Here is a 144,179-nt window from a genome sequence, read left to right as displayed (position 1 = left end):
AGAGACAACGATAGACAGCTGTCCCTGATTGAGAACCATACCCGGCCAAAACATAGAAACAGAAAACATAGAAATAAAGAAACTAGAATGTCACCCTAGTCACAGCAGGTATTTTCATCCTGACATTTCCTGTGCTTTTGACTTGTTCATTGTGTCTCTCTACACCATTGAGTCTACAGCCTCATACAAATCTCATTGATGTTTTTTACCCTATATCCACAGGAATTTACATTCACAACTAATTTACTGTTATTTTTCTCAGGAAGCTGTAAAGACATAAAAAAAACAAATAATGTCAGATCCCACCAGGTTTGCTAAAGTAGGGATTTGGTTGTTTTTCTGGGTAAAATCTCCAGTTTTTCCTCCAGCTCTTGGCTTGAAGGCAAGACCAGGTGGCCTCTTTGTGAGGAAATGTACATTAATGGGTCAGGTGCAATATGGAAGGCTGAGGAGAGAAATAATTCCTGTTTTTGTAACTTTATGCCCTTCCGTAGCCAATTAGCAGGTAGCTGGAGGAATGAGCGGTATTGAGCGAGCTGGGCCTATTAAAGGGTAGGTAGAATAAACATAACCACATGTAACATATGGATTTGCATTAGTTTATGCATAAAAAGTCCCAATGCAAAGTTACACCTCACTTTTCTATTTTTCTACAAATCAGAATTACAAAGAATGCCGAAGTCATGTCAGAAAATTATTTTTGCAGGGTGTGATGTAATATGGAGGACCGGCAAGCCAGCCTATTCCCTATAATGTAAACTCCAACAGAAATAACTTCAAATGTATAACTTCAAATTAAACCAAATCGTTTGCACTGATGACTACTGGTTTCAATTAAATTTTCAGCCAACAAGCAAATACTTTATTTATTTTTTGTTACAAATCAACTTGCAAAGTTCCTAGTCATCTAGCCTGCTAACATTAGCTATTTAGCCAACTAGCTATTAGCCTAGCCAGCCTAGACAACCACCAAGGTTATGGCCGGCAAGCTAGAGCCCAACTACTGGAGACCAGCAAGAACACAACTAACACAACACAACCAAAACATAACCGCAGATTAAAAGCAAATAGAAAGCATATTTACAAATTGATGGCTGGGGCCCATCTGTTTGTAAAACTTTTAAAAGGGTTTAGGCTGAGTTAATTACCAAAGCAAGGCGGAAGCAGGCGCTTCTACGGGCCAAGGGAGAGTCAGGGAAATCGAAAAATAAATTCCAGATGTCCGTCAGCTAGCACGCTAGTACTAAACCAAGGTGGAAAAAGTTACAAAACTCCAGTAGCTTACTTCACAGAGAACATGCCGAAATGTTGACAAAATTAAAAGGAGAACAGATGAGGTACTGCAAAATTAGAGCAAGCAGGTATGATTTTCTTTTTCTTTTGAGCCCACGACATGATAACACAGCCACAAAATCCGTGAAGAGAATGCTGCATGGCCGCATGTGCGCCATCTGCTCCTTGTTTACATCACACTTCCTCGTGATTGGTTGATTGTAACTGTCATATATGTACATGTAGTTACCTAGAGTGCCCGATGGTGGCGCTGTCGCTAATTACTACATGACATCATAGAAATATTGTTATTCTACCCACATCCCGGCCTCAGTGTGCTGTATATTACATGGTGTCAGAAGTTAAAAAGTAATAAAAAGGAAAGGTTGACACTATGGAACAAACGAGACCGCCAACTACTTCAAGCCTAGAGGGAAATCTAGCCAAAAACAGGAGGGAGTGGATCCAGAAATTCAACCTTAATATCATCGCTAGTAGCATCTTGGCGAAATCCGAGGTATGTTCTGTTCTCGCCAGGCATGGCTAAACATATCGAAGATGTTGTAACAAAATGTGCAGTCTGCAACACACAGAAACACAACAACCAAAGAGAGCCCCTTATGTCTCATCCAATCAAAGAGAGAGCTTGGGCCAAAGTTGGAGTGGACCTCTTCCATTACAATGACGCAGAATATCTACTATTTGTGAATTACTGCTCAAAATACCCAGAAATCTCAAAGCTCAACGGGAAAACAAGCAAACACATCATTGCAGCACTAAAATAAATCTTCGCAAGGTATGGGGGGCTCAGCGTTTAGTGCTCTGACAGTGAAAGACAACTGGTGAGTCAAGAAATGTTTGCGACCAACATGTCACGACAAGCTTATGATTTACACAGTCAAATGGCCAAGCTGAGAGAGGAGTTCAGACTGTGAAGAACCTGTTGAAAAAAGTACGACAGGAACAAAGATCCTTACATAGCTCTCCTTGAGTACAAAAACACACCCCTGGAAGGAGTAGGTCTCTCACCTGCACAACTACTATGTCAGAGCTAGAAGCACAAGCATTTCACTACACCCGCAAATACATCTGCTAATTATGTGTACGTGACCAATAAAATTGGATTTGATTTGATTTTACTAATGGGAAGGATGCTGAAGACAAAGATTCTGACATCAAAGAGACTCTTAAAGCCAGGAGCCGTCTCATAAGCAGACAACAGAGACAAAAACATTACCTCGACCAAGGCACACGTAAGCTTTTGGTCATGAAGGAAGGAGAACGAGTCAGGATCAGAGAAAACAACAAATGGCAACCAGCAATTGTACTTGGATAACATGACCAACTAAGGTCATACATAGTACAAACACCAGACAAGAGAGAATCTACAGAAGGAAGCGAAGACACCTGTTAAAAACACATGAAACGACACACTTAGAAACCATAATGGACTTACATTATCCTGTGGAAAGAGAACCTGAAACAAGTGTCACCCTGGAAGAAAACTACTCACCTGTGTGTTCTCCAGCTCCAACACCAAAACAAACAGTGGAAAGCAACAAAATAACCACTGAAACACCAGTGAAATCACCTCGTTATGGAAGACCTTTCAAAATGCCAAAACGCTACCAGTATTGAAAGACTGATATTAACCTCTTTCAGCGAGGGGGCAGAATTTTTATGTTTGGAAAAATAACGTGCCCAAGGTAAACTGACTATTTCTCAGGTGCAGATGCTAGAATATGCATATAATTGACAGATTAGGATAGAAAACACTCTAAAGTTTCCAAAACTGTCAAAATATTGTCTGTGAGTATAACAGAACTGATTTCGCAGGCGAAAACCTGAGGAAATCCAACCCGGAAATGGCTTTTATTTGGAAAAATCCCTGTTCCGTTGCCTGCCCCTCCTCCTTTTAAAGGGCTGTCAACCAGATTCCTTTTCCAATGGCTTCCTCAGGCTGTGACCAGGCTTTAGACATAGTTTCAAGCTTTTATTTTGAAAAATGAGTGAGATTTTTCAAAACGCGTCAGGTGTCCTTTGATTAGTTCCTGCGCGCGACAGATGTAGCTCGACATTTTCTTTCTCTGGAGTATTGAATAGGTTATCGTCCTGTTGAAATATTATCGATTATGTATGTTAAAAACAACCTGAGGATTGATTATAAAAAACGTTTGACATGTTTCTACGAACATTACGGATACTTTTTGGAATTTTCGTCTGCCTTTCAGGACCGGAACAAGCCTGTGGTTTTCTGAACATAACGCGCAAACCAAATGGCAGTTTTTGGTTATAAAACAAATCTTTATCGAACAAAAATAACATTTATTGTGTAACTGGGAGTCTCGTGAGTGCAAACATCCGAAGATTATCAAAGGTAAGCGATACATTTTATTGCTTTTCTGACTTTCGTGACCATGCTAATTTTGGGCTAGCTGTTCTTACTGTTTTGTCTAGTGATTGATAAACTAACAAACGATTGGATTGCTTTCGCTATAAAGCATATTTTCAAAATCTGACATGATAGGTGGATTAACAACAAGCTAAGCTGTGTTTTGGTATATTTCACTTGTGATTTCATGATTATAAATATTTTTTGTATTTTCTTTGAATTTGGCGCTCTGCAGTTTAGCGGTTGTTGTTGATAAATGATCCCGGTAACGGGATCCATGCGTCAAGAAGAAAGAGACTGAAAAAAACAGACTGAATATAAATCAAACAGTACATTGGAAAAGACAATAACAATGTGATGACAATTCTGATGTCTGTTATGTTGAGGTAAAAATGTTTGCGATGTAAAATGTTGAAACGTGTTGAGAGAAAACAACAAAACATCTAAAGAAATGGATATGTCATGTATGTACATGTACTTACCTGTGCATGAGGGTGGTGCTGTTACTAATTACTGCATGTGATCACCTGGACTTGACCCATGACATCATATACACGTTGTTCTTCTACCCGCATCCCGGCTTCAGTGTGCTATATATTACAGTAACTCACCACCGCCAATACTTGGTCTGGAATGTAATTACATGCTAGCATGACTAGTGCCTAACTTTAGCCAGCTTGAGATAACTACCAAGCTAGCATACACACTTTGAGAAATAGTGCATTGTGGGTAGTTTAGAAGATATCCAGAAATAAGTTAGTTATGTTTTTGGGTTATTACATATTTACTATGTTTTTACTATATTGTAGTCACGATCTGGTTACCTATAAGTTGATAAGTCTTTGACCACACTGTGTTTTTACATTGGTGAGTAAATAAATCATGCTTCCTACCCTTTAAAGGCCAGAGCTGGGGATGTGAATGTTGGAGCCGAACCAGAAAACAGAGTCAGCACCCAGACAGAGGGCATGTCATACCAGCCGAAAGGGAAGGGGATGGATGTCCCATAAGCCAACCCCACACTCAGGAGGCAAAATGGACACTCTCTACGCTAGGTGGATGATGCAAATCCCACACTCAGGAGCCAAAATGGACACACTCTACACAAGATGAATGATGCAATTTGATTGGACAGCCAGCCTCTGGCGATAGGAAATATCATAGAAACTTGGCCTGTAAATGTTATCTTTAGTTTTTTTACATCAACAGTTTACCCATTGCTAGTTGGAACATGCCCCTCCACACACCCACCCACCACACACACACATGCAAGCACGTACGTAGGCATACACACAAACTCACAGTCCACTGGAATTATGACAACATCTGGAGGAACTCACCCAATATACTGACAACAGTTTTTTGGAGTGCACCGTAGGAAGCATAAGAAGGGTTTCAGACGCACGTACACACTCACACCCTGATCACAGAGAACAGACCATTGGACCATAGCGCTCAACTGGGGGCACTAAATGTTAAGTACTCTCTCTCTCTCTCTCTCTCTCTCTCTCTCTCTCTCTCTCTCTCTCTCTCTCTCTCTCTCTCTCTCATCTCTCTCTCTTCTCCCTCTCTCGCTCTCTCTCTCTTCTCTCTCTCCTCCTCTCTCTCTCCTCTCTCTGCTCTCTCTCTCTCTCTATCTCCTCTCTCTCTCCTCTCTCTCTCCTCATCTCTCTCTCTCTCTACCAACCAACCAACCAACCAACCAACCAACCAACCAACCAACACAGGTCATGTAATATATTGCCTGGCGCCATGCCAATATGACAAAGTGGGAAAGAGATAGAGACAGGAACACAGGCGATAATGTTATGAGGTGGGATTGAATAATGACTGCTAACAGAATGGGACTTAAGTGTGAAATCAAATATTCAAGCTTTGAGGCAGTGCTTTCAATCTAATTTCACAGGAATGCATCCTTCCTATGTCATAACTTCCTCAATGTGATCATTGATTGAACTCTATGACTAGACATTTTTTATGGGATATGGTGGAAACTATGACTAAGTCAATTTCATCAGTGAGTGGCTCATATGTGTCCTTCACTTAAAGGAGGAAGGAAATAAAAGAGGAGGGAAGAAGGGAATAAAGAATGTAGCCTCTTACAACACCTGAACGGGGTCAGGCACAGGAAGGCAACAGTGTGATGACATGAGGACACATACACGCGAGAGAAGCAAATTATTTAAATCAAATCAGATTGTATTGGTCCCATACACATGGTTAGCAGATGTTATTGCGAGTCTAGTTCCGACAGTGCAGTAATATCTAACAAGTAATCTAACAATTCCACAACAAATACCTAATACACACAAATCTAAGTAAAGGGATGGAATAAGAATATATACACTACCGTTCAAAAGTTTGGTGTCACTTAGAAATGTCCTTGTTTTCCATGAAAACATACATGAATAGGAAATATAGTCAAGACGTTGACAAGGTTATAAATAATGATTTTTAATGGAAATAATAATTGTGTCCTTCAAACTTTGCTTTCGTCAAAGAATTCTCCATTTGCAGCAATCACAGCCTTGCTGACCTTTGGTATTCTAGTTGTCAATCTGTTGAGGTAATCGGAAGAGATTTCACCCTATGCTTCCTGAAGCACCTCCCACAAGTTGAATTGGCTTGATGGGCACCGCTTTTGTACCATACGGTCAAGCTGCTCCCACAACAGCTCAGTAGGTTAGAGACTGTGCTGGTCACTCCATTATAGACAGAACACCAGCTGACTGCTTCTTCCCTAAATAGTTATTGCATAGTTTGGAGCTGTGCTTTGGGTCATTGTCCTGTTGTGTTGTAGGAGGAAATTTGTTTCAATTAAGCGCCGTCCACAGGGTATGGCATGGCTTTGCAAAATGGAGTGATAGCCTTCCTTCTTCAAGATACCTTTTACCCTGCACAAATCTCCCAACTTAACACCACCAAAGCACCCCCAGACCATCACATTGCCTACACCATGCTTGACAGATGGCGTCAAGCACTCCTCCAGCATCTTTTCATTTTTTCTGCGTCTCACGAATGTTCTTCTTTGTGATCCGAACACCTAAAACTTAGATTTGTCTGTCCATAACACTTTTTCAAATTTTCCTCTGTCCAGTGTCTGTGTTCTTTTGTCCATCTTAATCTTTTATTTTTATTGGTCAGTCTGAGATATGGCTTTTTCTTTGCAACTCTGCCTAGAAGGCTAGCATCCCGGAGTCGCCTCTTCACTGTTGGCGTTGAGACAGGTGTTTTGCGAGTACTATTTAATGAAGCTGCCAGTTGAGGACTTGTGAGGCGTCTGTTTTTCAAACTAGACACTCTAATGTACTTGCTCAGTTGTGCACCGGGGCCTCCCACTCCTCTTTCTATTCTGGTTGGAGCCAGTTTGCGCTGTTCTGTGAAGGGAGTAGTACACAGCGTTGTATGAGATCTTCAGTTTCTTGCCAATTTCTCACATGGAATAGCCTTCATTTCTCTTTCTCAAAAAGTCTTTGTTTCTGGCCATTTTGAGCCTGTAATTGAACGCACAAACGCTGATGCACCAGATACTCAACTAGTCTAAAGAAGGCCAGTTTTATTGCTTCTTTTAATCAGCACAACAATTTTCCGCTGTCCTAACATAATTGCAAAAGGGTTTTCTAATGATCAATTTGCCTTTTAAAACGATAAAATTGGATTAGCTAACACAACGTGTGTAATGAACATGATTGGAGACAGAGAGCTGGTTTCAACCGCAGGGCGCAGCAGGTGTTTATTGTAAAGGACCACAGGAGGAGGCAGGTAGCTGGGTCCAGGGGCAGGCAGAAGGTCATACACAGGGGGTCCAAAAAGGCAACAGTACAGGCAGGGAAAAGGCTAGTAACGTCATCCGGGAGATCAGGCGATAGGTTGATAACAGGAAATCCGATAAAGTACAGGCAAAAGGCGTCGTTAGTGAGGCAGGCCAAAAATATCATACACGTGAGGATTAGATTACAGGAAAAACAGAGCTCTGACTAGAAGTGTGTCACAAAAGAAACAATAACTCACAATGATGGGGTGCAAAGAACTGAACTAAATAGTGTGTGATAATGATATACAGGTGTGTGAACAGGTGATCAGAATTCAGGTGATTGGGATCTGGAGAGTGAGCTGCGTTCAGGGGATCTATGTGTTTAAGAGTGTGAGCTGGAAAATGGGCTGGAAAGTGAGCTGTGTTCAGGGGATCTACGTGTGTGAGAGTGTGAGTTGGAAGCAGACATTACAACGCGCCATTGGAACACAGGAGTGATGGTTGCTGGTAGGCCTCTGTACGCTTATGTAGAAATTCCATAAACAATCTAGTGTTTCCAGCTACAATAGTCATTTACAACATTAACAATGTCTACACTGTATTTCTGATCAATTTGATGTTATTTTAATGGACAAAAAAATTAGCTTTTCTTTCAAAAACAAGGACATTTCTAAGTGACCCCACACTTTTGAACGGTAGTGTACATATATATTTATGGACGAGCGATGACCGAGCGGCATAGGCAAGATGCAATAGATGGTATAAAAATACAGTATATACATTTGGGATGAGCAATGCAAGATATACAGTTTGTGAGGGATTTAGGTGACATCCAAAGTTCTTCAGCTGTTGCTCCTTCTTCACCACACTGTCTGTGTGGGTGGACTATTTCAGTTTGTCCGTGATGTATAGGCCGAGGAACTTAAAACGTTCCACCTTCTCCACTGCTGTCCCGTCTAAGTGGATAGGGAGGTGCTCCCTCTACTTTTTCCTGAAGTCCACAATCATCTCCTTTGTTTTGTTGACGTTGAGTGAGAGGTTGTTTTCCTGACACCACACTCCGATTTCCCTCACCTCCTCCCTATAGGCTGTCTCGTCGTTGTTGGTGATCAAGCCTACTACTGTTGTGTCGTCTGCAAACTTGATGATTGAGTTGAAGGCGTGCATGGCCACGCAGTTATGGATGAACAGGGAGTACAGGGCTGAGCACGCACCTTTGTGGGGCCCCAGTGTTGAGTATCAGGGAAGTGGAGATGTTGCTTCCTACCTTCACCACCTGGCGGCGGCCCGTCAGGAAGTCCAGGACCCAATTGCACAGGGCGGGGTTGAGACCTAGGGCTTGGATGGTATTATGAGCTTGGATGGTATTATGGTGTTGAATGCTGAGCTGTAGTCAATAAGCAGCATTCTTACATAGGTATTCCTTTTGCCAAGATGGGATAGGACAGTGTGCAGTGTGATGACGATTGCATCATCTGTAGACCTGTTGGGGTGGTATGCAAATTGACGTGGGTCTAGGGTGGCAGGTAAGATGGAGGTAATATGATCCTTGACTAGTCTCTCAAGGTACTTCATGATGACAGAAGGGAGTGCTAAGGGGCAATAGTCATTTAGTTCAGTTACCTTTGCCTTCTTTGGTACAGGAACAATGGTGGCCATCTTGAAGCATGTCGGGACAGCAGACTGGAATAGGGAGAGATTGAATATGTACGTAAACACACCAGCCAGCTGGTCTGCGCATGCTCTGAGGATGCAGCTAGGGATGCCGCCTGGGCCGACAGCCTTGCGAGGGTTAACACGTTTAAATATCTTACTCACGTCGGCCACGGAGAAGTAGAGAGCGAGCCTGCAGTCCTTGGTAGCGTGCCGCGTTGGTGGTACTGTATTATCCTCAAAGCGGGCAAAGAAGGTTTTTAGTTTGTCTGGAAGCAAGACGTTGGTGTCCATGACGTGGCTGGTTTTTTGTCATCCGTAATTGCCTGTAGACCCTGCCACATGGGTTCCTGAGTGGCGCAGCGGTCTAAGGCACTGCATCTCAGTGCTAGAGGCGTCACTACAGAACCTGGTTTGATTCCAGGCTGTATCGCAACTGGCCGTGATTGGGAGTCCAATAGGGTGGCGCACAATTGGCCTAGCATCGTCCGGGGTAGGCCGTCATTGTAAATAAGAATTTGTTTTTAACTGACTTGCCTAGTTAAATAAAGGTTCAATCAAAAAGGTAATAAATAAAAACACGTCTTGTGTCTGAGCCGTTGAATTGCGACTTCACTTTGTCGCTATACCGACATTTCGCTTGTTTGAATGCCTTGCGGAGGGAATAACTACACTGTTTGTATTTGGCCATATTCCCAGTCATCTTTCCATGGTTAAATGCGGTGGTTCGCGCTTTCAGTTCTGCGCGAATGCCGCTATCTATCCACAGTTTCTGGTTAGGGTAGGTTTTAATAGTCACAGTGGGTACAACATCTCCAATGCACTTCCTTATAAACTCACTCACCGAATCAGCGTATAAATCGATATTATTCTCTGAGGCTACCCAGAACATGTACCAGTCCTCGTGATCAAAACAACCTTGAAGCGTGAATTACGATTGGTCAGACCAGCATTGAATAGTTCTTGTCACAGGTACATCCTGTTTGAGTATCTGCCTATAGGACCCCACTACTCCCCCGCCATACCCCCACCCGCCAAATCACCCCCCACTCCCAACCACCACCTAGTGAGCACATTTCCTCCTCTCCCTACCAGTTCCACGGAGAAACAAAGAAAGAAAAGCTTTTACTCATTAGTGGATGAACTTTTCCCCCGGGCCACATTTTAAGAGGCTCTACTTGGCTCCTGAAATGCCTGTCAGCAATCACATGTATATTCAGTGCAGGCAGTGCAGTGGGGGGTATGGATGGGGTTGGATGTGTGGGTAACATCAGTCTGATGTGACAGGAGACAGATATGTTCATGATACCAGTTGGAGCTCCATTCCATGTTAGTGTGGGTTGGCGGTATCCCTGCTGTGTGTGCTTCTTGGATGGGAAAAGGTTGTTAAGTCGTGTAAGCGTTTGTCAGTGTCAGTGTCAGTGTTCTGTTGAGGATGCTTTCCTAAAAACTGTTCTCAGGAGTTGGCTTGTCAAGGGGTCTGATGTGTTAGTATTTGAGGGCTGATTTCACAGATGCTCCTAAGTGGCCCTCTGACACTCGTTCACACACACACACACACACACACACACACACACACACACACACACACACACACATGCACGCACGCATGCATGTGCACACACACAAAGTCCAATACAGACTCATGGACATACAGTGGGGAGAAGAAGTATTTGATACACTGCCGATTTTGCAGGTTTTCCTACTTACAAAGCATGTAGAGGTCTGTAATTTTTTATCATAGGTACACTTCAACTGTGAGAGACGGAATCCAGAAAATCACATTGTATGATTTTTAAGTAATTAATTTAGCATTTTATTGCATGACATAAGTATTTGATCAACTACCAACAGTAAGTAATTCCGGCTCTCAGACTTGTTAGTTTTTTCTTAAGAAGCCCTCCTGTTCTCCACTCATTACCTGTATTAACTGCACCTGTTTGAATCGTTACCTGTATAAAAGACACCTGTCCACACACTCAATCAAACAGACTCCAACCTCTCCACAATGGCCAACACCAGAGAGCTGTGTAAGGACATCAGGGATAAAATTTGTAGATCTGCACAAGGCTGGGAATGGGCTACAGGACAATAGGCAAGCAGCTTGGTGAGAAGGCAACAACTGTTGGCGCAATATTAGAAAATGGAAGAAGTTCAAGATGACGGTCAATCACCCTCGGTCTGGGGCTCCATGCAAGATCTCACCTCGTGGGGCATCAATGATCAATGAGGAAGGTGAGGGATCAGCCCAGAACTACACCGGCAGGACCTGGTAATGACCTGAAGGAGAGCTGGGACCACAGTCTCAAAGAAAACCATTAGTAACACACTAGCGCCGCATGGACTAAAACCTGCAAGCGCACGCAAGGTCCCCTGCTCAAACAAGCAGGGATTTTGGCCCACTCCTCCATACAGACCTTCTCCAGATCTTCAGGTTTCGGGCGTCGCTGGGCAATACGGACTTTCAGCTCCCTCCAAAGATTTTCTATTGGGTTCAGGTCTGGAGACTGCTAGGCCACTCCAGGACCTTGAGATGCTTCTTACGGAGCCACTCCTTAGTTGCCCTGGCTGTATGTTTCGGTCGTTGTCATGCTGGAAGACGCAGCCATGACCGATCTTCAATGCTCTTACTGTGAGGAAGGAGGTTGGTTGGCCAACGATCTCGCGATAACTGGCCCCATCCATCCTCCCCTCAATAAGGTGCAGTCGTCTGTCCCCTTTGCAGAAAAGCATCCCCAAAGAATGATGTTTCCACCTCCATGCTTCGCGGTTGGGATTGTGTTTCTTGGGGTTGTAACTGACCATCTTCTTCCTCCAAACACGGCGAGTGGAGTTTAGACCAAAAGCTCTTTATTTTTGTCTCATCAGACCACATGACCTTCTCCCATTCCCTCTGGATCATCCAGATGGTCATTGGCAAACTTCAGAACGGGCCTGGACATGCGTTGGCTTGAGCAGGGGGACCTTGCGTGCGCTGCAGGATTTTAGTCCATACGGCGTAGTGTGTTACTAATGGTTTTCTTTGAGACTGTGGTCCCAGCTCTCTTCAGGTCATTGACCAGGTCCTGCCGTGTAGTTCTGGGCTGATCCCTCACCTTCCTCATGATCATTGATGCCCCACGAGGTGAGATCTTGCATGGAGCCCCAGCCGAGGGTGATTGACCGTCATCTTGAACTTCTTCCATTTTCCTAAAAATTGCGCCAACAGTTGTTGCCTTCTCACCAAGCTGCTTGCCTATTGTCCTGTACCCATCCCAGCCTTGTGCAGATCTACAATTTTATCCCTGATCTCTACACAGCTCTCTGGTGTTGGCCATTGTGGAGAGGTTGGAGTCTGTTTGATTGAGTGTGTGGACAGGTGTCTTTATACAGGTAACGAGTTCAAACAGGTGCAGTTAATACAGGTAATGAGTGGAAGAACAGGAGGGCTTCTAAAGAAAAACTAACAAGTCTGTGGAGAGCCGGAATTCTTACTGGTTGGTGAGGTGATCAAATACTTATGTCATGCAATAAAATGCAAATTAATTACTTAAAAAATCATACAATGTGATTTTCTGGATTCCGTCTCTCACACAGTTGAAGTGTACCTATGATAAAAATTACAGACCTCTACATGCTTTGTAAGTAGGAAAACCTGCAAAAATCGCAGTGTATCAAAATACTTCTTCTCCCCACTGTAGGTCTGCAAACTGCCACGCACACACACACACACACACACACACACACACACACACACACACACACACACACACACACACACAACACACACACACACACACACACACACACACACACACACACACACACACACACACACAACACACACACCACACACACACACACACACCCCACACACCTACCTCTCTCTTACACATTATGCTGCTTGAAGCAGCAGTGCTCTGAGGTTCTGTAAAAGCCTTCAGAACAGATACAGTTGCAGTGCCTTGAGTGAACCATCTAAAACCTCTCAGTGCAGGTGAAGACCCTTTAATGAGTAAATTGACAGGATCCTCCCTAAGGCACAGTGCTGCTACTATAGTAATAGCCCTTCAACGCTGACAGATTCATACACAAAGTCTGTTTGATGTGGTTCCCCCACTCCGCTCTAACTTTAACTTCTCTTTTGGCAGGGGAACGTGTTCTATAGAGGAGTGGAAACATTTCAAAGGATGGCAAATGGTAATTAAAGTCTTCTTTCCATGTTTTACAGGCTGCTAATGTTGCGCAGCTTTCTAGGGTTGGGGTCAATTCCAATCAATTCAGAAAGTAAACCAAACTCAAATTCCACATTTTTCTAATTGAAAAGAATTGAAGTTAGTTGGAATTTTAGTGCACTTCCTACATTGACTGTATTTGAAATGGAATTGACCCCAACCCTGCAGCGTTTCTTTGACACTGTCTGGCAGATATCTGTGCATCTCTTTGGTTGAGGATCGCTAGGCTTTTACTGTTGTTTTTCTCCTTTTACAGATTATTCCCATGAAACTTTTTATTAATATGTTTTGACATAACATTTGAAATATATGCTACTTTGTGTGTTTGTGTGTGTACCGGTGTGTGCATGTGTCAGGGGTTATATGCGGTGGGGACGAGGGGGTTCAGAAGAGTATACTATAGGCCAGGGACCATCAACTAGATTCAGCCATGGGCCGATTTTTTTCTTGAGTGGATGGTCAGGGGTCCGGAACGTAATTACAAATAATTAGTAAACTGCAAATTGACCGCAAGAAGCCCAAATATATGTAATATTTGGCTAAAACATAATCATTTCAAACCTTGCTTACGTTTGCATACGATGACATATATCTCTCTATTATGCGTTGGAATACTTTCAAACAGATTTCTAAAATAAAATCCCTTGGAGATGTTTTGCTGGTGTTTTTACAGTGTTTAATGTCCAGCAATTAAACAAAATAACTTGGGGAGACAAATAAAATCACGCAAGGACCAAATTCGGCACGAGGGCCACCAGTTGGGGAACCCTGCTAAAGGGCGGTCTAATTGAGCTAAAGCTGAGGGATGTGGAGGCTAGGGTCTGTGCTCACCACACCACCACCAAGCCCCTGTGTTTGGAGAGTTTTATTTTCAGCCTCTACGTGAATCTTTAGCATGTAACCCTACCCTGCAATAACCGGGTACTGAGCAATAGAAGGGACATGTGGCCACCAGACTCCCTCAGCCTCCCTCATCCCCTCCTCTCTACCTCTCATCGCTCCTGCTGTTCCTCTGAAAACATTGCGCCCTGCGGCATGAGCAAACATGTTCCTCTGTGGAATGGCGGGACTACGTTTCTTTATGAGGCACTCCCATAATACAACACTGCCACCTCTCTGTGTTACTTAGATCTGGTGCAACAACAACTCTGTTAATTTCCTCTTGCTGTTTTACACATTCTAAGGCTGAATCCATTCAGGAAAGAGGTGGCTGGTGCTTTGGGGCAGTCAGGACACACCTCATCTCACTTGAAGACACTGCCCTCTAGTGGTGCACAGATCAAGCCACAAACACCCAGGGACTGGAAGCATATCAATAGTCTTTTTTTTTTGTTTAACTAGGCAAATCAATTAAGAACAAATTCTAAATTTACAATGATGGCCTAGGAACAGTGAGTTAGCTGCCTTGTTCAGGGGCAGAACGACAGATTTTCACCTTGTCAGGTCAGGGATTCAATCTAGCAACCTTTCGGTTACCGGCCCAACGCTCTAACCACTAGGCTACCTGCCACCCCCATCATTGTCTCCATTCCTTTCTTTCCTTCAGAACTGGACTAAAGGAACTGGGCTCAGTTGCCCCCAAAAAACATAAAGATCATCTTTAGCATGAAGGTCATTATTCGTCCATTGCCTACCACTAAGATGATCGTAGTGCTAAAGATAATGTTTGTGTTTTTGGGAAATTCACCAATGGACAGTTTAAATCAATCCCCAGACACTAATGCCTCCACCAGGTTGCTTTCACCTGTACTATCTTAATGGAGATGGGAGTGAAGAAGAGGGAAGGAGAACACTGCAGACTGATATACTTCCCAGAGAATAGGAGCTGCAGTGGCGAAAGTTTGGTTTTTCTTTATTTTGACTATTTTCTACATTGTAGAATAATAGTGAAGACATCAAAATGATGAAATAACACATATGGAATCATGTAGTAATCAAAAAAGTGTTAAACAAATCAAAATATATTTTAGATTTGAAATTCTTCAAGGTAGCCTCCCTTTACTTTGATGACAGCTTTGCACAAAAAGATAAATATTCACATGCAACACCATGGGCCAGAAAAGGTTAAATACTTTGGCCATGCTGTCAATCCAGCATGACTTCTGCCACGTTCAAGACAACTGGGAACTCAGAAACTGGGAAAATACATTTTGAACGGTCATCCAACTCGGAATTCAAATCGGGAACTCTGGCCTCTTTCTAGAGCTCTGACCTGAAGATCACTGACATCATGATTCAGAGTTCCAAGTTGTCTTGAAAGCACCATAAATCCAGAAAATGCCAGACTTTGATGACAAAGTTCGATGACAAAATTTGCTGGCAAGAAGGACTGCCGCACCACCTTCCTCTTCAAGTGAGCACAGCACAACAAGGTGAGTCTAAAAATGTCTTGTATGCTGCTAAATACATGATGTAGAGAGAGAGAGAGAGAGCGAGCGAGAGAGAGCGAGAGAGAGAGAGAGAGAGAGAGAGCGAGAGAGAGAGAGAGCGAGAGAGAGCGAGAGAGAGAGACTGAGACTGTAAAAGAGAAAGATAGAACAACAGCAATACATAGCTATTAAGCACACAGCTGCAAGCCCCATCAGGCCAGCCCTGTACTGCAGAGGCGCGTGTTGCCAAAGCTGGGATCACTCCCACACACACACACTCCCTAACTAATAAAGCACATCTAAAATGGCCAGGGATCCCTGGTGGGGGGACCAGAGGGCCACAGGATCAGCAAACACCTGCTTGTTTTGGCCCTTATGCTCCTCTGTTGGAGTGTGTAAGCAGAGCGAAGGACTTACACAACATCACAGCCCAGGGACCAGGCAGGCCCCCTGTTAATGATAAAACGCTCCCAGAACGTTGCTGCCTAGTTCTGCTTTAGCTGTGAATTTACTTAAAAGAATGTTCCTGAGACAGGCAGTGGGGGTAGAAGAATGGGCAAGGAGGTGTGTGTGAAGTACATGCGTACGGTGTCTGTGTGTGGGTGCGTACATGCGTGTGTGTGTGTGTGTGTGTGTGTTGTGTTGTGTGGTGTGTGGTGTGTGTGTGTGTGTGTGTGTGTGTGGTGTGTGTGTGTGTGTGTGTGTGTTGTGTGTGTGTGGTGTGTTGTGTGTGGTGTGTGTGTGTGTGTGTGCACTTCAAATCAAAATCAAATGTATTTATAAAGCCCTTCTTACTTCAGCTGTAATCTCACAAGTGCTGTCAGAAACCAGCCTAAAACCCAAACAGCAAGCAATGCAGGTGTAGAAGCACGGTGGCTAGGAAAACTCCCTAGAAAGGCCAGAACCTAGGAAGAAACCTAGAGAGGAACCAGGCTATGAGGGGTGGCCAGTCCTCTTCTGGCTGTGCCGGGTTGGAGATTATAACAGAACATGGCCAAGATGTTCAAATGTTCATAGATGACCAGCAGGGTCAAATAATAATAATCACAGTGGTTGTCAAGGGTGCAACAGGTCAGCACCTCAGGAGTAAATGTCAGTTGGCTTTTCATAGCCGATCATTAACAGTATCTCTACCGCTCCTGCTGTCTCTAGAGAGTTGAAAACAGCAGGTCAAGGACAGGTAGCACGTCCGGTGAACAAGTCAGGGTTCCATAGCCGCAGGCAGAACAGTTGAAACTGGAGCAGCACTACGGCAAGGTGGACTGGGGACAGCAAGAAATCATCAGGCCAGGTAGTCTTCAGGCATGGTCCTAGGGCTCAGGTCCTCCGAGAGAGAGAAAGAAAGAGAGAAAGAGAGAATTAGAGAGAGCATACTTCAATTCACACAGGACACCGGATAAGACAGGAGAAATACTCCAGATATAACAGACTGACCCTAGCCCACTGACACATAAACTACTGCAGCATAAATACTGGAGCCTGAGACAGGAGGGGTCAGAAGACACTGTGGCCCCGTCCGACGATACCCCCGGACAGGGCCAAACAGGCAGGATATAACCCCACCTACTTTGCCAAAGCACAGCCCCCACACCACTAAAGGGATACCTTCAACCACCAACTTACCATCCTGAGACAAGGCCGAGTATGGCCCACAAAGATCTCCGCCACGGCACAACCCAAGGGGGGGGCGCAAACCCAGACAGAAGGATCACGTCAGTGACTCAACCCACTCAAGTGACGCACCCCTCCTAGGGCCTCATGGAAGAGCACCAGTAAGCCAGTCACTCAGCCCCTGTAATAGGGTAAGAGGCAGAGAATCCCAGTGGAGAGAGGGGAACCGGCCAGGCAGACAGCAAGGGCGGTTCGTTGCTGCAGTGCCTTTCCGTTCACCTTCACACTCCTGGGCCAGACTACACTCAATCATAGGACCTACTGAAGAGATGAGTCTTCAATAAAGACTTAAAAGTTAAGACCGAGTCTGCGTCTCTCACATGGGTAGGCAGACCATTCCATAAAAATGGAGCTCTATAGGAGAAAGCCCTGCCTCCAGCTGTTTGCTTAGAAATTCTAGGGACAGTTAGGAGGCCTGCGTCTTGTGACCGTAGCGTACGTGTAGGTATGTACGGCAGGACCAAATCGGAAAGATAGGTAGGAGCAAGCCCATGTAATGCTTTGTAGGTTAGCAGTAAAACCTTGAAATCAGCCCTTGCCTTAACAAAAAGCCAGTGTAGAGAGGCTAGCACTGGAGTAATATGATCAAATGTTTTGGTTCTAGTCAAGATTCTAGCAGCCGTGTTTAGCACTAACTGAAGTTTATTTAGTGCTTTATCCGGGTAGCCGGAAAGTAGAGCATTGCAGTAGTCTAACCTAGAAGTAACAAAAGAATGGATACATTCTTCTGCATCATTTTTGGACAGAAAGTTTCTGATTTTTGTAATGTTACGTAGATGGAAAAAAGCTGTCCTTGAAACAGTCTTGATATGTTCGTCAAAAGAGAGATCACGGTCCAGAGTAACGCCGAGGTCCTTCACAGTTTTATTTGAGACGACTGTACAACAATCAAGATTAATTGTCAGATTCAACTAAAGATCTCATTGTTTCTTGGGACCTAGAACAAGCATCTCTGTTTTGTCCGAGTTTAAAAGTAGAACATTTGCAGCCATCCATTTCCTTATGTCTGAAACACAGGCTTCCAGCTAGGGGCAATTTTGGGGCTTCACCAGTTTCATCGAAATGTACAGCTGTGTGTCATCTGCATAGCAGTGAAAGTTAACACTTGTTAACCCTGTCAGTTTTCTCCTCCATTACATGATGTAAGAGTGTGAGAGACCACGGGGAACAGCCCACACAGCCCCTAGTAACAAGGTATGTGTTTACTTTGGCCACTCTACTGTGAATGGGGAATGGTTGTGTCATACATGCAGTATTCTGCTTCACGCCTCAGACCTAGAGACAGTAGCAGAACTCTGACCTTGTTGGGTTATGGTCAACGAAATGGGTAGACTACAGGACGATAAGGTCAGGGTTTGGTCGAGAACCATGCAGAACCTTTCACCTGTAATTCTCTTGCACAATGAACATAAGACAGGAAGCATCGCAAGTGTTAGCAGTTTGGAGTTTTGTGCTGAGAATTATGAGAGTTAAGAACATACTTGTGAAACGTTTGGCTCGATCATCTAGAGAAGTACATTAAATACTAGTTCCACATTTACAGTATATTACCATGACTGAACTGATAACATAAAGCTTCTACAACACACAAGATGAATCCATAGGCTGACATGGTTAGTGTCTGAGACTTGTTGTTTGCTCCTCTGGTCTGGTTTGGTCGGGGGGTGGTGTGTGTGTGTGTGTGTGTGTTGTGTGTGTGTGGTGTGTGGTGTGTGTGTGTGTGTGTGTGTGTGTTGTGTGTGTGTGTGTGTGTGGTGGTTGTGTGTGTGTGTGTGTGTGTGTGGTGTGTGTGTGTGTGTGTGTGTGTGTGTGTTGTGTGAGAATGTGTGACGGGGGCTTGAGACTGCACACAGCGAGGGGCTCTGTGCATTCTCATAGCCAGGAATGGCAGGGGTGCATAGATTGTGTATATATATGTGTGTGTGTGTGGTAGTTTTGTAAAGGAGCATTTGTACATACAGTAAATTGGCATTTTAGGGAGATGTACATAGTCCCCCTGGTCTGTTTAAGATCAGGAATAGTTTCCTAACAGTTCCAAGAAGCCCTGCTCTGGCTTAGGTTCCAAATTTAAATTGGGTTTGACCTTGTTTGAATAATGATGCTGGTTAAGTTCCCTCTGCTCTCTTTGGCTGCAAGCCAACCTGAACTCTACACAATGTGCAAGTTTCTAAGTTACAACAAACTGAAAAAAAAGAGCTCATATCGTTTTAAAAGGTAGATGTTTACTGAGCCCCTTGGACTTGTTGAATGGAATACTGAGCTAAACTTCAGCTCTGTACAACAGATTTTGCAATTGTGTCATAAACATGTTTGGTTTATGCTTCCTGTTTATATGGTCTGTGGAAGTGGAGAGGACATATAACAGGACGTCTGGAGCTGAACTACTGTATCTCCGCCCACTGGGGCTCCTCAGTCTCAAATGTTGTGGGCAATGGCATCTCTCTCGCTCGCCCTCTTATAGGCATACAGAGATAAAAAGAGCAATAGTTTGCAATGAAACTTTGCAAAGTTTCTCTATCGCAAAGCTTATCAGAAGATAGATTTCTCCTTCTGTGTGACTCCTTCATTCACATCCCCATAGCGTTTTCAATTATTCACTGATTAAAGAACCCACAGAGGTCATTAAAACAGAGGGCTCCAGTAATGCATCCAAGGGGTTAAAGACAGCTGCCAATATCTGTAGCTGTGGCTGGCTTGTAATTGTGAGGCCCAGCAAGTGAGCGGGCGGCATGTTGGAAAGGGGGGCTGGCAAGCCGCATATTTCAGCCAAGTGCTCACAGTGCGCCTTTCCGGCCTGCCATGTGGACTCAATGATGGCGTCCAGGGGCATGCTGTGTTCCTATGAAATATTAAATCTGCTGCCGGCCCCCGAGCATGACAAACCACCTGCAAGCAAGCGTGGAGTGCGGCAAGCGAGAGGATCAGATGTCCCAAAGCACACACGCATACACAGTTACACAAACACAGTTACACAAACACAGTTACACATTCACGGACATTGTCTAAAAATGTCCCAAGCAAGCACACACGCATTTACATAGACACACTAAACTTGAAAAGCATGCACATACTCACTGCCACTGCATGCATTCTAGAAATACCAACATGAAGTCACAAAAGTGCCTCCATTACTGAATGCATGACCTTGTATTACCCCACTCTAACTGCTGATAGTGTGACCAATCTCAGTAATACACAGCTGTGTCACATATAGGTCCCAGAGATGACAGGACAGGCACACGGGATGCGCTGAGCTGACCATTCACGCCCTCTACAGGATCTCTGACCACTCTGGCTTTAGAAGCACAAGTATACATTATACAGTACATCCGTTTACTCTGCAGCACGCAATGTGCAAGGACCCTTCTCACAAACTCAAGGGTGTGTACACGAAACGACCAGCAGCTGAAAACAACGATGAAGAGAAGAAGAAAAATAAAGGCACTCGGAATGTTCAGAGCCCCGTAGAAGGAACTTAAGCCTCCTTGGAAACGCGGCCAAGAGGACGACGGGTGCTTGATGACAGCTGTCCCCTCAGGGGCCTCGTCCATTTACACATTGCACGGGTGGCCTCCCACCCCACCCACCTGTCCAGATGTGCCTTTGTTTATGTGGAGCAGCGGTCCTGACAGCCGGCCTGAGAATGCTCCCAGCAAACAGTAGACGGTGCTGCCGTGACCGCCGCTAGGAAAAACTAACCACTCTGGCTTTAGCCTATCATTTGCAGTTCACTACAGGTTCAGGATCAGTTCTGTGACCCATTCATTTTGCCTTGAACCATTATAAATCGAACAAAACAACCAATCAGCCTTGTGACAATTGTTATGGACAGCTGATAGGCCTAGTTCACTCCCAAACCAAGGTTTGTTTTATCAAGTTCTCCAAGCTCTTTAAACCCTGACTGCCACAATCCTTAAGTAACCCCATGCATCAAATAACCTCTCTGTTTAACTCCATCACCCCACTGACTGACCATCCTTGCCCTCTGCCCTGTGACTCAAGCCCGAGTGATGCAGGCCCACTGAGCCTCTGACAACTGAGAGCTTAAATGAATCCTCCATGCCATGGCACATTGTTGTTGTAACTTCAAATACTTACTTCCTCCCGTCCTCGTGCTTTCAGCCTTAAGTCTGTCAGAGAACTGAACATATTTCTAAGACAATAGTGACACCTTATGGACATTTTGTTTATGTTTTTTCATGTTCATATGCAGGTAAGCAGTAAACCGAATGAATTTTCAAAAGCACCACAAAATATAGGTGCTTTTAGCAACGCGGTGTATTCACATACACTAGCAATGCTTTCAATTTTATTGGGTTGCACAAAAACAGTCCGTGGGAAGCCAGAAGTTAAATACAATAACACATTTCAACTAACTGTGCCGGTAGGCAGGACGGTAGGTCATTATGATGGGGCAATTTGAGACAAAATATCTAAAGGATTGTACTATTAAACAGACATTCCAAATGTCAGTTTGCTGTAGACTCACTTGCTCTCTGGTTACCTCATGTCAATTTAAAAGTCCTGCATGTGCGCCATACAGTGGGGCAAAAAAGTATTTAGTCAGCCACCAATTGTGCAAGTTCTCCCACTTAAAAAGATGAGAGTGGCCTGTAATTTTCATCATAGGTACACTTCAACTATGACAGACAAAATGAGAAAAAAAATCCAGAAAATCACATTGTAGGATTATTTTTTTATTATTTTTTAACCCCCTTTTCTCCCCAATTTTCATGGTATCCAATCGCTAGTGATTACTATCTTGTCTCATCGCTACAACTCCCGTACGGGCTCGGTAGAGACGAAGGTCGAAAGCCATGCGTCCTCCGAAGCACAACCCAACCAAGCCGCACTGCTTCTTAACACAGCGCGCCTCCAACCCGGAAGCCAGCCGCACCAATGTGTTGGAGGAAACACCGTGCACCCGGCCCCCTTGGTTAGCACGCACTGCGCCCGGCCCGCCACAGGAGTCGCTGGAGCGCGATGAGACAAGGATATCCCTACCGGCCAAACCCTCCCTAACCCGGACGACGCTAGGCCAATTGTGCGTCGCCCCACGGACCTCCCAGTCGTAGCCGGCTGCGACAGAGCCTGGGCGCGTACCCAGAGACTCTGGTGGCACAGCTAGCGCTGCGATGCAGTGCCCTAGACCACTGCGCCACCCGGGAGGCCCACATTGTAGGATTTTTATTGAATTTATTTGAAAATTATGGTGGAAAATAAGTATTTGGTCAATAACAATAGTTTCTCAATACTTTGTTATATACCCTTTGTTGGCAATGACAGAGGTCAAACGTTTTCTGTAAGTCTTCACAAGGTTTTCACATACTGTTGCTGGTATTTTGGCCCATTCCTCCATGCAGATCTCCTCTAGAGCAGTGATGTTTTGGGGCTGTTGCTGGGCAACACGGACTTTCAACTCCCTCCAAAGATTTTCTATGGGGTTGAGATCAGGAGACTGGCTAGGCCACTCCAGGACCTTGAAATGCTTCTTACGAAGCCACTCCTTCGTTGCCCGGGCGGTGTGTTTGGAATCATTGTCATGCTGAAAGACCCAGCCACGTTTCATCTTCAATGCCCTTGCTGATGGAAGGAGGTTTTCACTCAAAATCTCACCCATTCATTCTTTCCTTTACACGGATCAGTCGTCCTGGTCCCTTTGCAGAAAAACAGCCCCAAAGCATGATGTTTCCACCCCCATGCTTCACAGTAGGTATGGTGTTCTTTGGATGCAACTCAGCATTCTTTGTCCTCCAAACACGARGAGTTGAGTTTTTACCAAAAAGTTCTATTTTGATTTCATCTGACCATATGACATTCTCCCAATCTTCTTCTGGATCATCCAAATGCTCTCTAGCAAACTTCAGACGGGCCTGGACATGTACTGGCTTAAGCAGGGGGACACGTCTGGCACTGCAGGATTTGAGTCCCTGGCGGCGTAGTGTGTTACTGATCGTAGGCTTTGTTACTTTGGTCCCAGCTCTCTGCAGGTCATTCGCTAGGTCCCCCCGTGTGGTTCTGGGATTTTTGCTCACRGTTCTTGTGATCATTTTGACCCCACGGGGTGAGATCTTGCGTGGAGCCCCAGATCGAGGGAGATTATCAGTGGTCTTGTATGTCTTCCATTTCCTAATAATTGCTCCCACAGTTGATTTCTTCAAACCAAGCTGCTTACCTATTGCAGATTCAGTCTTCCCAGCCTGGTGCAGGTCTACAATTTTGTTTCTGGTGTCCTTTGACAGCTCTTTGGTCTTGGCCATAGTGGACTTTGGAGTGTGACTGTTTGAGGTTGTGGACAGGTGTCTTTTATACTGATAACAAGTTCAAACAGGTGCTTGTGATGAATTGTTTTGGGGAAATAAAGATATACATGGTTTTAAAAAGGTTGGGGTAGTATTTCATTCAGTACAAAAATGTGTAGGCGGCTTAAATTACTCTGTCCCGCAACTCAACATACCCCATACCTGTGCAAAAAGAGACCACTTTTTTGGGACAAACTATGTTTTCAAAACTGTAATGTTTACATTAATTCTGATTATTTCCTGGGATACACAACATTCTGAAATAAATAAATATTTATTTATGTATTTCCCTTGACTGAGTGATGGTGAATGTAAAAAATTGCTCGACATACCCCACTCTCCTCTATCATAAAACCAGCAAAACACTTTCTCTGATGTCACAACTTTCAAACCCACAATTCAGCAGAACTGTTTTTCTCAAGGCATCATGGCGGATCCCAGAGACAAGGGACTTCAACATTACAGAAGAAATTGATGGACGCCTGAAAGAATGTACAGTATGTACTCATTAATAATTAACATCAGTTTCTCTTGCATGACACATCGTTTCCGTCAATAGCCAGGCTTTACAGACACTATTTGACTCAATCAAAACAACTGTCCATGTCATTTTGCCATCATGCAACACTCTTCCCACTCCCTAATTTCTTCAATAACCCTCTCCCTTAGCTCACCAAAGATATTTATAACTAACCCAAATAGTTCATCTGTGTCATTTACAATGGGAGCAAATGAAGCATAGTGGGCAGAACAAGCAAGGAGGTTGGCAAAGCCAAGCACAAGCTAGTGAGATCCTATTTGCGTATTTCCGTTAGGGAAAATCTCCTCTGTGAAGTGCACTCCTAAACAATGCAATTTCTTCAACTTAGTGCCCTGTGTTCGTAATAGATTTTAGTCTTGGTTAAAAGAATCATTAATTGAGATCAGATGTTTCACCGATGAGAAAATGTGCAGAATGTCGGCCCAGTTTCAGCTAGTTCTATCTTCTGCTATTACCCGCGACTGGACTTCCTCTCACTACCATATTTGGTGGTGAGAACTTTTTAAACGGATGCTTCAGCTTTTTAGCCCCTTTGACGTGTCTTGGTTACACCTTCTGTCTGTGGTATCACTGCTCGTGACAGCGCCTCATGTAACTCCTTCCCTGAGAAATCTTTTAGTCCCAGGAACCGCTCTGCCTCATCCACAATAATGTCCATCTTCCTGTCCAATAAGCTACCTTCTTTACATTTAACATCCCTGGATCCTGCTGGTGGGAAGCCAACTCTGCAGCCTGCATTGAAGGCCTACTCAACACTATGGAGTCCTCAGGAGTACCTTTTGTTCCCTCCACCCTTTTGACAGCCTCTGCATATGACCGCCCTGACTTTGGCACACTCATTCTCTTTCACCCACGTCGGGCACTCCAAAGAAGTAGCTACATGCTTTCCACCACAGTTGCAACACTTCATATCTTCTTCATAACATTCATCATGACCGTCTTTTCAACAATACCACGTCTTGGATTCCTCCGCCTGCAGATTTTCTCTACATGCTGTGCTGTGGATGTGACTGAATTAAATGATGAAATTTAATCGCATGTTGTTTGTTTCATGACGGGCTTTAACTTTAATTTCTTTGCAGATTACGAGGCTATTGTGAAGTAGTCTGATGGATTTAATGGAGCTGATTTAAGGAATGTGTGCACTGAAGCAGGTTAGAAACCTATCCAATACACTGTATAACTGTATTTTGACATCGTAAAAACAAGCTTTTCACTCACTGTCTGTTCCTATGCGTGTTTCCCACGTATGTTTGCGATCCGTGCTGACCATGAGTATGTGACCCAGGAAGATTTCATGAAGGCGGAAGGTAACCTAGTGGTTAGAGTGTTGCTCCAGTAACCGAAAGGTTGGTGGCTCAAATCCCCAAGCTGACAAGGTAAAAATCTGTCGTTCTGCCCCTGAACAAGGCAGTTAACCCACTGATTCTAGGTGGTCATTGTAAATAAGAATTTGTTCTTAACTGACTTGTCTAGTTAAATATAGGTCAAATAAAAGGCCATTTGCAAGTTTGCAGATTCTAAGGAACTGGAAACTACAAGCATATATTATAGTACCACCAACCTATCAGGAAATGTTTTAGTAATTTACATGGTATTCTTTGAGGCTGGAAGAGTAACGGAACAGATGATGAAAACAAACATATTTGTGGTCTTACTGCGTTCCAAATGTATATCTCATAGACATAGTTTTAGACGTTTAGACACCACTAATACAGACCTATAGTATGTGGTGAAATATATGGTTTGATTATTTGTTTAGAAATTTGCATAAGAATACATATTTAAATAAACTGGCAACCATCTTGTGTCCTTTCATCTGATTCTCTTAATGCCCGTCCAGAGGTTACTGAGTAATACACCAGTCAGTGTAAAATATGCTTAAAGCCCGCATCCGCAGTTGCTTTTCACAACAGAAACCGCCCACTGCTTGTGTTGAGAGAGAAAAAGTAGAGGTGAACGAAAACATGGGTGGTTGGCCCAGTGACTCCTAAAAACACGCCAGTTCACAAGTCTGCAGATTCCAAGAAACTGGAAACCAAGCTGTACTACAAGCGTATATGATAGTAACACCAACCAACCTATCAGGAAATAATATACACTGCTCAAAAAAATAAAGGGAACAACTTAAACAACACAATGTAACTCCAAGTCAATCACACTTCTGTGAAATCAAACTGTCCACTTAGGAAGCAACACTGATTGACAATAAATTTCACATGCTGTTGTGCAAATGGAATAGACAAAAGGTGGAAATTATAGGCAATTAGCAAGACACCCCCAAAAAAGGAGTGATTCTGCAGGTGGTGACCACAGACAACTTCTCAGTTCCTATGCTTCCTGGCTGATGTTTTGGTCACTTTTGAATGCTGGCGGTGCTCTCACTCTAGTGGTAGCATGAGACGGAGTCTACAACCCACACAAGTGGCTCAGATAGTGCAGCTCATCCAGATGGCACATCAGTGCGAGCTGTGGCAAGAAGGTTTGCTGTGTCTGCCAGCGTAGTGTCCAGAGCATGGAGGCGCTACCAGGAGACAGCCAGTACATCAGGAGACGTGGAGAGGGCCGTAGGAGGGCAAACAACCCAGCAGCAGGACCGCTACCTCCGCCTTTGAGCAGGAGGAGCACTGCCAGAGCCCTGCAAAATGACCTCAGCAGGCCACAAATGTGCATGTGTCTGCTCAAACGTGAGGGTGGTATGAGGCCCGACGTCCACAGGTGGGGGTTGTGCTTACAGCCAGCACCGTGCAGGACGTTTGGCATTTGCCAGAGAACACCAAATTGGCAAATTCGCCACTGGCGCCCTGTGCTCTTCACAGATGAAAGCAGGTTCACACTGAGCACATGAGCACATGTGACAGACGTGACAGAGTCTGGAGACGCCGTGGAGAATGTTCTGCTGCCTGCAACATCCTCCAGCATGACCGGTTTGGCGGTGGGTCATGCATGGGTGGGGTGGGCATTTCTTTGTGGGCCGCACAGCCCTCCATGTGCTCGCCAGAGGTAGCCTGACTGCCATTAGGTACCGAGATGAGATCCTCAGACCCCTTGTGAGACCATATGCTGACATAGCACATTTGTGGCCTGCTGGAGGTCATTTTGCAGGGCTCTGGCAGTGCACCTCCTTGCACAAAGCGGAGGTAGCGGTCCTGCTGCTGGGTTGTTGCCCTCCTACGGCCTCCTCCACGTCTCTCCTGATGTACTGGCCTGTCTCCTGGTAGCGCCTCCATGCTCTGGACACTACTCTGACAGACACAGCAAACCTTTTTGCCACAGCTCGCATTGATGTGCCATCCTGGATGAACTGCACTACCTGAGCCACTTGTGTGGTTGTAGACTCCGTCTCATGCTACCACTAGGAGTGAGAGCACCGCCAGCATTCAAAAGTGACCAAAACATCAGCCAGGAAGCATAGGAACTGAGAAGTGGTCTGTGGGCACCACCTGCAGAATCACTCCTTTTTTGGGGATGTCTTGCTAATTGCCTATAATTTCCACCTTTTGTCTATTCCATTGCACAACACAGTGTGAAATTTATTGTCAATCAGTGTTTGCTTCCTAAGTGGACAGTTTGATTTCATAGAAGTGTGATTGACTTGGAGTTACATTGTGTTTGTTTAAGTGTTCCCTTTATTTTTTGAGCAGTGTAGTAATTTACATGGCATTCTTTGAGGCTGGAAAGAGTAAAGGAACAGACAGCAAAAACAAACATTTTGTGGTCTTACTGCATTCCAAGTGTATTATCTCAAAAGACATCGTTTTAGACGTTTAGACACCACTAATACAGACCTATGTGGTGAAATATATGTTTAGATTTTTATTTTAGAAACTTGCATAAGAAATATATATTTAAATAAACTGCCAACGATCTTATGTCCTTTTCAAAATTATTCTCTTAATGCCCGTCCAGAGGTTACTGAGTAATACACCAGTCAGTGTAAAATATGCTTAAGCCCGCATCCGCAGTTGCTTTTCACAACAGAAACCGCCCACTGCTTGTGTTGAGAGAGAAAAAGTAGAGTCTGAACGAAAACATGGGTGGTTGGCCCAGTGACTCCCTAAAAACACGCTAGTTCACAAGTCTGCAGATTCCAAGAAACTGGAAACCAAGCTGTACTACAAGCGTATATGATAGTAACACCAACCAACCTATCAGGAAATAATATAGTAATTTACATGGCATTCTTTGAGGCTAGAAAGAGTAAAGGGACAGACAGCAAAAACAAACATATTTGTGGTCTTACTGCGTTCCAAGTGTATATCTCAAAGACATCGTTTTAGACGTTTAGACACCACTAATACAGACCTATGTGGTGAAATATATGTTTTTTATTATTATTTTTTATTTGCATAGGAATACATATTTAAATAAACTGGCAACCATCTTATGTTCTTTCATATGATTCTCTTAATGCCCGTCCAGATGTTACTGAGTAATACACCAGTCAGTGTAAAATATCCTTAAAAGCCTGCATCCGCAGTTGCTTTCACAACAGAAGCCGCCTACTGCTTGTGTTGTGAGAGAGAAAAAATAGAGTTTGAATGAAAATGTGGGGGTTTGGCCCAGTGACTCCCTAAAAACACGCCACTTCGATACAGCTACGACCGGAAGTGACTTTTCGTAGCAGATTAGGAGAGCATTTTATTTAACTCTTTTCCTAACCTTAACCTAATTTTCATATCCTGCTGCATAAATTCCGCTAATCTGCTACTAAAAAGTCACTTCCGGTCATAGCTGTATCGAAGTGTCGTGTTTTTAGGGAATCTCGTTTGGCTGAAACTATCTCACCAGAAAAAACATCAGAGCGAGTGAAACAGCACCCCTCTGTCTTACTATACAACAGATATACCATCTTATGTCCTCGGTCAAATAAATGATCAATATTTAAATATTTTATTTGGATGAGCAAGGAGGTATGGTAGGGCTGGCTAAGCCCCCTAATGCCCGCCCTTAATAGCGGCCCTGCTCATGGACCGTTTTAGACCTATGTGGTGAAATGTGGTTTGTTTTTATATTTTTCTAATTTGCATAACACTACATATTTAAATCGTCTACCAACCATCTTATGTCCTTTCGTATGATTCTCTTAATGCCCATCCAGAGGTTACTGAAAGATACACCAGTCAGTGTAAAATATCCTTAAAGCTGCAATATATAACTTCTGGGGCAACCCGACCAAATGCACATAGAAATGTGAGTTATAGAACTGTCATTCTCATTAAAAGCAAGTCTAAGATGCTGTAGATCTGTTCTATGTGCGCTATTTAAGTTTCGTTTTTGCATCTTTTACTTTCGGTTTGGTACAGCCGTTTCAAACAGCTGAAAATACAATATTTTTGGTTATAAAAAATATATTTCACAGTGGTTTATATGGTACAGTGACATTCTACAAAATTGCTTGTTTTGTCACCTAAACTGAAATTAGGCAAACTACTAGAATTTTTGCAACCAGGAAATGGCAGAGTGATTTCTGTATATTGCACCTTTAAGGATTTTTGGAATTCAGAGTCAACTGACTGACTTTGTTCCTAATGTCCACTAAATGGTGGAAAATTCTAAATTTACATTTCTGACTTAAATTAGATTGAATGACTACAGGTTAACTTGCCTTGTTGATAACTGTAAAGGTCTTTCCTGGCAAGTTCTTTCCTGGCAAGCACACAAATGTTCCTCTCTTCTTTGATGTTGAATTTCAGAAAAGATGCCCCTCTAAAACTTGCTGCAATAAAAATGCCACCCTGTCAATACATATGCTGTCCTACTTTTCGATCCCATGAAGGTTTTGCACACTTTCAATTAACTTATTTTGAGGTTATGGGGAACAGTCAGCTAGAATAATTACGACCACAAGGTGGTGGTAGAATGCATACACACAGAATTTAATAGTCTGCCAAATGCTTGCTATGTCGCAGGGCGAGAGAGGACAGCATCCTGTATTTGACATGCCCCAGCTTTAATCTTTACATGGTCTTGTAAATATTGTATATAGGCTACCTCTGATGACTTGTGATCTTCACATTTTCAGTATTGTTTAGCCTAAAATCTGCATTCCGGGTTTCTTGGTCTTAACCGGTGACATTTGCATGTCAATGTATTCAGAAAAAGAGCTTAATTGCCTGCTCTGGTACCGTATCATCATCCCCTCCAGTTATGCAAATATAGTTGCAATAATTGATAATAATAATAGGATATTCTGACCTGTGTTACATAACATAAATCGTTATGAAAGTGAGAAATAAGTATACAATGGTGTGACTATTTTTTGTTCATTCGGCTAAATTTCATATTGCCTTATCAATGAAGATAAATGAAGATAAATATTTTTATATAATGACGAGATGCTCACCCTAACAATGGTAATAGTTGTCCCGAAGGCGAGAAGGCAGGCAAAAAGTTCAGGTCCAAAATAAGCCCATAGAAATGCATTGTGGTTCTTTTTTTACATATTTTGGCGAGAGTGAAATCTCTAGCTTCCATTCATCCTCTCTGATGAAGAGAATGACGCAGTATCATTTATGGTTTCTTTTTTTTAACGAAATAGTTTATCCCTTGCTATCGTCACGGCGAGTACGTGGCACCTGTCCTTTGATTGGTCCGTAGTGATCCTGCTGTCATTGAAGAATTTGGAGCCCGTGTGAAGGGGGTGTGTCTGCAGTGACAGTACACGCCTCTTATATAAAAAGTAATTTCTCCTAGTCGAGATATTAAAAAGGCAAAATACACGAGAGCTGTTTGTTTAACCAAGGTCACGACTCAGCTTCGAGTAGTATTTTTCTGTACAAACGCTCGCTTTTAATTTACGTGTAACAGGCGGAACGTTTTTTTTTAAAGAAGGCGTCAATATCGAAGTAATTCCTAATCATAATCAACTGCAGGTGTGAATTCATGTCTGTATATTCTCCCCAAATATACTGGTAAGTGTGATTTTTGTCATGTATTTGTTTTACACCTGAGACTTCAGTTCGATGTTGAATAAAGTTTCATTATTGCATGTAGCCTATGTGATTTTTAGCATTGGCTTTATATTTGCTAATGGCTATAATAGGTATAATCAATAGAAAACTAAGATGCTTGGAAGAATGTATGTAAATCAAAAGAAAGTATTTACTGCTTCAAACCATTACAACTGCGCTCTTGAATGTGTCAGGGTGCAGTCAGTGGCGTTGTTTTTGTTTTATAACCTTTATAAAGCCACCTGAAAGAAAGGTCAGATAACAAACAAAGCACTCCACATTTTTGGAGTTCTGTTTTTCAAATGGTGACAGGTGTCAAGCTGTCCACCAAGACTCCTTATCCAGGTGCCATGTCTGAGGTTGACCCTTTTCCTTTCATAAGGGAACATCATAGGCAGGTTAACGTTTTTTGCAGAGTGGTCACTAGCTGGCACAGCCACAAAGTCATAACATTGGATTTGAAACCTAACCTTAAACCAAATGCACATTTTTTGTTTTCAATAATTTTTACAATATAGTCAATTTTGACTTTGCAGATGGCCCATCTAGACGAAATCACTCAGTTCTGCCTCCAGGGCAAGATTCATGAAAATAAACGTCAACATGCACATCCTAGATTGGCAACCTAATGTTTTCACGTTGCAATGGGAGCATTGTGATGCAATGCCTTTTAGTCAAACTACTGATAAGTAATAACATGAGCCTACCTTGGTTTCTCGACAAGCAACGATATGGAACTGTTCAACCACACTACGGTTTCACATTGTTTGACCTTTAGTGGTTAGACAATTGACCTTTTATTGGTAAGCAATTGTGGTGGGGTACAATAGAGGGAGGTGGAATGAGGCTCTTAACCCATTGACAGTCCATCCATCACCCAGAGGAGGCCTGTGACTCAATCTCTCCATTTTACTCTGTGTACTCCGACCTCCATATAGGCTTGTAACATTGCATTAGGGATTAGAAGACTTGGTCCAAGACTTCATGCAATACATTTTTTTGCCTCTTTTTTAAAAACATTTTTTTTACTCTGCAAGTCTGTTTGCCTGCACCAGGAAGTGAAGACCCGACCCTGTGACTTACAGTAACCACAAAGCTTCTCGTCTCCGCTTTGTGTGCTTCTCTGTTCTTCAGATACCGCTGCTACATGGGGACCCTTTTGCTAAGATCTCTTATTGTTTCCCCATGCGTTGCTGCCTAATATAGCACTTTGCAGTTTATTTTTCAAAGCTCACTGCAGGAAAAAAAGTTATTGTTTCAGGTTTATCATGTTATAAGTCATAAGTGCAGTCCCAAGGGAGCCATTTGATAGCTTTCAATGTTTTGCCAGGGGCAGTTGTTGCATTTGTGGGTGTTACACTTGTAGGTGAGTGACTACTCACCCCTGGTAAACAGGAAGACCTCTTTACTTTCATTTCTATCTTTTCTTTTACACGTTTGAACTCTTGAAACAAGAACATGTAATTCTCCAATAAAGTGATCAGGTCATCGTGGACCAAATTTCTCTGCTTTGGCACCTTGGCATTATGCACTCAAGTTTTGCTGGAGTTGGACCTAAAAATGAGCAGGTTCTGTCCTGTCAGTAACACAGTAACAGTGTTTCCTGTATTCTGAGAAGGCTGAGCAAGGAAGCCTATGGACTGGAGCAGCAATCTGGATATGGCCCATTAATTCCAGCACGTTTCAGAGAGATTGATGCCCCCCCCCCCCCCCCCCCCCCCCACACACCTCCCCGTTGTGTGATTTGCCCGGTCGCCAGGCAGCCCAGCAGATCACACTTTTATTTGGATAGTCTGGATTTTCCATCTGTAGATGCTCTACAGCTGGTCATGCTATCAACAAGCTATATTGATAAGCAACTGCTTGCTAAGGTTACTGTTAGGAAGGGCCATCCAGCTCCAGGCATAAGCGGTTTTCTTAGAACAGTAGAATCCACAAATTGCAAGTTGGAAATTTGGTTGTGCATCAGCAGTTTCTCTTATGTCAGTCACTGACAGTGACTCAATTAGCCATGTCAGCTAAACATTTATAGATTGGTAAAGTAGTCTAGCCAGCTATCTAAACTTGTCGTAATCATGGCCAAATACCGACCGGTCATGCAGGGCACGTGCCCAGGGGGCCCTGACCTCCAGGGGCCCCCTGTTTCTTTTGTTAGTCACTCTCACTCAGGTATCATTTAAGATGGCATAAGTCAAGGCAAAATGTGTAGAATTACAGGAAATTAATTTAAAACTGCAAAAATTATTTCTGCCCCATGGCATAATGACTGCAACTGCATGATTTTAAATTTTTATTTTTCCTAAATTGTCTCTCAGCCCCATTGCAAAATGTGTAGAATTCCAGGAAATTCACTTTAACCTTTTCACACGTACCAACAAACGGGTGTGATCATTCTACAGTGGTCCTTGCAGCTTATGCTCAAACCGGTGGGATTATTTAGAAAGTCCAGATTTGATTGACACAACAGTCAGCATTTGAGCTAGACACACTGTTTTTTCACAGAAACATTTTGCACAAACACAGTCCTTACAAAGTTATGTCCTGAATGTGACCAGTTCATTTTTGGATGCAGTGTTCAGACATTCACATAAGTAGCAACAGTGTACACAATCATCCAAACAAAAATGTATGCTACATTAGTCCTACCACTAACTGAGGAAAGATTGACGTAACACAAGTGGTCATATTTGGATAACTCTCGGCTGACAAACCACAATTTGAATTAGCTAATAGCAATTACTAATTATAATTCATCACAGGTGACCTCAACATTGAAATAAATAATTGAGTGAAACACTTTCTTGAAATCTAAATTAACCCGACAATGGGTAGTTTGTGCGCGCTGCCATGTTTGTTTTCTGCGTCAACCAAAGATAATAAGTTTGAGTTTGGTCTGTTTGCAGTATGCATGTTGAAGAGGGTGTGTCGTCTACTTCCGGAGGTTTACACGAAAGATGAGCGAATCATTACTTCACCTCCATTATAACATCTTTGGTCTGACAGACGTTGACGTGACACCCAGAATCCATTGTATAATGTCAACAAACATGGCACCACGCATAGCTGGCAAATAGCTTAGCATTAGCTCATTATAATCAGTACAACCTTTAAAAAAGTATTTTGCACACATCATAGGTGTCCATTGCAATCTATGCAATAATCGGAATGCATTATTTGTCACCAGTACTTGAAAATGTTAATAAAACTGTAAATACATTATGCTCCATACTTCATGCAAAAGTAGAAATGACAACACGATATACAGAAAATAAGGCACTTACTTTGATAGGAATGCACACGTCCAAAGTTATTATTTCTAAGGAAAAAAACAATGGAGGCAGTGTGAGTGCCAGCCAGAAAATGTGTCAGATCATGCAAGATTGCGCAAATGTCTACATACTTGATGCGCGGAAGGAAAAAATGGAACAGCTCTCCTCGACGCGGGAAGTTTGTCGGCAACACTGAAATGGGATACCTCCATGTAAATTACATACGGAACATAACTAAATTCAAACTGTTGTTATAAAATACAACTTGTTAGAAACAGGCAGCACGTGTTAACTGTCCTGTTGAGTAACAATCACATTTTGGAACAGTGAGTGCATTCTGACATCACGTGCATTAAACAACTCACGTTGGGGTGACCGTTAGAGATATTTGGAACTCACATGTGACAAGGTTTTAAAATGTAAATATTTCTCTCCGCTGTCGAGGGGGGGGGGGCACTAAAATGTTGAACCCGTGAGGTGGGAAGGGGCCCCCAACCGAATCTCGCTTAGGGCCCCAAAAAAGCTAGAGCCGACCCTGCGGCTAGGTTTAGAATAAGGGAAAGGGGCAAGGTGAGGATAGTTAGTTGAAATGTTACTGTAGATCAGGGGTCTCCAACAGGTCGATCGCTTGCTACCAGTAGCTCGCAGCCCACCTATGAGTAGTTCGCCAAACAATTCTGAAAGTAAATGGTTAATGACAGTTTGCAATCTCACAAGTATCAGACACTGCAAGCTCCCAACTCATATCTAATCAATGGAACTTTGACATGATCCCATCCCTGGTTAGCCACTATTGGCTTAAAAAACGTATCTGGCAATTCATTTCCAGCAGTATTGCCTGTCTGCCTGTGTGGTGCGCTCATTTGTCTAACTCCGTGTGTAGCCAGTTGGATGTGATCACCGTCTGGTGGGTTGACAGAGATACCTTCCCCAAAACGTTCTCAATTAAATGTTAACTGCGAAGTAGTATTATTTGTTATTTGCAAACTTTGCCATTAAATGAGCAGCAGCGGTACAGAACCATCGCTAGACTGCATATTCCTCACTCCCTAAATGCGCAATTAAAGGGGCATTACACTCAAATCTAAATGTTAGTTTTCTTCCAGACCCCCCCAAAAATTGTATTCTCATGATTTAATCATTGACACTCAACATCCAATTTTGTTGTTTTTCTATGAACAATTGTTCAATTGAGTGAAGAAGAAAAAAAAACGAAAACCAGCAATTTTTACTGGGATCATCATTTGGAAAACAAATCACAGAATTTGTGGCCCCCCATAGTTTTTTTTATTAACCATTATTTTACCAGGTACTGTATATTGACAGAAAACAGTGCGCTACTTTCTCTTGTACAATAAGGACCCAGTGAAGAGTTGCAGGGGAGCAGAGAAGAATGTGCCTATTTGAAAGATGTTTTTTAAAAAGTGTCTTGCGACATGTTTAATTTTTTAAAAGTAGCTCTTGTGCTAGAAACGGTTGGAGAACCCTGCTGTAGATAGTCTGTACAGCATCTACAGATGGACTATACAAATAGTGTTACCGCCCAGTGTTGGTATGGAATCTCAGCAGCAGCTTCGCCTTTTCGCCAAGCCTCCTCAGATGTATAATGCGCATAGCGAGACTCGGGAGGAGTAGAGGGGAAACAGTGTTAATTATGCAAGACGTAATATCCTATCGTGTGCACTGGGTCGCATTGCTATGGGGATATACGTTTTGTCTCCGTCAGCACAGACCCGCAGATGACTTGGCATGACTGTGTAGCACAATGTGTCCTCAATTCGTGTCCATACCATACACACTTGGAGGATGATACAGCATAGATGGTAGGGTAATATTATTTTTAGTTACTGAGTCATTTACCATTTACAGTTGATGGGATTGTGCAGCTTTGTAGAGATACCTACCCTAAAGAACAAATCCTGACGCGTCGATCCAGGAATTGGAGTCGTCACACTGTCCTCACCACAGATTCATCTAAAAAATATCTTTGGCACTGTAAATGTAATGTTGGACAGACAGACCTTCACACATGCTCCATAATGATCAGCCAAAGCCGCAGGCAACCTCTGTGATCCTTAGTTTTATTTATTTAGCCAGGACACATGTCAGTCTGAGATGCCCCGTCTCATGCCCATGCCAGACCTCTGACTGGAATGTGTCTAGGACTGGCATTAGTCCACATAGGACTGGCATTAGTCCACATGAGCATGTGACTGTGTACAGTGTGTAGGCCTAGTTGTTTCTGTTGACAGTGCTAAAGATAGTCACTGAAGTGCCAAGCTGGCCAGTACCTAGTCATGTTGCATGCCCATGGAAGATTGGACAGCAAGTCCAGACAGAAGTTCTACTTGGCAATAGTCAAAGGAGTCATCTCAGGCCGATCCTGGTCTAAGATTTAAGATGATAATTTTAAAGTGGTTTTGAGTAAATGTGTCCTTGACAAGTGGAGTGCCGTAACTGATCTTTGGCAGTGGGCATTAGAGAATTTGGGGTGCCCTTTTAGAATTCATTTGTACTTGGATGGGTGCTGTCAGGGTAGAAGTAGGAATGCACAACATTTCACCTCTTGGCCTCTACATTAGTTGGCACAATGGCTTCATTGTGCCAACTAATGCACAATGAACTTGTGAAGTGTTTCTTAACTGCATAGCCCATGGTAATCATTATCCTCATACATTTGGAGTTGTTTAATTATACAGGACACTTAACATCACTCCTTGAGGAAGACATTTTCACATTCTTTTTTGAGAAAAAGGACATGTTTTGTAACATCGGGCAGATACTTTTAGCAGTAATGGATTTGAATGGTATGTTCTCTCACTGGTTGAATTGTTACAGTACGTGTGTTCCTCCACTTCTCATTGTGCCCCTTTATGTTTTATTAGGCCGATGTTCTGTTATTCTTAGCTGAGCAGGATGTTTATACGATCCCCGAGCAGAAATATGACTGGCAAAGGCAGTGTTTATCTTTCTCCCCGCAGTGCTGTCACCACTCTGTGTCCATCCCTCTCCATGTGTCTCTGGCTTACCCTCTCTCCTCTCTCGAGAATGAAATGGGTCTTTTGACATATTCCACACACAACCTTGCATATCCTTTGGACTAGTTTTTATTTTTAGATTTCCGGCTATTGTCGTTGAACCAAGTCGACTAGTTTGTAAACGTATGTGAAGATTCCAGAAACCTATTCTGCCTTTGGGTCTTGGCTTGTGCTTTCCCCCTGTGGCCCCCACCTGCACAAAAATAGTTTTCCTTCTCCCAACTTGAATGTGACACATGGTATGCAAATTTGAGAATGGAAATATTGATTGTTAAACAGCAGTAGCCATTGCTTCAGGGTGTGGCAATGTGTTGTGTGCAATAAATCAATTTACACAGCATCTTTCCTTTTCAGTTTGAAGCAATTGACTCTTTCTTTCTGACAGATTCAGGATAGATGAACAATATAATGTATAGGGGCTTTGTCCCTTATTCCAAGGAATGTATACATCCACCTCAGTCCTTTTTTATTATGGTACCATAAGGCCAAGCCTTTTTACATGAAAGTGACGTGTTGGAAAATGTGGATGGCCTAAGGGCTTTATTTGCTATTATTGGATTGACATAAATTTAAAGAGTTAATCTGGAATTTAATCCCCAAAGAATGAAAGAATGGTTGTTGATCTCCATTTGTTTTTCTCCAATCAGAGTATGCGGGAACACTTTTGATGAAAGGTCTTGATTCCCACTGCAGACTGTCTTATCTTTACTGTGTGGGGATTTAATAGGTTCTTGAATAATAAACATGCATGTCTTAGAAAGAATTCAACAAAGCAGTGAAGGAACATGAGTGAGTGGCAAACTATGAGTCATACGACACATTTCTATTTTTGCCCACAATCTCTTATGGTGAAAACATTTTCATTTTCCGATCACAGAAAGTTTACAAACTGAAAGTGTCACAGGTTCCACTGTTGATTTCTCCATAAAGAGTCTTGAAGTCCAGTTCAGGGTCTTGTCTGACATTGTACATAGCAGTACTGTCAAAATACCTCAGAGGCAACTTGACAAATATTTGGAAAAGAGAGCTTTTAAGATGAAGTTGAGACGAAGAATCCATCCGGAGCAACATATATATGAAATAATGTAGGCTCCTTTTTTGAAGTGCACTTCATTGGTTTTACCTAAAATGTTTCGTTGGTCATGGCTACGGTATGTTGACATGACCAACCACTAAACTTTCCATTGTTTCTACTGTAAAAGGAGGTTAATGGCACCCAATATTCACATTTTTCGCAGAAACAAACTGACTTGTTATATTTGGAACAAGTCGGTTCTTGTTCTGCTCATCTGAGGCAGGTGGTGATCTATGTTCTGTTTCCTGTCCCCTATGGTGGGTTGGCCACCCTGACCGCAGTCCTGTGGACACTGGCCGCTGTGCCACCAGACTTGAAATAGAAAGCTTGAGATTCTCGCTCTGCTCGGCTGCCATCTTGGTTCTCAAACGTCCCAAGAATATATTTCCTGCCACATAGTACCTCAGTTCAATCCTCATGTTCAGTAATTTCTTACAGTGCATATACAGTGCGTCTTGCTTCAACTAAAATGGAATGTTTTCGGTCCCAGTCAAATTGCACTGCATGCCCACAATGCATTCTCGCTATGACTGTGTCCCCTCTCTCCTAGTTGAAGCATACCTCGTCCTATATTTAGACATGGCTACCCAATGCAAACCACATATCAGTGGTGGTGTAGCTTTGCAGTGCACCAAATGTATGCTGCAGAGCCTGTCAGTGATCGGACAAAATGAAAGCAAATGCATGCATAGAGAGTAGACAAAATACTGAACAAGGCTTATGTGTAGCTTTTTCATTGCAAAAATAATACCAAAGGGCCAAATCTCATGCAACTACATGACTGAAAGTTGTACTCTGTCATTCTCGCTGATAGGATTAATTTGCATAACACTTGCCAAAGTAATAGCTACATGTAAATGATATTGCACCAACCTATCCGTTCTCCATTATGCGGCCTCTTGTACAGCACTATGATTGGGACACATGTACCAGCTCTGCATTGGTGTAAAAATACTTAAGTCGTTTTTATTTTTTTACTAATATTTTGGACAACTTTTACTTCACTAGATTCCTAAAGAAAATAATGTACTTTTTACAATTTCCCTGACACCCAAAAGTACTTGTTACATTTTGAATGGTTAGCAGGCCAGGAAAATGGTTCAGTTCACCCATTTATCAATAGACCATCCCTGGGCATCCCTACTCTCTCTGATCTGGCGGACTCACTAATTACACATGCTTTGTTTGTAAATTATGTTGAGTGTGCCCTGGCTATTAGAAAATGGTGCTTCCTGGTTTGCTCAATATAAGGAATTTGAAATGATTGTATTCTGCTCCTCAGTGTGAAAGTTTGGGACTGATATTGGATCTTGAATGGTGGAATAACCCAGTCCTTTCCCTTATGTCTCTGTCCAGCCCAGTGTTTGTGCCGAGCGGAGACATGACTGAGGTGATGATAAGTAGCACCCCCATGGAGGACATGAGGCTTAGCCCCAGCAAGGACCGGCTCTCCTTCCAGGTAACTAACACGCATACTAACACCAGTTGTTGTCCTAAAGGGAAATTGGTTTGCAGCAAAATCATGGTATATAACCCATAAGGGCAGGGCTCTACGCTGACCTTTTTTACAAGGAGTACTTGTGTGCTTAAGTTGGAAAATTTAAGCACAAACAGAGAAATGTAGGAGCACACTTAAAAACATTTGATGTAATAAAGCTAGAATCCTACTTTTTATTAAATTTTTTAGCTACTCTGGTACTGCTTAATATAAATTCCAGGTCGCACAGGAAAATATTTAGGCGCATATGCGAGTAAAATGGTCACACTATAGATCCCTTTTATAAGGGGGAAGCCAAACTAGGAGGCAGAGGGTGAACTAGTTTGAATTGGTTTATGGTACATGTCCCTGTTCAGAAGTCCTCACCACTATTAGTAACCCAAAAATGGTATTGGATTTTGAACAAAAGGTTGAGGTTGGATTAAGGACAGGGCTGCATGTTCCATCATAGTTCTTAATGTAAGCAGCTCACCCAGGGGACCATGGGTAAGGAGAGGTTTGTTTTCTAACCAGGAGGTCTAATCATTAGCATTATTATTGTTGTAACAAGTTATGCAAACAACCTTTTTGGGGGATTTCAAGGGGGGATATTTAATAAAGAAATTGTATTTGCCTTGAGGTGGAGTGCAGCTTTGCAGGGAGTTCGAGATGATTGCACAGACTTTTAAAAACATGCAAAGGAAATTAATAGGAGTTAGTTGAATCTTCCGGACTTTACTGTGGGGGACTGATAGCATGTCACGACAATACAACTCACAGATGGGCAACTTTCTGAGTAGCAGGCCATCAGGTGGCCTTGACAAGTTTTATTGTTTGGAAAGAATCTGAGCCATTTTAAGGCAAAGCCACTCCTTTATGAGTGACTGTACATGTCAGAGACCCAGATGATGCAGACTGACCCTTTAGGAAGGTGGGCTGCCTTCCTCTCTCAATTTACACACAAGCTGTGTCTGTCCTGTGAGGCCACTAGGAGGCAGCACTCCTAGTGGCTGGTGATTTTAATGGAGGAAACCTAATTTCTACCAGCATGTCACCTGTGTAACTAGAGGCGAAAAAAACAGATCACCTTTACTCCACACACAGAGACGCATCCAAAGCTCTCCCTCGCCCTGTATTTGACAAATCTGACCATATCCTACTGATTCCTGCTTACATGAAAAAACTAAAATGGGAAGTACCAGTGATGTGATCCAAATGAAGCGGATGTTAAGCTACAGGACTGTTTCGCTAGCACAGACTGGAATATGTTGCAGGACTCATCCAATGACATTGAGGAGTTTACCACATCAGTCACCGGCTTCAATAATAAGTGCATTAACATTGTCATCTCCTACATGACCAACCGTACGTACATATCCCAAACAGAAGCCATGGATTAAAGGCAACAGCCACACTGAGCTAAAGACGACCTACTGCTTTCAACGAGCGGGGTACCAGACGAGCTAAATGCCATCTATACTCGCTTTGAGGCAAGCAACACTCAACCATGCGTGAGAGCACCAGCTGTTACAGATGACTGTGATCACGCTCTCTGTAGCCAAGGACTAGACTGAGGACCAGGACGTGTACTCGGAGCATGCGCTGACCAGTTGACAAGTGTCTTTACTAACATTTTCAACCTCTCCTTGACCCAGTCTGTAAGGCCTACATGTTTCAAGCAGATCGATATAGTCCCTGCGCCCAAGAACGCCAAGGTAATGTCTAAATGGCTATTGCCCCATTGCACTCGCATCTGTAGCCATGAAATTCTTTGAAAGACTGGTCATGGCTCAGATCCACAGATGACGCAATCTCTATTGCACTCCACACTGCCCTTTCCCACTTGGACAAAAGGAACACCTATGTGAAAATGCTGTTCATTGACTACATCTCTGCATTCAAAAACATAGTGACCTCCGAGGTCAACACTAAGCTATGGACCCTGGGACTGAACACCTCCCTCTGCAACTGGATCCTGGACTTCTTAATGGGATGCCCCCGGGTGGTAAGGGTTGGAAACAACACATCCGCCACGCTGACCCTTAACACGTGGGCCCCTCATGGGAGTGTGCTTAGTCCCCTCCTGTAGTCCCTCTTCACCCATGACTGCATGACTGCATTCCAAAACCATTAAGTTTTCAGACGACACAACGGTGTATGGCCTGATCATCGACGCCAATGAGACTATAGGGAGGAGGTCAGAGAACTGGCTGTGTGGTGCCAGGACAACAACCTCTCCCTCAACGTCAGAAAGACAAAGGAGCTGATCGTGGAATACAGGGCCGACACTCCCCCATTCACATCAACAGGGCTGTAGTGGTGTGGGTCGAGAGCTTAAAATTCCTCAGCCCACATCACTAAGGATCTATCATGGTCCAAACACAGTCTTGAAGAGGGCACGACAATGCCTCTTCCCCCTCAGGGGGCTCCTTCTAAAAATGTACTGTTGACTTTGATACAATTTGTGAGTCCATCACCTGAATGCCAACTGCGTCTTTGACTGTTAGGCAACACAGCATTACATTTTGCATTAACCCCCAACCCCCATTAACCCTACAGAGTTGCTGTAGGAAAAATTGGCAAAATAATGGTGCATGGAGGCATTTTATAGAGCAAAGTAACTGGAGGTTGGTGACGGAGGTGAGGGCTTCTCTGCAGCAGCTTCATTTGGAGTCTGCACTTGAGTGATTCCTGATCGCCCAAAGCTCCTATCACCCCACCCTACCACAACCCAAAATAGCTGTCATTGTGCCTCGCTAGCGATGTGTTGCGATTTCCTGCAGCTGGAAGTGAACTGAGCTGTGATGATGTGGCTGGGGGTCTTATAGCAAGGTCACTCTCTACCATCCCCCTTGGTGCTGACACACAGACATTCGCAGCATAGACATTCACAACACAGGCAAGGATATGCAGATACTAAACCTCCCTGCGCACACATGCACTAACACACATACTCACACACACAGGCACTGACTAACATTCATACTCAGTCCCACATATGCACACACTCAAGCTGATGTCTGGAGATGCAAATGCTCAATCTGTCCCACTAACCGGGCACTCGCAGCCAAACATACTGAAACACAGCAGTTTTCAGAACATTTTGTCCTTTTCCTCCTCATCCCCCTCTCATGGTATTCAGGGAGACTTGGACCCTCTCTTTCTCTCCCAGCCTCTCCCTTCTTCTCTTCCTCCCGCTCTCTCACTGTGTCTCCCTCTCAGCCTCATCTAATGCTTTCTTTCCACTGGGCTTTTTGCCCAGACAGCGACATCACTTTCCCCTTCCAATGTCTCCCACTGAAATATGCAGCTCTAAAAATATTCTTCCACTTCATCCAAACAGCAAAAAATGCTGTTCTTTGATTAGGAATGGCTGTAATCCCTTGTCAGAGTATCTCTCTCTCATGCTCTTCATTTTAGATGCAAAAAAGTCTGCACATCTTCCTGGGTTCTTCTTCAGCAAGTCTGGCATTGCACACCCACAACCCATTTAGGTCTAGCTTTTATTGCAGACAAAATCATAAAAAAGAGCAGACTCCACAGAGATATAATACCCATTGCTTAGCTTTTAGTATCATGGGGTTATTTAGTCATCCTATCAGAGTGAACCTGATGAGAGTGAACCTGCAAGTAAGCATTTCATTGTACTGTGTACCACATGTATCCTGTGCATATGACAAATAAACTTTACTTGTCAATATCTACCACCTAGTGTTATTTTGGTTAAGCTAAGAGAAAGCTCTACTGCCTTAAAATGTGCTCGGTGTCTTGACTGTAACAAACTTACTGTAGACTTGCAATACTATGATTAGCTCTCGTATAATCTCCCCATTTGTAAGCACTTAAAAGCAGCTTTGGCACTATGCCTTCCAAAGCTATTAAATGTAGCAGCATGAAAGACTGATCAGACCCAGGGGCACCCAGGACTTTAACTGTGTGTTTTTGTCCTTTCCTCAGATCTTCCCGGACCCCTCGGACTTCGAGCGCTGCTGTAAGCTGAAAGACCGCCTGCCGTCCATCGTAGTGGAGCCCACGGAGGGGGAAGTGGAGAGCGGTGAGCTGCGTTGGCCACCGGAGGAGTTCATTGTCTGTGAGGAGGAGGAGAACCATGGCAAAAGCCAAACTGGACAGCCGACGCAGAACAACGAGCACTAGAGGCCAAACAGACCCCACCCACCCTCCTACACACACCAGCAGGAGATCCCACTCGCACCTAACCACTCAAACAGACTGAACAGGGGCACACATGTCAGTGATGCTCACTTTCCTTCCCTTGACACCAAAGCATCACTCTCAAGAGAAGCAATATGCAGTACCTTATCTACTCTCCAGATTTCACCTCTGTTGCTTTACCTTACACTCACACTCCATATGCATGAAAGTACACACACACACACAGTTTAAACCAACCCCAAAATAGAGGCCCAGTTAAACGGTGGCAGCTCTGGGCTTTTTGGACAAATCTAGTACTGCAGGATACTACAGTTCCCACACCATTCGGCCAAATCTGCTGGCCACATGACTCCAGAGACTCCTTATACCCATATAGACTACTGCTGTGGTACCCAACCGGACTTCTGTTTTTCATACTTTCCTTCAGTATATGGATTGAAATGTACATGACTGTGATTGCCATTGCAGTCTATGGATATCATAGCCAGTCTTTAAAAGTCAGTGCTTGTGCATAGGTTGGTGGGGTTTGTTTTGTTCGTTTCGGTGGTTGACAGGAAGTAGGGGTTACTGTCTAAACACAAGGAGACCTTTGGTCTCCGTTGGGTAAAGTAGTAGTTTTTTACACTGAGATGGAAAGAGGAAACGCTTCCCTACTTCTATAACAATGAATAATATGTACAGTATGTTATGAAGGCTGGTTGTGCCCTGAAGCACTCATGTGCTTTGCTTTTGTCCTTGTTGTGTACCCCTGATGTCATTGGATAGGTATTGGAAGTGGGGGACAGTAAGTGTCAATATATTTTTGAGATTATGTAGTGATTTAAAACCAACAGTATCACTATAATGGACAAAGACTCACTGAAGGACATGTAAATATGTTTGCCCTCAGAACCAATACCTGAGGTTACTGTTGATTTGGTTTATTTTATTATTGTCACAAAACATTCATGAGACTGAAATTAGTTCTAGGTTATTCTCACCTGAGCTCAGAGTTCACTAATCTAGTCTTCCTGTTCTTTTGAAATCCATGATGGGTATGTCAGCCTCAATGTTCAACCAGTAAGGTATAACATGTGTGGTCAGTGACTTGGCCAGATAACTTTTGTACATTTCTGAAACTCCAATTTTCCAGTTCATAAAAACGGACATTGGTTCACGGACTCTGCACTGTTACTAACCAGTCCTCAAAAGTAGCTTCATTTTATGATCTTGAAAACAGTTACCGGTGTTTGTCGAAGTTAGTTAGTTGGCTAACTCATTGATCCTGTCTCATAAATTGCCACTTGGTTTGTATGCAATTTGAAAGACCAATGGTGTTTTGCTGTCTATTTATATTCTACATCGCCAGCTCCATGTCCAGTCTTCTTGGAAGGATGTATATTGTTAAAAGCATGTTTTCTGGAGAAAAAAATACTCATGTATTTCATTTATGATACTGTATATGAAGCGTTGTATGTCTCTCTCTCTCTCGCACATTTAATTTCCCTATACATGGCATTAGAGCTCTGTACAGAATATCTCTGTCTCTCTCTCTCTCTCTCACATTTCATTTCCCTATACATGGCATTAGAGCTCTGTACAGAATATATCTTTGTCTCTCTGCTGTCACCCACAAGTCCTGTGTAGTTTTTGTAAAGCTCAGGGAGATTAGCTGCCATTTTGCTGTAATTTTTTATATTTAGACCACTTTACTCTGTTCATCAGAGGTTGTAAATAAACATTTGAATTTGCTTCCAACTGTCTGACTGATTCCTTGTGCTGTCAGAGGTTGCAAAAGCAGATCCACTGCTATGGGGTAAAATCCACTTTTTCTGGGGTAACCCTATAGTGCATTATATTGCTTTCAAGAAACACAAACTCTTCTTTTGTAAAAACATTTTATCTCCCTTACCTGCCATGGTTACAGGATCTAGTGCCTTTGGTTTTACTTCCTGCACATCTTGCCTTGTTCTTGATGCATGTATACAGAATATATATAGCAGCACAGACCACACATCTTCCTGTTTTCTAACCTCCCCCTCAGGCACTAAAATTATTTAATCTCTACATCCTACTGAAGCATATTGCTAATTCTGAAGTCACTTAAGATGTTTGTAGATTGCTATGAATTGCTAGCAACAGTGACATAGTACAATGCTGAAAACACACATGCTTATACTTTCCAGGAACAAATGAAAGTCTCTGTGAAAACACACTACAGGTGATTCACTGCTTTGTGCTTGTAACATGGTCTGGTCAAGTTTGATTGACTTGTACCTGGAGCTGTCCATCAAAGTGAAGGGGGTGGGACTGAGGGGGGGCAAGGGCCTCCCAGATTGTCCAGGGGGCACTCCCAAGGTCTTTGGGACACTTCCTGGAAACAACAATGAGCTGACATTCTCCCCTTGCTGGAAAAAAAGCAGTGCATAAAGAGTTATTAATACACAGAGGCTGATAATGATGAGGCCGTGGGAGCGCAAGAAAAAGTTTTTCTTTTAAACTTTATTTAAAACTTCTTATGGCTGCAGTGGCAGTATTGAGTAGCTTGGATGAAAGGTGCACAGAGGTGCCCATAGTAAACTGCCTGCTCCTCAGTCCCAGTTGCTAATATATGCATATTATTATTCGTATTGGATAGAAAACACTCTGAAGTTTCTAAAACTGTTTGAATGATGTCTGAGTATAACAGAACTCATATGGCAGGCAAAAACCTGAGATAAAATCCAAAAAGGAAGTGGGAATTCTGATGTTGGTCGATTTTCAACCAAGACCCTATTGAATACACAGTGGGATATGGATGAGTTTGCACTTCCTACGGCTTCCACTAGATGTCAACAGTCTGTAGAACCTTGTCTGATGCCTCTACTGTGAAGGGGGCCGAATGAGAGGGGATTGAGTAAGGTCTATCCTTACCTGACCATGCTCTGACCATGCACGTTCACATGAGAGGGAGCTCTGTTCCATCGCACATCTGAAGTCAATGTAATTCTCCGGTTGGAACGTTACTGAAGATTTATGTTAAAAACATTCTAAAGGTTGATTCAATACATCGTTTGACATATTTATACTGACTGTTACGGAACTTTTTGACATTTCGTCTGCTGTTAGTGAACACGCTTCCTAACTGTGGATTTGTTTACCAAACACGCTAACAAAAATAGCTATTTGGACATAAATGATGGACATTACCGAACAAAACGAACATTTCTTGTGGAAGTGTATGGCTTGCTTTTGTGGCTGAACCCTGTTCTCAGATTATTGAATATTGAGCTTTTGCCGTAAAGCTTTTTGAAATCTGACACAGCGGTTTCATTAAGAACAAGTTTATCTTTAATTCTATGTAAAACATGTATCTTTCATCAAGGTTTATGATGAGTATTTATGTTATTTGACGTGGCTCTCTGCAATTTCTCCGGATATTTTGGAGGCATTTCTGAACATGGCGCCGATGTAAACTGAGGTTTTTGGATATAAATATGAACTTAATCGAACAAAACATATATGTATTGTGTAACATGATATCCTATGAGTGTCATATGATGATGGTCATCTCAACAAGATCATCAAAGGTTAGTGATTAATTCTATCTCATTTTCTGCTTTTTGTGACTACTATCTTTTGGCTAACAGTGACTACTAGCTAGTAGCTATTTAGCTGGCTAGCTTCTGATGGAGGTTCCAGTTATAACGTATATACAAATAGCAGATCTGTACCACATTGGGTGAAGCGGGTTGCAGGAAAGTATATTTAGATTGTAGGTGGAAAGTGAGATTAAAATATATACCAAAAAAATTACGAAACCGACTATTTACATGGGGCAAGACGGGACAAGACAAACACACGTACGACTGCTACACCATCTTGGATTCTCTTAAGGTTGGGCCCAGCCAATCAGTAATCATGACTTGCTTTGTCTTGTCGCCACCGCTATATAGTCATGACACTCTGGTGATAAGAATGCTAAAAAATGTATAGGAAACAATACAGTAAACAAACAAAAAAGACATTGCAGGATCTAATTGTTTATAGTATATAGGTTAGAGAGGTTTTTGTTCAAATCAGTTATCTGGCATCATCGTAACAGTAGCATTAAATCCACTCAGTTCAAAGGTCCAACACTCCATCCCTCAATCAAGTTGGAGTAAATCGAGAACTAATCATGTAGTTGTTACATCATATCAAAGTTTATTTGTCGTGTACACAGATTTGCAGGTATTATGGCAGGTGCAGCAAATTGTTTGTGTTACTAGCTCCAACAGTACATAACGCAACCCCTTAGTGAACTGACATCTGATTTTAATCAATTTCTTTCTCTTGCCCTCCATGTTGTTCGATAAATGTAATTTCTTTGGCAATGTCCTTGTGTGAACAACCATTTAAGTACATGGTGGTCTGCAAGGGCGACAGCTTTCATTTGGGCAGCGATAACATCAGAAATTCCATAGTGACACTGGGGACGGATTGTGTCTCGCACACCGTTGTTGGCTTGTGGTGCTGGGTGCGAGAATGTGCATGAGTGAGTGTGTGTATGGGTGCCTGGCTATGTATTAAACTGTTGTCGAAGTGCTCGCAGCATATTACTGATAGCTCTCCTAGCCAATTCTTGGAATTCTTTCCTATGGAAACAATCTGCCACAGATCCCAGTGTGTCAGCACAGTCTGAACCCTTCACCCCCCAACTTTTCTCTGATTCCTGCAGTCAACAACTCGCTTCGCTCTCTCATTCCCTCGCTCTCCCCTCTAACCCCAGCACCATTCCCCACATTCACACAAACTCACACTCACACCTGGACCCACACCCCTCACACACACACCACACACACCCTCTCGCACAAGCATGATATGTTGGTTGACACAGTGGCTTATGGACAGTATGAGCTCTTGCTGGCTCTATTTCTCTGTCTCTCTCCCTCCCCCCCCTCTCTCTCTCTCTTACTTTATTCTTCTGTCTGTCTCTCTCCCTCCCTCTCTCTCTCTCTGTCTTACTTTATTCTTCTGTCTCTTACTTTATTATTCTGTCTCTCTCCCTCCCTCCCTCTCTCTCTCTCTCTTACTTTATTATTCTGTCTCTCTCTCGCTCTCCCTCCCTCTCTCTCTCTCTCTTACTTTATTCTTCTGTCTCTCCCTCCCTCCCTCTCTCTCTCTCTCTCTCTCTCTCTTACTTTATTCTTCTGTCTCTCTCCCTCCCCCTCTCTCTCTCTCTCTGTCTTTCTTTTTTTTTCTCTGTCTTTCTTTCTTTTTCTCTCTCTCTCTCTCTCTCTCTCTCTCTCTCTCTCTCTCTTTTTTTTTCTGTCTCTCTCTCGCTCTCCCTCCCTCTCTCTCTCTCTCTTACTTTATTCTTCTGTCTCTCCCTCCCTCCCTCTCTCTCTCTCTCTCTCTCTCTCTTACTTTATTCTTCTGTCTCTCTCCCTCCCCCTCTCTCTCTCTCTCTCTCTTACTTTATTCTTCTGTCTCTGACATCTCCAACCACCATTCACTATACTGCTCTGTAGTTCTAGTAAGTTTGCCATACTTGACTGCCGTTACATACACTGCCTCACGTTTCATGTTATGTAATGTTACATGACATTTTATTATTTGTTTTGTGCCCAACCATGGCATGGTATGTTTGCTGTGTGTGTGTGCGTGCGTGCGTGCTCTTCAGGGGAGGAATTACAGAAAAATTTAAATAGTGAAACATTTAAAAACATCCCTTTTAGAAAAACATATACTAAATATATTCACATGTCCCCAAATAACTGATTAAAACACACTGTTTTGCAATGAAGGTCTACAGTAGCCTCAACAGCACTCTGTAGGGTAGCACCATGGTGTAGCTGGAGGACAGATATTTTCCATCCTGCTCTGGGTACAGTGACTTTAATACAAACCCTTAGAGGCTCATGATTCCATAGACTTACACAGTAATTATGACGACTTCCGGAGAACATCCTCCAACCTATCAGAGCTCTTGCAGCACAAACATCCAATCAAAGGATCAGAGCTAGTACTGAAAGCATAAGCTACAGCTAGCTAGCTAGCACTGCAGTGCATAAAATGTGGTGAATAGTTGACTCAAGAGAGAATGACAATAGATTAACAGTTTTGAACAAATAAAATTCTTCAAAAATTAAGAAGCAGCAGAGAGAGAGACAGCTATATTTCGTTGTAATTTTTCAGTTTCACTTACTTAGCTAGCTAATGCAGCTAATTTAGCTTACTCAACAACTTGACTCAAACAGAGAGGAATGCTATTTATGTTAGTTAGCTGGCTGTCACGCTCTGGCCATAGAGAGGTTTTTATTCTCTATTTTGGTTAGGCCAGGGTGTGACTAGGGTGGGCATTGTAGTTTCTTTATTTCTAAGTTTTCTGTTTAGTGTTTTGCACCTGACAGGACTGTTTCGGTTTCACTTATTCTCTTTGTTATTTTGTTTAGTGTTCAGTTTAAATAAAAAGTCATGAACACCCAGGGGGGCCCACCGGTGTAAATGCTCAACTGCTTGTTGTACACTGTACCTACTGCACAATTGTACACATGGATTGGCAGTGCTGCCAACTCTCAGGCATTGGCCAGGGGTCACCCACATTTAACCCTCTTCACACAGCACACCTCTTATTTCTCAATCATGCTGCTTTTATTTTCTAATTAATCCACAATGTATTCAGTGCGTTAACTTTTCAACTGTGCCTGCAAATCATTTTGAAATCGGAGCACATAATATGTGCCTGTAATTCTAAATCAAGCAATGTAATCGCGACAGCTTCACCGGGAAGATCCATTATTCTCCTGCCACTGCACTGTGAACCACGGCAGATTGAAGCTTGTGATTGGTTTAATAATGGTCATGAACCAAGGGTATTGGATGTGCATTTGTAAAGAAACGACACTCACAATTAGAGTGGAGTGCAGCCACGGCAGACTGGAGAGGTACGTTCGTTCTCCGCCTAAAGGCCGATATAATAAGAAGAAGAATGGCATAATAAATTCAACCACACCTTTGTTTCATCACCAAACCAGAGAGGAATCTCTGTCCGGTGAAGTTCACAAAGCATTTTGCATGTAACAAACAGTTACATGACCTACAGCATGGTCAAGCAAGTGAATGTTTCCCGGCATTTTCAGACCACTAAAGAACTATTGATTTAGAACCACAGAGTTACTACCTCCTACACACAAGTGTAAAGGGATAAAGAATATGTACATAAAGATATATGAATGAGTGATGGTACAGAACGGCATAGGCAAGATGCAGTAGATGGTATCGAGTACAGTATATACATATGAGATGAGTAATGTAGGGTATGTAAACATAAAAGTGCATAGTTTAAAGTGGCTAGTGACACATGTATTACATAAAGATGGCAAGATGCAGTAGATGATATAGAGTACAGTATATACATATACATTATATTAAATGGCATTGTTTAAAGTGTCTAGTGATACATTTTTGATCAATTTCCATACATTTCCATTATTAAACAGCCACCACTAACATTGAGTGGCTGCTGCCAACATACTGACTCAACTCCATTTTCCTAAACAACCGCTGAATTGCAGGGCGCAAAATATTACTAAAAATATTTATAATCATGCAATCACAAGTGAAATATACAAAAACACAGCTTAGCTTGTTGTTAATCCACCTATCGTGTCAGATTTTGAAAATATGCTTTACAGCGAAAGCAATCCAAGCTTTTGTGAGTGTATCAATCAATGCTAGAACAGCTAGCCCCAAATTAGCATGGTCACGAAAGTCAGAAAAGCAATAAAATTAATCGCTTACCTTTGATAATCTTCGGATGTTTGCACTCACGAGACTCCCAGTTAACACAATAAAGTTATTTTTGTTCGAAAATATTACTTTATAACAAAAAAACGCCATTTGGGTTGCGCGTTATGTTCAGAAAACTACAGCCTCGTTCCGTTCGACGAAAATTCCAAAAAGTATCCGTAATGTTCGTAGAAAACATGTCAAATGTTTTTTATAATCAATCCTCAGGTTGTTTTTAACATACATAATCGATAATATTTCAACCGGAACCGTAACTTATTCAATAAAAGAGAGAAAGGAAAATGGAGAGCAACTCTCTCGCGCGCAGGAACTAATCAAAGACACCTGACTACTTTTGAAAATCTCGCTCATTTTTCAAAATAAAAAGCCTGAAACTATGTCTAAACCTGGTCACAGCCTGAGGAAGCCATTGGAAAAGGAATCTGGTTGATACCCATTAAAATGGAAAGAAGACGGCAAGAACACAGATAAAAAAAAATAAAAAATCACGTCCGGTTTAGATTTCCTCAGGTTTTCGCCTTGCAAAATCTGTTTTGTTATACTCACAGACAATATTTTGACAGTTTTGGAAACTTTGGAGTGTTTTCTATCCTAACTGTAAATTATATGCATATTCTACGATCTGGACCTGAGAAATAGTCCGTTTACCTTGGGAACGTTATTTAAAAAATAAAAATCTGAACCCTAGCGTCAAGAAGTTAACTTCTCTGGGATATGTGGGACGGTAGCATCCCACTGGCCAAAAGCAGTAAAAATGCAGAGCGCCAAATTCAAAAGAATTACCTATAAAAATCTAACTTTCATGAAATCACACATGAAAGAACACCAATTAAAGCTACACTGGTTGTGAATCCAGCCAACATATCAGAATTCAAATAGGCTTTTCGGCGAAGCAAAAACGATGCTATTATCTGAGTTAGCACCATAGGTAACAAAAGAGAGAAGCATATTTCAACCCTGCAGGCGCGACACAAACGCAGAAATAAAATATATCATGCCTTACCGAGCTTCTGTTGTTGGCACTCTAATATGTCCCATAAACATCACAACAAATGGTCCTTTTGGTTCGATTAATTCCGTCGATATATATCCAAAATGTCCATTTATTTGGCGCGTTTGATCCAGAAAAACACCGGTTCCAACTTGTGAAACTTGACTACAAAATATCTCAAAAGTTACCTGTAAACTTTGCCCAAACATTTCAAACTACTTTTGGAATACAACTTTAGGTATTTTTTAACGTAAATAATCAATCAAATTGAAGACGGGATGATCTGTGTTCAATACAGGATTAAAACAAACTGTAGCTAGCCTTCTGGTCATGCGCCTCTAAAAACAGGACACAACAAGTGACCCTGATTCAAAATGGCCGTACTTCTTCATTACACAAAGGAAAAACCCTCAAAAAATTTCTGAAGACTGTTGATATCCAGTGGAAGCGGTCGGAACTGCAAGAAGGTCAATTAGAAATCTGTATTCCCAATGAAAATCCATTGAAAAGAGTGACCTCAAAAAAAATATCTGAATGGTTTGTCCTCGGGGTAAATAAGTTCTGTTATACTCACAGACATGATTCAAACGGTTTTAGAAACTTCAGAGTGTTTTCTATCCAAATCTACTAACAATATGCATATCTTATCTTCTGGGGATGAGTAGCTGGCAGTTGAATTTGGGTATGCTTTTCATCCAAACGTGAAAATGCTGCCGCCTATCCTAGAGAAGTTAACAGTCTGATGGCCTTGAGATAGAAGCTGTTTTTCAGTCTCTCGGTCTCTGCTTTGATGCACCTGTACTGACCTCGCATTCTGGATGATAGCGGGGTGAACAGGCAGTGGCTCGGGTGGTTGTTGTCCTTGATGATCTTTATGGCCTTCCTGTGACATCGGGTGGTGTAGGTGTCCTGTAGGGCAGGTAGTTTGCCCCCGGTGGTGCGTTCTGCAGACCTCACTACCCTCTGGAGAGCCTTACGGTTGTGGGCGGAGCAGTTGCCGTACCAGGCGGTGATACAGCCCGACAGGATGCTCTCGATTGTGCATCTGTAGAAGTTTGTGAGTGCTTTTGGTGACAAGCCAAATTTCTTCAGCCTCCTGAGGTTGAAGAGGCGCTGCTGCGCCTTCATCACAACGCTCTCTGTGTGGGTGGACCAATTCAGTTTGTCCGTGATGTGTACGCCGAGGAACTTAAAACTTACTACCCTCTCCACTACTGTCCCGTCGATGTGGATAGGGGGGTGCTCCCTCTACTGTTAAAACAAAATAGATTTGTTTTAATTGGGGGAGAGATACACACATACGGGCATAACAAGAGAAGAAATAGAAGAGATAATGATGGGAATGGGTAGAGACATAAAGGAGGGGTAGATGAGATCAGAGTAGGGCTGGGCCAAGAGAGAGTATAGCGAGAGGTACGTTGGCCAAAGGGAGCGAGCATAGTAATGAAGTACTTTGGGCCAAGGGGTTCATCAACAGTCACGTGAATGATTTGGTGACTTACAAAGTAGGCCAACAAAGATAACATAAAGTCAAGATAGGATAAGATAAGGAAGGTGAAGATTTGAAAAGATTACAGCACAGCAAAGGAGCTTTGTCACTGATTGTATTATGTTAATTCAATCACTCTATGTTTGCACATTGTGACACATGATGGTGTGATTTCCCCCCAAAAAACATAATACTTATTGACTGGAGCCCAGAGTAGAAAAAACAGCCTCACCTCACCATTCAGAGAGAGAGAGAGGGAGAAAGAGTAAGTAAGAGTAAGTAAGAGAGAGAGAGAGAGAGAGAGAGAGAGAGAGGTGTAATGTTTAATGTTCATTTGTCATTGTGTATTTCACTTTAGTTTATTATCTATTTCACTTGCTTTAGCAATGTAAACATATGTTTCCCATGCCAATAAAGCCCTTTGAATTGAATTGACATGTGGTAGAGAGAGAGAGAGAGATGAGGTAGAGAGAAGGTGAGCGAGAGAGATTAGATATAGAGAGGAAGGTCGAGAGAGAGATAAGGTAGAGAGAGAGAAAGATGGGGGGGGGAGAGATGGAGAGAGAGTTATAGAGAGATGAGGTAGAGAGAGAGAGAGATGTGGTAGAGAGAGAGAGTAACAAGAGAAAGACAGGAGATAAGGAAATTAGACAATTATGCAAGACCCAATAAGAGGGGTGGGGTGAATGGGAAGAAGACTTGGGTTAAATCATCCCTGTCTCTTTTCTGAACCCCATGCACCCCTTTCTCCTCCCCTCTCTTTTCTCCTGTGAAGCTGTCAGGGGCCAACCCTCCTAACACGACCAGCACAACACGCCAGGTGGTCAGCCTGGAATTCAGCTATCAGCTTGAATCCTTGGGATGGGTCATCGTTGGTCCCCTGACGGCTTCCCTCATGAGAAGAAAGGAGTATGGCACCATGAGGGTCATCCACCTAATGTCCATGTCCAGCACCACAAGCCAATCAGTCAGCCGGGAATGTGCACACTGGCTTGAAGATGAACAGGCACGGCTGACTTCAATAAACTCGTTAAGGGTGTGGCTGGCTACTCAATCAGAAGCCACACTTATCAGCTGCTGGTTTCCCTTCACAGGGGAAGAGGACTTAGAGAGCAGGTTGCTCTAGTTGCAAGTTTTATTTGCTGAACATTTCTTGATTCTTGAAGAGATCGTTTAGGTTGGAACCTTATAGGCAATAAAATCAATTTTGTTTTGAATTTACCCTGCCTCATGAGTCTCTGTACTAGAAACCTAGCCTAGCTCTGGTCAGTAACATCACACCTCCCCACTGGCTGCCACATCTCCCGAAAAGTACAAGGGGTCAGAAGGGACAAGAATGTTTAAAAACAACAAACCAGAAGAAATGTTTTCTCTCCAATAAAGTCTTGTTAAAGCGCTATCTATAGACTCCTTTGAAAATAAACCCAAGACACAATGTCCAATGCCCGAAAAAGACATCCTCTGTCTCTCACAGTCCGAGTCTGTCGCAGACAAAGTGAAACGACAATGTTCTTACACTGTTATGTGTTGAATGTTTTCACCCTATTTTTTTCACCCAGGTTCTTTCATTAATAATCTCTTCTGAGAAATGGAAGCATACCGCTGAGTGTCGCATTGACATGTTTAATTAAAAGCCAAGTAGGCTATTTCAAGAGGGACTTGTAGTGTCGCCTCTTCACGTGGTCCATTAACTTAAATACTCTTGTCAAAAATTCTGTGGTACTGATGATGGATAAGGTCATCACGTGTTTTCTTCTTCAGTTTGAGCTTGCAGGCACCATTCAACAGGAAGGTTGTGTGTGCTCATCTGATCTGTGTCTTTCTCTGTTGTCAAATGTGAACTAGCATTGAAATAGAACTCAGTGAGGTTGTTTCACAGCATAGCTTTCAGTATCCCTCTGAAGTGATGCGCTGACCCTGGAGATGTTAACTGATAAACCCCTACAGCCCACTCAGACAATGTGCATGACACAGGGAGCAGGCCATGGAATGTCTTGAGAGATAGAGAAATTAACACTTCACTGACTGCTGTGGTAATTTAGTAACAGAGGAACTGGTCACAACTTTGGGTAAAATAACAAAATGACACCAGCTTGATCTTTGTCATTCCTTTAAAAGGCTTGGAGCAGAGATTCCAGATCACAATCATTATGACATACAGTTGATTGCTAATTATTTGCATCTCAAATACACATAATCACCAACACTATCTTCTTCTCTCTTATGCACTTTGATTAGAGGAGGGAGTCTGATAAAGCTGTTCGAGTCCCCTTCAAGCCTTCAACACAGCAGGCCTGCTGTCCACTTTTCCTCACCCAGCCCACATAAACAGGGTCCTCTGATGGCATGTGCTTGGGTGAGAGTAAGAAGTTGAGAGGTCATTCGAGTTAAAAGGTTAGCTAGCTAGCTATGGCGGCTGCTGTAGCTCCCTCCAGTAACCACGAGCACAACCGTTCCTTGATTTTAACTGGCGGCTTTATTCTGTAGATTTAGTCAGAATTATCACCTTCCGTGAGAACTATAAAGTAAATGAAAAATACAGTTAAGCACACTCTTACAACCTTATCTTACGAGTGACTTATTAGCCTGGTATAACTCTGAAGTGCTTACATACATAAACAGTTTAGCCGGCGCTATAACAGTATTAGATTAAACACATGAATAAAGGAAAAATACCTCATTGGCTGCTTATTACAGAAGGGAGGAAATCAAGCTTCACACTTATTATTCCTGGCATGAATTCACGCTTCATCCTTAATTATTATAACGTTACCATCCTAACATATACGCTTCAAACTTTATGAACTACACCCGATGACATGAAAACTTAGCTAACACAGCGCGGGATTGCTTTCCCTCCAAAAGTGTGTTGCTACAATAAGGATCCCCGTTACAACAGTTATTAGCTACGTAGTTCCGCTTCTCTTATCATTTCCCCGCACAGCGGACACGTAAACAATTCAAACACAAAACAACGACATAACCTGTAAGTCTAACTGGCAGTTACAGCTGCAAAGCATGCATCCATCTCACATTTAACTTTCATAATAATGCAATGTTAATATACAAAAATAATATTTGTGCATCTACCAAGCATGCGTTCACAACAACCAGCGTGTCCGCAAAAGAGGTTTCGCTTCAGCAACTGGTTTTATGCTAGCTTGCTAATGCTAGCTGGCTAGTAGCTATGTTGCAACCAAGTTGTTTACATTTCGTCTTGCCCCACCCAACAGGTGCTCTTTTGTAGTGAATTTGAAGCGAAGAACATTCAGGTGGGTAACACTTTTTGCCAAATGTTTACATTTCTCATGATCCTCTGATACTGAGTGAAACTTTCTTTTGGCGAACCAGTTTATAAGCCTGTGTTAGCAAGCCAGCCATTGCCAGCAGCTGTTATTTAGGCTAGCTTGCTAACGTTAGGCTAACTGTCTACCAGGACTGGCAAAGCTGAGGTAGCTAGTGAATCTAGCATGCTAACTAAGCAGCTAAAATAAAAGCATATACTAGTTAGTAAAGAGTATATTACATTTCAGTTAAAGCATTGCTTTTGTTTTTGGGGGGGGGAAACTAGCTAGCTAGCAATTATGTTTACAGGAACACACATTAAGACCTTTTTTATTTGTTTAGGGGTGCAGAACTAGCCTAGGTATTGCATGTGAAGTTGGAAAAGTTTTATGGTTTAATGTCACGTACATCACCTAATTTAGAGGTCCTGGATGATGTACTGGTTCTGTCCGCACCACCCTATGTAGTGTAAGGTGACCAGATTTCTGAAATTTAAACCGGGGACATTTCCAGTTCGGCGGTCAATATATCAATAAAATATCCAATGTTATTATCTATGAAATAAAAAAAGGGTACAATTCCGGTTTCATGTATTTAGTCTAACGGGCACACTGTGATAGAGAACACAACTATATTACAGAAACACTACAGAAAAGACAGAACTGTCCGATCTGAACAGCCATTCAGTGGTCCTGGTAGTCTGGGTAGAATAAGAGCAGAAGAGAACATGAGAAAATTTGAAAAAACAGACAATAGTCTATGTGAAATACTTAACAACATAATAAAGAAATAAGATGATGATGAGGTTGGTAACTACATAATATACTTATACCAACCTAATCTGTATATTTCTCAGAAGAATGTATCTTATTCAGGATTGCTCTGTCTTTGGCCAGCTTCTCCATGAACTCCTGGCAGGGGAGGTTGAAGTTTGTCTTCACAATAAGCATGACCTTGATGGCAGGAACAGTGAACCTATTTCTTGTTGCTGTCCATATATCATTCATTTGGGAGAACACTCTCTCGACTGGTGTATTACTTCCAGGTAAGCACACGACAACAGACGCTAATCTAGCCAGGTTAGTGTGTGGGATGTCGTTCTCTTTGAAGTGGGTAACCACCGTGCTCCATCTCTGACTAAGCGGTGTCTCCGATGTTTTCCATTCTTCAAGCGATCCCCCCTTTAGGAACTCTTGCAGGCCAGCAACCTCGTCAAACAATGCATCCTCATTGATGGTCACATGGGGGCATTTTTCCTGCAGTGTGGCTGCTACCTTCTGGATCTCTTCACGCTGAGGTTGCCTTTTTAAAAGGAAACAATGTAAATGTTTTAGATTATCTGTGTGCTTTCCCAATGCCTGCAAGTAGTTCACAGCCGTAGTGAAGAATGATTGGGATGTTTTGAGAAAGCTCTCTTTAGACATTGCACCATTTCCCTCTAGCTCTCTCAGAAGTCATCTGACCAAAACTGGAATGAAGTTGTCATCACGTCTTGCAGTCAATTCTGCCTCAATGTTTCTCAGAATAGCAGCTGACTCCACAGCACAGCGGTCCTGGCCTTCAAGCATCTTGATCGTGTCACTGAATACGGTCAAGTTTCCATGGACAAAGTCCAGCCAAAGTTCAGTCAGTGGATCTTCGAACATTGTTCACAGGACAACAGGGCATTTGTCTTCAGAAAGAAAAAAGGATTTCAATGGCACATACCTTTTCAGCACTCTTTCTAGAGCAGGGAGCATGGACAGCCAGCGAACATTGCTGTGTCATAAAATGTTATGGTACTCCTGGCCAACAAACTCACAAAAGCTCTTCAGTCTTTCTACTCTGACGGTGAAAATATGAAAATATCTTTGTGAGCAGGTACTCAACATCAAGGGGAATCATATCCAAAGCTGTTCTGGCCGTGTTATGAATGATGTGGGCAGGACAACCTAAGCCAATCACCTCCCGCTGCAGAGCATTTTTAACTTTGGTATGGACATTGACCCTCCCCAGCCTATTCAGTCCTCCAAAGTTGGTATTTGTGTTGTCGGCAGAGAATGCCACGACTTTGTTTTGCAGGTTACATTTTTGGATGACCACCAGGACTCAGCTGCAATCTCCTCTGCTGTTTCTCCTTTCAATTCAACAAAATCAAGCAGTTTTGTTTCCACAGATGTGTTGCCACCATATATCTGACTACTATTGGCAGCTGCTTTACATGTCCATGATTGGACGCATCAATGGCCAGGGACACAAATTCAACCTGGTCTAGGTCCTGTGTTACCAAAGTAGTTGCCCATGGTGCTAACACGTTACTCACTGTGGCGTCACATTTTGTCCTAGCACATGTAAACTTCAGCTCATAAAGCTTTCGTGTCAGTTGTGCTGTGCAGTCCATAGATCTGTAACTATGATTGTGTCGCATAGTGTGGTATGCAAAGACACCCTCCTGCACAGCTAAATCATATTCGTCTTGGGAAGGCTCTACCTTCTTGAAGAATGTGGTGACAGAGGGCATACCAACACGGCCAATCAGAGAGGCTTTATGCTTTTTTTGTCTGTTGATGTTCTACCACTGCCGTTCTTCACCCACTGCCATTTGAAAAAGAGGAATTACAAAGGGTGCAGTTAACCATTCTATCGTCTTGACCTGAGCGTATAAATGGAAATTCTCTCATCGTGTTGGCCATCAAAATGGCCATCAAAATGGCATTTCCGTTTCTTGGAAAGAGCCATTGTACCTTCTCTGTCTGCTCTTCTTCACTCTCCTTGTGTCACTTCTTACTCTCAACTTTTTCTTCTCCTCCAATCGTCTTCCTGATCTTTCTTCCTTTCCTTCTCTTTACCTTTCCACCTCACTCTTCCACACTCTCCTCGCTTCACTCTTTACTCCCTTAATTTTTCCTTCTTCTCCAATCTTTAATAATAAATAGTACACTATAAAATACTTTGGTTAACAGATTCCCATAGCTTGCCTCATTTTGTATTTTATCTCAAAAACATTGTTTGGAATAATAAATTGGCAGGCTCTGTAATCATATCTTTACCTTTCCTCCTCTATCTCACTCTTCTTCCTATCCAGTCTTCCTCCTCTCCACTCTCTAACAGAAAACATTATGCTAATGTTATCCATGAAAATTTCAAAATATATTTTCACACTACTTATAATGCCAAACCATTAAAATTGTAATCTACAAATAAATATTCTCATAATTGTGTATTAATTTAATATAATCATATTTTCAAAATAGCCCGTCCACTGCATGTTTACATGTGAATGTTTTTTAACCTAGCTACCATGACAGTAGCTGGCTAACCTAGCTAGATACCTTAGTCGACATAGCTAATGTTAGCTAGCATAACCTATTTAAAACCATATAACGCAGAGCATTTAACTATAAAATAAGTTGTGAAAGAACATCATTAGCTAGTATCTCAAACGAGTGTAACTTACCTGGCTTGAACTTACCTGGCTTGAAAAGACGTTTGTGGTGATGTTATGGATTCATTTGACACTTGCTAGCTTCTGGCTGAGTTTTCCACAGCAGTTTTCTCTAAAACTAGCGCGAGCAAGTAGTTAGAAGAAGTAGAAGAGTGAATGAAACTGATATAGCGAGCGGCCCCCTCTGCTGGACAAAACAAGCACAACAAGATTGAGACGTCAACCGGTAGACTCTGATGCCCGGTCTTTCTTGCCACGTAAAATATTATTTCACTTTGCAGTCTGTTTTTAACGCACAGTTAAAAACTGGGACATTTCCGGGGACGTCTGGTCACCCTAATGTAGTGGCATGCGATCGAGGGCGGTGCTGTTGCCATACCAAGCAGTGATGCTTTCCACACTGCCAGGTCATTGCAGTAGCTAAAAAGGATTTAGCTGGTAATCTACCCAATAATCCCTGTCATTGAGTTGAAATCAAGGTGTGCTGTTGGAATGTGAAAATGGCTCAGCTCATGATGAATAAATGAAGAGTCTACTAACTACTGTGCTTTTGATGTTTTTCTTCCAGTTTAGACTGCAGCATCAACCTCATTAAACTGCATTCTCTCTGTCAAATTTAGTTATTTTCCAGGGATTAAGCACAACCCATAATAAGCCCATTTGCCCTCTATGTGTTCTGACACCAACACAAATCCTCACAGTGGTGATGTCCATTAGCGAAATGAGCAGGCTATCTCCTGATCACATTCCAAACACTTCTAGGCCTTATCATTCTTGATGAGATTTTTAGAAAGCTTTACACACAAGTGCACACACATTCTGCACAAGGTGTTTCTTTCTGGAGGAGGGATGGCAGTGCTTTATGTGGGCCTCTGTGGGCACAGTATCCGGGTCAACTGCCCTACCCCCTGATGAGAGTCCTAACTGAGTGGTCGGCCTCTTAGATATGAAGTCATCACTGCACTGGCACTTGCTCTCTAGAACCCAAGGCATTATCCAAAGAATTTTTAGCTATAAGCACTGCTTACCAGGGGGACCATGTGAACTACAATCCCGACACTCTGTTTTAACGTTTAGAAACGTCAATTATCATCACTTATCTTTCATATCAGCAAGAAAGAATCTTTCAAATAAAAAGTATACACTTACTGTAGCCGGTTTGCACAGATCCATACAGTTGTGTCCCTAAAACCGACGAACTACACTTTCACTACAATTCCTCCCCAGTTACACGTACACAAAGGTGTTTGAACACGCTAGATAGCTAATTAGCACAGGTGGTCGCCTCTGTCTTCTGTCTGTCTTCCGTAAACAAACGCTGTACAATGGAGATATGGCTGTGTGGGAACACTAACCCCAACCTTATAAAGGTGTGTAGTAATTGAACCTTTTTATAATTATTATTACTTGCTGATATGAAAGATATGTTCCTTATGTTTCCAAAACTGTACCGTAAGAGATGAGTGTTAACAGAACTTCCCAGGCCAGAAGATACCTTCACTCATAGACGCTAAAGGTGGTTAGCATCTATGAATGGGCTACACTGGCCCCATTGTCCTATTCAAGTGCAATCAGTGTGCCCTGTCTATTACATGCACAGTTCATATTGAAAGTAGGTTAACCTTACAGTCTACTGTATGTACTGACTAGGTCCACAGGCTGCGTATTGATCATTGGCACAACTAAGCCTTTTTACTGGTGTGAGTGTGTGTGTGTATCTGGGTGTGTGTTTGTGTTCTGGCTTTTTTGTACTCTCCCTGATCTTTATCAGAGATCCAATGGGTAAAAGTTATTAAAGCGTTGTTCTTTTCCCCACTGACTAACACGCACCCTCCCCTCCCTGCGAACTGCACCACTCATCACAGACAGCAGGCAGCAATTAGCTGTGAGCACAGTGGAGATGGAACCCAGGGGTTGAAGTCCTCTCTGTTTTTCCACTGCAACAGAGAGGGTTGTTCAGCTAGCCTAACTCACACGTTGAATTACTCTGCCTAATGGTTTTGAGAGCAGAGAACCAAGAATGGGCACGACTCGGCTTGCTGTTTAGACATGGTTGACCTTTCATTTCCATTTCCTCTATGGTGATATCTGGTCTCCACTCAAAATGATTTCCAGATTATGCAGGGTCAGACTACGAGCAGATATATATGTTTCATTGCAGTTAGGCTAGATTGAATAAACATTTAATCAACCCTCATTATATGGACTTAATCACATTTTCTATGATTTTATTAGTCATACACCATTGAACATGGAAAGAAAATGTTTTCCGTGAGCGGGTGAATAGCCTACATCCCTTGTGTCCTGGGGGTTGGAAAAAATCATGATGTGATGGCTTTATCACTTTTCACCTCTCATCCTCTGGGGACCATAAAGGTGTGTGTGCTTAGCATGTTCCGGCCAACACGTGTGTGTGTGGTGTGTGTGTGTGTGTGTGTGTGTGTGTGTGTGTGTTGTGTGTGTGTGTGTGTGTGTGTGTTGTGTGTGTGTGTGTGTGTGTGTGTGTGTGTGTGTGTGTGTGTGTGTGTGTGTGGGGGGGGGGGGGGTATGTTATGGGGAGAGCAGTAACAGGGAGGCGTAATTGTGACAATTGTGCTGACCATCGTGTTCCTCACCTCTCCCGTGCTTCATATTTTCCATTACTAAAAAACAACAACCCTTAAACCCCCATCCCGGCTCTGTATGACACACACACCTGAGTTGTTATTCCATCAACCACTTTGAATGCTGCTACCGGGAGACCTGCCGTGTAATGGTACTGCTGTTGCTAAGCGTGGTCGTAATTACGTGAGGGGGATGGAACCGGGAGACTTGTGCGATTACAGCGGTAATGGAGGTGGAGGAGTGTGAACCACAGTTCTAAACACCTGCTTGGTAGAGCAGAACTCCCTGTAGCCGAGCTCAGGTTCACTGCGTCAGCAAGACCAAGCAATAAAGACTAACAGCATGAATAAAGCCATATGTTCTACTGATTTAGTGTTATGATTTTTTCTTTCTTCATAGGCCTATACTTTTATCCAAAGCCACATGCATAGCATACGTAGCCAACATTCCCATTTTTAGGGTAATAGGTGACACTGACAGTAGTTCTGGGAAACTTTGTCCCACCTGCTGGGTTTATACTTTTTGTTAGGATATGCTCATTGGTTCATGCTTGGCAATACTGAGCTGTTAAGGCCCCATAAACCTAAATCCGATACACTCCTCCACTCAGCAACTGATTTCTATGAACACTAGTAGACACAAAGGGTCCCTGTGGGGCAAGACTAGATATCATCTGACATGATCATATGGAAATTTGCCATCAGCTGTCAAAGTCTCTGTACTGGGTTTTGAGTTTCAGCATGTTTATGTTACGTCTGATTTATTAGAAATAACACCTACTGTAATACAGCAGTAGCTTTGAAAAGAAAATGGAATATAGGCCAAGGCGTATGACAGTATTGAGTGGGCCCCAGATGGCATCATTCTCGAAAGCATGATCCAACAAAAGACAGCTGTAGGCTGAGTTATATGCAAAAATATTTAGGCTATTCAGTGGAAATGTGAAATGTTCATGTCTAAAAAAAGGTTGTCGGGCGAGCTGCATAAAATCCAGTCTCCCTGCTCACAGCATTTTAACAGTAAGAAACTCCTGGCTCCAATCCCTATTTACATTCCACAATAGGAATGTCTGCCTTGGTTTTTCCACTGTTTGTGTGGAAGTGTTTAGGAAGATGAACAGAACAGGAGGGTTTACTAGTTATGAGGACATTGATAACTCCATTTGTCTTACATTAGGCAACTGATTCATCAAAACCTTCCTCATTACTCCTAAGCTTGCAATTCCATATCCCCAGAGAATTCTAGAGAATTGATTAGCTTACTTTGGGAGTGTTAATGTCCTATGTACAGTATATCTGCTTCATGATCAGTTTAACTGCTTTTACTGTAGTGAACTAACAAGTTCACTGACGCATTAAGAGAGTCCAAATATAAATGTGAAATCATCTCTCGCTCTCTCTCTCTCTCTTCCAGGTATAGCGGTGTCGGTGCGGGGGCTTTACTTTGTGGTGACCCTGTTTCTGGGTAGTTTCCTTGGCAGCATCTTAATGCTAGTCCCTGTGCTTCCTCTCATGCTGATGTCACCCGCCTGGTACCGCTGGATCACAAACTCTATCGTGGCCACCTGGCTCACCCTGCATGTGGTTCATATATTTACACCAATCTGTTCCTGTCTCTGTCTGTGTTCCTTACCTCTGCATCTTCTTACTTATGTCTGTCTTTTTTATCACCTTTGTTTGACCACTGTGGTTTAACTGTTTTGCCTTTTTGGTTTTGACCTCCTAACCTAACCACATCTTTGATGTGTTCCCTAGACCTTTCTTAATCTCTTGCCCTGATGTTTTTTGACCTCTCACTGACCTTGTTTTGTACTATTCTTGGCCTTTTTGTTTTTGTCTAGAGATGATGAGGTTTATACGGGGTGCTCTTCTGAATAAGAATGCAAATACAGTGGAATACAGTAGGACCAAATTTAATGACAGTCTTTCTGTTCCTTCCTTCCTTCCTTCCTTCCTTCCTTCCTTCCTTCCTTCCTTCCTTCCTTCCTTCCTTCCTTCCTTCCTTCCTTCCTTCCTCCCTCCCTCTGTGCAGGCCTTGCTGGAGCTGGTGTTTGGGGTAATGGTGGTGATCACGGGTGATGGCTTCATCCCAGGGGAGCGCAGTGTGATCATCATGAACCACCGGACCCACCTGGAGTGGATGTTCCTGTGGTGCTGCCTGCTGAGGTATAGCTACCTGCGCCTGGAGAAGATCTACCTCAAGGTGGGTATAGGCAACATACGCACACACACACATAAACATGTGCGCACACACACACCTCAGCATGGGTTACACAGTGCTTCATCTTCATCAAGGACCACAGCCACAGGAGGAGGACCACAGCCACATGGAGAACATGCTGGAATACTTCTGTGACATCAGAGAGCCCCTGCAGCTCCTCCTCTTCCCTGAGGGCACTGACCTGACCGGTAACAGCTTTCAGTGACATCAGCCAACCAGCCAACCAGGGCAATGATTGTTGGATAGGACATGAGCACCCTGCATCAACTGTTTCCAGCTCTCATCCCCAAGCCTGTTAACATCGGTTTTATACTGTAACTCCCTGAGGATGTATGTGTGGTCTATGTGTATCTCTGTGTATGTGCATACAATGTTCTTAAAATCAGTTTGACTGACAGACCCAGGGCCAGATATATGACACATTAGAAGTAATAGTTTTAGTAATACATCCTACATTCCCTCCTACTCTGCCGGATGGCTGGTGGTGGGATTTGGATCAGTGTGCCCCCCTGACTATTTCTGTGACCCTTTCTGGATCAAAAATGTCTTAGCATTGTCCCTCAGAGGATAACTAGGGATCCACAGGTGTAGAGCTCCACCTAGGCTAGTGTCATATCTTTTAATTAAATCAACTTGATAAAAAATGATATTTTATTAATATTTAGGAAGAACATGGTATAAAACCAATGTTCTCTCACTCTTACAGTAGTGTGTTAAACCCTATCCAAGAATTGAATGTAAAATTTCATCTTGTGACAGTCAATTATTATAGATGTCGACAATATTATTGAGGCTATTTCACATTCTCTGTTGTCCTCTCCCTCCTGTAGACTACACTAGAGCAAGAAGTGCTGCATCACCGCCCCACCGGATTCACCGTGGACTCTCTCCGCAACGGTCAGGTGTTCACTTTTTCGATATATACTGTTATTCTTTACCCATTTTGCACGACATGCACTAAAGTTTAACCAAGGGTGTTTTAGTGACTTTGTATTGTAGTCCTCATTAGTTAGCATTTGTTATGACGAGTGTTAGCCTATGTCATTCAAATGATTCAAGTGTGAAGGGAAAATAGATTTTTATCTCAACGAGATGAACCTGGTTAAATAAAGGTTAAATAAAAAAAATAACAAGCCACATAAAACAGTGTTACCTGTTTTTCTTTAGAAATCTCAGACTAGTGCTTCATCAACACTGTGACACATTACAGCGCTCCCAGGCATCTCATATTGCCTTGTTAGATAATCCTGGCAGCCCTCCAGCAGTCTTAAGTACTGCCGCTTGTGGCGCTTAGCTGGCCGGTGTTCTGAACCGCGGTGATGTCATCGGACTTGTTCCCTCACTTCTTTAGTTACATTGACTCAAGTGTATGGGTCTTCCACATCAGCGTCTGCACAAACCCCACGGTTAAAATAAAGATGCACGACGTTGGTCATACAGGTTGTGTAACCACCCCTCCCTTCCTTTACAGGAAACAACCTAGATGCCATCCATGACATCACCGTGGCCTACCCCAAAAACATCCCCCAGACAGAGCGCCACCTGATCCTGGGGGAGTTCCCCCGGGAGATCCACTTCCATGTGCGTTGCTGCGAGGCCTCCATCCTCCCCTTCCGACCTGCAGGACTATACCTGTACATTGACGATCTGTAAATAGCATACCCTCACCCCCATATTATTACTTACCCTCTTGCTCTTTTGCACCCCAGTATCTCTACTTGCACATCATCATCTGCACATCCATCACTCCAGTGTTAATGCTAAATTGTAATTATTTCGCCTCTATGGCCTATTTATTGCCTACCTCCCTACTCTTCCACATTTGCACACACTGTACATAGATGTTTTTCTATTGTGTTATTGACTGTACGTTTGTTTATGTGTAACTCTGTGTTGTTTGATTTTGTTGCACTGCTTTGCTTTATCTTGGCCAGGTCACAGTTGTAAATGAGAATTTGTTCTCAACTGGCCTACCTGGTTAAATAAAGGTGAAATAAAATTTAAAAAATAAAAGGACCCAGGAGCACTGGGCTTAAAAGGGAGGTCCGCCTGAGTGACCTCTACGCCGCTGAGCCCCTGGGCTTTCCACAGGGAGTGTGCCGCGTGCCCCCCTGTAAGACAGAGCTCCACATGGCTCTGATCAAAACAGCCTCTCTGTTCTACTGGAGCTCCTTCATAACCTTACTTCGCAGACCTCTGGCTCTGGGTCTTATATGATTTTATTTCATATCATTCTTGAACCAGAGTGTCATAATAATAGCCAGAATACTATTTCTTAGTTCAGTTATAGCTATGTGTTTTAAATGGATTTTATTATTGTTTTGTATGTTGTCCCTTGGTTATGTATTTATTTATTTTAAGTGATGGAACAGAGCCATAGTATACAGCACTCATACATTAGATGTGTGTATACTGTGATCATTTTTGCCATTATTGTTCTGTGTTTAGCCAATGTATATTATCCATTAGTCAAGCCAAATTAATCACTGGTTCTGCAAGCAATCATTAGCCAACAAAAAGTGATTACCGGTAGAACTGAATGCTTTCAGTCGAAGTGATGAGTCAATCGTGCACTTAAAGTGTTTGGCGGCAGGGAATCTGAACACTGTGTAACACATTAAGGCTACTGTCAATCCATTTACATTGAGCCTTTATAGACGAGCTAAGCTGTTTTCAGTGATTACCTCTCGATAAACCTGTAAACCTGATCCTTTTTGTATACATGCTGGAAGTAGCTTTTGCACCAGGAAATTCAAAGGCAAAAATCAGCCATGTGATGTAAAAAGGAATCAAACGGAATGTAGTAGTCTGCCAAAACTGGGCAGGGCAGTTCCACCGCGCATCGCTGCTAAGGTACTTGTGAACTGCAGCAACACTTTCATGCACTCTTTATTGGAATGGGCGACGGTTCAGGAATTGAGATCTGAGACTGAGCAACTGCAAAGCAGCTTAGAAAGAGAGGGTGGAGGGTGGAAGAATGTAATTTAGACAACACCCACAACGTCCAAGGGGGACACAGAGGACCAGACTTGGAGTGGAAAACTGGCCTTGAAGTCGCCCTAATCCAAAAAAGCCTCATGCCCACCTCTTTCTCTCCCCAGCAAACTTGCATCGATGCTCTCAGCGCGCTAAACTCAATTAGCGAACGACAGCTGAGAAAGCTCAACCGATTATGAAAATAAAACAAAGAAATGAAAACGATACCATGGGCAGTTGTCTGCCCTGACCGTAGAGAGCTTTTTATGTCTCTATTTTGGTTTGGTCAGGGTGTGATTTGGGTGGGCATTCTATGTTCCTTTTTCTATGATTTGTATTTCTTTGTGTTTGGCCGGGTGTGGTTCTCAATCAGAGGCAGCTGTCTATCGTTTTCTCTGATTGAGAACCATACTTAGGTAGCCATACTTAGGTAGTTGTCCATGTATGTGCCTGTGAGCACTACTTTGGCTGCACGTTTTCGGTTTGATGTTTATTGTTTTGTTGGCGACATCATATAATAAAGAATTATGTACGCTCACCACGCTGCACCTTGGTCTACTGTTTCCACCTTAGATGATCGTGACAGCAGTGCTATGTCCACGAGTAACCTAGCCACTGCTCTCAATGCCACATCCAACCTTGCCATAGTGTTCTGACAATCCAGAACCATTTTTATGAAGGACACTGTTTGATCTACCGACCACCTCAATGCTGCAGGTCAAATTATAATTTTTGTAAGAAAAAAAATGTGTCCTATGTACAAAGTCATAGATGGTTATCGATGTGTTTTTGTTTCTTGAAATATGAGGCCCTGTTGTTCAGGTGTATGGGCTGGTTCCAGTCACTGTGGTTAGACTGCGTTAACAATTCTCTCATCAGGATGTCAATGGCTTACCAAATTACTACTCATCTCTCTATTACTAGAATTTCTGAAACAACTGGATTTTACACATGTCACCCATCTCTCTCCGTCTCTCTCATCTGTTCTCTTTGTTTTCCTTTCTCTATCTTTCTTGGTTTCTCAAAATTCTCTATTTCTCTGTTGGGTTTTCTCTGTGTTTTGTTATTGTCCATAATATAATCAACTGCTGATGCTGGACTCCTTTGCAATCACTGTCCTCAGATAAATCTTTACTGGCCAATGTTGTCAGTTATCACGCTGTTCAATAAATGTAACATTTCATCCCATGCAGATGCCCTGCTCTGTGTGTCTTGTTTGAAAATGTGCAATGCAAAATTCATTCTTCACTGATTGGCGTTCAGGAAGCTGACCCAACATTATATCTGCTCACTACCATTAGAATATTGTAGTTGTGGTCTCTTGGAGCAGTCCTAGTAAACATTGTAGTGAATGAATCAATAAGACCGTGCACACTCATGTTACAGCCATAGTGAGCTCACACCATAGACCATATATATAAACCCACTCACCACACCAGTCTGCTGCGGCACTGACAGACAGAGGGCAAGAGATTTGAAGGTGAAGCAGTGTTGCCGTGACAACAGATGTTGACTCATCCGTTCCCTAGCAACGTGATGCAGAATGATGTCAATGGAAGCATGCTATTTTTTCCTCTACTGCTAACGGTATGATGCCAGTTGTGTATGTGTCAGTGTGTGTGTCAGTGTGTGTGCAGTGTGTGGGTGTTGGGTCTATGAGCTGTGTCTGCAAGCATGAGTCTCTGCTCTGATTTTAAATCCCAGTAATGCTGGAGGTAGAGAGGGAGGGAGTGATGCTGACATCCTTGGGAATAAATGAGGGCGAATGCAGGCCAGGTTGATACAGGACTTTTAGAAATAGCCACTCCAGGGACTATGAATCACAGGGCAATTATGCATATGGCTCTAATTATTACCGTAACTGTTTCTTTCATCATCCTTGTGCTGTGGCCGAAATGAAGTCCACACCCACTATGATAGATATTACAGTGGGTGGAAGGATGATGATACAGATTCCATCATTCTGTTGGCTGGTTGCAATGACACATCACGAGACATGTTCCTATTCCTTCTCATCCCTGGAGGAACATGAAACCAGGAGCTCTTTTTAGCATAGCTTTCTTAATCCACAGATTAAAGGGGAAACCTAGTTTGTTTCTAGTAATCTCTCTTCCTTCAGTCTTCTTCTACTTCTTTTGTGGACTTAATATGGCGGATGGCAACAAACTTTAAGGTGCATTACCGCTACCAACTGGACTGGAGTGTGGACCTCAGTTCATCTTTCAATCACCCACGTGGTATATGCTTCTAAAAACCAATGAGGAGATGGGAGAGGTGGGACTTGCTGCACTTCATGCGTCAAAAATTTACCCAAGTTCTATTTTAGCCCCTGGCTACACAGACGTGCACAAGTGATTTGGATGAAATTATTGAATAACATGTATGTGTAAATGTATTTTGCAACGCTTGCACACACAATTCGGGCGATGTTGTCAGCATGTCAGAGGGGAAAAGGATAACCAATACAATACATACAGTATTGGGGACAAGAAACTTGTTTGTTCATCTGATTGTTTCGTCTACCTTGAGTATTGGTGGAGCTGGTTATGTCTGGCACTCAACATGTTGCTATTTTAATCCACCCTCCTTTAACACCCTGACCCTCATCCTCTTTAGTTCAATCACCTGAGATGCCTCACAAGTACACTACTGTGCACAAACCCAGCTAGTTCTAACAAAATGGATCACACAGGGTAACCCATTCTGTTCCGCCAAACCTGTGCAGTTAATCAGGATTTGTTAGAGCTTGCCTGGTAAGTGATTGGTAGCACTCTTGCTTGAGTGATTGCAGACCCCTGCTGATTCTACCATCCATAACACATAAACACACTCAGACTAACACCCACAGACAAAGATGGCTTCCAACAGGATCAACTCTAAAAATAACCCCCGTGTTCAGCTCTGTAATATGTATGGGTGGATTAGGAATGCTTTGTCACTGCCTGTAATAAGCCAATTTCACACACCACCAAACCTCTTTATAGTGGTGATATTTGTGGCCTGTGTTGAGTCACAGAACAAATGATTGTGGTTGCTTGGTCTGTGTTCAGACAGCTGTACCTGTTTGACTCCTTATCTGGGTTGACTTGGTTCCCATTCTCACTTATTCCACTACTCTTTGTACCCACCTTGACGTTCTCCACTATCAGTTTGATGTGAGTTAGTAGTTTTATATTCATTTTTTATGTGTGTTAATTCTCCACTTTCCCCTAATGGAGAGCATCTTCCTTATATTTTCAATTGTGTTGTATGTGTAAAAATTATTCAAATTGTATGATTCCTTTTTGAATCTTTACATTCTTTAGCAGTGATGTAACAAAGTTTGAGACAGGTGAAAGTGGTGAGGTGGTTCCTGTGTAGACTATGCACTAACGCAGTGTGATTAACCCTCCAACTTTGCTGTTATTCTTGGGCTTAGATTCAATCAGATCAAGTGTTAACCAATGATAGCTGACACCTGCTTAGCTGGTGTACCTGTGTTAGAGCTGTCAAATAAGAGCAGCTACTCGTGTGGTCATTGTCACAAAGCCACACCCATCCCACTAGCATTACAGATTCAGAACGTGAAATGTAGGCTATATAGAAGTAATGACATTCAAATTGAAAATCATTCTACGAAATAAAAGGATCTAATAGATTACAACACATTCCAGTGTTCGAACCTGTAACAAGGCTGCATGGGATTATTACTAATGGGACTCAGCGTATCCAATGACAATGTCTGCAATATGTATACCGCCAAAGCCACTTGCTGATTTGACAACCACAACGCAGTTACACCTCCAAACATCACTTTAATAAAAACAATCAAACTGCTATGCAGTTGTTGGTTATTGCAGGTTAAGGCAGAACTGATTGAATCTATCCCTCAGTCTATAAAAAAACGATTAAAAAGACATTGGCCGTGTTAGAGCATCAAAACACTGATGTATCTTGGGTAGATTGTGACTGACTCACTGATCTCCAAATACTATTGAGGTTATTTATGATGCAAGGCGATTTGTAGATCACTCAGTCTCGACCCAGCTGCAATGTCAAACGCTTCCACTGTCTGAAGCAGGGGTTCACAAACTTTTTCACTTGGGGCCCCCCTTCCAGCATTGGGGAACCTCCTGCGCGCCCCCTGCGCCACATCTATTTCTATGGGCACAAGCACTGTTCATGACACAAAATGTCACCCCTCTTGTTTTGCAGAGAGAATTGTGCAGGTTTAAAGCTTATTTCCTGCAATTCTACACATATTGTCATGGGGTGCAAAGAACATTTTGCAGTTTAACTAAAGCAAACTAAATACATTTTGCCATGTCTAATGTGTATTCATGTGATATTTGAGTGACAAAAAAATTACAACAATATCTCTGGGTTAAAAAAACTAAATAAAAAAACCTTGACATGAGCTGACATGAGCTAGTTGATCTAAACATTTCTGACAGGTTATAAATAGCTCTCTAAGGTATGCAATGACTAGAGGAACTGATGATGCACTACCCAATTTCGAAATTGCACGTTGTGCATTCTACTATTAGTTTGGAAACCACTTGTCTATAGGATAACCATAGTTACATCACAGCACCATTGTATTTTTAGTATGTAATCATTATTCTGGTGCCATCTAGTGATCTAAAGCTCAAACTGTACCAAACAACATTTGGAAACATTACTTTTAGCAAGAATACACACTTTATTCAGAAATCATCACTACAGAGAAAAAATTGCCCAAGCAGGCTAACTGGAAAAAGAGACAATCTTACTCTTTTTTATACCTCATATCAAGAAAAACATCAGACCTTGTTTTTAAAAATACATAAAGAAAACCAATAATAAAAGCAATATTTTTTTATACTCATTCTGTAATTTCTTGGTTAATTTTTTAAAATTATTTGTATTGTATTTATGTGACATTCTACTGTACTGTTGGAGCTAGTAACATAAGAATTTTGCTGCACCTGCTATAACACCTGCAAATCTTTGTTCGCGACTAATAAACTTTGTTTTGAAAAGCAAACCAATTAAAACAATGACTCCACTGAGAATAAAAATACAATAATGATACTAACCATTAATACAATTACAATAATGTCTGATGATCATGTGTTATTTCTATCTATTGTACATTAACCTGGGCAGGGATTGGAAACAAAGAACAGCATGACAGAGAACACAGATCCCTTCATTCCAACTGGCTGGGAATTGTCAGAGATTGGGAGGAACAGCAACAGTTCATATGAAGGCCAGCCCAGCAGGCCACCAGTCTTTGGGCATGATACTACCCTGCTCAGCTCCTCACTTACTAAGAGGCAATAGGCTGCTCGCACTCCTCACACACAGGAGGGACTTGTGGGGATGTGCATGACAAGCAGGTCCTCACAATGCATGCACAGGCACAGCAGCCAGATATAGGATAAGGATACACAGTACACACAGCACTGGGAGGGAGTTATTGTGACTGCAGCTGTAACGTTGACAAAATATCCAGAGTCAGTGAATATATCTACTAATCATGCATGTGAGCATGTCAAGTGTGTAAATATGAGTCTGTGTGCCTTGCAGTGTGTGTAGTTGCCTTCAAAATCCTGTGTGTGCACGTGTGCATGGAGTCCATAGCTATGTGAAAGCAGGCCCGTTGATGTCTCTAGGTGACAGAAGGTGGTCTTTGAAAGAGATCCAGCCAATCAGGAGAGGTCAAAAAGTCCTAGCTAGGTCAAAGCTGTGGGTGGAGCCAAGACTATTGACCAGTGTCTGGAATAATGAGCTTGGGGCTATGGAGGGTTAGGGCAGGGGCGTGGGGATGAGCGAGTATTTTGAGCATCAGCTCAGGAATTGTCAGAGGGAACATGTTCTTCGAAGCCCTCGCTCTCCCTGACGAGTGCTCTCTCCAGGATGACGCGGCCCTCCTTGTAACGCTGGCTGTCCTCGGTGGCAAACTCATAGATCCAGCCCAGCTTGCTGTTACAGTTCTTACAGCTGACATCTCGCACCATGTGTCTGCCCGTCAGCATCACGCGGTCCTGCACCTCGCTGTACTGCAGGTTCACCACCTTACAGATAATGAATAATAATGCAGAGGTTATTACACAATCATAACATGGTAATAAACATGTACGTGTTTGCTAGGTGTTACTTCTGTCTTTTGTGGAAGTGGGTTTTCTAGGTGTCAAGTGTAGTGTAACTTGCTGTGTAAATAATGTGAGTACACTTGTGTGTACATAGCTAAGTATAGTGATAGTGAGCCTGGAATAAAATATATTAGTTTGAGTGTTTATGCATAAAAGGAGTTTTCACATTTGACTATTTCACTCAAGGGATAAAAGTACTCATGTGAAAACATGTCTTTGGCAGTAGCAGGCTGGTGTCATGGTGTTACAGTGGATGTGTCGCTTGCCTTGTTGAAGAGGAAGGCTCGGCCGGTTGCTCCGGTGAAGCGGGTGGAGATGAGTTCTGAGCGGTTGGTCAAGATAGTGTCACAGTTGGCGCAGGAGAAGAGGCGTGTGCCCCCGATGTGGTCCAGGAAGATCCGCCCCATGGTTCAGTACACACTCACCTGCAGGACCAAACGGAAGGTTAAACGAAAGATAAGACAGAGATATCATTTAAATTACATCTCTATACTCTGTTCAAAAAACTGTTCAATGAAGAACACAAATCCCTGACAACTGTCATAATAAAAGTCCCTAACGATAATAGAGTCCCTAACGATAATATATTCCCTAACGACGCTGTGTCTCTCTTTCATGGCCGTTTTGTCAAACTCAGTAACGCCATATTTAGCAAACGACGTCGATGGCATCAAGAGAAGGTTGGAAAAATATGACGTGTTGTTGCCTAAATACAACCCAGTCTTACCGTTTAAAGACTTTTCGACTAGTTGGGCTTTAGCTATTTGTAGCTAAGCCGTCCTTTTCCACGTTAATTATTTTATTCCCCAAAGTCTGTTGGGTTCGTTGTCGCTTTGTTGTTCTCTCCCAGCTGTTCCTGCGGATTCTGTATCAACATCCGGTACGTTGACGTGACGTAGAACGTTGCACTGGCACTTAGACCGAACAGCATTCCAGCTATGAACACAGTATTCTGCTCTCTAGTGGGTAGGGTTAGTAAGATTTTTCAACCAAATCGTTTGAGAAGGAGGTAGCTACAGCTCAATATGGCGACCGGAATATGGGCGAGTGGGTGTGTTGAAAGGAAAGTAGCAAGCGTGTAGAAGGAAGTGGTTGTGTCCAAAGGAAAGTAGTAGGCGTGTGTAAAGGAGGGGGTGTGTCGAAGCGCTCTCCTATAGGTTAGAACAGTTCTCAACTGGTTCAGAGTGGGAAAGGAAGAGGCCCAACTCGCTAAAAATACAAATACAAATAAATTAATAATAATACGGCCCAACTCCGTGGAAAATATGGCTCCCTCCAGCAAGTGGCATTTTTGTGTTGTTTCACCAAGGAATAAGTTTTAGTATTGAGGTCAATGAGAGTGTGTCGAATTTGGGCAACCGAAATGGCTATTTTGCTACATGAGGTTTATATGATGGAATATACGTTTCGTAATGCTTACATTATTTCGAGTGTACTGATATAGGACACGTGACATCCCAGCAGCTTTGATTAAAAAAAACACTATATCGGAGTTGTCTCGAGATGGCTATGCATATTCATGTCATGAGGCTAGTAGCATAGCATCTATCTCCATTGAATACAGGTGGTTGACATCAACAACTCTCATAGAATATTCAAAAATGAATTACAATAATGATTTGTATCCACCAATCCAAAGAAAGGATAGGCGGGAGCTAGCCTCTACAGGATCGGTGAGTCCCCTGCGGGACGGTTGAGCTAACGTAGGTTAATGCAATTAGCATGAGGTTCTAAGTAACAAGAACATTTCCCCAGGACATAGACATATCTGATATTGGCAAAAAGCTTAAATTCTTGTTAATCTAACTACACTGTCCAATTTACAGTAGATTTTACAGTGAAAGAATACCAATACCTTTCATTTCAAATTTCTACAAACTTCAAAGTGTTTCCTTTCAAATGGTATCAAGAATATGCATATCCTTGCTTCAGGTCCTGATCTACAGGCAGTTAGATTTGGGTATGTCATTTTAGGCGAAAATTAAAAAAAAGGGTCGGATCCTTATTAAGAGGCTAGACATCACACTGTGCCACTTTTTGGACTACTCCCATAAGAGTCATGTATCTTGTCAGTATATCCATAATCGTGGACTGGTTTTACCTAAGGACTTTTAAATTGAACCAGGTTCTCTCAGTCGTAACCCAACATTGGCATTGTGAAAAATGAAGGCCAAAATATAATCTGGAAAACTGTTTTAAATGCTATATTGATAGTAAATGTATCAATTATTTGCAAAGGGAACAACATTCCCAACTCTCATTGTCAATAATACAATTTTGCCCATATTCTTGATGAAGAATGTTAGTAACTCAATGGTTTAAGAGCCCAAAATCAACCAAAATAGCACTGCTAATAGCTCTATAATGAAAATACTATGATTGAAGAAAATATATACTATCACTTCTATACACTTTCTTCCTGGTTTAAGTCGTTTCAGTTCAGACTGGAGTATATTTTCGTTGTAATAAAATAAAATAAAAATGACAAAAACATTTACTCAGACAATCGCGACCCATTCCAAACCTCCCGTGACCCAAATCTGGTTTGCGACCCACCAATTGAGAATCGCGGGGTTAAACTGTTTTCATTTAACTACCGTACAACGAGAGTTAGGTTTTCTGTTTTGAAGCCAGAGGACGAGTCTATGTCATATTTCACTCTTAGTTTTACACAAATAATTGTACATTTTTTGTTATAAAATTGACAATTGTTTCTTTTTTTAAATAAAAGTACTGGTGATGGGTGTACTTTTGCTTCATACGTTGTATGCGTGTGCTTACTGTGAACTGTAAAACCCTATGCTTCATGGAGTCGTGGCTGATCAAGGACATGGTTAACATAAATCTAGCTGCTATTTTTATGCATCGGCAAGACAGAATGGCAGCGTCTCACAAACTCAAGGGCGGGGGTATGTGTCTCTTTGTTAAGAACAGCTGGTGCACGATCTCAAATATCAAGGAAGTCTCCAGGTTCTGCTCACCTGAGTTAGAATAACACATGAGAAGCTGTAGACCATACTATTTACCAAGAGAGTTTTCATCTATGTCTTTCGTAGGTGTCTATTTACCACTGCAAACCGATGCTGGCACTAAGACCACACTCAACTAGCTTTATAGGGCCATAAGCCAACAAGAAAATGCTCATCCAGAGACAGTGCTCCTAGTGGCCGGTGGTTTTAATGCAGGAAGCTGAAATCTGTTTTGCCTCATTTCTACCAGCATGTCACCTGTGCAACTACATCACCTTGACTCCACACACAGAGACGCATACAAAGCTCTCCCTCGCCCTCCATTTCGCAAGTTTGACCATAACTCTATTGTCCTGATTTCTACTTACAAGCAAAAACTCAAACAGGAAGTACCAGTGACGCTCAATTCAGAAGTGGACCAATGAAACGAATGCTAGGCTACATGAATGTTTTGTTAGCACAGACTGGAATATGTTTCGGGATTCATCCGATGGTATTGAGGAGTTTACCACATCAGTCACCGGCTTCATTAATAAGTGCATCGACAACGTCTTCCCCACAGTGTCCGTAGGTAGATCTCCCAACCAGAGGCCATGGATTACAAGCAACATCCGCACTGAGCTAAAGGCTAAAGCTGCCACTTTCAAGGAACGGAACACTAAACTGGATGCTTATAAGAAATCCCGCTATGCCCTCTGATGTACCAACAAAGAGGCAAAGTGTCAAAACAGGACTTAGATCAAATCCTACTACACTGGTTCTGATGCTCGTCGGATGAGGCAGGGCTTGCAAACTATCACAGATTACAAAGAGAAACCTAGCCACGAGCTACCCAGTGACGCAAGCTTACCAGATGAGCTAAATGCCTTCTATGCTCACTTTGAGGCAAGCAACTCTGAACCATGCATGAGAGCACCAGCTGTTACGTACGACTGCATGATCACGCTCTCCGGAGCGGATGTGAGTAAGACTTTTAAATAGGCTCAAATTCACAAGGCCACAGGGCCAGATGAATTACCTGGATGCGTACTCAGAGCATGTGCTTTCCAGCTGGCAAGTGTCTTCACTGATATTTTCAACCTCTCCCTGACCCAGTCTGTAATACCTACATGTTTCAAGCAGACCACCATAGTCTCTGTGCCTAAGAACAAGTTAACCTGTCTAAATGACTATCGCCCCTTAGCACTCACATTTGAAAGGCTGGTCATGGCTCACATCAGTACCATCATCCCAGACATGCTGGACCCACTCCAATTCGCATACCACCATAGATGACAATCTCTTTTGCACTCCACACTGCCATTTCCCACTTGGACAAAAGGAACACCTACTTGAGAATGCAGTTCATTGACTACATCTCAGCGTTCAACACCATAGTGCCATCCAAGCTCATCACTAAGCTAAGGTCCCTGGGACTGAACACTTCCCTCCGCAACTGGATCCTGGACTTCCTGACAGGCCAACCACAGGTGGTGAAGGTAGGCTACAACACATCCGCCATGCTGACCATCAACACGGGGGCCCCTCAGGAGTGGGTGCTTAATCACCTCCTGTACTCTCTGCAAGGCCGTACACGATTCCAACACCATCATTAAGTTTGATGACAACACGACGGTGGTAGGCCTGATCACAGACAACGATGAGACAGCCCATATGGATGAGGTCAGAGACCTGGCAGTGTGGTGCCAGGATAACAACCTCTCCCTCAACATCAGTAAGGCAAACGAGCTGATCGTGGGCCGAGCACTCCCCCATTCACGTCGACGGGGCTGTAGTGCAGAGGATTGAGAGCTTCAAGCTCCTTGGTGTCCCCATCATTAAGGATCTATCATGGTCCAAACACACAAACACAGTTGTGAAGAGGGCACGACAACGCCACTTCCCCCTCAGGAAGCTGAAAAGATATGGCATGGGCCATCAGATCCGCAAAAAGCATCTTGATTGGCTGCATCACCGCTTATGGTACTGCTTGGCATCCGACCGCAAGGCGCTACAGAGTGTAGTGCATACATTATGGCCCAGTACAACACTGGCTCCCTGCCATCCAGGACCTCTATACTGGGCGGTGTCAGAGGAAGGCCCAAGAAATTGTCAAAGACTCCATCCACCCAAGCCACAGACTGACTGTTCTCTCGGCTACCGCACAGCAAGTGGTGCCAATGCACCAAGTCTGGAACCAACAGTACCCTGAACAGATTCTACCCCCAAGCCGTAAGACTTCTAAACAAGACTGCTAAATAGCTAATGAAATGGCTACCTTTGCATTAACTCTCTTGCAATGACTCTATGCACACACACTGGACTCTACCCACACACCCACACCGACACCCCAACACACACATACTGTACACACAATACATATGCCCACACACACAACATGCACACACATGCATACTGATGCCACGACCTCACACACACACATACTTTCACACTCACCACATAGGCTGCTGCTTGTCACTTTACCCATACCTACAGTGCATTCGGAAAGTATTCAAACCCCCAGACTTTTTGCAAAATTTGTTATGTTACAGCCTTATTCTAAAATTGATAAAATCATTTGTTTTTTTCTCATCATTCTGCACACAATACCTCATAATGACAAAGCAAAAACAGGTTTTTAAAATGTATTGCAATTGTATATAAATGTTTTTAACTGAAATATCACATTTACATAAGTATTCAAACTCTTTACTCAGAACTTTGTTGAAGCACCTTTGGCAGCGATTACAGCCTCAAGTCTTCTTGGGTATGATGCTATAAGCTTGGCCCACCTGTATTTGGAGAGTTTCTCCCATTCTTCTCTGCAGATCCTCTCAAGCTCTGTCAGGTTGAATGTGGAGCGTCACTGCACAGCTATTTTCAGGTCTCTCCAGAGATATTCGATCGGGTTCAAGTCCGGGCTCTGGCTGGGCCACTCAAGGACATTCAGAGATTTGTCCCGAAGCCACTCTTGGGTTTTCTTGACTGTGTGCTTAGGGTCGTTGTCCTGTTGGAAGGTGAACCTTCACCCCAGGTTGAGGCCCTGAGCGCTCTGGAGCAGGTTTTCATCAAAGATCTCTCTTTACTTTGCTCCGTTCATCTTTCCCTTGATCCTGACTAGTCTCCCAGTCCCTGCGGGACTGCTGCTGCCACCACCATGCTTCAACGTAGGGATGGTGCCAGGCATCCTCCAGACGTGACGCTTGGCATTCAGGCCAAAGAGTTCAATCTTGGTGTCCTCAGACCAGAGAATAGTGTTTCTCATCATCTGAGAGACTTTAGGTGCCTTTTGGCAAACTCCAAGCGGGCTGTCATGTGCCTTTTACTGAAGAGTGGCTTTCATCTGGCCACTCTACCATAATTGCATGATTCATGGAGCGCTGCAGAGATGGTTGTCCTTCTGGAAGTTTCTTCCATTTCCACAGAGGAACCCTAGAGCTCTGTCAGAGTGACCATCAGGTTCTTGGTCACCTCCCTGACCAAGGCCCTTCTCCCCTGATTGCTTAGTTTGGCCGGGCGGCCAGCTCTAGGAAGAGTCTTGGTGGTTCCAAACTTCTTCCATTTAAGAATGATGGAGGCCACTGTGTTCTTGGAGACCTTTAATGCCGCATAAATGTTTTCATACCCTTCCTCCAGATCTGTGCCTTGATTACAATCCTGTCTCGGAGCTCTACGGACAGTTCCTTTGACCTCATGGCTTGGTTTTTGCTCTGACATGCACTGTCATCTGTGGGATATGCACCGTCATCAAATCATGTCCAATCAATTGAATTTACCACAGATGGACTCCAATCAATTTGTAGAAACATTTCAAGCATGATCAATGGAAACAGGATGCACCTGAGTTCAACTTCTAGTCTCATAGAAAAGGGTCTGAATACTTATGTAAATCAGGTATTTCTGTTTTTATATTTAATACATTTGCAAAAAAAATTAACAACCTGTTTTCACATTGTCATTATGGGGTATTGTGTGTAGATTGCTGAGGATTTGTATTTATTTAATCAATTTTGGAATAAAGCTATAACGTAACAAATGTGAAAAAGTCAAGGTGTCTGAATACTTTCCGAAGGCACTGTACACATATTCATTTTACAGAAATGCTTGGGGAAAAACTATTCAGACATTGGTGCAAAATAAAGTTATTTATTTTTGCCTGTGTACTTATTTACTCCCCCAGTGACCTCACCACCCCCCACCCCCCCCTTCAAAAATCTATCTCTATCTAATCTGTAACAATCCCTTGGCACTGAAATGTGGTTGTAAAATAGTCATACTCACTCTTACTTCTGTAATTATTAACCCACTCAATGGTGGTACAAGTGACTTGGACACAGACTGAAGCTTTACTTCAGGAAATATCTTGTTGGTCTATGGTAAAACATGACTGGTGAGGACAAATTTCCAGCAGTTGAAGTTCTGGATGGCAAATCACAGAAGCTCAGCCTGAAACGGGAAGTGGGACTGGTTGGCGCTGTGTCACTTGTGGCTGGCACTATGATTGGATCTGGGATTTTTATGTCCCCTCAATTCGTTCTGGTCAACATAGGAAGCCCAGGAGGAAGCCTGGTGGTCTGGGCTGCTTGTGGCCTGCTGGCTGTGCTTGGCTCTCTCTGCTATGCTGAACTGGGGACAGTCATCCGAGAGTCGGGGGGAGAGTACATCTATATCCTACGGACGTCAGGCCCAGTATTGGCCTTCATTTTAATTTTCAGCTCAGTCATATTTGTGAGACCTGCCAGTGTGGCAGGGATCTCACTGAGCTTTGCTGAATATGCATTGGCACCTTTCTACCAGGACTGTCCATGCCCACAGCTGGTGGTGAAGTGTGTGGCTGCAGCAGGGATTGTGGTGACAGCCATTGTTAACTGTCTGAATGTACGATTCTCCATGTCAATGCAAGTGTTCTTCATGGTGGCCAAGGTGCTGGCTCTTTCAGTAATAATTATTGGAGGAGTGGTGTTGCTCGTCAGAGGGGAAACAGAAAGTTTTGAGGATTCTTTTAATGGGACCAACTTGGGCATCAATCCGATAGGTATTGCTTTCTACCAGGGACTGTGGTCCTACGATGGATGGAATAACTTGAATTATGTGACAGAAGAGCTGAAACGTCCTGAGGTAAAGAGATGCATTCACTTCCATTGTAGAAACTGTACATTGAAGTTATATTAGTACTGATTTTGAGTACATAATACATTATATTTCTTATCTCATACAGGTTGATTACAAAGGAACACTAACACTGGTTTAGGTACACAATTTCTGGCGCAAACACTGCCCATCTTTTCAGTCTACTGTATTTTCAATAATGCAGCATGCTTTGCTCCAGGACACAGGGTGACATAACATGCCCTTAACTCATTCAGTAATGTGGGGTTCATCATTGTCAATGTTCTGAATCTAGGCTGCTCAAAAAATATGCCATCCACATTCTGAGTGTCACTGACCCTGGCAAAAAGTGTTTTTCCTTGGCTCCCATTGACGGTTTAGAAACAACTTAATCGATAACAATGTGCAACATCATAAATGTTTTAGTTAGTCACCCCTCCTCAGATTTCTGAGGTGTTACTACTATTCCAGAATGTTTGAAATTATGGAAAATGGGTATACATTGTTACTGGTACCTTTTCTTTTTGAGGAGATTAAAGTTGACAGCACTCACAATCTTGTAATTATTAACTGATGTAACAGTAGGTGCAACTTGTCCTGTAAGAACAAAACATTTAAACCTGTAACGACTCTCATCGTTGGTTGAAGGAGAGGGGGACCAAATCGCAGCGTGGTATGTATCCATATTTATTTGAATACTTTCTTTAAGACGAACAAAACAATAAACAAAACGAAACCCAACGACGCTACAGTCCTGAACTTGAGAATATAATAAAACACAAATAACGCACGAACAGGAACAATCACCCACAAACAAACAGTGAACACAGCCTACCTAAATYTGGTTCCCAATCAGAGACAACGTAAAACACCTGCCTCTGATTGAGAACCATATCAGGCTAATCAGACACACCTCCCAATGAAACACACAACATAGAATATACCCACCCAGCTCACGTCCTGGCCAACTAAACACAGACTAAACAAAGGAAATAAGGTCAGGAACGTGACAAAACCTCTCTCCAGCTTAATACAAATAACTGTTGATGATAGATCTCCTACCACATGGCTGAAACACAGAAACTCAGCCTCAAGTGGGGCTTATTGGTGTTATCTCATTCTTTGTTGGGACCATGAAGGGATCTGACATTTTTATGTCCCCTCAGTCTGTGCTGGTCAACATAGGAAGCCCCAAAGCCAGCTTGGTGATCTGGGAAGCCTGTAGCCTGCAGGCCACATTCCCTCTGCTCAGAGGTGGGTAGTAATGTGCTACAAGTAACAGTTACATGTACTACAGTACATTTTTGGAGGAACTTGTGCTTTTTCTAGTTAATCTCTGTGGGTTGTACTTGTACCAAAGATTTGTATAACTAACCCAAGATAGACCACAGCCTGTTATTTCCAATGGGAGCAAATTAATTATAGCGGGCAGAACAAGCAATGAGGTGGGCAGAGCCAAGCACAAGCTAGCTAAATCCTATTGGCACATTCTGGCATGTATTTGCATATTTCCATTAGGGAATGCCTACTTTGTGAAGCGCGTGTGTGCAATAACTCAATTCGCCCTTGCGCTCCTTCTAAACAACAACATTTTTGAAAACTTTTGCAAAGGCTAAAGTATTAAAAACGTAGTCCACTCTGTTCATAGCAGATTCTAGTTTTGGGAACAGAAAACTGTATTGGGATCAAATGTTGCATCAATGACAAAATTTGCAGAACTTCGGCCAAAATCCATCTCGCTTCATCTACCGGCCACTGGGCTGTCTCTCATTACCATATTTTGTGGTGAGTGGAAATGCCATCCGGATGCTTCAGATTTATACATCCGGTGAAACATTTGGCTCATTATCCTATCTGTGCTTTCAGACTTGTTAAAATGGCGCCGAAGAGGATGGCTGAAGTTCTACATGCCCGTACCTAATTGTGCTATTTTGTTTTCCGTTTTTTGCATTGTTTGCATTGTTTTTTTAATTATCTTGTACATAATGTTGCTGCTACTGTCTCTTATGACCGAAAATGACTTCTGAACATCAGAACTGGGATTACTCACCACAAAGATTTTTCCTTTAACGAGTCTGACGAGAAAGATATACTGCTCTCGTGGGAACAGGCACAGATCCCTGTCATTTGCGTGAAGAAAAGACGGAGGAAAAGAGGACGCAGATCGGGCTGCCTTCTGAGATTCCGTAGGCGGAGTAAACTCCCACCGCTATCAATTCTACTTGCTAACATGTAATGATTGGAAAAGAAAATTGATGACTTACGATTATCCTACCAACAGGACATTAAGAAATGTAATATCTTTTGTTTCACCGAGTTGTGGCTGAACGACAACATGGATAATATAGAGCTGGAGGATTTGCAATACACCAGCAGAACAGAGAAGTTATGGTATTGCTCGCCTGAGGTAGAGTACCTTATGATAAGTTGTAGACCACACTATCTACCAAGAGAGTTCTCATCTATAGTATTCGTAGGCGTCTATTTACCACCACAGACCGATGATGGCACTAAGACGGCACTCAACCAACTCTATAAGGCCATGACAAACAAGAAAATTCTCACCCAGAAGCGGCGCTCCTAGTGGCCGGGGACTTTAATGCAGTCAAACTTAAATCAGTTTTACCAAATTTTTACCAGCATATCACATGTGCAACCGTAGGGAAAAAAAACTCTAGACCACCTTTTACTCCACACACAGAAATGCATACAAAGCTCTCCCCCGCCCTACATTTGGCAAATCTGACCATAATTCTATCCTGCTGATTCTTGCTTACAAGCAAAAATGAAAGCAGGAAGTACCAGTGACTCGCTAAATACGGAAGTGGTCAGATGACGCGGATGCTACGCTACAGAACTGTTTTGCTAGCACAGACTGGAATATGTTCCGGGATTCATCCAATGGCATTGAGGAGTATACCGTCTCAGTCATCGGCTCCATCAATAAGTGCATCGACGGCGTCGTCCCCACAGTGACCGTACGTACATATCCCAACTAGAAGCCGTGGATTACAGGCAACCTCCGCATCGAGCTAAAGGCAAGAGCTGCCGCTTTCAAGGAGCGGGACACTTATCCGGACGCCTATAAGAAATCCTGCTATGCCCTGAGATGAACCATTAAACAAGCAAAGTGTCAATACAGGATTAAGATTGAATCCTACTACACCGGCTCTGACGCTCATCGGATGTGGCAGGGCTTGAAAACTATTACGGACTACAAAGGGAAACCCAGACGCGAGTTTCCCAGTGACGCGAGCCTACCAGACGAGCTAAATGCCTTTTATGCTCGCTTCGAGGCAAGCAACACTGAAGCATGCACAAGAGCACCAGCTGTTCTGAATGACTGTGTGATAACGCTCTTGGTAGCCAATGTGAGCAAGACCTTTTTAACCTCTTTGGGCTAGACGTGCCGCTAGCGGCACACCTCGACATCATCCAGTGAAATTGCAAAGCGCGAAATTCAAAATACAAAAATTGTAATATTAAACGTTCAGGAAAATACAAGTGTCTTACATCGTATAAAAGCTTAACTTCTTGTTAATCCAGCCGCTTTGTCAGATTTCAAAAAGGCTTTACGGCGAAAGCATACTATGCAATTATCTGAGGACAGCGCCCCGCYTACAAAAGCATTACAAACATTTTCCAAACAAGCAGAGGCATCACGAAAGTCAGAAATAGCGATAAAATAAATTACTTACCTTTGAAGATCTTCCTCTTTTTGCAATCACAAGGGTCCCAGCTACATAACAAATGGTTGTTTTGTTCGATAAAGTCCTTCTTTATATCCCAAAAAAGTCAGTTTAGTTGGCGCGCTTGATTCAGTAATCCACCTGTTCCCCTCATTCAAAATGCATACAAAGGAATCGCAAAAGTTATCACTTAACTTCGTCCAAACAAGTCAAACAACGTTTATAATCAATCCTCAGGTACCCTAATATGTAAATAAATGATACAATTTAAGACGGAGAACAGTATGATCATTACCGGAGATAAATAACCAAGTGCGCGCCCTCATCCACGCGCGCCACAAGACTACAGTCAAAATGAGAGCCACCTAGAAAAACTACATTCCAACAAATTTTTCAAAAAACAAGCCTGAAACCCTTTCCAAAGACTGTTGACATCTAGTGGAAGCCATAGGAACTGCAACCTGGGAGGTATTCCATAGATTTTTCCATAGACAGCCATTTCAATGGGTGGTGACCTCAAAAACAATTTCTGGATGGATTCTCCTCGGGTTTTTGCCTGCCATATCAGTTCTGTTATACTCACAGATATGAATCTAACAGTCTTAGATACTTCAAAGTGTTTTCTATCCAATACTACCAATTATATGCATATCATAGCTTCTGGGCCTGAGTAACAGGCAGTTTACTTTGGGCACCTCAGTCACCCGAACTTCAGAATACTGCCCCCTATCCCTAAGAAGTTTTTAAGCAGGTCAACATTCACAAAGCCACGGGCCCAGATGGATTGCCAGGACGTGTACGCAAAGCATGCACGGACCAACTGGCAAGTGTCTTCACTGACATTTTCAACCTCTCCCTGACTGAGTCTGTAATACCTACATGTTTCAAGCAGACCACCATAGTCCCTGTGCCCAAGGAAGTGAAGGTAACCTGCCTAAATGATTACAGCCCCGTAGCACTCACATCAGTAGCCATGAAGTGCTTTGAAAGGCTGGTCATGGCTCACGTCAACAGCATCCTCCCAGATACCCTAGACCCACTCCAATTCGCATATCGCCCCAACAGATCCACAGATGACGCGATCTCAATCCACACTGCCCTTTCCCACCTGGACAAAAGGCACACCTATGTGAGAATGCTGTTAATTGACTACAGCTCAGCGTTCAATACCATAGTGCCCACGAAGCTCATCACTAAGCTAAGGACCCTGGGACTAAACACCTCCTTCTGCAACTGGATCCTGGACTTCCTGACAGGCCACCCCCAGGTGGTAAGGGTAGGCAACAACACGTCTGCCACGCTGATCCTCAACACTGGGGCCCCTCAGGGGTGTGTACTTAGTCCTCTCCTGTACTCCCTGTTCACCCATGACTGCGTGGCCAAACACGACTCCAACACCATCATTAAGTTTGCTGACGACACAACAGTGGTCGGCCTGATCACCGAAAACAAGACAGCCTATAGGAGGTCAGAGACCTCGCAGTGTGGTGCCAGGACAACAACATCTCCCTCATTGTGAGCAAGACAAAGGAGATGATTGTGGACTACAGGAAAAGGCGGGCCGAACAGGCCCCCATTAACATCAACTGGGCTGTAGTGGAGCGGGTCGAGAGTTTCAAGTTCTTTGGTGTCCACATCACCAACAATCTATCATGGTCCAAACACACCAAGACAGTTGTGAAGAGGGCACGACAAAACCTTTTCCCCTTCAGGAGACTGAAAAGATTTGGCATGGGTCCCCAGATCCTCAAAAAGTTTTACAGCTGCACCATCAAGAGCATCCTGACCGGTTCATCACCACCTGGTATGGCAACTGCTCGGCATCTGACCGTAAGGCGCTACAGAGGGTTGTGGGTACGGCCCAGTACATCACTGGGGCCAAGCTTCTTGCAATCCAGGACCTATAATATGCGGTGTCAGAGGAAAGACCTTAAAATTGTCAGAGACTCAAGTCATAGACTTTTCTATCCTACCACACGGCAAGCAGTACCGGAGTGCCAAGTCTAGGACCAAAAGGCTCCTTAACAGCTTCTACCCCCAAGCCATAAGACTGCTTAACAATTAAATCAAATTGCCACCGGACTATTACATTGACCCCCCCCCTCCCCCCATTTTTTTTACACTGATGCTACTCGATGTTTATTATCTATGCATAGTCGCTTCACCCCTACCTACATGTACAAATTACCTCTAACCTGTACCCCCTGTAGCAGGCTCAAGGGTGTGGGGTTTCCACTTGACCAAGTTCAGTAACAAAACAAGCACCAGTAGCACAAATAGAATGCAAAAGGGAAGTTTATTAGGGGTTTTTGTACACGGGAAAAGGAGGCGGAATTGACCAATCACCTCACAGTCCACAAGCCGTTCATGTTGTCTGTTCCGTTTTTCAAGGGTAATCCTCACACTCGAGTTCTCAGCCAATCTGGTCTGGTACACAAGGGAGGTCATTTTAAATGAGGTAGTCCGACAGTCCAGGTCAGAACGGGTACTCACACAGATTTCGCTCTCTTTTCTCTCACTCTTCATAACTTTCATAACTCTCTTTTCTCTCACTCTTCATAACTCTCTTGTATCTCACCTTCTCTACCTGTTTGTGCAGGCATTTTCCTATTTTATCCCCAAGTGTTCCCTGGCTTAACGAAACACAGTCTTGCCTCGTTGGGGCAGGAAGTCCATATAAGGCTTGGGGGTGGAGCCAGCGACCTGCAAGATATCTCTCCTCAATTACCACTCCCCTCACCTCTCCCTGCCCCCTGTATATAGCCTCGTTATTGTTATGTTATTGTGTTACTTTTTATTATTTTTTACTTTAGTTTATTTGGTAAATATTTTCTTAACTCTTCTTGAACTGCACTGTTGGTTAAGGGCTTGTAAGTAAGCATTTCACTGTAAGGTCTACACTTGCTGTATTCGGCGCATGTGACAAATAAAGTTTGATTTGATTTGATATCATTCTGCTGTTGACATTGTGTTTTGAGGGCGAGTGCAAATGAAATGGCTAGGTAGCTTCACTTGACTCTGAGGAGATTTTTGTTAGTGGGTTCTTAGCCATGCTGAAATGTGTCTTGATGATTTGCATACTTGTAACATGATTGAGTTGACTATGACAGTTGATATCTGCACTGTTTGATTATTTATTACTTGATGTTTAATTCCATGCTGAAATGTGTCAGATTTGCATACCAGTAACATGATTGACAGTGAAATGTCGATATTGATTGTTGTTTTACTGTTGTTGTTTTTTGAAAGTTTATTTTAGCGTCTTTTACTTTCGGTTCTGTACAACAGCTTTAAACATAGCATATATTTCACAGCGGTTTTGATGGTACAAAGATTCTCACCACTTTACATTGCTTGTTTTGTCAAATAAAAGGAAATTAGGCGAACTATTAGAATTTTTGCAACCAGGAAATGGCGGTGCGATTTCTGCATATTGCACCTTTAAGTCAACTTTGAATAAGACTATAATTGAAACTGTACAGCCTATGGACTTTGTTTGATGTCAGTCTTCATTGGAGACTACCTGTGCTGGAGGACATCTGCAAGATAGTGCTGGCAGGCTTAAATAACAAATTCATGAACAGTATGAATGTATGTCATATGTTCATATAGGTATTTTGCATGGTGGTCAAGCTGGAGGTCTTGGCATTGACAATTATTGGAAGTGTGGTGCTGCTTTTCGAGGGGTACACTGAAAACATTGATGATTCCGTTAAAGCGACTATGGTCCAATCATGGTTGGAACACTTTGAATTATGTCACAGAAGAACTAAAACACCCTGAGGTAAAGAAAAATTAAACAGTTTGATATTGAGTGCTTCGATAGTATGATTTGCCCAGAGTAGGCAAAAATAAACCGTTTTCTTTTTTGTACTACTGAGGTTATAGCCCACAGGAAATAAACCAAAAATACAGACTATAGGATATACAGGCAAATCAACTGAGACAATACCTGACAAGTATACTCTATCGCATCCTGCTAAATGGTTTTGATCTTTGGACCACCCCACCAACAGAGATATAGTGTGCTCTTATCTATTTTTTTTAATTGCATCTGATACACTAATCAGGATGGAAATGTGGTGTAAAATGTCTGCAGAACTTCGTCATTAGCTAGAGGGCAAGTCTACACTAAAAAGACTTTGGCTGTCATTTCTACATTTACATGGCTTTTGACAGCAATTGCATGTGGCTTTATGACCAACACATATAACAATGGTGAGATACTGTAGGTCAACCTTGGCCTTAACCTTTCCAACCTTCAGGGAAAGGAATTATCCAAGTGTACAATGACATAGCATTCCCTTTTCTCACTCTCCTAGTCAATCAGACCTCCTTTTTTTGTTGCAGTAATAATTTGGTGAATCTTTAACAAACACTTTGGGGGGGTAATCTGTATGGGAACCATTTCATCTATAAACAAAGAAGACACAACAATATACTTTTTGCAACCTGAGAAGTTAATATTAACTACTAAGTACTTTGCTCCCAGCATCAAAGATTTGCCAGGTCTTTGTATTTATTTGTCTTGCTTAAGAAGAAAGGATTGACCATTGACAACAGTTTCTCCTGTTGCTTGAATCAGTAAGCTGGCCATGGCAAAAACAGAAACAGAAGGGCATCAACTGAAGTGCAAGTTGGGTTTAGTCGGTGCTGTTTCACTGGTAGCAGGAATCATGATTGGATCGTGTATATTCATGTCCCCTCAGTTTATGCTGTCCTACATTGGAAGTCCAAAGGCAAGCCTGATCATTTGGGCCCTGTTTGGCCTAGTAGCCATGCTGGGGGCACTCTCATAAGCTGAACTAGGAACCATTATTAAAGAATCAGGTGGGGACTTCATCTACATCCTTCTAATCTATGGCCCTTTCCCTGCCTTCTTTGAGGCCTTTAACTTCCTACTAGTGGTGAAGCCAGCGAGCATCGCACCAATATCCCTCAGCTTTTCAGAATACGCTGTGGCACCTTTCTACCAAGACTGTTCTCCTTTCAGCTAATAGTGAAATGTGCTGCTGTTGCAGCCATCATGGTTGTAGCCATGGCAAACATCTTGAATGTACATTTATCCATGAGAATTCAGGTGGTCTTCTTGGTGGCAAAGCTACTTATTTGCCTTGATGGTTATAGTAATTGGAGTAGTGAAAATTGCACAGGGGAATGTTACTGTACAAAAAAATGCTTTTGATAGTACGAACTTGGGTGTGAGCTCTATAGGGATGGCTTTTTACTAAGGCCTCTGGTCCGTCACTGGCTTGTACAACTTAAACTATGTGAAAGAAGAATTGAAAAGACCTGAGGTAAGAATGCACTGTAATAAGTAATGTCCTTTGTTCCATGATCTTAAGGACTTAACATATCTTTATCCATCTTGCACCCTCTCAGGTAAATCTGCCCAGGGCAGTTATGATTGCCATCCCCATGGTAACCATGCTCTATCTACTGGTCAATGTGAGCTACTTGGCTGCCATGACGCCCAGAGAACTGATGTTGTCGAGTGCAGTGGCTGTCACCTGGGGGTGAGAGAGCTTAACTCCATCCACACACCTCTCTCAAAAATGTTTTCAATGTGTGATGAGCTGACAAATTACATTGTTGTCTTTAACAGGAATAAGGTGCTCGGGAGATGGGGATGGGTGATGTCCATTGCAGCTGCTTTGTCTGCTTTTGGCTCCCTGAATGGAACATTCTTTAGTGGTGGCCGGGTGTGCTTTGTGGCTGCAAGAGAGGGACACATGGTGAGAAACACATGCAAGAGACAGGCAATTTTACCTGACATTTTTCAAAACGAAACTTTGGCATAGTCTGATGTAGGTGTTGAGTTAGATAGTTTTGTAGTTTTTATGTCAACATTTGTATTGTCTTTATCTCCAGCCTGATATTCTTGCCATGGCCCATGTGAATCGACTGACCCCCTCTCCAGCCCTGATCTTCACCACGGCTATCTCACTTCTGGTTCTCATCCCTGGGGACTTCCAGAGCATTGTCAACTTCTTCAGGTAGTTTATGCTTTGACTTCAAAATGTCTCAATACATTTATCAAATTGTTGCTTTATTTATCTTCCATCCCTCTCCATTGATATTGCCAGTTTTACAGCCTGGTTCTTCTATACAATCACTCTGTCTGGGCTTCTCTACCTCAAGATCAAGAAACCTGAACTTCCCAGGACATATAGCGTGAGTCTCATAGGATATCTAATTTCTTTTTTTATTTATAAAGGTCTGAGTCCTTTTGAACAACACAAGATTGATTTATTAAAATGCAATTGCCCGAATGGACCCATCTGCTTTCTAAAGTGACAGTACCACTGTTTTTGTTTATTCACCCAGGTTCCCATTGTAATCCCCATCTTGGTCATCATGGCAGCGATTTTCCTTGTGATGGCACCTATCATTGACAACCCCGCAATAGAGTACCTCTACGTCACCATATTCATCTTCAGTGGTGTATTGGTTTATGTGCCATTCATTCACTACAAACTCTGCCCTGGACTGTTGGAGAAAGTCACTGTGTTCCTGCAGCTCTTCCTAGAGGTGGCACCAGCAGACAAAAATGTATGACAATGCTGTCTTCTGAGTAATACCTGGACCAAAATAATTTACATCTGAGATGGGCACCACCATAACCTGATTTTCAATAGTATTTAGGATGGAACTTTTTAAAAAACCCTGAAATTGTTATAAAATTCGGTAAATATCAGACTTCATTTGTACTGACTTGTACTGTAATATAGGATGCTTTCAATAGATAACGCAAGTAAACATACCATTTTGTAAAATTGTAGACTTTATTTGGTAAAAACAAAAAAGAGAATTTGTTGTTAATTTTTGTTTTGTTTTACATTAGTATGTTCCGACAAGACATTTAGTAGGATAAATCCAAAATGACTGTGCAGGTATTACAAAGATTAGTTCGATTTTTTTGTGAAGACACTCAATCATGGTAATGTATGCAGCATTTTCAGTATAAAAAGTAGGAAAGCAATATGGGTAAAAATAAATGGTACCACACAGGCCCATTTCCAGCACTGATTGTAACAACACATGTTCAGTAGACTTTTTATTAGAATCAGACTTCCAAAAGCCATCCTTGATGGAATAATCCTGGGTAATGTCAAAATATAATCATAGGCATAATTTTAGGCTGTTATTTTCCTGTGTAGCCTGCTAACAACTTCATGAGTCCTAATCAGTTACTATCATTTAGTTGGCAATTAAAATAGATCCAGATCATCAATAGATGTAGACTCATTTTGTTGGATATACTTGAGAATGTCGATTTGATCGTTCACCTCATCTGCAACTGGAAGGACACCCACAACTGGGCCCCCACCACCTGAGACTAGAGAGGAGGACTTCACAGGCAGTTTTGGCTTTGGGGCCAGTTTGGGTTTGGGGGCAGGAACTGGCCTTGCCTTGATACTTTTCTTCACCTGGAGGAGCTTGTAAAAGTTGTCTTCTATCCTGAAAAGGGAAACAAGGACAATGTTGAATGGCTAATACAATGTTGTAATAACCACTTTGTCTCGCAAATAACTGTGACTGTATACCTGAAAAGTTCATCTGTATCCTCATCCAGTCCTGAATCTGCAGATGCCACATCCTTGTATGCTGTTGGAAGAAGTAAAGGGTCCCCCAACTTCACTTTCCACATCAAGTCTGGCTCCTTAAACAGCTTAACGTTGCCTGTTAGCACAATGAAGATATGAGTTGAACTTAAATTGGACAAGAGGCAGGCTTCCTTGGGACCAGATCTGATATTTTCATTTACGGGATGTCAGTCTGGAATCTCTGACACTGACACTGTTTGTAGACAGCTTATGACATTGTTATGGCAGTTCCTATGGAAGCAATAAATGGAACACAGAATCTGTATTTAAATATTTATACTAACTGTCTTTGGCTGCAGGTTGAAACAAGTCGTCATCTATATCCTCAGCCTCATCAAACAGAGAGAACTTAGGTTGGGTAGCCACTTTAGCCTGTGGAGGCTTTTTCTTCTTCTGCCTCGTGCACCTGGGGGAAAGGGTGACAGAAAGCATTAAATACCATATGTCTTGTTTTGCACACTTTGTACAAAATAATAAAATGCAGTACTACAGGATATTTCTTAACGTAGCTCTTTATTAGCTAGCTATAACTGGCATGTTAACGTATCGCCAACCAGGATCAAACTGACCATGACCTAACCATTTGGGTGGTCTTAACCAATCATAGCACAGTATGATATGGCGATAAAATGCATCCAATTATAATTCAGTATGTTTACACATATGAATATTACACCATACAGTGCCTGTAGAAAGTATCCCAATTTTCAAATGTTGTTGATTTACAGCCTGAAATGATATTTTCTCTTCATCCATTTGATCCAGAATACAGATATTTGAGAAGACACCAAAACCATTGAGAAAAACATCTAAAATGAACACAACCTCAGCAAGGCTCTTACTTTAAATTGCCTAGAGGTCCAAGGTACTCATCATCATCGTCATGTTCCTGCTCCTCTTCCCTAGGTTTCACTGGTGGAACATGTTTGGTTACTTTCGCAGCAGCAGCAGGGGTCTCCTCACTTTCAAAGAAATTAAAGCCTTCTTCTTTATCCTGGTCCTGCCAATCTGCAACGTTCCTGGTTTTCAAATCTGCCATTGTGGACTTCGCTCCTACAGAAATATGAACTGTGAGCCAAATATTCTTTATGATATTATATTCTTGATTAAATAAGGCAACTTCTACACTACAGGGAAGTACTGTTTATTTTTTCTGTTGGTTAATAATTCATACTTTTCTTAAATAACTAGCCAGGCAGATACATGTCAATTTGAACCCCTGACCGCCTTGATATACAGTAACCTCATTGTTCAAATAATAATTTCACAGTTTGGTGCAGTGCAGTAGTATTAGTACTAATCCCCAAAGTTGAACATTTTCTGACCTATGTAGTTTGCATTAAGATAGAGGGGTGACATTAATGTAGGTGAATGAGTTAGAAAGTGCAAGTTTCAGTCAGAGACAAGCAAATCAAACAAGTTATTTACCAGCCAACAGTGCATGATGCCATATTTAGAAGGAACGAGTAGGAAAGAGCACATTAAAATGTCTAAAAACTCTATAGAAAAAATACTATTTACTGTAGTGCTTTGTGGTACATTACCTAAGAGCTCCAACACCTCTGGGCAAGTAGCAAGTGTAGAATTCTTGGAGATAAACTTGACCAGTTCGTCAAAGGCCATCCTACGCTCCCGGATGTCTGCCTCGCCTACAAACAGGGCCTTGCGAGGCATGGCTGGTAAGGTGATCTTCGGATACTGACCCATGAGTCTGTAGTAAAACTCATCAATTTCACTGTATTTCTTTGAAACCTGCAAAACACATGTAAAACATGCAGGGTCTAGGTACGCCTGTAGCTTTTATAGCAATGCTTTGGGGTTCAAATCCAACCGTTAGAAATGTATATTTGGTTGTTGTTCAAAATCTTAATGTTATTATGCATTATGTAGCTGTTATAAAGGGTTTAGGAATGCATACTGTACATACTGAATGCTACAGTGAAGTGTTACCACAATTTCAGACCAAGCAGTAGCTGCTACACCATCACTTTCAATTTGAGGTGATTAGGGGCACAGGGGCAGGATCCTAATACTTATGTTTCCACCTAACTTACATGGGACTACGACTACCTGTGACTACCTACCACCAGCTGTACAACGTCTTCAGGTTTGTGCTTGCCGGATTTGAAGGCAGCCAGCCGAGTCACCACAATTATCTGGTACTCCACATGACCTGTCATCATGGTACCACGGATCTCCTGGTAAAGAGGCACCTGCAGATCTATGCCTGTCACCTCATTCTGCAACGGCCTGGGATGAAAAACATTGTGACATTGACCAAAAGTAATTGCACAAAGTGCAAGATTCATACAAGAACAGAACTGTGGAGTGACATCGTGCATGAACATCCTTCCACACTGTCCCAACGGTAAACAGCAAGAAAGGAATCCAGCAAACATGTCAATGACAACTTATATTTCACTACATGCTGGTATTAATTAATATGTGCACAATAGTTTGGTGAATAGTTGCAACTAAGTCAAAGGGACCCCTGGGTTGGTACAGGGAAAAACAAGGACTGGCTTCAACAAGTAAACAACGATGGGGATGTGTTTCACAAGTGTTATCAGGCAACCTCGAAACGTCAAAGAAAGATAGCTACGAAATGTTCTTCATTTTACCTGCTTGTAATAAGTCCGTCTGGCATTGTGGTAAGATTGCTGTCCTGTCTAGTCTCTGTTTAGCTGTAATCAAGCTGACCACCCCCATTCCCTACTGTTATGATACAAGTCATGGGATGGGAACTAGATGGGAACTACAGGAACTTCCGGTTTTAGCCTTCAAAATAGAAGCGCGCTGCTGCACTCGTTCTGCACTGCACGAGCGCCGGGCGGTGAGTTGCGAATATTTTACAGTTGCTTGTGGTCTGGGAAGGAGGCACATCGACTCCTTGATAGTAAGTCGAGGCATATGTCAGTAGCAGAACAAGCTCAAATCAAGTAAAAACTAGCATGTTTCGACAGCAAAGCTAGGTAATAGCCATCTACATTGGCTATGATCAGCTGATAGCCCATCCCTCTTTGCCTTTATGTCTTTTGTTTGCAGCCCTGCTACACTATAGCCATCGGGCACCCGCGTGAGAACTCGTTGGCTAGAATACGGCCATACCAGCTCTTATTTCATAGAACTCGCCATAAACCCTGCCACATTGGGAAGATCTAGGCATGTTGCACTGGGACACGTTTTAATATGATAAAAAATACATTTACAATGGGTCCGCCGTGGTTCTGTGTAGCCTAGTAATGCTAATATATTTCAGACCAGTGTATTGTAGTTAATTTCGTCTGACTTAAGTTCAATATATTTGAGTAGGAAACAGGGAAACAACAACGAAGTGAAAGGAGATACCAAGTCAGTTTCACAGCTGAATGCATTCAACCAAAATGTGTTTGCCGCATTTAACCTAGGATCCAGGTAGTTCGCAAAATAATATACCAGAGGGGGGCATCGTTTTACTAGGCTACCTACTAGGCTACATTGGGATCATATGGTTACCACCAGGATTCGAATACATTGAGTTCGTTGACAAAACAGCAGTGGTGGAAAAAGTACCCAAATGTCATACTTGAGTAAAAATAAAGATACCTTTTATAGAAAATGACTCAAGTGAAAGTCACCCAGTATAAAAACAGTACTTGAGTAAAAGTCTAAAGTATTTGGTTTTAAATATAATTAAGTATCAAAAGTAAATGTATACATCTTTTCAAATTCCTTATTATGTAAACCAGAAGGCACCATTGTCTTTGCCAGGGGCATGCTCCAACACTCAGACATAATTTACAGACACTCAGACATAATTTACAAATGAAGCATGTGTGTTTAGTGAGTCCGCCAGATCAGAGGCAATAGGGAAGACCAGGGATGTTCTCTTGATAAGTGTGTGAATTACACAATTGTTCTGTCCTGCTAATCATTCAAAATGCAACGAGTACTTTTGAGTGTCAGGGAAAATGTATGGAGTAAAAAGTACATAATTTTCTTTAGGAATATAGTGAAGAAAAAGTTGTCAAAAATATAAATAATAAAGTACAGATACCCCCAAAAAATACTTAATTAAAATTACTTGAAAGTACTACTTAAGTACTTTACACCACTGCAAAACAAACTATTGGACGGAGATGTATTTGTCAAAGGTCCACGGTGGGTCTGTGTAAACAATGCAATTATATTGGAGATGGCCTCATAGCAGTGAATGTCATCTATTCATTTACTGTTATACTATTTCTAAGTAGCAGCCATATCAGCCAAGGAAACTAATTGTTCTCACTCTATAATAGAACAATGCATGACTGTGGCACTCTTTAGCTGAATTATTAGGATTTTCTTGTATCCACAACAAATCTGCTTATTTACCTGAAATAGAGATAATTTCATTGTTTTCTTTGAAAAGATGGCCCTGGCTGAGAATAGAACATTCCGTTTTCTGCCTGATTGTGGTGCTGTTTATTGTAATTTTCTGGATTATCTTGTGACCAGAACAAAACTACTTAAATAAATGGTGTTTCTTTAAAAAGATGGGCCTGAGGGCCTTCCAAGTTGCGCAGCGGTCTAAGGCACTGCATCTTATTGCTAGAGGCGTCACTACAGACCTGGGTTCAATCCCAGGCTGTATCAAAACCGGTCGTGATCGGTAATCCCATAGGGCAGCGCACAATTGTCCCAGTGTCGTCCGGGTTTGGCCGGGGGGGGGGGCCTTACTTGGCTCATCGCGCTCTAGCAACTCCTTGTTGCAGGCCGGGCGCCTGCAGGCTGACCTCAGTCGTCAGTTGACTGGAGGAATCCGATGCATTGGTGCAGCTGGCTGCCGGGTTAAGCGGGCGGGTGTTTCGGAGGACGTATGACTCTGCCTTTTGCCTCCCAAGCCCGTTTGGGAGTTGAAGCGGTGAGACTAGATCGAAATTGGGGAGAAAAATCAGGATGGGCCTCGCTGACATGGACTGTTTCCTCACCTTGTTCTTCTTGTGGTTATCCATGGTTGTTGCTTATTTTACCAGGTAACAAGGACTGAAAAAATAGGCTCCTTATTTTACTAAAATAGAGATTTAAATAAATGGTGTTTCTTTGAAAAGATGGGCCTAGCTGACATGAAACATAAATTAAGGGGGAAGGATCCAGAGACACAGAGGCTCATTATCTTTCTGCACGTATTTTTATTTACAATGCTGGCTGCCATGGTTAACAAAAACGCAGGACATTGAGGGCTACCTGAATTGATTCAGAAACTAACATAAGTAGTCCTAAAGTATCACAGCAAGGTCAAACAAGTGTGTGTGTGTTAGTCAGATTATCCAGTATCCACAGCAACACTATTGATTGTTCTCTACCCCCAGTGCATGTGGTGTACTGTACTATGGACTTAGCCATGCTCTCACTAACCCTAATATTTTCTCTGTCTCCCCTTCCGGAGGGCCTGAGGCTCTTGGACCACAACTTAGGACACCCTGGCCTGACACCTGGACGTCCCTGGACATATCCCCCCTCTACCTGCCTGTTACTTTAAAGTCCATATTTAACCTATACAGCTCTGGATCCATTGTCTTACCTATTACTGCAACAAATTGTCAGTTATTTGCCCTTTTTATAGATGTTTTATTTTTTACTAATGACTGAAGGCTGTGTGACCATTAACAATTGCTGCATATACATTGTCATTCTCCCAAAGTATTGACTTGCACATTTCTTCTCATCTCAGGGATTTAACAATGGTGTAAAGTAGCTCAAACCAATGCTTACACCTAGTCAATGCTTGGATATCCATGAGGAGAGAGATGGACAATTGGTATGCAGCCACTGATTTCAGGTGGCTTCATCAACAGATGGAATGTGTTCCAAATGGCACCCTATTCCGTATACATAGTGCACTAATTTTGACCAGGGCCCATAGGGCTTTGGGAGACATTCCACCTGTTGAGCCCCACCCTGCCTATTGTTATCCATCCCATTCCCCCAGTTAAGCAAACAAAGGGGAGAGGCTCTGACTATAATTTATGTAGTAAATTGCTTTTCCTATCTATTACTTTATTTTATAAACTTATTTTGTTGTGTATGTATGTCCCTTTTAATAAAACCTTAATTGGCTCCCGAGTGGCGCAGCGGTCTAAGGCACTGCATCTCTGTGTAAGAGGCATCACTACAGTCCCTGGTTTGAATCCAGGCTGCATCACATCCGGCCGTGATTGGGAGTCCCATAGGGTGACGCACAATTGGCCCGAGTTTGGCCGGGCTAGGCGGTCATTGTAAATTAGAATTTGTTCCTAACTGACTTGCCTAGTTAAATAAAACATTTAGTTTTTTTAATTAATTCAAACAAGAAATGTATATTTTCACTGGTGGATATTCACGATGGACATTATACTGAACAGTCATGTACCAATGAGATTCACAAGTATTGCAGTTGTGTGTGTGTGTGTTGTTGTTGCCATTCAGCTTCATCTAGCCTTGGTATAGAATAACTGATAACTGACAAAATACCTCAGCCATAGGAAATCATTGGGGAAAGAAGTCACACTTCCGGTTGGCACAAATCTTTATTTGACTTTCTGTAATAGAGATACAGACCGTATAAAAGCATACATTCAAAACCTTATGGTCAGATGTAATGGAATCCAAGTTTCTGGGTGTGTAGGGGTCAGTGACTTGAGTGGGAGAAAGAACCAGTGGAGGCAGCAATAGGGAGGTAGATGGGGGGCCAGGCACGTCCAGGTGTCAGGCCAGGGTGTACTCAGTCGCGGTCCAAGAGTCTTAGGCCCTCCGGAAGAGGAGACGGAGACAAGATGTGGGTTGCGAGCATGCACTAGGGGCAAAGAATGATCAATCGTGTTGTTGTGGACACTGGGTAATCTGACTAACACGCACACACACACCTGCATGACCTCGCTGTGGTACTGTAGGCCTATTTGTTTTCACTTCTTGTTACCTGGTAAATAACCAACAAATTAGGTGAGGAAACAGTCCATGTTAGCCAAGCCCATCTTTTAAAATAAACAATTTATTTCAATCTCTAGTTGAGTAAAATGTACTGAAAAAAAATATAAAGGCAACATGTAAAGTGTTGGTCCCATGTTTCATGAGCTAAAATAAAAGATCCCAGAAATGTTCCATATGCACAAAAAGCTTATTTCTCTAAAATGTTGTGCACAAATTTGTTTACAGCCATGTTAGTGAGCATTTCTCCTTTGCCAAGATAATCCATCCACCTGACAGGTGTGGCACATCAAGAAGCTGATTAAACAGCATGATTATTACACAGGTGCACCTTGTACTGGGGACAATAAAAGGCCACTACAATGTGCAGTTTTGTCAAACAACACAATGACACAGATGTCTCAAGTTTTGAGGGAGCGTGCAATTGGCATGCTGACTGCAGGGATGTCCACCAGAGCTGTTGCCAGAGAATTGCTAATTTCTCTACCATAAGCCTCCTACAATGTCGTTTTAGAGAATTTAGCAGTACATCCAACCGGCCTCACAACTGCAGACCACGTGTAACCATGCCAGCCCAGGACCTCCACATCCAACTTCTTCACCTGCGGGATAGTCTCAGACCAGCCACCAGGACAGCTGATGAAACTGAGGAGCATTTCTGTCTGTAATAAAGCCCTTTTGTGGGGAAAAACTTATTCTGATTGGCTGGGTCTGGCTCCCTAGTGTGTGGGACTATGCCCAAATATGTGAAATCCATAGATTAGGGTCTAATTAATTAATTTACAAGTAACTGATTTCCTTATTATGAACTGTAATTCAGAAAAATCGTTGAAATTCTTGCATGTTGCATTTATGTTTTTGTTCAATGAATATTGTAGCCTCCAAACTTCCAAACGTATTCCATTTAAGGATGATGGAGGCCACTGTGTTCTTGGGGACCTTCAATGCTGCAGAAATGTTTCTGTACCCTTCCCCAGATCTGTGCCTCGACACAATCCTGTCTCGGAGCTCTATGGCCAATTCCTTCGACCTCATGGCTTGGTTTTTGATCTGACATACAATGTCAACTATAGACAGGTGTGTGCCTTTCCAAATAATTTCCAATCAATTGAATTTACCACAGATGGACTCCAATCAAGTTGTTGAAACATCTCAAGGATGATCAATGGAAACAGGATGCACCTGAGCTCAATTTTACGTCTCAAAGCAAAGGGTCTGAATACTTATAAGGTATTTCTGTTAGAATTTTTTTATACATAGTACGCAAGTATATTGTGCTTTTTGGACTTGGCGGTGATCTAACATCATCATATGTTGTGTTTTCGCTGTAAAACATGTTTTAAATCGGACATGATGGGTAGATTAACAAGATGTTTATCTTTCATTTGCTGTATTGGACTTGTTAATGTGTGAAAGTTACATATTTCAAAAAAATATTTTTGAATTACCCACGCTGCCTTTTCAGCGGAATGTTGTCAGGGGTTCCGCTAGCGGAACATGTGTCCTAGAAAGGTTAAAGTAGTCACTGTGCATAGAGTTGTGTGGTTTGTTTAACATAGCAATCATTGGATTTTGTTTGACATACATTTTAAAGGGAAAAATCAGAGTCTCAGCATCTTGTTATCATGGAATTGACCCTATGGCAACAGTTTTGCTTAGGAATTCCTCATCTCAAAGCCTATACCATCTGACTTGATAGTGATACTCCAACTACTTGCCTGCTTCCCCTGTGTCATATATTGGATGGCTGTAGTTGGCTATTGCCCAACCAGGTGAACTATACATTCATTATTTACAGTTCATCAGGGGTCACTAAACGTTAGGCTGTTGTGCTCTCACTGTACAATCAGCATTTTAAAGCTACTGTGCATTGCCTTGTGAAAAAGCTTAGAAAGCTTTTTTATTATCTTTAGCGAGTTTAGTGACCCGATTTTTATTTAGCCGTAGTGATTGTTGGGAAACCCATTTGCTACTTGTTTAAGGCAGGCTTACACTGGGGATGTGGGCTAAAAAACAAAGACAGCCTACAGTACATGCCAGAAAAAGTGCAACTTTTGCTTGTTGAAAAAACTGGAACTTTCATACTTACATATTTTCTCACCACCAAGGTTAAGTTAAATTCAAACTGTAAAAGGTCTCGCACCTCCAGGAAAACAAATGTATGGTGACCAATCAGCACACACGCCTCAACATCCGACTATGGGGTTAATTGAAAGATAAACATTTTTAAAAAGTACTTTGGCAGACTATGTCAGCTACCTCAGAGGTTATATTCAAATAACACGGTTTACTGAAAAACAAACATTACTTTGCATCTCAGTTGTGGTGTGTTTGCTTTTAAAAATACAATGTTATCCTTATGTTTGATATCAAGTCACATCTTGTGCCATTTAATCTATGTTTGGGTAAAAACTATTTTGCCAAGAATAGATTCCTTACATTTTTGTTGACAGGTTGTAGGTTGGCATAAGGTTTTAAACTACGGCAGAAAAGCAGAGAAAATAGGTTGAGTCTGATGGGTCACACGGCTCCCGCCAAAACTACACTTCAAGCGTTGAATGTCTGTTTCTTTAATGTCCACCAGCTGTAGTTGAAACACCCCCACTGTAATCAATGAGGCACACTACATACACCAGCTACAGAAGCAGCATGTCATGTTCCAGGCCACCTATATAGCAGTAGGGTTGCACAGGTTAGCAGATCGTTAAGTCATACTGATAGGGTTCTTGGAATGTTAAACAGATATTAAACTGAACGTTTATCAGACCTGTATCAGATCTCTGCAAGTTCCAAAATCTTAAAAATATAAATACAGAGTACCAGTCAAAAGTTTGGACACACCTACTCATTTAAGTTGTTTTAATTTATTTTTTTACTATTTTCTACATTGTAGAATAATAGTGAAGACATCACATTTATGAAATAACACATATGGAATCATGTAGTAACCAAAAAAGTGTTAAACAAATCAAAATATATTTTATATTTGAGATTCTTCAAAGTAGCCACCCTTTGCCTGACTAAGAGCAAACCAGATGGGATGGCGTATTGCTGCAGAATGCTGTGGTAGCCATGCTGGTTAAGTGTGCCTTGAATTCTAAATAAATCACTGACAGTGTCACCAGCAAAGCACTCCCACACCATCACACGTCCTCCTCCATGCTTCACGGTGGGAACCACACATGCAGAGATCATCCGTTCACCTACTCTGCATCTCACAAAGACATGGCGGTTGGAACCAAAAATCTCAAATTTGGACTCATCAGACCAAAGGACAGATTTACACCGGTCTAATGTTCATTGCTCGTGCTTCTTGGCCCAAGCAAGTCTCTTCTTCTTATTGATGTCCTTTAGTAGTGGTTTCTTTGCAGCAATTCGACCATGAAGGTCTGATTCAAGCAGTCTCCTCTGAACAGTTGATGTTGAGATGTGTCTGCTACTTGAATTCTATGAAGCATTTATTTGTGCTGCAATTTCTGAGGCTGGTAACTCTAATGAACTTATCCTCTGCAGCAGAGGTAACTCTTGGTCTTTCTTTCCTGTGGCGGTCCTCATGAGAGCCAGTTTCATCATAGCGCTTGATGGTTTTTGGGACTGCACTTGAAGAAACTTTCAAAGTTCTTGAAATGTACAGCATTGACTGACCTTCATGTCTTGAAGTAATGATGGACTGTCATTTCTCTTTGCTTATTTGAGCTGTTCTTGCCATAATATGGACTTGGTCTTTTACCAAATAGGGCTATCTTCTGTATATCACCCCTACCTTGTCACAACACAACTGATTGGCTCAAACGCATTAAGAAGGAAAGAAATTCCACAAATTAACTTTTAACAAGGCACACTTGTTAATTGAAATGCATTCCAGGTGACTACCTCATGATGCTGGTTGAGAGAATGCCAAGAGTGTGCAAAGCTGTCATCAAGGCAAAGGGTGGCTACTTTGAAGAATCTCAAATATACAATTTATTTTGATTTGTTTAACACTTCTTTGGTTACTACATGATTCTGTGTGTGTTATTTCAGTTTTGATGTCTTCACTATTATTCTACAATATAGAAAATAGTAAAATAAAGAGAAACCCTTGAATGAGTAAGTGTGTCCAAACTTTTAACTGATACTGTATATACCAAATCCTACTGTTCAGCGTGCATCTCTATAATAGACTTTTGTGTAATTTAAATCATGTACGAAAACCTTTTCCAACTTTTCTAAAAACTATACATGGATTAGGGCATAGCTATAATTCCTCATACAGTATACTGACCTATATAATGTGCAACGGGTAGTTGTTGCAAGTTGCTACAGTAGATCCCTGAGAAACAAAACAGGAGACAATGATATTTTGATCCAAAACAATTGCTAAACGGGAGAATCAATACTGACAAATGTGCAATTCACATATTCTAGAATAGTGACAATTGTCTCCTTTGTTCAACTAGTCAAAGTTGATGACCTTTGGATTGGCCACAACATTTGCACCATTGATTTATCTACCATAGCTCTCAGTTGGGCTGTCTTTGGGAGGGACTAGGAGAGATATGGGGAGACATTATAAAAAATCTAGGTCCTGTGGTTAGTGAATCAGTTACGGTTGAGAGAGAGCTCAACCAAACATAAGGGACAGAGCTTTTTTTGTTGTTTAGCGCCCATCATGGGGGACCCCAAGATCTGGTTATTACTTCTTCTGAGCACCAATGTCTTTGCTCGTAAGTTTTATATTTTATTACTCTCTGATTTTCATAAGATAGTGAAAACCATTCTTCATTTTCATTTTATTTAGTCAATATAGGAAGATACATAATTTAGTAATATATTAGGAAAATAATTATATTCTATACTACAATCAACTTTAATTAATGACATTCAATTATTTTGGATAGTTTGAAAAATATATGTCTAAAAATGTATGCTCAACTGCATGTCTGACATTTATGCATATTCAATGTAGCAAAGTATACTGAACAAAAATATAAAAACAACATGTCAAGTGTTGGTCCCATGTTTCATGAGCTGAAATAAAAGATCCCAGAAATTGTCCATACGCACAAAACGCATATTTCTCTAAAATTTTGTGCACAAATTTGTTTACATGCCTGTTAGTGAGAATTTCTCCTTTGCCAAGATAATCCATCCACCTGACAGGTGTGGCACATTAAAAAGCTTATTAAACAGCATGATCATTACGCAGGTGCGCCTTGTGATGGGGACAATAAAAGGCTGCTCTACAATGTGCAGGATTGTCACACAACACAATGACACAGATGTCTCAAGTTTTGAGGGAGCGTGCAATTGGCATGCTGACTGCAGGAATGTCCACCAGAGCTGTTGCTAGAGAATTAAATGTTAATGTCTCTACCATAAGCCTCCTCCAATGTCGTTTTAAAGAATTTGGCAGTACGTCCAACCGGCATCATGGCCCCGTGTTGCAAGATCTATACACAATTCCTGGAAGCTGAACATTTTCCAGTTTTTCCATGGCCTGCATACTCACCAGACATGTCACCCATTGAGCAAGTTGGGGATGCTCTGGATCGACCTGTTCGACATCGTGTTCCAGTATCCGCCAATATCCAGCAACTTCGCATAGCCATCGAAGAGGAGTGGGACAACATTCCACAGGCCACAATCAACAGCCTAATCAACTCTATGCGAAGGAGATGTGTCACACTACATGAGGCAAATGGTTGTCACTCAGATGCATATCTGTATTCCCAGTCATGTGAAATCTGTAGATTAGTGCCTAATGAATTTATTTTAATTGACTGATTTCCTTATATGAACTGTAACTTGTTGCATTTATATTTTGTTCAGTATAAATAAATGCTACACCAATGTAAAATTTTTCACAAAAATTAGGACTCTTTTATTTGCTTTTTAGAGAAAGGCAGTGAGAATGCTGATGAACAGATGTCATCATGCCCATGTAAGTCTCTAAGGATTTACTTGAACTGTTAATCTTACATTCAGTAAATAAATGCTTTTAGATCGATGCCTGTCCTGGGTTTTGAGTTTTAGTGGAACTGGAGATAACAGAGATAACATGGCTGGATCTGAACTCTTGCGCCATGATGTTCATGATTAGTACAATTGATGTTATTCCCTAAGAGAATTTCCATTTACTCAGTAAAGGTCCAGAGTTCAAGTGGTGATGTGGAACTTCGACTGTGAACCCAGGATGCTGTGTAAAAAATATTGACTTAATTAAGGGAAACCCCTTTTTGTTTTTTTTATTCTTCATTTAAAAATAGTATGTTTTGTTTTGCATTATGTAGAAGTACAGTACCAGTGAAAAGTTTGGACACACCTACTCATTCAAGCTTTAAAAAAACCAAAACGATTTTCTACATTGTAGAATAATAGTGAAGACATCACAACTATGAAATAACACATATGGAATCATGTAGTAACCAAAAAAGTGTTAAACAAATCAAAATATATTTGAGATTTGAGATTCTTAAAAGAAGCCACCCTTTGCCTTGATGACAGCTTTGAACAGCCTTGGCATTCTCTCAACCAGCATCACAAGGAATGCTTTTCCAACAGTCTTGAAGGAGTTCCCACATTTGCTGAGCACTTGTTGGCTGTTTTTCGTGGAGGCCAGGTCATCTAATGCAGCACTTCATCACTCTCCTTGGTCAAATAGTCCTTACACAGCCTGGACGTGTGTTTTGGGTCATTGTCCTGTTGAAAAACAAAGGATAGTCCCACTAAGCACAAACCAGATGGGATGGCGTATCACTGCAGAATGCTGTGCTAGCCATGCTGGTTAAGTGTGCCTTGAATTCTAAATAAATCACAGACAGTGTCACCAGCAAGGCACCGCCACATTATCACACCTCCTCCATGCTTCACGGTGGGAACCACACATGCAGAGATCATCCGTTCACCTACTCTACGTCTCACAAAGACACGGTGGTTGGATCCAAAGATCTCAAATTTGGACTCATCTAACCAAAGGACATATTTACACCGGTCTAATGTCCATTGCTCGTGTTTCTTGGTCCAAGCAAGTCTATCTTATTATTGGTGTCCTTTAGTAGTGGTTTCTTTGCAGAAATTCGACCATGAAGGCCTGATTCACAAAGTGTCCTCTGAACAGTTGATGTTGAGAAGTGTCTGTTACTTGAACTCTGTGAAGCATTTATTTGGGCTGCAATTTCTGAGGCTGGTAATCTAATGAACTTGTCCTCTGCAGCAGAGGTAACTCTGGGTCTTCCTTTCCTGTGGCGGTCCTCATGAGAGCCAATGCGCTTGATGGTTTTTGGGACTGCACTTGAAGAAACTTTCAAAGTTCTTGAAACTTTCCGCATTGACTGACCTTCATGTCTTGAAGTAATGATGGACTGTCATTTCTCTTTGCTCATTTGAGCTATTCTTTCCATAGTATGGACTTGGTCTTTTACCAAATAAGGCTATCTTCTGTATACCACCCCTACCTTATCATAACACAACTGATTGGCTCAAATGGATTAAGAAGGAAAGAAATTCCACAAATTAACTTTTAACAGGGCACACCTGTTAATTGAAATGCATTCCAGGCGACTACCTCATGATGCCGGTTGAGAGAATGACAGGAGTGTGTGAAGCTGTCATCAAGGCAAAGGGTGGCTACTTTGAAGAATCTCAAACATAAAATATATTTTGATTTGTTTAACACTTTCTTGGTTACTACATGATTACATATGTGTCATTTTATAGTTTTGATGTCTTCACTGTTATTTTATAGTGTAGAAAATAGTAAAATAAAGAAAAACCCTGGAATGTGTAGGTGAGTCCAAACTTTTGACTGGTACTGTACATCTAAAACGTAGCCAGTGGCTAGTAGCTAGTATATTAGAAGTATTGATATAAATTATATAATACTTGATATAATACTTGTACATTCAGTGACATTATTAAAATTGATTTGCCCATTATTTGTGATCTCCAGTGTCAGCAAGGTTTAAGACCTTTAAGAAATATGTGTACCAATACACAACAGAGAGCAAAAATGGTGTGACTGGTACATCCAAACTCAGGAATGGCCCCAAAGTCACATGTCAGGTAGGCCTATGTCTGTTTGTTTTTGTGGCTCCACTTTTTCATGTTTCTCCTGGGAGCTCTTATCTTACTGACACTCCCTCTCTCTGTTTGCTTGACCTCTCTTGTTATTATCCTCCTCATTTAGGTTGAACTCGAAGTCCCACAAGAATGCAGCTTCGTTCTTCACACAGCGAACTGTGCTCTCAGTGAGGTGTCGGTCATCGACCCTCAGGGAGAGCCTGTGTATAGACAGGCCGCAGGAGCTGATGCCTTCCAGTCTGCTATGGAGAAGTCAGTGGAAACATTTACCATAAAGATTAAACATGTATTGTCAATTTAGATGATTTGAACATAAAATGTTTTCCATCACTTTCCCAATTTTTTTTAACCATTTCAATCATTTTTCACTTGTAAAATGAATAACACTATTTATTAGTCTATTATTATTAGTCCTGTGAAAGAACAGATCAACTATAATGAATTTGACAATGTTGACTTATTGTCTGGTGTACCGTGTGTATTCAGGAACCCTCTGAAAATCACGTGGGAGCCGGTTGTCGGGATACGCCTCTACCCAGAGCCAGATGAGCCTGTCAACATCCTGAACATCAAGAGGGGCATCATCTCCGCACTCAACGTCCCTGTCATGGAGGAGAGCAACAACATTATGGTAGGTCAGGTGTTTCTTAGAAGTGCACTATTGCACTGAGGGAAAGTGAGGGAAATATTGATGTATATTTCTCCCCTTTCCTCATTAGAACACTGTGCATGGCCTGTGCAAGACTGACTACACGGTCAACTCCAGGAAGGACATTGATACAGATGTGACCCTCACCAGAGATCTGTCTCAGTGTGATCAGTTCCGCAGAATGAAGCTCCCCAGCAGCCCGCTGGCCCTCCTCCCAAGCCTGGTGAGACCTGACTTCCAAAACATTAAACCTGTACAACTTCACTGTGTTGGAAATGTTGTGGGTTCGATTCCCTCTGCATCCACCCATACAGATATAGGATCTTAATTTGACCAGGTTCACACAGTCTAAAAATAATCCTACAGCAATAGGAAATGTGAAATATTGTGTGGATTATAATGAATGGACATTTTTGTAGGGGTTGATACAAAAGTGAAAATTACAAACTTTAGAAGCCTTTTTAACCTTGAATACACTACAAATTTCCTGCAACAACAGGGTGATCAAATTAAAATCGTACCCCTGTACAAAAATGTTTGCTCTCAAAGTGACTGCTAAAAGTGACATATAATATGATATTATATGATGTCATGTTATGTTAGAGCAATTATAGTCTATAAAATATCTGACATTTCAAGGAAGTCCTGAACAAACCATACAGCCATTTTGATAGATATGTGTATTTTCTTATAACTTCAAAAGTGAGATTTTCAGGATATTTAAAAATGTCATCATATGGCTATCACTCTTTCTTCAGAATGGTCCTTTGTCCAAGCTCATCAGTAGTACTCAGGACTGCAACTATCAGTTTGACAACAGGAGAAAGCATATGACCAATGCTGTGTGCACAGAAAAGCACATCTTCCTGCCCTTCTCACATGAGTAAGTCACCGACAAACATTTATGTGTATGTGCGATGTGCAAATGTGCGTGTGTGTGCTAGGGACACACTCACTCACTCATGATTTCCCACCCAAACCCATTCTCGTTTCCCGAGATAAATAATGGCATGATCAATCAACACTCAGTGTGTGTGTGTGTGTGTGTGTGTGTGTGTGTGTGTGTGTGTGCTGTTGTAGCCTACTGTGGGCCTATTACGCAAAGTCGCCATTAATTCAAAGCGCTACGTGTGACGGGTTCTTCTACCATGCCATTGCAAACATCAAGTAGGCCTACATTCTACATCAGATCAGCACTAAAAAAAGATGGCCATAGCCTACCCTCCCCAAGAATCCACCAACATATCACAACTGGTGAGAGAATATGCAGAGAATGAGAAGGGCATATTAGCCAAGATGCAGAAATACAAACTATGTACGTGCAACATATCAACTCTCTGGCTTCATTCATACATTAGTCCAGTCATCACAATGCTAGCAGCTTACCCATATTTACTCAAAATGAAGTCCCCAATAGAAAACATCCCTTACACACTAAGAAAAGAGTGTTCCTCAAGGGTTCTTTGAAAAGGGTGAGGGTTCTGTGTGGAACTATAATGACTCAAAGAACCCTTTGAGCCCTTCAATGGTTCTTTGCGGTTCACAGTGGTGGTTTGCTCACAGTTCTTTTTGTGCAACAGTGAGTGAGTGTCATTCCAGTTTATCTAATCTGTTGTGCTATGCCATTACATGTTAAATGTGATTATGTCCAGTGATGGTGTCTTGTGAAAGACTCATATATGGCCTTGCGTCAATTGAGAACTGATGTCTACATCAGTGGTTCTCAAACCTCTCCTCAGGGACCCCCAGCCATTCCAAAGCTAGCACACCTGATTCAACTTGTCAATTAACACAACAATAAAAACTATGGAATTTTAACCATACTTGAACCATGTAATTTGAGGGCTGGGGGGATAGGGTGTATATTTTAAGTGTTTGGACCGCAGCCATAGACTGTTCTCTCTGCTACCGCACTTAACACTTATTTTTCTTAAACCTGCATTGTTGGTTAAGGGCTTGTAAGTAAGCATTTCACTGTAAGGTCTACACCTGTTGTATTCGGCGCATGTGACAAATAACATTTGATTTGATAAAGAACAATTGAAAAGGGTTCTGTACAGCGGCAAAAATGGATGTAACAACAGCGGAACTCTTTTTGGTGATATATATAACCTTTTTTAATAGTTATTTATAGGGAATAGGTTCTCTATAGCACCATCACGGTTACATTTAGAACTGTATGAGCATGGTTCTTTATAGAAGATTCAAAAAGGGTTCAATATAGCACCAAAAAGGATATGCTATCTTTACAAGCCAAATAACCCTTATTTGGCACTATATAGAAAAATGTATTTTTAGTGTGACAGCTACTTGCATGGTTTCTGTAAATATAATTGCTTACTAAGTGTGCAGGCTACACGCGACCTCTCGTGCCTCGTGTCTCTCGACCGACCTCTCCGGCCGAGATGTCCTTGTCCCATCACGCTCTAGCGACTCCTTTCCTTGTGGCGGGCCGGACACATGCACGCTGACTTCAAATGCTAGTTGTACGGCGTTTCCTCCAACACATTGGTGCGGCTGGCTTCCAGGTTAAGTGAGCAGTATGTCAAGAAGCAGTGCGGTTTGGCAGGGTCATGTTTCATGGACACATGGTTCTCGACCTTCGCCTCTCCCGATTCCATAGGGGAGTTGCAGCAATGGGACTAGACTGTAATTACAAATTGGGGAGTAAAAGGGGTAAAAAGTTTTTAAAAACTAAAAAAACAACTAGGCTACATCAACGAAATAGTGTGGTGACTTTGAGAGAACTTTGAGTTGATTAAATTGCAACAAACAAATTCAACAAGAAAACATTAAATTCCTGTGTATATTTCTCCATTTACAGTGGTATAATCATGTCAGTATGGCTGATATTATATGTTTTAAATGGCACTTCCGATTTGAACGGGAATACCTGAATCCCGGTCATTTCTTGCAATTTTCTCTGTAAAATATTCAACCCTAGATTTTGCGTGTTACAAAAATATTTGAATTGATTTCAGTAAAGCCAATTTTTACCCATCTGCAGGAATAGTGGAATCTCATCTGTGGTGACACAGAGCCTGACCTTGAAAGACTCAGCAAAGATCAACAACAGAGTCTTTGGTAAGGAACATGAAGGCATGTACTGTACTATCAGGAAAAGTGTGAGTGTTGTGTTTGTTGCGATCTGTGATGGCTCTTACTAAAAATATCCCTTTGTTATAAGAGCTGCATAGCATTGTGTTAACAATTACATACTGATACCATGAAAGCTGATGTCAGTTTATTACATTAAATTCAGCTCATTTGGCTTGGGTCATAACCTTGTCGTTTGGCCATTATATGTCAAGTAAAGTGTCAATTATTAAGCAGTTAACATGAGTTGAAGGGAACTTCTTGAAGGGTTTTCCATACCTGTTCTTTTCTCCCTGTACGTTGACGTAGAGGTTGAAACCAGCCGCATTCAACCCCTTCGCATGGAGTACCCAGAAGACAAGGCTCCTACTCAGACCAAAGAAGCTGTGCTGAGCACGCTGCGAGACCTCAGCGGTCTGTCGGGCACTGACCAGGGCCAGAGGAGGCCAGGTCTCTTCCAGAAACTGGTCTCCGAGATCCGTGCCCTTAAGAACGAGACACTGAGCCCGGCTGTGGAAGAGATGTTGGTGGAGGGTGGTATGCTGACCTGGCAGGCCCTGGCCCAGTGTGGAACACCAGAGTGCACCAGTGCCATCCTCCAAGTCATCAGGACGATGGACAGCACCGCTGTGGAGGGGGACGCCTTTGTGTACGCCCTTAGCCTCCAGTCGAGCCCTGATTCCCACCGGGTCAGAGATATGCTCAGTGTGGCCCAACACAGGCAGAGCAAAGCCATTATGTACGCACTGGCAAACACAGTCAGTAAGTAAGTGAAATTACACTCTTTACTATTTTTACTCTACCTCAAAATAACTGAAATCATCGATATCTCATCAATTGCCTTTTTTTTGGGAGGGGGAAATATGGTTGAAGTTTATTTGACTGTAACCATAACAGCTTTGTAACTTTTTAGATGTTTTTTGTTGAAGTTAACCACCATAGGGCAATAATTACCATCACAAGGGTAATGGGTTGCAAAACTTTCAATAAATTCTCTGGTTTTCCCGAAATCCTGGTTGGAGAATTACGGATTTCCTGCATAATGCTTATACTCCTCCAACTGGGATTTCAAGACAACCATGGAATTTATTGAAAGTGCCCAGAATTTTGCAACCCTAATCACAACACAATTCAGCACTCGTGTTAACATATTCCCAACACTCATCTGCAGGTTCCACCCAGGACATCCCACCGCTGAGGTCAAAGATGTGAAAGAGTTCATGTATACCATGTTGGGAGACTGCTCAGGGAATGAGGATATGACTTTCCTGACACTAAGGGTATACAACCGCTTATACGCAATATTAAAAGTATTGTTTTAAGTATTGTGTTGTTGTATACCTAACATACAGATACAGCTAGTCAGTATTGCACCTTGCAAATAAATTTTTTCACAACCATATTCCAGGTTATAGGTGTTATGGGTAAAGCAATGAAATCTACCGGTGATGTCGGTCTGGGCTTGAAGAAGTCCCTCATGAACTGTGTGCAGAAGGGGGCTTCTCTATCTGTCCAGAAGGCAGCAATTCAGGCCTTCAGACTCATGGACATCGACCAGGAGGTGATTCAATGCCCACCACCATACCCACCACCTAAACCTACTCAATAAATTCTCAACGTTCTTCTTTGAGTTCTCTTATAGTTATATACTTTTATTACTTAGCCCACTGTTCATAATCAAATCAATAACAATCTGTAAGCTAAAAGGTTTGTGCTGTGAATGACAGGTCAGAGAAAGTCTCTTGGGGGTGTACCAGGATGCTGAGAACCCCGTCCAGAAACGTGTGGCAGCTTATCTGATGCTTATGAAGAGTCCTGACGATGCGCTCCTTAGCAAGGTGATCACCACGCTGAATGACGAGCAGGACCCACAGGTCAGGAGCTTTGTGGCCTCCCACCTTGACAACATCCGGCACTCTGATGATCCCAAAACGCAGCAGTAAGTGACTGTTTTCTGTATGATATGTTCAGTCACTCCCTATTCGTTTATATACGGAGTTTACAAGGTTAACTTAATATGTGTGATCACAGTGGTAGAAGGTGTTGTTGTTTTCTGCATCTCCTACTGTATATGTTTTTGACACCTGTGTAAGAAAATCATCTTCATTTAGTTATATTTTTCATTTGTCTGTCCAGCTACAAAATCCTGGGCATGATTGTGTTCAATAGAATCACAGCAACAAAATAATACCCTTTATTTTCCCAATCCCCATAATCACTTGTGCAACACAAACAAGTTGTGGGTTCTGAAAAGCGCTCTTTCTCTTTTCCTCAAGAATAAGACAGTATATCGAGGAGGCATTGCAAGACCATCAGCATCCTGCTAACCCCTTCACCACAATGTCCCGCAACTACAAAATGGACACTGCCATGGGCTCCATAAAGGGCAACATGATCTTTGATTCCACTGACTCCCTGCCAAAGGAAGTCCTGCTGGAGACCACCCTCAAAGCCTTTGGGTACAACAGTGACATGTTAGAGGTAATGTTTGAAAATACTTTAGAAACTTATTTGGTAAATATGATACAAAAGTATATTTATCTAATAAATTAAACATTTTATTTAAATGCATATTATTTCAAAGAATAATTGCATCTCCATTGGTGTGATTACATTGATATCTTGTCTCCCCTTTATGTGTTTTTTAAGTTTTATAACGTATTCTCACTTATTCTTTTAAGGTTGGTATTGAAGGTAATGGATTTGAACCGAGACTTGAGGCCCTTTTTGGAGAGCAGGGTTTCTTCCCTGACTCGGTCTCCAAGGCCATGTACTGGGCGGGTCACAAGATGCCAGACTCGGTCCAGCAGGTGCTGGAGAACTGGATCCCCCCCTTGAGGAGTGAGAGAAGGAAAAGACAGGTAAAAGTGTTTGATTTTATGTATTGAAGTTCCAGGAATAGTTTTTTGGTTTGGCTTTTTAAGGACATGTTTAATCCTCCATACCTTACATCCTCCATACCTTCGCACAGACACAGGACCTCATGAAAGACATTGGACAGAACTTCCAAAAGCTTGTCAGGGAACTTCGCTCTCAAGACTCCCCTGAGGCTATGGCATACCTAAGGATTCTTGAAAATGAAGTTGGATACATCAAGTCCAGTGAGATGGAACACATGGCCCAGAGCCTAGCCATGTACTCTGAGGTGTTCTTCAAGATCATGCCTCTTAAGGTAAATTATGGTTGACTGAACAGGTCATTCTGAAGGAAAAAGCACATACAATCCCATTGAAAAATTGTGCTATTGTTTTTGGTATGTGAACTAAGTGCGAACTAGATAACTCAACATAACAGGAAATTACAAACAGAGCTAACCCACTAGACACGGACAGTTGAATCAACATTGTTTCCACATCATTTCAATGAAAGTACACTGAACAAAAATATAAACGCAACATGTAAAGTGTTGATCCAATGATTCATGAGCTAAAATAAAGGATTGCATAAATTTTCCATAAGCACAGAAAGCTTTTTTCTCTCAAATATTGTGCACACATTTGTTTACATCCCTGTTAGTGAGCATTTCTCCTTTGCCAAGATAATCCATCCACCTGACAGGTGTGGCATATCAAGAAGCTGATTAAACAGCGCAATCATTACACAGATCTTGTGCTGTGGACAATAAAAAGCCACTCTAAAATGTTTCATTTAGTCACACAACATAATGCCATAGTTTTGAGGGAGCGTTCAATTGGCATGCTGACTGCAGGAATGTGCACCAGAGCTGTTGCCAGATAATTTAATGTTCATTTCTCTACCATAAGCCGCCTCCAACGTTGTTTTAGAGAATTTGGCAGTACGTCCAACCGGCCTCACAACTGCAGACCACGTGTAACCTCGCCAGCCCAGGACCTCCACATCGGGCTTCTTGACCTGTGGGATCGTTTAATACCAGCCACCAGGACAGCTGATAAAACTGTGGGTTTGCACAACCGAAGAATTTCTGCACAAACTCTCAGAAACCATTTCAGGGAAGCTCATCTGGGTCCTCGTCGTCCTCACGAGGGTGTTGACCTGACTGTAGTTCAGCCTCATAACCGACTTCAGTGGGCAAATGCTCACCTTCGATGGCCACTGGCACGTTGGAATCCCGGGTTTGAACTGTACCAGGCAGATGGCAGACAGCGTGCATGGCGTCGTGTGGGCAAGCGGTTTGCTGATGTCAAAGTTGTGACCAGAGTGCCTCATGGTGGTGGTGGTGCAGGATTAAGCTACGGACAATGAACACAATTCCATTTTATCAATGGCAATTTGAATGCACAGAGATACCATGACGAGATCCTGAGGCCCATTGTCGTGCCATTCATCCGCCGCCATCACCTAATGTTTCAGCATGATAATGCACAGCCCCATGTCGCAAGGATCTGTACACAATTCCTGGATGCTGAAAATGTCCCAGTTCTTCCATGTACTCACCAGACATGACACCTATTGAGCATGTTTTATGTTTGGGATGCTCTGAATGGACGTGTACGACAACGTGTTCCAGTTCCCACCAATATCCAGCAACTTCGCACAGACATTGAAGAGGAGTGGGACAACATTCCACGGCCACAATCAACAGCCTGATCAACTCTATTCAAAGGAGATGTGTCATGCTGCATGATGGTGGTCACACCAGATACTGACTGGTTTTCTGATCCATGCCCCTGCTTTTTTTTAAGGTATCTGTGACCAACAGATGCATATCTGTATTCTCAGTCATGGGAAATCCATACATTAGGGCCTAATGAATTAATTTAAATTGACTGATTTCCATATATGAACTGTAACTCAGTAAAATCGTAGAAATTGTTGCATGTTGCATTTGTATTTTCATTCAGTGTACGTAGAACCATCGTGGAATAGACGTTGAATTGACGTGATTTCAATTATCTCCATACACTGATTGAGTTCAAGTGAACTTACCCACACCAAAAGCAGCGGCGGTCGGTGATGTTTAAGATGAGGGAGGACGATTTTTTTTGTTATGAGCATACCTTATTTCTATTACAGCATATTGGATGACTGTCATTCATATTCCATTCACCCAGCTCAATGTAACGTCGATAGGTTTAGGCTACTACATGATACTCTAATTTTCCCTATACCTATCATGAGGTTACTACGACTTAGCCTATGAATGAAAGTTTACAACTGCGTTCAAAATTAGAGTAATCAAGGTGACAGACTAACACATTCAATACCGCCTTTAACACTCTTGCCTGCATCTAGATGATCTAGGGTGTAATCATTAGTCCAACAGTTGCAAACGAGAGTTTCTATTGGATAAATTCAGGTATGTTTATCCCCGTTTCATTCCTTTGCCTTTTCAACAGAATCAACAGAATGAATATACTCTCGATCACACGCAAACACAACTCACTTTCATAGCAGCCACATAGAAACAGCATGATCATTTTGCTCATTTTACAATTCCTTCTCGCATCTACGCGTTCCCCTCCTCTCACCTTTTCCCTTCGCTTGTGGACTTCAGTGCACAACACATCAGCTGTCTGTGACCAGGCAAAAAACCTTTCCAAGCCAAACCTTCATATCATAACCGCTAACCGCTACACACAGCTTACATCATTGTCGCCATATTAGCTAATGTCATAGCTAGTCAACATACCTACTAGAACTAACGCGTTAGTAAACCCTCTACAATCATGCAGTACAGTGTACAGTCAGCAAGCAGTTTAGCACTTACACCGGCAGGCCTCGATGGCAATGAATTAATAAATCCCAAATCTTACCTTGACTTGGAAGAGTTCCAGTGTTGGATAGCCATAGCCAGCTAGCTAACATAGCATCCCTCTCTGTTTGAGCCGGCTGTTTGAGTAGGCTAAACTAGCTAGATGCATTCGCTAGCTAAGTAAAAATGCAAGTGAAAAAAATACAACTAAATATAGATATCTCTCTCTCTCTCTCTCGCTCGCTTCTCCTTCATTTTTAAAGAAATTAATTTGTTCAAAACTGTTCAACTATTGTCTTTCTTTCTCTTTGAGTCAACTACTCACCACATTGTATGCACTGCAGTGCTAGTTAGCTGTAGCTTATGCTTTCAGTAGTAGATTGAGTCTCTGATCCTTTGATTGGGTGGACAACATGTCAATTCATGCTGCATGAGCCCTGATAGGTTGGAGGACATCCTCGGTAAGTTGTCATAATACTGTGCAAGTCTATGGAAGGGGCTTAGAACCATGAGCCTCCTAGAGGAGGACGAAAACTAGCTGTCCTCCGGCTACACCATGGTACTACCCTACAGTAGGCTGTTGAGGCTACTGTAGACCTTCATTGCAAAACAGTGTGTTTTAATAAATTATATGGTGACGTGAATATGTTTAGTATAGTTTCATCTAAAAAGGATAACTTTTTTAATGTTTCACTATTTTAATTTTTATGAAATTCACTGAGGAGAATGTTCCTCCCCTTCCTCTTTTGAGGAGCCTCCACTGACCCAAATTCCTTTTGTTTCAATGAACCTTATTCTCTTTATTTTTGCACAGGTCATGCAGTCTCTAATGTCGAGCACTGACAACGAGCTTTATGCCCACTATATCTTCCTGGATGAGAGCTTTTCTCTGCCCTCCGCATCTGGCTTACCCCTGAAATTCTCCTTGTCTGGTGTCTTTGCCCCTGGAGCCAAGGGAGGTCTGAGCTTCTCCCCTGGCATGGTACGCTGCCTGCTCTTTTGTTTCTATTCAATTAAATGTATATGCGTTATGGAACACTTTGAATGTATTTCAACCCTATTTGAACAAATGATATGATTCATTTAGGATCCTAGGTTATTTTTAAGTGTGAATTATGCCTTTCTTACCTGTAGCAGCAGCTGTCTTTCATGCCATCTGTCGGTGTGGAGTTTATTACGCAAATGGGCATCCAAATTCCTGAGTTTGTGGTGGCTGGCATTGAGATGCACACCAACATGTACCATGAGAGTTCCCTGAACGCCAAAGTTACCATTAGCAGAAATGAGATCAAACTCTCCATCCCTGCACCCAAGGGAACCACTCAGCTATTCAGTGTCAGGTGGGAATTACTCCAACTTCTACTTAAAATACGTCTACTTAAAATAATTGTTTTTAAATATAAGTGGAACGTTAAGGGTAACTCACATACTGTTGTCAGTGTGAATCGCAGTATAGACTTAAGAATCCAGTTGTATCAAATGCCATCATCTTTTAACATAGAAAAACTTTACATAAATCAGCCTCAACTTGAATCAGCATTACTATGTAAAAGGTAATATTAAAGATTTTGTCATTATTTTCCTGCATCTCTTCAAAATCCAGCAACAAGGTGATGTCAGTGTCCTCCACCCAGACTAAGATGGTGCCGTCGATAGGGGAGGGTATGACAGACTCCACTGAATGCCAGCCCCTGTTTACTGGTATGAATATCTGCACAACACTGCGTTACACCAATGCAAGCTCAACAGATGATGCTCCGTACTACCCCCTTACAGGGGAGAGCAGGTGAGAGTTGAGTCCATCGCCAGGATTTCCAAATACATTTGATTTCAACTGCATCATTTTATTGATTCAAAGGATAATCTTTAAGAGACACATGTCTATCAATTCATTAGGCTTGCTGTGGAGATCCAACCAACAGAGGAGGTAACAGAATACACTGCTGCCATTACTTCTGAAACTCTCAGAGAGGGTAAGGAGGGACGCCAGAAAGTGGACTCTCTGAAGCTAACCCTGAGGGCGTCAGGTATGTGTGTCCAATTTTTTTTTTTTAATAACAAATTAAGACTGGCAAATTATATAGCTACCCCAATAGAATGTACATAAAATGAATTGAGGCACATCTGTCCTCTTCATATTAGGTTCTGAGCCCACAGAGGCGACCGCAACACTGAAGTACAACCGGAACAAGAACACTCTGACCACTGAAGTCCATGTCCCTGATTATGACATTGAGGCAGGGATTAAGCTGGCAGTCACAGACAGCAATGTGAAAGGGAAGAAGATACGTGGCATCACCTTAGATGTGACCAACCACAATATTCCACAGTTGTCTCTAGTTGGTCGTGCCAGGTAAAAGAAAACCCAGAATTATATTTTTACCTTTTTGGCAAGGTTGGTAATACTGTAACTAACATAACTTTCTTTGAATGTTTATTAACTTAGACTTGAGTCTATGGAAAATGGAATGCTGCAAGTCCAGATGACCATCCCGGGCCTGAGTTCAGATGCCTCTGCTACTGCAACCCTGAAGAACACCGATGGTCTAGTCATGCAATTAGAGACAGCAGTCAATATTCCAGAGACTTCCTCCGTGCAAACAGTCATTGTGAGATATGGTAAGTGTCATACAGCTTTTTCTCTGTACTGTGTGACCTGACAAAGGCAATAGCTAAATGTAACTAGAAACAGAAATGCTTCAAGTCTTACATGTGGTTTTCCCATACAGATGACAACAAGTTTGAGATGGAGATGAAGTCTGACCTGAACTCTGAGTTCCCAAAACTCATCCCAAACACAGAAGATTACCAGAGGGAGCTACAAAAGCTAATTGATGACATACTAGATCAGAAGGTGGCTAAGACTGATATGAAAGTGCGGCACATTGTTACCAAAGCCATTGAGGTATGAGTTATGTTTTTAAAATACAGTGAGCTCCAAAGTAATGGGAATAATCACTTCTATATTAATAAGGATGCTACCATGATTACAGCTAGTCCCGAATGAATTGTGAATAATGATGAGTGAGAAAGTTACAGACGCACAAATATCATACCCCAAGACATGCTCACCATTACCCCAAGACATGCTCACCATTACCCCAAGACATGATCACCATTACCCCAAGACATGCTCACCATTACCCCAAGGCATGCTCACCATTACCCCAAGGCATGCTCACCATTACCCCAAGACATGCTCACCATTACCCCAAGACATGCTCACCATTACCCCAAGACATGCCACCATTTCCCAAGAATGCCACGCATTAACGACCAAGACATGCTAACCATTACCCCAAGACATGCTAACCATTACCCCAAGACATGCTCACCATTACCCCAAGACATGCTAACCATTACCCCAAGACATGCTCACCATTACCCCAAGACATGCTCACCATTACCCCAAGACATGCTCACCATTAAAATAACTGGGGAGGTTAGCATTTCTTTTATTTTTGAGGGGGGGTATGATATTTGTGTGTCTGTAACTTTCTCACTTATAATTATTCATGATTCATTCAGGACTATTCGTAATCATGGTAGCATCAACATTCATGTAGAAGTGTTTAGAAATATATACAATTCTTATTTACAATAAAAGTCACTCCAAAATTACACAATACATTATTTACCCTTAATTTCTATTGGGCACAAAATAATATGAAACACAACCAAAACAAATAGAAAATGGATCAAACAAGTTTCTAGAGTCTCACGCTTTCTGTAATCATTGTGTGCTATGAATATGGGAACAAATATTAAAATGTTCACTACTTTAATACACATATAAGTACATTTGTCCCAATACTTTTGGTCCCCTAAAATGGGGGGACTATGTACAAAAAGTGCTGTAATTTCTAAACGGTTCACCCGATATGATTTAAAATACCCTCAAATTAAAGCTGACAGTCTGCACTTTAACCTCATTGTATCAAATCCAAAGTGCTGGAGTACAGAGCAAAACAACAAAATATTGTCACTGTTCCAATACTTTGAGCTGACTGTGTCTTTTGATTACTGGCAACGGCTGTCATTTTTCAAATGTTCTACTCCCAATTGACTTGCCTAGTTAAATAAAGGTTAAATAAATACAAAATGTTAACAAATTGCAACACTTTTGTTTCCATTGATAACATTTCTCTACAACAATTCTCAATCTAAAAAGTACATCTCATTTTAGGCATGCAACATTTGGCTGGACAAAGTTGCTGGAAGAAACAAGAGGCGCCTTGCAGAACTCACTCTGCCCACCGTGCCCGAGAAACTGTTCCTTCAATCGTAAGTATCTGACAATTCACATATTAAGTGGGGTTAGGATTACAGTGCATTCGGAAAAGTATTCAGACCCCTTCCCTTTTTACACATTTTGTTATGTTACAGGTTAAAATGTATTAAATTGTTTTTTCCCCCTCATCAATCTACACACAATACCACACAATGACAAAGCAAAAACAGGTTTTAAGTATTCAGACCCTTTTCTCAGTACTTTGCTGAAGCACCTTTGTCAGCGACTACAGAATTGAGTCTTCTTGGGTATGACGCTACAAGCTTGGCACACCTGTATTTTGGGAGTTTCTCCCAAAGATCTGTCAGGTTGGATGGGTAGCGTTGCTGCATAGCTATTTTCAGATCTCTCCAGAGATGTTCGATCGGGTTCAAGTCTGTGCTCTGGCTGGGCCACTCAAGGACATTCAGAGACTTGTCCCGAAGCCACTCCTGTGCTGTCTTGGCTGTGTGCTTAGGGTCGTTGTCCTGTTGGAAGGTGAACCTTCGCTTCAGTCTGAGGTCCTGAGCACCCTGGAGCAGGTTTTCATCAAGGATCTCTCTGTACTTTGCTCCATTCATCTTTGCCTCAATCCTGACTAGCCAAATCAAATCAAATGTATTTATAAAGCCCTTCTTACATCAGCTGATGTCACAAAGTGCTGTACAGAAACCCAGCCTAAAACCCCAAACAGCAAGCAATGCAGGTGTAGAAGCACGGTGGCTAGGAAAAACTCCCTAGAAAGGCCAGAACCTAGGAAGAAACCTAGAGAGGAACCAGGCTATGAGGGGTGGCCAGTCCTCTTCTGGCTGTGCTGGGTGGAGATTATAACAGAACATGGCCAAGATGTTCAAATATTCAGCACATAGGTCAGCACCTCAGGAGTAAATGTCAGTTGGCTTTTCGTAGCTGATCATTCAGAGTATCTCTACCGCTCCTGCTGTCTCTAGAGAGTTGAAACAGCAGGTCTGGGACAGGTAGCACATCCGGTGAACAGGTCAGGGTTCCATAGCCGCAGACAGAACAGTTGAAACTGAAGCAGCAGCACGGCCAGGTGGACTGGGGACAGCAAGGAGTCATCAGGCCAGGTAGTCCTGAGGCATGGTCCTAGGACTCAGGTCCTCCGAGAGAAAGAAAGAAAGAAAGAAAGAAAGAAAGAAAGAAAGAAAGAAAGAAAGAAAGAAAGAAAGAAAGAAAGAAAGAGAAAGAGAAAAAAGAGAGAATTAGAGAGAGCATACTTAAATTCACACAGGACACCGGATAAGACAGGAGAAATACTCCAGATATAACAGACTGACCCTAGCCCCCCGACACATAAACTACTGCAGCATAAATACTGGAGGCTGAGACAGGAGGGGTCAGGAGACACTGTGGCCCCATCCGACGATACCCCTGGACAGGGTCAAACAGGCACGATATAACCCCACCCACTTTGCCAAGCACAGCCCCCACACCACTAGAGGGATATCTTCAACAACCAAATTACCATCCTGAGACAAGGCCGAGTATGGCCCACAAAGATCTCCGCCACGGCACAACACAAGGGGGGGCGCCAACCCAGACAGGAAGATCACGTCAGTGACTCAACCCACTCAAGTGACGCACCCCTCCTAGGGCCTGATGGAAGAGCACCAGTAAGCCAGTGACTCAGCCCCTGTAATGGGGTTAGAAGCAGAGAATCCCAGTGGAGAGAGGGGAACTGGCCAGGCAGAGACAGCAAGGGCGGTTCGTTGCTCCAGTGCCTTTCCGTTCACCTTCACACTCCTGGGCCAGACTACACTCAATCATAGGACGTACTGAAGAGATGAGTCTTCAATAAAGACTTAAAGGTTGAGACCGAGTCTGTGTCTCTCACATGGGTAGGCAGACTATTCCATAAAAATTGAGCTCTATAGGAGAAAGCCCTGCCTCCAGCTGTTTGCTTAGAAATTCTAGGGACAATTAGGAGGCCTGCGTCTTGTGACCGTAGCGTACGTGTAGGTATGTACGGCAGGACCAAATCGGAAAGATAGGTAGGAGCAATCCCATGTAATGCTTTGTAGGTTAGCAGTAAAACCTTGAAATCAGCCCTTACCTTTATTAACAGGAAGCCAGTGTAGAGAGGCTAGCACTGGAGTAATATGATCACATTTTTTGGTTCTAGTCAAGATTCTAGTGTTTAGCACTAACTGAAGTTTATTTAGTGCTTTACCCGGGTAGGCGGAAAGTAGAGCATTGCAGTAGTCTAACCTAGAAGTGACAAAAGCATGGATAAATTTTTCTGCATCATTTTTGGACAGAAAGTTTCAGATTTTTGCAATGTTACGTAGATGGAAAAAAGCTGTCCTTGAAATAGTCTTGATATGTTTGTCAAAAGAGAGATCAGGGTCCAGAGTAAAGCCGAGGTCCTTCACAGTTTTATTTGAGACGACTGTACAACCATCAAGATTAATTGTCAGATTCAACAGAAGATCTCTTTGTTTCTTGGGACCTAGAACAAGCATCTCTGTTTTGTCTGAGTTTAAAAGTAGAACATTTGCAGCCATCCACTTCCTTATGTCTGAAACACAGGCTTCCAGGGAGGGCAATTTTGGGGCTTCGAAATGTACAGCTGTGTGTCATCCATATAGCAGTAAAAGTTATCATTATGTTTCCGAATGACATCACCAAGAGGTAAAATATATAGTGAAAACATTAGTGGTCCTAAAACGGAACCTTGAGGAACACTGAAATTTACAGTTGATTTGTCAGAGGACAAACCATCCACAGAGACAAACTGACATCTTTCTGACAGATAAGATCTAAACCAGGCCAGAACTTGTCCATGTAGACCAATTTGGGTTTCCAATCTCTCCAAAAGAATGTGGTGATCGATGGTATCAAAAGCAGCACTAAGGTCTAGGAGCACGAGGACAGATGCAGAGCCTCGGTCTGATGCCATTAAAAGGTAATTTACCACCTTCACAAGTGCAGTCTCAGCGCTATGATGGGGTCTAAAACCAGACTGAAGCGTTTCATATGCATTGTTTGTCTTCAGGAAGGCAGTGAGTTACTGCACAACAGCTTTTCAAACATTTTTGAGAGGAATGGGAGATTCGATATAGGCTGATAGTTTTTTATATTTCCTGGGTCAAGGTTTGACTTTTTCAAGAGAGGCTTTATTACTGCTAGCCTCCCAGTCCCTGCCGCTGAAAAACATCCCCACAGCATGATGCTGCCACCACCATGGTTCACCGTAGGGATGGTGCCAGGTTTCATCCAGACGTGACGCTTGGCATTCAAGAGTTAAATCTTGGTTTCATCATCAGACCAGAGAATCTTGTTTCTCATGGTCTGAGAGTCTTTAGGTGCCTTTTGGCAACCTCCAAGCGGGCTGTTATGGGCCTTTTACTGAGGAGTGGATTCTGTCTGGCCACTCTACCATAAATACCTGATTGGTGCAGTGTAGCACAGATGGTTGTCTTTCTGGATGGTTCTCCCATCTTCACAGAGGAACTCTAGAGCTCTGTTAGAGTCACCATCGGGTTTTTGGTCACCTCCCTGGTGGCCAGCTCTAGGAAGAGTCTTGGTGGTTTCAAACTTCTTCCATTTAAGAATGATGGAGGCCACAGTGTTCTTGGGGACCTTCAATGTTGCAGAAATGTTTTGTTACACACCCCCAGATCTGTGCCTTGACCTCATTGCTTGGTTTTTGCTCTGACATGCACTGTCAACTGTGGGACCTTATATAGACAGGTGTGTGACTTTCCAAATCATGTCCAATCAATTGAATTTACCACAGGTGGACTCCAAACAAGTTGTAGAAACATCTCAAGGATGTGCAATGGAAACAGGATGCACCTGAGCTCAACTTTGAGTCTCATAGCAAAGGATCTGAATACTTATGTAAATAAGGTATTTCTGTTTATAATTTTTTATACATTTGGGGTCTGAATACTTTCCGAAGGCACTGTATTTCCATGTCAATCCATTCCATTCACTTTAACCATATCTACATGTACATACTACCTCAATCAGCCTGACTAACCGGTATCTGTATGTAGCCTCGCTACTTTTATAGCCTCGCTACTGTATATAGCCTGTCTTTTTACTGTTGTTTTATTTCTTTACTTACCTATTGTTCACCTAACACCTTTTTTGCACTACTGGGTAGAGCCTGTAAGTAAGCATTTCACTGTAAGGTCCTGTTGTATTCGACGCACGTGACAAATAAACTTTGATTAGATTCAATTCAGGAGATAAAATGAAATGTAATAATGGCAAAGTGTAAGGGGAAATCAGGATAAATTCTTCGCTAATAACAATGAATTAATTTGTCACTTTCTTTTTTGTTTTTACAACAGTGACAGTTTATTCAGATACGAGTTCAACCAGAACAAAATGGCAATCTCCCTTGTTGTGCCTTTGGGAGGAAAATCCTCTGAGGAGTTAAACATTCCCGCTACCCTGTCCATTCCTGCCATTGATGTTCCTGAAATAGGTTGGATGGTTCCTGCCAATGAGATCCAAATCCCAACTTTCACCATACCTCGCTCTTTTGATTTCGTGCTGCCCTTGCTTGGCCTTGCTGAGGTGACCTCCAAAGTAAACAGCAACTTCTACAACTGGGAGGGATCCATCTCCGGGGGAAACAACACTGTTGATGTTCCCAGCTATATTGTTAATTTTAAAGTCACGGCTCAGTCGCCTATCAGCCCACTCGCCTACAGACTTGAAGGTAAACTTTGCTGATCTTTCCACGTTTCATTAGGGGTTCATAGTGAAGCTGTGTAACCTACTGTTATTCTTACATTATGTTTTTCCTTGACATAGTCAAATAACTCAAGCATAGATTGGTAATTGTGTTTTTTTTTGGGGGGGGGGGGGGGGCACCACAGAAACTAGAGGCCATGAGCAACTTTGTTAAAAATTACTGAACTGATTGGCCTATGAGAGATAAACATGTAATGCTTTCACTGATTGCACATAAAGGAAGGTACAGTGGGGCAAAAAAGTATTAGTCAGCCACCAATTGTGCAAGTTCTCCCACTTAAAAAGATGAGAGAGGCCTGTAATTTTCATCATAGGTACACTTCAACTATGACAGACAAAATGAGAAAAAAAATCCAGAAAATCACATTGTAGGATTTTTTATGAATTTATTTGCAAATTATGGTGGGAAAATAAGTATTTGGTCACCTACAAACAAGCAAGATTTCTGGCTCTCACAGACCTGTAACTTCTTCTTAACCTCTAACGAGCCTCTAACCCGGGTCCGGGAGCACCCCCCACCCCCCACACACTGATTAGCATAGCTAGCATAGCTTCACAAGTAGATAGTAGCATCTAAATATCATTAAATCACAAGTCCAAGACACCAGATGAAAGATACAGATCTTGTGAATAAAGCCACCATTTCAGATTTTTAAAATGTTTTACAGGGAAGACAAATATGTAAATCTATTAGCTAAACACGTTAGCAAAAATACACCACTATTCTAACTCCATCAGTTCTTACTCCTTCAGGTGCTATCACCAATTCGGCTCAACTAAGATATTGATATCCACTAACCAAGAAAAAACCTCTTCAGATGACAGTCTGATAACATTCATGGTATAGGATAGTTTTTGTTAGAAAAAAGTGCATATTTCAGGTAGAAATCACAGTTTACAATTGCACCCACCATCACAAATCGACTAGAATTACTAGATAGAGCAACGTGTATGACCAATTTACTCATCATAAAACATTTCATAAAAATAGACAAAGCAATAGCAATGGAAAACCCAGTTCTTGTGATTCAGACCATATTTCAGATTTCTAAGCGTTTTTCAGCGAAAACACAAAATCGATAAGTTAGCATACCACATGTGCAAACGTTACCAGAGCATCGATTCCAGCCAAAGAGCGCTATAACGTAATCACCGCCAAATATATTAATTTTCACTACCTTCTCAGAATTCTTCCGATGACACTCCTGTAACATCATTTTACAATATACATATACAGTTTTCGAAAAGTGCATATTAGCCATACAAAACCGTGGTTACACAATAAAAATACTAGGAAATCAAGCCTCAATATGTCTGACGTCATCTATCAGAGTGATCTAGTTTAATTGAAAGCTAATCATATACTTGGACTAAAAAATACAGGTTGACAGCAATCGAAAGACAAATTACTTCTTAATGCAACCGCTGATTTACATTTTTAAAATTATCCTACTTTTCAATACAGGTTGCCAAGTGAAGCATACCAAACAAAATGGCGAAATATGCGTTTAAAATATTTTCAACAGAAACACGATTATCATATTAAATATTGCTTACTTTGAGCTGTTCTCCATCAGATTCTTGGGCAATGTATCCTTTCTATGTTATAAACGTCTTTTGGTCGATAGATGTCCTCTGTCCTTCGAAATGTCCACCACCAACGACCGACACCCCAAAACGTGTCCAAACTTTCAGAGTGCACAACAAAGAAATTCCTCAAAATCGCACTAAACGGATATAAATTGCTATAAAACGGTTCAAATTAACTACATATAGATGTTTTTAACAACTTATAACGACTGAAAACATGACCGGAGAAATATTGCTGGTTAGAAAACGATTTGGAACGAGGCAAGTCCGATGGCCTTCACGCTTCAGGCGCACGACGAGAAAGGACGTCTCTATACATTTTGGTCTTTTATAATGGCTGTGATGTCCCATCGATTCCATTGAAAACGTGATGACGTACAGACACCCAGAGGAAGACGTAGGCAGTGTCGGTTTCTTCATAGCATTCACTGTCGCCTTAAAAACAGACCCCAGATCAGGGGTAAAAATTTCTGAAATCTGAACCCTGTCATGAAAAGTGCTGTAGAAATTGTTCTGTACCACTCAGAGACAAAATTCCAACTTCTATAGAAACTAGAAGGTGTTCTATTCCAATAATAACAATAATATGCATATTGTACGATCAAGAATTTAGCACGAGGCAGTTTAATTTGGAGACACAAATATGCTAATGCGGACAGCACCCCCTATAGTTGCAAGAAGTTTTAAGAGGCTCCTCTGTCCTCCACTCGTTACCTGTATTAATGGCACCTGTTTGAACTTGTTATCAGTATAAAAGACACCTGTCCACAACCTCAAACAGTCACACTCCAAACTCCACTATGGCCAAGACCAAAGAGCTGTCAAAGGACACCAGAAACAAAATTGTAGACCTGCACCAGGCTGGGAAGACTAAATCTGCAATAGGTAAGCAGCTTGGTTTGAAGAAATCAACTGTGGGAGCATATTAGGAAATGGAAGACATACAAGACCACTGATAATCTCCCTCGATCTGGGGCTCCACGCAAGATCTCACCCCGTGGGGTCAAAATGATCACACAAGAACGGTGAGCAAAAAATCCCAGAACCACACGGGGGACCTAGCGAATGACCTGCAGAGAGCTGGGACCAAAGTAACAAAGCCTACGATCAGTAACACACTACGCCGCCAGGACTCAAATCCTGCAGTGCCAGACGTGTCCCCCTGCTTAAGCCAGTACAGTCCAGGCCCGTCTGAAGTTTGCTAGAGAGCATTTTGATGATCCAGAAGAAGATTGGGAGAATGTCATATGGTCAGATGAAACCAAAATAGAACTTTTTGGTAAAAACTCAACTCGTCGTGTTTGGAGGACAAAGAATGCTGAGTTGCATCCAAGAACACCATACCTACTGTGAAGCATGGGGGTGGAAACATCATGCTTTGGGGCTGTTATTCTGCAAAGGGACCAGGACGACTGATCCGTGTAAAGGAAAGAATGAATGGGGCCATGTATCGTGAGATTTTGAGTGAAAACCTCCTTCCATCAGCAAGGGCATTGAAGATGAAACGTGGCTGGGTCTTTCAGCATGACAATGATCCCAACACACGCCCCGGCAACGAAGTAGTGGCTTCGTAAGAAGCATTTCAAGGTCCTGGAGTGGCCTAGCCATTCTCCAGATCTCAACCCCATAGAAAATCTTTGGAGGGAGTTGAAAGTCCGTGTTGCCCAGCAACAGCCCCAAAACATCACTGCTCTAGAGGAGATCTGCATGGAGGAATGGGCCAAAATACCAGCAACAGTGGTTTGAAAACCTTGTGAAGACTTACAGAAAACGTTTGAACCTGTCATTGCCAACAAAGGTATATAACAAAGTAATTGAGATAAACTTTTGTTATTGACCAAATACTTATTTTCCACCATAATTTGCAAATAAATTCATTAAAAATCCTACAATGTGATTTTCTGGATTTTTTTTTCTCATTTTGTCTGTCATACATGTCTGTCATACAGGCCTCTCTCATATTTTTAAGTGGGAGAACTTGCACAATTGGTGGCTGACTAAATACTTTTTTGCCCCACTGTACGTGATAGAGTTTGCAGTTTGCTGTGTTATCCAACTGATCTTGTGTCCTTTCTGTCATCCTGTGAACCCCGTTCATTGCTGGTCCCTGCTATATTTTAATGTACAGTGCATTCGGAAAGGATTCAGACCCCGTGACTTTTCCCATATTTTGTTATGTTACAGCCTTATTCTAAAATGGATTAAATTGTTTATTTTCCCTCATCAATCTACACACAATACCCCATAATGACAAAGTGAAAACAGGTTTTTAGAAATGTTTGCAAATGTATTCAAAATTAAAACAGAAATACCTTATTTATATAAGTATTCAGACCAGTTGCACTCAAGAACATTCAGAGACTTGTCCCGAAGCCACTCCTGCGTTGTCTTGGCTGTGTGCTCTGGGTCGTTGTCCTGTTGGAAGGTGAACCGTCGCCCCAGTCTGTGGTCCTGAGCGCTCTGGAGCAGGTTTTCATCAGGGATCTCTTTGTACATTGCTACGTTCATCTTTCTCTCGATCCTGATTAGTTTCCCAGACCCTGCCGCTGAAAAACATCCCCACAGCATGATGCTGCCACCACCATGCTTCACCGTAGGGATGGTGCCGGGTTTCTTGCAGACGTGATGCTTGGCATTCAAGCCAGAGTTAAATCTTGGTTTCATCAGACCAGAGAATCTTGTTTCTCATGATCTGAGAGTCCTTTAGGTGCCTTTTGGCAAACTCCAAGCAGACTGTCATGTGCCTTTACTGAGGAGTGGCTTCTGTCTGGCCACTCTATCATAAAGGCCTGATTGGTGGAGTGCTGCAGAGATGGTTGTCTTTCTGGAAAGTGTTCCTATCTCCACAGAGGAACTCTGGAGCTCTGTCAAAGTTACCATTGGGTTTTTGGTCACCTCCCTGACCAAGGCCCTTCTCCCCCTATTGCTCAGTTTGGCTGGGTGGCCAGCTCTAGGAAGAGTCTTGGTGCTTCCAAACGTATTCCATTTAACAATGATGGAGGCTGCTGTGTTCTTGGGGACCTTGAATGATGCAGAAATGTTTTGGTACCCTTCCCCAGATCTGTGCTTCCACACAATCCTGTCTCGGAGCTCTACGGACAATTTCTTCGACCTCATGGCTTGGTTTTTGCTCTGACATGCACTGTCAACTGTGGGACCTTATGTGGTGTGTGTCTTTCCAAATCATGTCCAATCAATTGTATTTACCACAGAGGAACTCCAATGAAGTTGTAGCATCATCTCAAGTATGATCAATGGAAATTGATGCACCTGAGCTTAATTTTGAGTCTCATAGCAGAGGGTCTAAATACTTATGTAAATAATGTGTTTCTGTTTTTTATTTGTAATACATTTGCAACAATTTCAAAAAAGAAGAGGAAAAGGAAGATTGATGAGGAAAATTGTTTATTTAATCCATTTTAGAATAAGGCTGTAACTTAACAAAATGTGGAAAAAGGGAAGTGGTCTGAACACTTTTCGAATGCACTGTATATTTTCCACACATACATTTAAGAATATAGAATATCACCATATTTCACTGTTTATATAATGACAATGGTTTCATCTCCTTTTGTCTTCATAAAGGCACAGGCATGATTTCAGGAACAGTGGAAGATAATCTGAAGTACCTAGTCAACGGGTCCCTGAGCCACAGTTTCATCGATGCCAGCTTCAGTTTCTTTGAAACCTTGAGTGTTACAGACAAACTGAATGCTAAGGCCAACTACAAAATTGAAGCCTCAAGTCCTCTGGGCCTGCAGACCTCTCTGTACTACTCAGCAATGTCAGAATCCACTTCTGAAGAGGTCACAGGGGATGGTAGCTTGGATGGAACCATCAGAGTGGGCTCATGGAAAGCCGACTCCACCTACAGACATAACTATGCCATTCGCCCCCTCGATAGAGAAGGAAGAGGAGAGTCCAACCTGCGGGTGAACTCCCCACTTATCCAGGCTCAGAACATGATCAAGGGAGTGTATGCCAATAACGAGTTGTCCATTGTGTCCAAAACCAATGTGCAGGACGATGCTCTCAAGCATGTGGCAGAGCTCAAGTACAAGGATGGCCAACTATCTCTGAAGTGTGATGCTGTTTCCAATGCCCTGGGCAATATACTTAAGAACAAAGTTGAACTTGGAATCTCCAGTGAGGTAATCATTCTGAGAGTTGAGTCCCAGGCTGATGATGCAACAAACCAGGCTTACTCCCTTCTCACAGGTTCCCTGAATATGGACGGTCTTGAAGTCAACTCTGAAGGCTCCCTTACCGTTAAAGGTGGCCGTGGATTGCATAAGGCCACTGTGACAGTGAACAGAAATGGCCTGGTTACCAGTGGCACCAACAGCCTGCAGTGCAGTCCCTTGACGTTTGAGAACATCTACAATGGGGGCATAGATAGTAGTGGAGCCTCCCTGACCTCCACGACCAAAGGAATGGCTGAAGACAGTAGAGCCGAGCTAAGCTTCGTGGGCAGAATATCAAGTACTGAGGCTTCTCTAGGCAGTGCCTTCAGAGGCAACGCCTATGATTCAAACGCAAGAAGTACAACAAACCTGGTATTGAACAGGCGGGGTTTAATCTTCTCCAACAACATGAAGGGATCTCTGCAGAACATGAAGACAGAAAACACCCATAGTCTGACTCTCACATTATGGACCCTGGCCTTCCGCTCTAAGACAGACAACTTAATCTGTGAGGACGCCTCCTACAAGCATGATATAAAGGTTGACGTAAAGCCTTTTGTTACCTCCATTGACATGAAAAATTATCTCAAGCTCTTTGACGTCCATATGAACAATGAAGGCCAGGTAAAAATGGAGCCTACCAAGCTGGACCTGAGTGGAAGTTTAAGAGGAGCCTACGGAGACGAACATGAGCTCAGACACACTTATGAAATAAACTATGCTGACCTAGCTGGCACTCTGAAGTGTAGTACAACTGGGAAGATAATGGATGCACAGATGAGCCACAACTGTGAAATTGAGATTGCAGGACTGACCTCCAAGTCTAACTGTGAAGCAAGGATAAACTCAGAATCATTACGTTTTGTCAGCACTATTCGCACCTTGGCACTGCCATTTAGTGTCACTGTCAATGCCATAATCAACAGTGATGGTGAGGTGGACCTGTTTGGGAAGCACACTGGGCAGCTCTACAGCAAATTGCTTGTGAAAGCAGAGCCTCTTGCTCTTGCTTACTCACATGACTGCCGGGCCACAACCACACATATGCTGGAGAGTTGGGAATCTTCTGCTCACCTGGATAACAAGTTTGATGGTCTTCTAACACCCAGTGAACAGTCATTAACCTGGAAAACTAAATCCAAGTTTGACAACCACGCTTATAATCAAGACGTCAGCACTTACAACAATGCTCAGATGCTTGGAATTGAGTTTGAGGGAATAGTATCTACAAACCTTTTAAACGAGGCTGGAGAGGGTGGAGACAAAAGGTCAGAGAAGGAAAACCAAGAATTCAGTGTCTCCGGTTTCCTGAAGTATGACAAGAACAGTAACTCACATATCATCAAGCTTCCCTTCATTAAAAGCTTTCCTGCTGCTTTTGATCTTCTCAAGACTGCTGTTGTCAGTGCTCTGGAGGCCATGCAACAATATATCATCAGCTTAGACATTAACCAGCTAATTGGTGGGCTAAGAGTCCATTTGGACAATCTGCCGCAGCAAGTCAGTGACTTCATGACAGGGATTGATTTGGAGAACAAAGTGAATGATGTGAAAGAGAAACTGATTATTTTGACACAAGAGTATGCTGTGACACTGGAAGACTTGGAAGCCTCTGTGGAGAATCTTAAGGTGAACATTGAAAAAACCCTGATTGATATTGCAACCAAAATCAGTGACCTGATTGCAACAGTCAGGGGCAGCATTGAGAGCGGAGACTTGTCAGACGCCATTTCAAATGTCCTCTCACAAATTAGAAATATGCTGAAGGATGTTGATTACCATTTTAATATCAGAGAGACAATTGTCAGAGTCATTGATGCAATTGAGGATGTCATCAGACAGATTGATCTTCAGAAGCTAGGAGACAGCAGTGTTGCCTGGTTGGGGGACATTGATAGTAGATTTAGAATCAAAGAAAAACTTCAAGATAAAATTAGTGAATTGAAACAGGTTATCGAGACCTTTGATGTCACAATGTTTTTCCAGGATCTGAGGGATTACACCCTCTCAATCAACTTTGACTTTGCTAAATATGTGGAGCAGCTAACTGCTAAGATTCCCACTGAGCAGATGGCCAGGGTCCTTGAATCTATAAAGGATGTGATTGTCAACTGGATTGAAGAATATGAAATTGCAGACAAAATCAATGCTATGTATTCTTATATCAGAGATCTGCTTCTCAGGTATGAGTTTGACAAGAGATTTGAAGTATTCATGGATCAGACTGTAGTACTCATCAAGGAATTCCGAATCCAAGAAACTGTGCAATCACTGGTTGATGTTTTGAAATCTATAGATGTTGAAGTCATGTATGACAAAGTTATGCAACTACTGGATGGGTCTGTAAATCAGTTCAAATCAATTGACTTCAAGCAAAGTATTGATGAGCTAAAGGAATACATTTGCTCAGTCATCAAGATTATAAAGGAATTTGATTACAATGTGTTTGTTGATGATGCTAACCAGAAGATCAGTGAACTAACAAGTTATGTTAATAATCAGATTGAAGCCTATGGAATTGCACAAAAAATAGAGGCCTCCAGAGAATTTGTTAGAAAGATCCAGGGTTCTATCTTCAAATACTTGGAACAACTCAAAGAGACAAGAATTGCAGAAGTCGTGAAGATGATGAAAGATGTGATTGACACTACAGCCTTCAACGATATAAAGACAATTGTACAGCAAGCCCTTCAAGACATGAGAGATAGAGTTGATGGCATGAACATTAGAGAGGAGATACTCATCTATCTGCAAAGGGCAAGTGACTCCTATACCAACATGGTTGCCTACATTTCTGTTCAGTTCAACAAACTGATTGAGGAAATCCGCAGGGTGGTTGAGGACCAAGATATATTAAACCAGATCAGTCAGGCTGTGGATGGTGTTCTGGATGCACTGAAGACAGCAGAGGTTGAGATTCCCTCTTTTGTAGTGCCTCTCACTGACCTCGTCATTCCCGCCATCCAAATCAACCTGAACAGGCTGCAGGACATAAGCATTCCGGCTCAAATCTCAGTCCCTGAGTTCACCATCCTGAGTTCTTACACTGTCCCAGCCATGAACATAGATTTTGAGGAAATCAAAGAAAAAATAATTGCATTCATTGACCAAGTAAGAGAATATGAGGTTCCAATGCCTCCACCCGAGGTCATCTTTGGAGACTTGAGAGCACTTTACTTATCCGACCTCCCAGACTTGACCTTCCCAGAAATAACTATTTTAGAGATCAAGCTTCCAGCCATCAACCTCCCAAAGTTGAATCTGGAGAACTTTGAAATCACAATGCTTCCAATTCCGGAGTTCAAGTTCCCTCAGGTCCACAGTGAAGTTCAAATTCCTGCTTTTGGCAAGCTCTATGGCGAGTTTAGAGTGAACTCCCCCCATTACACTCTTGTGACAGTAGCCTCATTAGAGAACTCAACAACAATTAATTTGAATAGAGATGCACCAGAGACTTCCAAGTTCACAGCCACGCTTACTTCTCAGGCCAAATCAGCCTTTGAATTCCTTGACTACTCCTTGGATGCCACTGCTCGTCTAGAAGCTTCTCAGATGGAAACATTGGTGTTTACTGAGACTGTGAATGTCACCCACATGGTCTTCTCTATAGATCACGAGGGATCACTGACTTTCAGCGCACCCTCTGCAGAAGCAACAGCAAAGACCACTGCTAAGGCCACTACTGAGATGTACACAGCTGATCTGGTAAACAACATTGCACTGTCCCTAAAGAGTGGAATTTCTGCATCAATAGACACTACCTACAGCCACAACTTGAACATCCCAGCTGTTGAAACATCAAGCCAAGCCACCATGACCCAGACTGCAGCAGCCAGTTTTGAATCTGGTATTATTTCTGTGACTGTTGGAAATGAAGGAAGTGGAAAGTGGTCCATTCAAGACTACTCAGATGAAGGCACACACAAAACCAATCTAGAATTCAACATCAATGTTATCACTGCGAAATTAACCTTTGTTGGAGAAACTGAAAGCAAGGTCTTGAAAATGAAACAAACCATGAATGCTGAATCTGTCATTTTCAGCCACTTCACTGTTGATGCCAGGGCTGAGACAGAACTTCCTTTCGTCAAGAGCAGTATTGCGGTTTTAAATGGAGATGCCCATGTGGGAGACCTAAAGATTGCACTCACAGCCTCCCACAATGCAGAGCTTATGGGAAGAATGAGTGGAACCATATCTAACACTTTGGAATTTTTGGTCCATCCTTTTGAGATTGTCCTAGATTGCAAAAACGAAGGAAATTCAAAGGTTATCTTCCCATTGAAACTCACAGGAAAGTTTGATCTCCAAAATGAATTTGGTGTGATACTTAACTCTGAAATGCAGCACGCCTGCTGGGCTGGCTTAGCTCGATTCAATCAGTACAAGTACTATCATAATTTCACCATGGACAACAATCAGAAAGACATTGGAATCTATGCAGCAATGAACGGTGAAGCCAATGTTGACTTTTTGACCGTTCCCCTCACCATCCCTGAGATGACAGTGCCTTATCTTAGATTGAAAACACCTCACATTCAAGAACTTTCTCTTTGGGAGCATGCTGGCCTCAAGGAACTTCTAACCACCCCTAGGCAATCATTTGAAATGAACCTAAAGCTTCAGTATCAGAAGAACCCTGACATGCACACCATTGATTATGACCTACATCCCTTCTACAATGCAATTAGTAATTTAGACATTTTTAGGGCTCACTTTGAGTTAGGGAGAAACAAACTTGTAAACCTTCTGACAACCTCTTACAATGAAGCCAAGACACATTTTGACAAATATAAGATTGACACATCCAACCAACCTCCCAGGTTCGTCACAGTCCCTGGATACAAAATACCCATCCTGAATATTGAAGTCTCTAGCTTCAGAGCAGAGTTACCTGCATTTGGCTTTTTCATCCCTAAGGAGGTCAGTACACCAGGTTTTAAAGTTCCAACAATGGGTTTTTCTGTGCCATCTTATACCCTGGTGCTGCCATCTCTGGAGCTGCCAGTCTTACGTATTCCTGAGACATTGAGTGAGCTGACCCTTCCTTCATTCACACTACCTGCCATTCAGAACAACATCATGATCCCTGCCATGGGCAACATGACATGTGATTTCTCTTTCAAGTCCACTGTGATTACCCTGACTGCTAATGTAGGCCTCTATAACCAGTCTGACATTGTTGCCCGATTCGGAGCTTCCTCAACTTCTGTGTTTGATATTCTAAAAGGTAAACTTGACGGGTCTACCAGCCTGACAAGGTCAAGGGGTTTAAAACTTGCCACTGCTCTGTCCTGGGAGCACCAGAACATAGAAGGCAGCCACGACTGTACTGTTAGTCTCTCTAAAAGGAACATGGAAGCTTTTCTGGCAACTGTTGCAAGAGTCAACCTTCCCTTTGTGAGTCTGGAATTGAGTCAGGAACTTCTTGGAAATACCAAGACCAAACCAAATGTAGCCTCCAAGATTAAACTAAAATACATGCTTAATATGCCACTGATTGAGGCTGTAGGCAAGGGGAACATTGATCAAAACATGGCATTGGAGGGACTTACATCTTATGTCTCACTGGAGACCTCTACCAAAGGAAAAACTGACATAACAGTAAAAAGGATTGTTTACTATGGAGCTATAGACAAAGAGGCTAACATTTACCTAAATGCAAATGGCTTGCGATCCACAGTGAAAACTGACCTAGACTCCAACCTTGTTTACGATAAGGTTACCATATTGAATCTGAACATCAATAACAACCTAGCTCTTGAGGCATCTCTGAGGCGTGTGTATGCAACTTTGAATTGCACCTGCAACAATATGGTTAACATTGTTTGGGCAGGATTTGATACAAATGGGAAGCACTCTGTTAAAGCAAACTTAGACTTTGTTCCTCTAACAACGCTGACAGCTAAGGTAGACATTGATGCAACCCAGCCATTCGATTACATGGATCTTCCGGGTGACGCAGGAGTGGATCAGAAATATTATCTTTCCATCACTGCAGATAAGCAGACATTCAGCTGGAGTGGCAGAGAGCAACTTGCTTCTGTTATACATTCCTGTGACTTACTTCTGTCAAATGATGAGGCTGAAGTGAAGATAGATATTGCTGAATCTGTGGAAGGATCTCTTGCTTTCCTGAAGTCTGTCCGGCTCCCTGTCTACCAGAAGACTATTTGGGATGTGCTTAAGTTAGAGCAGGTCTCCAGAATGGATGAAATGCAATTCCTCAATCTGTCCACTACTGTAGTTTACACAAAGAACAAAGAGGGACTAATTTTCACTTTACCATCCAAATTATTTGAGAATGGGGTCACCTTCAATATCCCAGAATTGACACTAGCAGTGCCTAGCTGGGTGAAAGAGATCCCAAAGGCTGTAAGGACGATTGACATGCGATTCCAAAATATTGATCTCCCAGATCAGGTCTCAGTGCCACCTGTCATCGATGTTCCAGCTTTCGATGTACCCTTCACCACTCTCCATGTGCCAGCCTTCTCAATTGATTTGAAGAATTTGGAGATCCCTACGATGATAAGCACCACTGGCTTTGACATCATGCTGCCTGGTCTGCCCAAGGTGGAAATTCCCAGTTTTGATATTGATACAGAGTTTCTACAGAACAGAATGTCCTTCCTGTCAGTGAAGCTGCGACAGTATGAAATCACTATCTCATCATTTACCTTCCCCAAGTCCATTACCATTGGTGAGCACACCATTCATTTGGATGAGATTGCTAGTCAGATTTCCAACTTTGAAATGCCAACCATTACCATCCCAGAACAGAAGATTGAAATCCCTGAAATCTCCCTGAACTTGCCTGTAAGTGTGTTTATCCCAGCCTTCGGTGCCCTCTCCACCACTGTGAAGGTGTTATCCCCAATTTACAATGTGACATCAACTGCAAACCTGGAAAACAAGGAGTCCAACGTTGTCACTTCACTGAAGTCCATCTGTACCTCCACTATGATCTTCCTGGAGTATGACCTCGATGGTAAGATTTGAAAAATGTACTTTAGATTACTTTCTCCAAGTACTTTCAGGTTTACATTTATTTTTGTATATTTGTCCCTGCAGCCACCGCCACTCTTCGTTTTGAAAAAGGAGCAGTCCGCATGAATGGGAAATGCAACTTGGTTCACAGTGACATAAATGTCGACTGGCAGCATGTCTTCTCACAAAATCTCAGGTAAAATATGTTATGAAAGTAAGACTGATGCTTTCGAAAATACAACGCTACCAAATAATAAGATAACAACATATTTTTCTGATTTAAATGTAATCTCTTTTCTTAGGATGAAACGGCAAGCCTCTCCTGATGCTATGTAAGTACCACAAGATAATTAGATTTTTTATTTTACTAGGCAAGTGAGTTAAGAACAAATTCTTATTTACAATGATGGCCTACCGGGGAACAGCCTTGTTCAGGGCCAGAACGGGGAACCTGGGCAACCTTTCGGTTACTGGCCCAACACTCTAACCACTAGGCGACCTGCCGCCCCAGACATCCTGTATATTTCTACCTTTCAGCCCAGATTTTCAGCCCAGATTTTTCCCAACAGACAGATCATAATCGCATAAAAATCTAACCAAGTGTCCTTTATCTTTCAGTGTATCTCGTCATACTTTGAATGTGGATATCACCAGCCCAACCTTTGTTGATGTGAGCTTCCGCTATGCTTCCCGCAAGGATGGCATCACCAATTCCATGGCTTCCCCATCTATTGGTTTCCTCGGATTCCTTTTTACTTGGAGGTCACCTTCACAGGTGTACGGAAAAGTGTTCAGTCGCTACCTGGTAAGACACATCTGAATTCTTGGAACTTTTTTTATATGCATACTACACACCTCTGCCTATAAATTGTCAAACTGAAAGCTTAGAGTATTCAAGATGTTATTTTCTATGGACACAATACATAGCTTTATTTGTTGTTGCCTTAATCAGTGTTTATACTGAAGGAATGAGACAAACAATTCTAATCCCCTCTTACTTGTTCCTTATCCATCCAGTCTACCCCTGATAAGGATACGGACATTGTGAGTGTCAAAGCCACTCTGAAGAGCTCTGAGAAGTTGAGTTTCCAGGTTGCCTGGAACATGGATACCATGCATTACACCATCGAAGGGCTCAAAGAGCGGATGCCTGCCATCACAGATGCGCTGCTCAAATTCATAAACAAGTATCACACAGCTCACTTTGGCTTCAGTGTAAACCGTGCCTCCATTAAGCTGAAGAACTCTGTCTCCAACATCATTGAGAGAGCCTATCATGAGGTCCCATTGGGTTTTGATACACTACAGAATTCTATGAGAGAGATGTTTAGGAATGCAGCTGACAGTATACCGTCTATCGACATCACTGAACTGCTTAACAGTGTTCTTACGTTCTTGCGTGAGACTAATTTTGCTCTGCCCGGAATAGAGGAGAGACTTTCTGGACAGGAGCTCTACGAGAGGGCCAGTCGCTTTGTGTCTGCAACCATTGACCGGGCTGCCCAAAGGTTCTCAAATCTCATGGAGACCATAACTGATATAATTGAAAGTTTCATTAAAGGCGTTCAGTTCACAATCCCTGGTAGCAATGTAGTTGTCAACGGAAACAAGATTGTTGCCAACCTGAGGTCTGCCATGAGTGCCATCCAGGATGAGATGACCAAGGTAGTGAGACACTTGGAGGATGTGAGTCTGGAGGAGCTGATCCAGGAAGTTCATGATCTCCTGCAGCTATGTTTCCAGAGGGCAGCAGAGTTCCTTGCCTCTCTGAAGACACAAGACCTGAAGGAAATTTTGCGTTCTCTTGAGCGTGACATGCACGTGACAAAATCTGAAGCTGGTGAGTACAAAGATACTGCCAAAATAAAGATCCAGGAAATCTATAACGAGGTGACAGTGGATCGTGTGAACAATGACCTCAAGGAGCTTGTCGATTTTTTTCAGTCTCACTTTTATGGGGGACTCAATGAATTTATTGACCTAATGGAGCAGGCATCGCAGAACACAGCTCCATACATAAGAGTAACATTGAAAAAGATGGACATTGATGTTCCCCTTCCCTTCTTTTGGAAGTCTTTCAGTGAGTGGCCAACACAGACCAGGCAGTGAGTAAGCGAGCAATGCTTATTACCACCACTTGAATAAGAACAGCTAACTAAATATACTTTGCTATATGAAAAGAAAACACTATACTAAGCACAGGAGGTTGGTGGCACCTTTATTGAGGGGAACGGGCTTGTGGTAATGGCTGGAGCGGAATCATTGGAATGGTATCAAATACACCAAACACATGGTTTCTGTAATTGATGCTATTCCATATGCTTCATTCCGGCCATTATTATGAGGCATTCTCCCCTCAGCAGCCTCCTGTGATACTAACATATACTTTATATTTGAGCTGTGACTTTGCTATGTGGAAAACCAAAAATTATTATACTAATACATACATATACATTATATTTGAGCTGTTATTATATATCACTGTGTTTCATTTTTAAAAGAGCTAGTTTTTTTTTAAATGCCTGAACAATCATATTTTTGATGACCATGTTAATTGAGACAATAAAGGGAATTTTTACAGGTATGGTCAACAACACATTTAATATGAGTTATTTCAAGTGTGATTCTTACATCCCAACAAATTAAGGAAGATGGTTCACACACATAAAGTACAGACTCCAGACTCTTCTTTTGTTTGAGCTCAAGTTAAAACCGTGTGGCCTTTAAATGGCAGGGTAGTCCAACTCATTGGAATACTTCTGGTTTTAGAATTCCAACTCTCTACTAAGAAAGCTAAAAACTTTTGTTTGCTACAGATGTTGGATCTTTATTTGATCACTCTTCGGTTGCTGAAAAACTTCCTGCACTGTAGGAAATGCAGATGAGCTCCGTGATTTACATAAATTAACTGAAAACCCGCACTAATACACGGCTATATTAACAGTATTGCACTTTTCATGTAGTCTAATTTTGGCCAGCTTATATCCTAACCACCGATCAAGCAACATTATGGACTAAACGTTCAACTCCTGTTGCTGCGGGATTATTTCACTGAGACAATACAGGTCAAATTAAGATCCTACATCTGTAGGTCCAGTTATTCACCCTTCACCCTGCCTCTTCTCTCCTTTTTGCCCTCCCTTCTTTCTCACTCCCAATATCCCATACAGCCTCTTGCTCTCTTTCATAATGTGTGCCACATTCCCCCTGCTTATTTCCCCTGGTTACCTGGTTGGACACTTAATGCTCCCCACTGCTATTTCATATACTCTATCAAAGAGGGGCCCATAACAAATGTTGCTAAGCTTGGTGGCTGTCATCTGTTTGGAATTCAGGGCTGTGATGGTTGCAAGAGAAAACTGTTTTTCCCACAGTAGTCTATCAAAAAGTGTTGTGTTTGAGCTTTGCTCAAAAATATATAAAATATCAAAATGTAGAAATGTATTATATCTCATAAATAACTAACATAAGAATAAAAAAGATTAAAGATCATTGTTGGAACGTGGAGTCAGAAAGGACGTTGGCTTCATGTATTACTTCATTATGAGCAATCTCCTTCAGATTAAAGTGACTAAGTCACATGTCCAGCTTGGACAAGTATCTGTATGAGTTTCATGTTCATTTCAGAAAATGTAAAAAATGAAAAG

At 42.3% G+C, this 144,179-nt stretch overlaps 5 protein-coding genes, 2 long non-coding RNA genes and 1 pseudogene across 7 annotated transcripts; 4 read left to right on the top strand and 4 right to left on the bottom strand.

The window, feature by feature from the left end:
* The first annotated feature begins 30,875 nt into the window (after window positions 1–30,875).
* Window positions 30,876–44,159, top strand: LOC111963402 (protein LBH). The gene is made up of 3 exons (XM_023986818.2): window positions 30,876–31,082; window positions 39,860–39,962; window positions 43,938–44,159. Exons 1-3 carry the CDS (start codon window positions 31,054–31,056, stop codon window positions 44,133–44,135), a joined length of 330 nt encoding a protein of 109 aa, XP_023842586.1. The 5' UTR covers window positions 30,876–31,053; the 3' UTR covers window positions 44,136–44,159.
* A 12,683-nt stretch (window positions 44,160–56,842) lies between these two features.
* On the bottom strand, window positions 56,843–57,387 carry LOC139027673 (uncharacterized). The gene is made up of 2 exons (XR_011479794.1): window positions 57,062–57,387; window positions 56,843–56,903 (listed from the first exon to the last, which is right to left on the bottom strand). It is a non-coding gene; the product is annotated as an uncharacterized lncRNA (long non-coding RNA).
* A 1,334-nt stretch (window positions 57,388–58,721) lies between these two features.
* On the bottom strand, window positions 58,722–61,183 carry LOC139027638 (uncharacterized). Its single transcript, XR_011479758.1, has 3 exons — window positions 61,122–61,183; window positions 60,700–60,753; window positions 58,722–58,972 (listed from the first exon to the last, which is right to left on the bottom strand). It is a non-coding gene; the product is annotated as an uncharacterized lncRNA (long non-coding RNA).
* A 2,741-nt stretch (window positions 61,184–63,924) lies between these two features.
* Window positions 63,925–68,135, top strand: LOC111962987 (lysocardiolipin acyltransferase 1-like; annotated as a pseudogene).
* A 5,992-nt stretch (window positions 68,136–74,127) lies between these two features.
* Window positions 74,128–75,970, bottom strand: LOC111963400 (protein yippee-like 5). Its single transcript, XM_023986817.2, has 3 exons — window positions 75,738–75,970; window positions 75,277–75,435; window positions 74,128–74,932 (listed from the first exon to the last, which is right to left on the bottom strand). Exons 2-3 carry the CDS (start codon window positions 75,415–75,417, stop codon window positions 74,708–74,710), a joined length of 366 nt encoding a protein of 121 aa, XP_023842585.1. The 5' UTR covers window positions 75,418–75,435; window positions 75,738–75,970; the 3' UTR covers window positions 74,128–74,707.
* Window positions 75,971–82,276: 6,306 nt separating this feature from the next.
* Window positions 82,277–93,612, top strand: LOC111963398 (b(0,+)-type amino acid transporter 1-like). Its single transcript, XM_023986815.2, has 6 exons — window positions 82,277–83,076; window positions 92,139–92,272; window positions 92,362–92,491; window positions 92,628–92,752; window positions 92,843–92,930; window positions 93,084–93,612. The coding sequence occupies exons 1-6, from the start codon at window positions 82,342–82,344 to the stop codon at window positions 93,312–93,314; spliced, it is 1,443 nt and encodes a 480-aa protein (XP_023842583.1). The 5' UTR covers window positions 82,277–82,341; the 3' UTR covers window positions 93,315–93,612.
* hs1bp3 (HCLS1 binding protein 3) lies at window positions 93,521–97,135 on the bottom strand. The gene is made up of 7 exons (XM_023986816.2): window positions 96,985–97,135; window positions 96,448–96,613; window positions 95,908–96,115; window positions 95,206–95,416; window positions 94,648–94,769; window positions 94,304–94,439; window positions 93,521–94,217 (listed from the first exon to the last, which is right to left on the bottom strand). The coding sequence occupies exons 1-7, from the start codon at window positions 97,008–97,010 to the stop codon at window positions 93,968–93,970; spliced, it is 1,119 nt and encodes a 372-aa protein (XP_023842584.1). The 5' UTR covers window positions 97,011–97,135; the 3' UTR covers window positions 93,521–93,967.
* Window positions 97,136–105,863: 8,728 nt separating this feature from the next.
* Window positions 105,864–144,024, top strand: apoba (apolipoprotein Ba). The gene is made up of 29 exons (XM_070443406.1): window positions 105,864–105,993; window positions 107,166–107,210; window positions 109,218–109,330; window positions 109,455–109,600; window positions 109,835–109,979; window positions 110,068–110,220; window positions 110,756–110,880; window positions 113,005–113,081; window positions 113,403–113,859; window positions 114,265–114,373; window positions 114,502–114,654; window positions 114,821–115,032; window positions 115,370–115,574; window positions 115,775–115,960; window positions 116,065–116,265; window positions 119,582–119,749; window positions 119,902–120,107; window positions 120,371–120,553; window positions 120,664–120,794; window positions 120,910–121,120; window positions 121,214–121,386; window positions 121,497–121,672; window positions 122,954–123,051; window positions 127,360–127,733; window positions 132,944–140,533; window positions 140,617–140,728; window positions 140,835–140,864; window positions 141,151–141,337; window positions 141,550–144,024. Exons 1-29 carry the CDS (start codon window positions 105,939–105,941, stop codon window positions 142,639–142,641), a joined length of 13,113 nt encoding a protein of 4,370 aa, XP_070299507.1. The 5' UTR covers window positions 105,864–105,938; the 3' UTR covers window positions 142,642–144,024.
* The last annotated feature ends 155 nt before the right edge of the window (window positions 144,025–144,179 follow it).

The sequence above is a fragment of the Salvelinus sp. IW2-2015 genome, linkage group LG4q.2 (assembly GCF_002910315.2).
Source record: "Salvelinus sp. IW2-2015 linkage group LG4q.2, ASM291031v2, whole genome shotgun sequence".
NCBI classification, from domain to species: domain Eukaryota; kingdom Metazoa; phylum Chordata; class Actinopteri; order Salmoniformes; family Salmonidae; genus Salvelinus; species Salvelinus sp. IW2-2015.
Note: the sequence above shows the minus strand (reverse complement) of the source record. Positions and strands in the feature narration are given on the sequence as shown.

What these genes read in the sequence shown, in the direction of transcription:
- LOC111963402 (XM_023986818.2), top strand. Translation starts at nt 31,054, where the DNA reads ATGTCTGTATATTCTCCCCAAATATACTG. An exon ending in TATTCTCCCCAAATATACTG is followed by an intron (nt 31,083 to 39,859) that starts GTAAGTGTGATT and finishes GTCTCTGTCCAG; the next exon opens with CCCAGTGTTTGTGCCGAGCG. An exon ending in AGGACCGGCTCTCCTTCCAG is followed by an intron (nt 39,963 to 43,937) that starts GTAACTAACACG and finishes TCCTTTCCTCAG; the next exon opens with ATCTTCCCGGACCCCTCGGA.
- LOC111963400 (XM_023986817.2), bottom strand. Translation starts at nt 75,417, where the DNA reads ATGGGGCGGATCTTCCTGGACCACATCGGGGGCACACGCCTCTTCTCC. An exon ending in GAGCCTTCCTCTTCAACAAG is followed by an intron (nt 74,933 to 75,276) that starts GCAAGCGACACA and finishes ATTATCTGTAAG; the next exon opens with GTGGTGAACCTGCAGTACAG.
- LOC111963398 (XM_023986815.2), top strand. Translation starts at nt 82,342, where the DNA reads ATGACTGGTGAGGACAAATTTCCAGCAGTTGAAGTTCTGGATGGCAAA. An exon ending in AAGAGCTGAAACGTCCTGAG is followed by an intron (nt 83,077 to 92,138) that starts GTAAAGAGATGC and finishes GCACCCTCTCAG; the next exon opens with GTAAATCTGCCCAGGGCAGT. An exon ending in AGCATTGTCAACTTCTTCAG is followed by an intron (nt 92,753 to 92,842) that starts GTAGTTTATGCT and finishes TGATATTGCCAG; the next exon opens with TTTTACAGCCTGGTTCTTCT.
- hs1bp3 (XM_023986816.2), bottom strand. Translation starts at nt 97,010, where the DNA reads ATGCCAGACGGACTTATTACAAGCAG. An exon ending in AAGACGTTGTACAGCTGGTG is followed by an intron (nt 96,116 to 96,447) that starts GTAGGTAGTCAC and finishes TGTGTTTTGCAG; the next exon opens with GTTTCAAAGAAATACAGTGA. An exon ending in AGAGGTGTTGGAGCTCTTAG is followed by an intron (nt 95,417 to 95,907) that starts GTAATGTACCAC and finishes ATATTTCTGTAG; the next exon opens with GAGCGAAGTCCACAATGGCA.
- apoba (XM_070443406.1), top strand. Translation starts at nt 105,939, where the DNA reads ATGGGGGACCCCAAGATCTGGTTATTACTTCTTCTGAGCACCAATGTC. An exon ending in GAGCACCAATGTCTTTGCTC is followed by an intron (nt 105,994 to 107,165) that starts GTAAGTTTTATA and finishes TTTGCTTTTTAG; the next exon opens with AGAAAGGCAGTGAGAATGCT. An exon ending in AGGAGAGCAACAACATTATG is followed by an intron (nt 109,980 to 110,067) that starts GTAGGTCAGGTG and finishes TTTCCTCATTAG; the next exon opens with AACACTGTGCATGGCCTGTG.